Source organism: Poecile atricapillus, chromosome 8 (assembly GCF_030490865.1).
Source record: "Poecile atricapillus isolate bPoeAtr1 chromosome 8, bPoeAtr1.hap1, whole genome shotgun sequence".
NCBI lineage: Eukaryota > Metazoa > Chordata > Aves > Passeriformes > Paridae > Poecile > Poecile atricapillus.
This window is the reverse complement of record NC_081256.1, coordinates 9791983-9918537: the sequence shown is the minus strand read 5'-3', so window position 1 is coordinate 9918537 and position 126555 is coordinate 9791983. Positions and strand designations below refer to the sequence as shown.

At 42.5% G+C, this 126555-nt stretch overlaps 1 protein-coding gene across 4 annotated transcripts; it reads left to right on the top strand.

Moving 5' to 3' along the window:
- The first annotated feature begins 5442 nt into the window (after window positions 1-5442).
- Window positions 5443-81802, top strand: PAX3 (paired box 3). 4 transcript variants are annotated; one of them, XM_058843898.1, is made up of 9 exons: window positions 5443-5636; window positions 6491-6726; window positions 8118-8247; window positions 8913-9047; window positions 56873-57078; window positions 67200-67365; window positions 68438-68652; window positions 79390-79636; window positions 80188-81802. In XM_058843898.1, exons 1-9 carry the CDS (start codon window positions 5552-5554, stop codon window positions 80220-80222), a joined length of 1455 nt encoding a protein of 484 aa, XP_058699881.1. In that variant the 5' UTR covers window positions 5443-5551; the 3' UTR covers window positions 80223-81802. The 4 variants fall into 4 exon arrangements, with proteins under 4 accessions (XP_058699881.1, XP_058699884.1, XP_058699882.1 ...); XM_058843901.1 differs by having other exon boundaries at window positions 8121-8247; window positions 56879-57078; window positions 80188-81731; XM_058843899.1 differs by having other exon boundaries at window positions 8121-8247; window positions 80188-81731.
- The last annotated feature ends 44753 nt before the right edge of the window (window positions 81803-126555 follow it).

Genomic DNA, 126555 nt, shown 5'->3' with positions numbered 1-126555 from the left:
GCAAAACTCGAGAGTGGTCTCGGACTCGGTTCGGGGATCCGAGGTGTTCTGTCCCCTATTCCTGGCCTTCTGCAGAGCCTCCTCCCGTACTGAGCTGCCCCTTCTCCAACAGGCGCACCGTGGCTGTAAATTAATGAAAACGTAACAACTCAAAAAAGGAAAAAAAAAAAAAAAAAAAAAAAGATGGTGCTGAAACGTGCGGACGGGACATAAAAGCGATGGAAAAAGGTTCAAAGCTTTCAGTGATGACTTTTCAACCTTTATTTATGTGCCTATTAATGCAATATCCATCATGGAGATACGCTCTTTATCCTTTCAACTGATATGCTGGGAATCAATTGGATATGCAGATTACATTTCATAAGTTTCCAAATGTTAATCTCCCCGGCCCTTTGCTGGTAATTTCTTTTTTTTTTTTTTTTTTTTGCCAAATAGTATTATGTTTCTGCCACAAAAAAAAATTAAAAATAAAAAAAAAACCCTCAGTAAAAATAATTAATCTTTAGGCTGCTTGTCTCGATTTATTGCTAAGGCTAGGGCCCAGGTGCCAGCCCAGGAGCCGGCCCCTCCTGCCCGCTGCACGCCAGCTCGGCCCTTCCTAGGGCATCGGGCCCCGGTCCGGTTTCTCCGGGGCGGAGAAGTCTGCGGGCTCGGGCTGCCCGCTGTCCCCTCACGCCGTGCTCTGTGGGCCGGGAAAGGTGTCCGAGAGGGTACTTTTCCCTTGTAAGATAAGACTGGTTCTCTCCCAGCCTTACAGCTTGGCGACCGGGCTGATTCCCGCTGATCCCGCGGCCGCGTCCCGCAGCGCTTCCCGGGTGGCTGTCCCGGACCGCGGCTGCGGGGCTCCCTCCTTCCCTCCCTCCTTCCCTCCCTCCATCTCTCCCAGGCCGCGGCTCGACCAGTCATGTCCCCCACACATCTGGGTCCATAAATGGGGAGGGGTGATGGGCGAAAACAGGGCGCGGGGCGGCTTTCCTCGGAGGGAGTTATGGCTGAGCCTGTTTCTGAGAGCCTGGGCTGTTCGGAGCTGCCCGCTGTGGCCAGCGCGGGATGCCACCACCTGCTGCCCCCCCTACCTGTCCCTCTTCTCCGTCCCACCAGCCCCGACACTCCCCATGGCGTCTGCTCTCCAGCAGGGGATTCAATAACTATTCATATTACACCGATGCCAGATTACTTGAACGCTATTGAAATTTCTCTTCTGTGGCATTTTACAGCTCGCCGTGCTACGAGGTCACTCCCGTCCGAACACCGTCGATACCCGCTTTGCCTTAACGCGCCTCTGGTCGTGCAGCGCTCGCATCCCCCCACGCCCTGCTTGCGGTGGGGAAGGAGCCTCCGAACGCGGAGCACACGCTCGGGGCAGGACAGCGGTTCCTGGAAAGCCCCAGCCCGCAAGCCCAGCTCCGCATCCCGCCGGACACACGCTCCTGTGCCCCCAGCCCTCTGTCCTGCCCGGGAGGCCGAGAGCGGGCGGTAGAGGTTCCCCAAACACACACCTCTCGCTCTGTGGGAGAGGGGAAAGAGGGAAACCTGTGTGAAAGGAAAGACATGAGGCAGCGGGTAAAGCTGAACCGGGCAACCCCGAGGGTCTCCTCGGCCCGAGACTCAAAGCCAGAGGTTTCCTTTTGAGGTGTTTATGGCGAGAACACCGTGGAGTACAAAACAGAAGTTACAGGCGTCCGTACTCAATAGTTTATGCCAGTCTTTACTTCGTTCGTTCTTTCTCGTGGTTTTTAGTGTTAGTGTTTTTCGATTTTCTTTCTTTCCTTCTCTCTCCCTTTTTCTCTTTCTCTTCTATTCCCTCCTCTGCTTTCTCTCTGTCTCCTTTCCTTTCCTTTCCTTTCCTTTCCTTTCCTTTCCTTTCCTTTCCTTTCCTTTCCTTTCCTTTCCTTTCCTTTCCTTTCCTTTCCTTTCCTTTCCTTTCCTTTCCTTTCCTTTTCCTTTCCTTTCCTTTCCTTTCCTTTCCTTTCCTTTCCTTTCCTTTCCTTTCCTTTCCTTTCCTTTCCTTTCCTTTCCTTTCCTTTCCTTCCCTTTCCTTCTCCTTTCCTTTCCTTTCCTTTCCTTTCCTTTCCTTCTTTTCTCCTCCAAGCACACATTTCTGAGTATCAAACTGTAATCTCCTCTCCACGTCCCTTGGAAATAGCCGGGGACTTCACTTGGAAACCCATATGAGAAATGAATTTGTGCACGCAAAACCGGAAACAGTATAATTGATTTATTTCTAATAGAGGGGAGACCAACACTGTTTATCGTTCAGAAATGATTGCCTGTGTTCTTAATAGCTCTAATTTTCACTGTCCATTTGATGTGCTGCAGGTTTAATATAGAGCATTTACTAATCCAATTAAAAGTGCACCTGGCCTGGAAGAGCTCTGTAATTAGCAGGAGCGTTTTTAGCTATTTCCACTGGAAAACCGTGAAATCATCTCTGCTGGCCTAAAGGACTGTAATATGGGGGTGGGGGCGAGGAGGGGAGGGAGGAGCGGGGCCAGGCATTCGTGCCTAATCTTTTTGCCTTGAATTTTTCACAGTTCCCGTGCGGGAGGATGAGGCTGTTTCATCGCGGGGCACTCGGTGTCTGGTAGCGCAGGACGGCGAGGGCGAGACTAGGTGGGTTTCACACGGCTTTCCCGGGCCGTCCCCGGGAGCCTGTCCCGGGGAAGCGCCGCTCGCCTTTGGGGCTGCGGGGAGGCGCTGGGGCGGCGGGGGAGCGGAACGGGGAGCTGGAGCTCCGGGAGCCGCCAGCCCCGACGGGGGAAGCGTCCAGGCCCCTGCCCCGGCCCCGACCCTCGGCCGGCAATGATCGCCGGCAGCAGCGGCGGCTCCGGAGCTGCCGAGAAGGTTCGTGGCAGGGCCGGCACGGGCTGGGCCTGCCGGGGCGGCCCCGGGCGCCACACTGGCCCCACGCAAAAACACACGGCATGCACACGAGGGCACACCGTGTTATGGGAGGGGGGAAGGCAGCTGAGAAACACTGCCCAGGTCGGGATGAGGAACTCCGCTCCTCCTCCTCCGCGGGTGAGGGGTCGAGAAAGCCCCAGTTCCCACCCCTCCTCGCGTGGACGATGATTACTGCCCACAGCATCACAGTGGCACCCGTCGCGATGGGTAGGAAGGGTTTCTGCCCCCATGCTCGGGGCCGCAGGGGTAGCGGTGGGGAGTGAGGTGGCCACGGGGATGCTGCTAGCTGTTAGCGCCGGGTGCGCTCGGTGCGGCCCTGCTCCCCGCCGCGGGCTTCCCAGGCCAGAATTAAACCCTAAGAAGTTCCATCTCTTTTTTTTTTTTTTTTTTAAATAACACTTCTACCGACTTCCTCCCTCCAGTAAAAGGCTCGTGGCGAGTGGTTCGGCGTGGTTTGTGGAGCGCCGGCTCGGGCCGCACGGCTGCTGCCGCCCCGGCACGGCCGGACCAGGGGCCCGGGCGCTCCCCGGCTGCCGCAGGCGCTCCACCGCCCGCCTCGGCCCGGCTCTCACGGAACTGGGTTTCCACAGGGCTCGCTAACGGGTATCTCAGAGCACCGACCACCGGGCTGTTTGTAGAACACAAACGCTTTGTGAAATACACGCTGACTTTCACTGAGAGAGAACTTTTCCTGCCAGCCTCTTCCTCGGGGTGCGGGAGCCTCAGTTCTGGGGCAGCAGGCGGTATTTGGGTCTGTTTGAGTGCATTTGAAAGCGAGGGAAACTGCTCGGTTTGGTGGCCGGCTCGTGGGGCTGGAGAGAGAGGGACCAGGGGCCAGAACCACCCCGTTGTGCAGTGGGTGCCGCTTCTTCTGCGGACCCCTCGCCCCCACTGCGGAGCGGAGTCCGACGCAAACTCCGAGTTTCCCCGGGGGCCGCGCCGTGCTGTTGCCGGTCCGCTTATTATTATTATTATTAGGGCTGTGGATTTCTGCCTAAATAACGCGAACCCCCGCCCACCCTGGGGCCGGCCCCGGCCCCGCAACCATCGTCCGGCTCGTAAAGGGAACGCGGACTGGGAGCCCAGAAAACATTTTTGCCCTTCATTTCAAAGGAGGAAACCTGAGCGATTCTCATCCTTTTGATTGATTAAGGTCTTGAATAACTTGAAGCTCGGGAGTGACAGTTCCTGAATAGACGATTGCAAATAAAGAGCCCTGTGGAAAGCCGGGCTGGCACTTCGGAGTGTAAAGAAGGCGAGTTTGCTGGCACTTACCAAGTTATAAATAAAAGGCCGTGCACAATGGTACCTTCTCTAAGGACAGACAGTCTTTACAACACTCCTGGCGTCATATCCTGCTGTGGGCACTCCAGCTCCGAGGCAGACTTTACCTCTTTTATTTTTCCAGCAGTTTAGTTTGAATACTACAATAAATTCCTGGGAACAAACGCTTGTTAGTAAGGCTTTAACACGCACCGCCTCGCACCCATACATATATAAACGCACACGCACACGCGTGAAACGCAGGGACACCCTTGTCCCACAGGTTTTTAAACGCAGACATCCCCACGGAGACCTCACTGGCAGCTCTTGCTTTCAAAACCGTGAGCACCATTTGTTCCAGAGGTGTTTCTTCTGGACGGAGAGATATTTCTGTTCAAAGTAAATAAGTAAAAGGAAAGAATGAAGGAAGGACCATTTTTTCCTTAAAATGAAAAAGATTGTTGCCCCCACCCCTCCGCTGGTGCTCGGAAAGCGGAGCCAAGGGAAAAAAAACTCTTCATGGCAGCCAGGCGGGGGCTGTCCCGCGGAGCCCCGCAGTGACAGGGGAGCCTGAGGGGTGCGATGTCCGGTCGGGTTGGTGCTTCTCTCCCGGGCTGGGGCGGCCGTCGGGGTAGCGAGTGGGTCCCCATCGCCGGCCGCCCTCTGCTCGCGGGGGAAGGGCCCAGCGGGGCTCTGCCCGCGGGGTCAGCGTGGGGCCGTGCCGTGTCCTGCCGGGCCGATCCGCTCGGTGCCGGTCCGGTCCGATCCGCGCGGTGCCGGTCCGGTCCGATCCGCGCGGTGCCGGTCCGGGCCGATCCGCTCGGTGCCGGTCCGAGCCGAGCCGAGCGGTGCCGGTCCGAGCCGTGCGGTGCCGGTCCGAGCCGAGCCGTGCGGTGCCGGTGCCGGTCCGAGCCTCGCCTGGCGGTGCCGGTCCGGCCGCGCCGGCCGGGGCGATGCTCGGGAGCCGCCCGCTCGCCCAATCAGCGGGGGCGGCGCGGCCGGGCCGGACGGCGGTGGCCAATCGCGGCGGTGCCGCCGCCGGGCCGCGCCGGGCACGGAGCCGATAAATGCTCCCGGCCCCGCGGCCGCCGCTCCCCGCCGCACCGGGGACACCGCCGCCGCCCCCCGCCCCGCCGCCCGCCCGCCCTCCCCGCGCCCAGCCGCGCCGCCCGGCGGGGCTCCGGCCCGGCCCCTGCCCTCCCGGTGCGGGGCAGCGCGGGTCACTGACAAAGGGGCAGCGGCGGAGCTGCCTCCTCCCCGCCCCTCGGCGGCATCCCCCACCCCCTCCGGGACCGCTCCTGATTCGGCGGGGCGCGCTGACAGCGCGGGTCTCCCCTAGATCAGCCCTCACCTGGATATAACCCTGCCGGCCGCTGCCGCCGCGATGACAACTCTGGCCGGAGCTGTCCCCAGGATGATGCGCCCCGGGGCCGGGCAGAACTATCCCCGCAGCGGGTTCCCGCTGGAAGGTAAGGCCGCGCCTGTGCCGCTCCCGGTCGGGAAAGGGATAATCATTCCGTGCCGGGACGCCGGAACAAAGCGGCGCCCCCGGCCCGCCAGAACTGGCGCACGGCGGACTCCAGGACAGCCGCCCGGCTCCCCCCTGGGCTGTCACAGCACGGGTTGTCCCAGGACGGGCACGGCTCTGACCACTACAGCCGGCGGCTCCGGCCTCGCACCCTGCGAGCGGCCCGTCCCGGTAGCGGGAGGAACCGACCGGCCCCGGTTCTCTCAGTGCAGCGAAGGGTGGTGATTTGGGGAGCCCAAACTTCGGGGAAAAGTTAGGAAAAAAATTAAACTCGAATAAAAGCAAGGCGAATCGAAAGGAAGTTTGGAGCCGTGGGTCGGCACCGGGCGCTGCCAGCGGCCGTTCCCAATCGCGGCGGTGCGAGGGCCCCGCGGTGCCGGGGACTCCCGGGCCCCGGCCCGAGCGAGGACGGGCGGCTGCGGCCGTGGCTTCCCGGGACAGCCGAGCCGGGGCCGGCCCCCGCGCCGCCGGGGACACTGCGGCCTTCCCACACCGCTTCCCCCTTGTCCGCCGGAGCCAGGCGGGCTCTGAAAGCCGGCTCCGGCTGGGTGCAACAGGTGAAGCCCGTGGCAGCCGCCCTGCCCTGCCCTGCCCTGCCCGCCGGGCCGGCGGCGGGGTCTCCGCGGGAGCTGCGGGCCCTGCGCGATCGGAGGGGCGGGCGGGGGTGAGTTGCCTTATAGAAAAGCAACGACAAAAAACTAGTAACAACAACAACAACAACAAAAAAGACGCAGCAGGATCCGAAGGAGACGTTAACGCCATTTACCCTCCTGCCTCCCTTCCCTCCTTTTCTAGTCTCTACCCCTCTAGGCCAGGGCAGAGTCAATCAGCTCGGAGGAGTGTTTATCAATGGCAGGCCTTTACCCAACCATATCCGGCACAAGATAGTGGAGATGGCCCACCATGGCATAAGGCCCTGTGTCATCTCCCGCCAGCTGCGAGTGTCCCACGGCTGCGTCTCCAAAATTCTCTGCAGGTACCAGGAGACGGGCTCCATCCGGCCGGGGGCCATCGGCGGCAGCAAGCCCAAGGTGAGCCCCTCCCGCCCGCCCGGAACGGGACAAATCCCGGTCGCGGCGGCAGGGATCGAGTTCCGACCGGGACACGGCCCAGGCTGGTCGGCACCAGGGTTTACAGTCGGGACGGCGGCACTCGGGAGGGCCGGGGAGACCTTGCGAGGCCGGGGGTGGGCGCAGACACTTATGGGGCACAGCACCCCGCCGTGTTGCTCTCAATCTTCCCGAGGTTTTAGAAAATACTGTTGTTGGAGTTCTTGCCAATAATATACTTTTAATTAAGAAGACGCAAAAAAAAAAAAAATATAAATAGAAACTCAAACGAAAATAGAGCGAAAAGGCTGCTTTTTTGAACGCTTGGCTTTCCAGAGCCCTGCGTGCCCCACGCTCAATTTTCGCGCAGGAGCGCAGGCGGGGTCAGGGCTGCGGGACGGACCGGGACGCGATCGGTCCAGTGGTAGAGCTGACCCAGCACGGCTGGATCGGGCCCTTCCCGCTTTCGTGTAAAGCGTAGCAAAACGACCTGAATTTCTGTCTCTTTACTGCTCCTTCTCCTTCTCTCTTTACTTTTTCTCTCCGCTCTAGAGCTTGCGTGTATTTTTAGCTACGCCACCGAAAAGTTTGCGCTAACAATAATGGAGACGAAATATTTTCCCAAGATTAGGCTTCTCCCTCTCTAGCTTTTCTTTCCCACTAAAGGGAAGTAAAGGCTTGAGTTTTTATTGGAAGTTGTTGCAAGATCCCCCCCCCCCCCCCGCCCCCCCCGGCTTCTTTGATTCTTCTGAAGTAACAAAGCGATGCCCGAACTTTTCCTTTCTGTGTTAGGAGTAGAGGTAATTTTTTATAAGCGTGCAACTCAAACGTAAGGCTATTGCCGGCCGGGAGATCGTTCTTTTTGTTTGATTTTTAGATTTATTTTAAAATCACGAGGATACCGAAGGAAAATGCCGGTACTCGAACCTCTGCCCGTTTTTATTACGCTGATTTCTGTTCGGAGCTGCAAACTTTGTTCAGCCTAAACTGTACTGACCTGGAGCCTCGTTGCCCGGAGTCCTCCGCTGGTCGCGACTTGGCATTTTCTCGGCCGCACGGCAGCCGGTGCTGCCTGATTCGGGTTTTTCCGTGCCGAGGGCTCTGTCCCACCTTCCCGGTAACCCCGGAGGATTTTCTGGGACGTTTCGTTTAACGCGGAGCGTGCTCGTCTTATGCGGCCCGTTATTACCTTCTGTATCTCCTCTTTACCGTGCCCACATTCGGCTGTTTTATTCGGTGTTTGTAAACGGGGCCGGTGCCGGCTCTCGCAGACGGCGGCGCGGGCGGCTCCGGCAGCCCCGGGGCTGTGGCAGCGGCAGCCCCGGCTCCCCCGGCCCTACAGACTGTGCCCGCTCGCCTTGTCTTTACTGAAGCAGGTGACGACGCCGGATGTTGAGAAGAAAATCGAGGAATACAAGCGGGAAAACGCGGGCATGTTCAGCTGGGAGATCCGGGACAAGCTGCTGAAGGACGGGGTGTGTGACCGCAACTCGGTGCCGTCAGGTACGGAACGGGGGGTTCGGAGGGTCCCGGAGGGTCGGGGGCGGCCCGGAGAGGGCAGCGCGGTACCCGGGCGAGCCCCGTTCCCTCGGGATCAGAGGCCCGGGCCGGGCCGGTGCCCACGGAGCTGCCGGCATTAGCTCGCGGTACCTCTGGCGCGTCCCGGGAGGATTCCTGCTCTCGGAGGGTGTTTTCAATTAAATCGCAACTGCATCCCCCTCTCCTCCTCCTCCCGACGCTTCCCCGCCATCCCCTCCGGGCTGCTGCCGCAGGAGGGCTCGGGGCTTGCCGGAGAGCCGGAGAGCAGGAGAGATGGGGATCAGCTCCCTGTGCCGGCGGGCTGTTTGCGGATGGGGCGGGGGGCACACGGAGCTGGAGCACTATTCGTGAGGTGTCCGAGGGTCTTTATCACCCGCCGTGCGGGCTCGGGGGAAAGAAAGATTCTCGGGCGCCGCTGTGCCCGTGCTGGAGTAAGCTGAGGGACGGTGCCCCGTGAAACCCCCGCGGGGACGGGAACGGGCGGCTGCCTTCCCTAAGTCCCGACCGGCAGCGGCCGGGGGACACAGAGCAGTGGCACTGAGGGGGGACTCGGCTCCCCGGGCCGGCCCCAGAGCCGCGGGGGGCTGCTGGGGACGAGCCGGTCACAGCTCTGCACTCCCCCCCTGAAGTGAGCTCCATCAGCCGCATCCTGCGGAGCAAGTTTGGGAAAGGCGAGGAAGAGGAGGCTGAGCTGGAAAGAAAAGAAGTGGAGGAAGGCGACAAGAAGGCCAAGCACAGCATTGATGGCATCCTCAGCGAACGAGGTAAAATCCTGTTTGTCCCTGCTCTCCCTGCGACGGGCCAGTGCCAGTCCCAGGCCCTGGTGGCTATCACTCCCGTCCCCCGGGGCTTGTCCTGGGGCCAGCCAGCGGGAGGGGCAGGGCAGGGAGTGAGCCCTGACAGCCTGGCTGCCGCATCCCGGGGTATCCCGTTCCCCACCGGAGCGACCCTGGGTGTGCAGGAATGGCGCAGGGGTTGGAACAAAGATGGGAATCACTGCTAGCTTGGCTTTGGATAAGCAGGGAGGGTTGGAGCCACCAGAGAGCCCCTCATCACAGCCGTGCAGGGGTTCCTTTCCCAGGGCAAGCGGGGGAGGCGGCAGCTCCATAAAAGGGGCAGTTGTAGCAAAAGGCTGCGGAGCCTCCAGCCTCTGCAGTCCGAACGGGGCAGGGAGACACACGTTTTGTTTTTTCTGCGCTTAAAACTGCTGGGAAGAGCATGTGTTGGTGTTTGGCCCGGCACTGCGAGGAGGTTGCAACCTGAACAAGGCGGAGGTGAAGGGCTGCAGGGGGGACAGCTGCTGCTCCCGTTGAAGCCATGCCTGGCTCCCGGCTGGGCCAGGGGGCAGGGGCAGGCGAGGGCCCGGCCCGGCCGCCTGTGTGTGGAAGTCGCTGCCCAGCACATGCACAGGCACTGGAGAAGGCGAGACAAAAGTACCAAATGAGCTGGTCAAACATTTGTACAACTTTTCCAGCTTTTACAAAGAAGGCCTTCTATACACAATCTACACTTGGAGATGAACTTGGAAAACAAAGAGGGGGGAGTCCATTGAAACTCACACTTTGGCTTTGCACAGACAAAGCTTCAGCTAGCAGCAGCTTGATGTGAACAAAAGAAGGCAACCTTTTTATAATTCAAGGAGAAAAGAAGAGAAAACAGCCCCACAAAAGGCTGAGAAAAGACATTATGGGCTTGCAATGAGGGATGAATTATTCAATGAGCCCCTAATAGCTGATGCTCCACGCAGTTTTATGGACTCTCCATCTTGGAAAAAAATAGCTGTTTTTAGAGAAAAAATGTTTATAGCATTTATAGGCATCAAGGGATGCCAGTGCCATGCAAGGACAACAAATATCCATTCTTTAACAGCAGGGCATGTCCTTGTTTAGTTGGAACAAACACCTAAACCCTCTTAAAACTTAGTTTTCAACTGTTATTAAAACTTTCAGGGGAGCCTCATATTCTGCATGTTTGTGTTTGCAAGGAGGTGTGTAATACAGACATGCAGAAGATGCTAAAAATATTAGAGATTTTAAGGCCAGAAGGCACAGTTTGATTGCCTGGTCTAGTTGCTCCCATATGATGGATCCAGAGTTTCCTCCAGCATCTCCTTCACCAGAGGATTTTTCCAAGAGGGATGTACATCAAGGGAAAAATAGCTAAATTCAGTGCCCTAGTTGTTAAATAACTAGCTTTGCTGCCTTCTTGAATTTCTTGACAGAGATTAGAAACAGAAGATAGTAAGCCTTGATAATATCACTGCTTTATGGAACAAAGAGTGGTTAATAGAGACAGCAAGAGAAAAAGTATTGTTATCAATATAACCCATCCTTCTGTTTCTCTTTGAAACAGTCTTCCTGTTCTTTGACTATTTTCCCTTTAAAGTGGGGCTTCTGATTTATTATAAACCAGTGTCTGGGTGCATGGCTGCCTTCCACCAGCCCAGAGGAGCCCCAAAACTCTTGCAGGAAAACCCCTGGGGCTGGTGATACCTTGCTGCAAGGGGGCTCACTCGTGCATCCCAGCACAGTTGTATGAGGAGGCTGCGTTCCACCTCCCGACGTACCATACCCTCTCTTTCACTTCCTGTGGATGTGAGTGTCTAACTTTATTTGTTTTGACTTCAATCAGTAGCAATTTTCCCCTTGATTACATGGGGTGGTGTGGTCCTCTCCTGCCCTAGGCATGCAGGTTTTTGCTGCGTGAACGTGACCGGACAGTTCTGTGGAAACGGCAGCTTTGGTAATCCCATCTGCTCTGTGACAGTGGCTGGGAAGGCTTGGCAGTGTGAGGGAGAGTGTGCTCTTCCCCACAGCAACGCCTGCTCCCCCTCCCTGACTAGCAAGCTGTTGCTTAATCTCATTACTGGAGTGGCTGGGATGCTGCAGTGCGAGCGCGCTGCTGCTCCAGGAAACACTCGTTGCCATACTCGTGCCATGCACGGAGTGTGACACCAAAGGGACAGCACACCGGTGGGACCCTTACGAGAAAGGAATAACCATAAAAGAAGCCCACCACTACTTTCTGTATCTGACCAACAAAAAAAAAAGTTCTGCTTCAACTCCCACTGCCAGCCAAGGAGCTTTGATTTCACTCCATCTATAAAAACAATCCCGTTCTGTTACTGAAATAACTGGCAGCGTTCCTAAGGATTTTGATGCCACAGGATCATATTTGCCAGCACCCAGCAGCTTGGCTACAAGGCCTGGTGTGGCAGGGGGTGCCTGCTGGCAGTACATCTCAGATGCCCTTTCTGACCCTGGGCTTGCTTGTGGAATGTCCAAAGGGTGTCCATGCGCCGTGCAGCAAAACCTCGGTGCTAGCTCAGCGCTGAGTGCTCCGTGTTGCAGAGGGGAAAACAGTGCGGGGTTTTGGGCAATGTGAGGAGTTTCTGTAGCTCTGTTCTTGGGGGCTTGAGGTATCCCAGAGCCTGAGTGCCAGGAAAGGCTGTGGGATAGGTCAGAAAGTGACTCCTGAGGTTGATCATGAAGCAAAGTACGGCTCTTCTGCTCGGGAGCACACATTAGTGCTGGACATTTGCTGGCGCTGCCTGAAATCCCCTCCTCGCCATGGGCCTTTGGGTGGCTCAAAGAGTGGCATTTTTTCCAAGGGTGACAGCTGTCATTTTAATGGCAGCTAGTTCAAGATTTAGGGAGTATTTACAGCAGAGTGGGATTAAGAGAGAATGGAAACATGATATTTTTTAAAAAATGTGTGATAGAGACAGTGTATCATTGGGATCTCTCCCACCACATATATGGGTGTAGGTAAACTTTTGTATGCCTGATGTGATTCTGTTTCAGCCTCACTTCTGGACAGTTACACGTGATTCTCACACTGTTTACAGATGCCACATGTGCAGTCCTGTACGTGCTGTATTTCAGTGTTTCTGCCAGAGTCACCCTCAGCCCTGATTCTGGGTATATATTTAAAGAAAACTTGATTGTCAGAGTGCGTATCAGGAGGCTGATAGCTCTATAACAGCACATCTGTATTCTGCATGTGTGATAATTTGTCCTTAAAGGCACGAGCCATAAATAAAGAACACGAGAAAGTTTTGTGCCTTTATGTGGCACATCAGGGCTTATTTTTAGCACAACCACTACAGAAGAGGGAGTTGCTTGTACCTTTGGTGGGAGCTATGCGTGGCATGGTTTGCTGACTAATCTGATAACTCCCCCCTTCATAAAATAGCTGTTGTTTTCTGGCAGGAGCAGCGGCTTTCAGCCTGCACCGATGGGGCAGAGCTGGTCCCGGGGCTGGGGCGGGGGCTGGGGCCGGGACCCCCCGCCCGGCCTCAAAGGGAGCCTCTGTTCCCAGCCAGCGGAATTGGCCCCCGGGCCCTGTCCTGGCGGATCCTCCCCCAGTCATGCGCACCCGTCCAAAAAGAGCCCTACTCATCCCCAGCCTCTACCCTTGGCTGTACTGAGAGCAATTCAGGCTACAGCAGACTAAATTGCCTCCTTTATTTTCTTCTTACTTTCATCTTGGACCAAACCCTTCCCCCTCTCCCTCCCCTTCCTCTTTTCTTTTTTTTTCTGTGTGCCTGAGGCTCACATTAATACAATTTCGGCACCACCCCTATTTTAGTGTGTGTATGTGGGGAGTTTGAAGGGGTAGGAAAAAAAAAGGACCTTAGCACAAAAGCCCTGCTCAGCAGCTCGAAAGTTCAAGCTGCTGCTGCCTCTCTAGCTGTGTGATGCTTTTCCTGTTTGTGAGTTTTGGGAAACATTTTTGCTTTGTACTGTAATGGAATTAGAGGACAGATGCTGACTGTAAATGGGACACGCGACTACCAGCCCCTAGCTTAAATATTTAGATGCAATGTTACAATTACTGACTTGATGCAGGAGGCTTTGAAGTGGTGGCACATGATCTAAAGGGTAGCTCGAGCTAGATGGGCTGGCAGATGTTTAGATTAGGGCTGGTCAGTATCATACAGCCAGCTATTTTTAGATTGCTAAACTAATAAAGACACTTTATTAAGGGAGAAGATTAACATGGAGGCACCAGATATCAGTTTGAGCCATTCATTTCTACAAAGCAGACTATTGGATCAGTGGCTGGAGCATGGGATGGTGCAGATGCTGAGTTAGATTTTTGTTGCAGGAGTTGTCCTGGTTTTGCTCCAGTGTCCTGTCCAAAAGTGCAGCAGTAGGAGGACTTAGGTTCTTTGTGAAATGCTGTTGTGGGCTGAGAAGCACAGTTTGTTTCCCTGCTCAGTGTTCATGGTAAAGATTCGCTTACTGAGATATGATGCCTGTGGCTGCAGGCAGTTATCTCCTTGAGTCTGAAATTTCATGCAGTACTCTATATATTTGGTCACTAGCAGCTCTAAGAAATCAACTCGTGTCATTTGAACAGTGTCATTTCTGAGGCTCTCAGAGCTGACAAGAAAATAGTGCTTAATTAAGACAAACTCCCTAGTGAGTCCAGAATTTGGCTCAAGGGAGAACGTGCCAACTGTATTTTCTGTCTCTCTTTTTCCCCTTCTCTTCCCTCACATCTTAATAATGAGAGTCCAGGCCTGGGTAGAAAAGCCAGGTGTTGCACAAGTACAAATTGGTGCAGGTGATTCCATACAAACTCAGCACAGCTTTTGTTTCTTCTGCCTGACCCATCATCACTGTGGGGCTCTGGGCCAGGCTTCTGCTTCCAAATCATTATTCTGAAATGATGATAATAATAATAACAACAATAATAATAACTGATGACCTCAACAATTAATAATGACCTCACAATCAAGTGAGAGTGTGATGTCCCATCCTGCCGAGCATTTCTGGAAAGGTGCTAAATGTTTGACTTAAGGGTGACTTCAAAGTGGAGTTTGCTCTTCCAGAGCTGGGGCAGCCCATTCCCTCCTGTCCTGAAGTGGAGGATTTTGGGGAGGGTGCTAATTGTCAGACTAACTGCAGGCTAATCGTCTGACAAAAGCACCAGTAATATTTCCAGCTGTGGGAAGAAAGGGTGTTAATCTAGCAACGACTCTCTGAAGTAATATATATACACTTTATATCCATGGCTTGAAATCATGATTTTATTAATGGCTTTGCATGTTTTGCCATCTTAGGGATGCTTTCTTCCACTTAAGAGTCAGTGCCTGTTCAAGCAGAATTGCTGTGGGCATCCTTTCCAGTTTTTCTAATTGCATATATCTAGAACAAAGCTGAATGTTATTTTAGCAAATGTCAGAATTGCCTCACACACAGCAGTCGATTAACTTGAATTTGTACCCAAGTTAGCACCTTATTTGGTTGCTTTGAAAATCTTCATCTATTAATCTTAGAAGGAGTGTCACTCCAGAAAGGCAGAGGCAAGAAACAGTTGTTTGATTTCGGTAGGGCTAGGATTTCCTCTGAGAATGTCATTTATGTATTTGGCTTTCCAGATTCTCCTATGATTGCAGAATCTGTGATGTCAGTAGGAATTTACCATAAGAGACATCAGGCTTTTCTTGGAACCAGCTCTGTAATGTGCTGAGGAGCTGCAGCTCTGGGGGAAATCCTCGGGTTTAGGATGTAAGAGGGGTTTACTCCATCGGGCATCAGACCTGCAGTCCTGCAGATGTGGGCAACACCAGGAGTCCCCCTCAAAGGGCCCATTCATGTGTGGAACGCTGCTCACGTGGGCTGGGGCACGCAGGAATGGGGCCCAAATTTGTTCTATTCTGTTTGTGAAAAGTACCCACTGCACAAGAGTGTGACTTTAATCCCGAGTGAAACTCTGGCAGAACTCTCGCTGAGGGCGAGGATCTTTGTGTCTCAGTTTACACAGAGGCAGCAGTGGAATCAGAAGACAGAGGTTCTAATTAGATAAAAAGCTAATTAGCAATTAATGCTGTAAGTAAAAGCCAATACTGATAAAATTCTTAAAACAAAGAATTTCGCCTGTGTGATTTTGAATGGTGATTCTCTGTTATATCACACGAAGACAACGCTTTAACACTTATTTGGGGAACGTTTAGTTTGGTTTGGGTTTACTTATTGATAAGGGTTGGAACAGGGTTTAGGAGAGGGAAGCCAATAAAGCTGATAGTGATAAATTATCATGAGTCCCCAGAGCTGTGTAATAAAACTGCATTGGGAAATGAAGCAGAACTACAAAGTGCTCTCTGGTTAATTTAAGAAGAAATTGAGTGAAACACAAAGCAATAAATCAGAGCGAGCCAGGCAATGTGAATTTCTCCATGTAAATGTCACTTTAAATCCTATGTAGCAAACATAAATGGCCAGAGAAAGAACAAAATATAGAAATAAAAATGCAGGATACTTCCAAGTGGTCCCTGAACGCTGAGCTCCCTGGCTAATAAAAATGATGTACAGTAATGTAATTCACCACAAGACCTTGTTTAGCCTAGTGTGAGTGCTGCATTTTACTTCACTTGCCCTGGAGTACTCCTGCCCCATGCTGTTAAACTAATTCACTTTAAATCACTCTGCCTAGAAAAAAGTGAAGCTTAATGAAATTAAAACTCACTGAGGACACATTAGAGTTAAAGTGTGTCATGTGCTGAGATTATTTAGTTAGGGGAGTTTGGTGTAATTGTTGACAGGTCGTTCATTCATCCTAGTAAATAAAGATTCACGAACTATTAAGAATGTGCATATATAACTAGTAATTGCTAAAAGGCAATTAAGCAGTCAGTTTAATGTCTTATCTTGCTGGTTGCCCTACAGTTGTTTTACAACTAGGAATTAAAATTTGAAAAGAAAGTTTTCAGTGTTCCTGGCCAAATATTGATTAAGTAGTTGTTTGCTGATGCCATTGTGGCACATAAAAAGGCCAGTGGTTCTGCCCCTTGTTGTTCATCTTCCATTGTTGCTGATTCTTAACCTCGGAGATCAAAGGAGGATCATTTCAGTTTATCTGTCTTGGAAAATCCTTCTTTGCTCCTAAACCCGTATGGATTAATGGCCAAATTGTCTTTAATGAGATGTGAAATTTGAATGGAATCCTTATTTTGCATGGTCTGTTGAATGTATACACTGTATGCGCTTACAGTTTTCCTTTTTGTTTTTTTTTTTTTTTTTTTCTTTAGTGTTACTGGATTTGATTTTGTTTTAATAACTTTATTTTTAGTATACAATGCATTAAAATGTTACTATTTTAGCAGGTAAAATACAATGTATTTAACTGAATTTTACTAAAACTAATATTTTTGCATGTAATCTTTTTGGTGAATGTAGCCTAAAGGGAAAAAAAGTTTTCTTTGTATACCAAATCACATAGGAGATAAATAGTCCAGGACTGCTAATAAAAGAAAAGGAGCTTGAGAAGCCAGCCCATTCTCCAGACTGGGCTCTCAGAATACAGGGGACACAAACAAGCTTGCAACATTTGTTTGGTCATTTTCTTCAGTTTGGACTTTATGGATGTTACTTGCCTCAGCTAGGATAGTTGTGCTGTCCCTTCTCCCAGAAAAAAGGGAGGCTGGATCGACAAGGCTGCGCAGAAAAACAGCCAGAGCCCTTGAGAACAATCAGTTCCTTGTAGCATGGCAGAAAGCTATATTTATTTCAGAGATAGCAAAATGTATCCCACCACATCCTCAGTAGGAGAGGCTGTGCACTCTGGAAGTGCTTTCTTGTCATTATGATACGAGTTTCCATCTGAATTGTGAGGTCTGGGAGTGTTAGATCCAGGTCCCACAGCACCCGCTGGACACAGAAATGTAGCTTAGCTACAAACAGTAGTAAGGAGCCTGATGAAACCAGAAAGCCTCTCCTGATGCTCTACTGATTTTTAGGTGTGTGTGTGGGTCTCCTCTGCTGTTGTGAAAAGCAGCAGAGTAAAGGATAAGACAAAGTCTTTTAATCATAATTTTCTCATTCAATTTCTTAAATACACTCTGCTTCCATTCTCTCTGGTCATCACTGATTAAAATATCAGTCCGTGCATGCTTTGCAAGTACTCAGCTACTTCAGGAGACATTTTGTCCCAGAGTAAGAGCTAACACTCTGAAAGCACTTTAGATACAAATTTCCTCGAAGTGCATGAACTCGACTTTTCTGTTTTCATAGAGAGCTGTGGTGAGTACAGCGATATCCATGCTACCTTTTGATTTTTTTCTAACAAATATTTGCCTGGTTGTGGACTTTCTGCCAAACATTATCAATGTTTACATCATGCACAAGCCATATATGGACCAGTCTTAAGGATTTTTATATTTGGATTTTATATTTTATATGATATGCCTCATATTGGATGTCTGATCTAAAAATGACTATGTAGTCATTTTTTCATCAGATATATTGTCACATAGATCACTGTGGTTTGAATAGTGTGAGGAATAAACTGTCTGTGCCTGACAATTCTGCAAGCAGACAGCTTATTCAGCCCCTGTCAAGTCTTATTCACCTTACTTAAAAGAACAGGACTGTTCATGCCAATATAATCAGAATCTCTTCCACGTACTAGCCCGGAAAAGCAACAGCAGCCACGGCTCTTCTGGTGAAATTACTCTGCACTTTGTTAAAAATGTAACCCATCTACCCCCTGCGAGGCACTAGCACCAGCCATACTCAGTGTAACCAAATTGTACTTAAAATTGCTTTCCACCTCTGTTTTTGACTGTCCCGGGGAGGATGGAGATGAGTACGGACATGCCGTGGAGAGAGCAGGCTAGCAGAGCCTGGCTTCCACAGAAAATCCGTTTTTGCTGAAGATGCTGTGGCAGGACTTCCTTTTCATTTTGACCTCAGGGCTGGCTGTTTGATCTGGTGTGAAGTGCTGAAGGGTCAGGGCTGAGGTGGGGGGATCTGTGCCCCAGTAAATACTCTGACACCTACCCAGCCCCTCCTGTCAGGCTGAGTGGTGAGAAAAAAGCTTGCACAGAATTAGCTGGAAGTCAGGACCAAGCTGGTTTCATGAACAGCAAAATAAGTTCTTTTCATAAGGAAAGTGTTTTAAAAGAAAGAAAGGAAGTGGAAGGTATTCAGCTAAAGAAAATGGGAAGTGGAATACACTGTTTCACAAAGAAATCCTGAAAAGTACACATTTTGGAAAAAAAAATTATATAAAAATCTGGAATTCCATTTACCAAGGGATAAATCAAGAAACCCCACTGCAGATGGTGAACTGATGCTGTTGTGTGAGAGAGCACTGAATTAAATTATCAGTATTTAGATAGAAGAAGAGATACTTCCAAACAACTACTAGCTAAGGAGTGATGGTCTAAGTGATTAGTCAGTGAATCATTATTGTGTGATGTTTTAGATGGAGATCTACAATTTTTTTTCTGTAGAATTTTAACACATGTGGTGCAGAGAAAGGCATCGTGTGTATCTCCCTTGCTGCGTGTGGTGGCTGTTCCCCGTACGCTGTACAGCTTCACTGTGTTCTTTGTCTGTGGAACTGGAAAATAATAGAAGAAAACATTTAGGAATCTATTTAGAAGATTATACAATAGATGTCACAGTTAGGAAAAAGCCCTGTGGGTTCATCTCTGCTTTAGCACAGTTGATTTGACCTGCTCTCTTTTAAATCAACAGGCTCAAGCAAAAATGCTTGAATATTTGGCAGCTACATAGAAAACCACACAAACCCCTGTTGCTTTAGTACCCACAACTTGTTTTCCAACAAATACAGTGTTGTCTTTTGAAAACCCCTTAAAACTAACTGCTTGTCCACCTCTTCTGAACAGCACTGGGAGTGTTGTGAGCTGCATGTTGTGTGTACTGGGGCAGGGACTGAAGCATCCAGAAGCATTGCAGGGTCTCAGGATGCTCACACGTCCTGGTGAAAACGTAAAATGGCTGCATACAGCAGACGAATTTTTAATCTTTTTGTCATTTCCATCTCTATGTTTTAAAAGTTTCTTGAGACCAAATTGTGTTGGCATTCCCATCAGAACAGTCCTGTGCTCTCAGCAGGGCTGTGCAGGTTTCTTAGCATTGAATTTTCACTACATGGAAGTTTAATCATATTCCAGATTTGAGGGAACACCTTCACTTTCTCAGACTTAACAAGACCTTATAGTGCTAAGCATCTATTTTTGCTGGTGAAGAGGAGACTGACACAGCCAGTAAGCGTAGTTAAAATGCTCCAAGCAGAGCAAATTAAAAAAAGCTGCTTTAGAGAATGGCACTTAATTTTTCTAACATATGATTTAGCAAAAAAAGGCAAAGAGCCACCCCCCCCACTCTGCTGTAAGGAGCTCTGTAACCAATCTGCTCCATCAGTCTGGCAGGGTGGGAGGCAGTGCTGCTCACTCCCTCTGGTTTCTGGCTCCTCCCTGGCTGAAGGGTATCAGGAGGAGAGGCACACTCTGTCCCCATATACAACATTCCAGTCCTCAACCTTTGGTCCTAATCAACCCAGCAAATTAAACTTTTGGAAGGACACCACGTAATTTGAATGGTTGTCAAACATTATACTATGATGGGTGTAAAGACAGTTTGTCCCCAGGCTGTAAGAGGTCACTTGGCCAAGAAAGAAATTAAATCAGAATTCAATGTTACTGTGCTTCTCCTGTATTGGCAGTGGAAAAGATGGAATGATGATTGATGGCATAAATATTTCTGTTAATCTGACATCAGAAACAGACTTGTCAGCCTGGGAAGAGTAAATCAGACAGAAATTAAAGGCGAATATTAAAAAAGTCCTGATCATAGCTAGTATCTGAATCCTGGTAATGATAGTTATAAATAGAAAATAAAACACCCTAGAAAAGTGGTATGGGAGGATAAAAAGGTCTTCCAGGTGATCAAAAAGCATAGGAGGGACTCACCTGTTCCTATTCTTGAGTGCTACCATGCAGAAAAGTGACCACTCTGTTAAAGAAATGGGCCACCTGGTGCTGCATGTTTGGCTGCTGGTTGGCTTGTGGAGCCCTGGGTTTCCCAGGATGGCAAAGGGGGAACCCCTTTGGATGCACTTCTGTGATGTTTCCTGGTTTAGCCCTGGGGTTTTTGTGGAGTGCCGTGCCCTTAGGGTGCCTTGGGCCCTTTTTCAGAGCCGGATCTTTGGCTGAAAGACCCATTGTGCCTCTCTGAGTGTGAGCTTGAAGCACTGAGCAGAGCCCTTGCAATTCAGGGCTGGGTGCAGGGCTGGCTCCCAGCCCAGGTGGGAGCTGGGGCTACCCTGTTTCCAACCCAGGAAGCTCCCCACTCTGCCCCTTTCCTTCTGTGAGGCTTGCAAGTGATTTCTTCATATTTATTGTGAGGTTTAAAGCTTCCACAGGACCGTTGTGTTCTCCAGGTGGAGACAGGGGGTCCCAGCTGTGCTTTGTAGGTGGTGCTTTGCACTTGGTGACATTGAGCTGTTGGAGTGGGTGCCTCAGGTCCCTGGGATCTGTGCTGAAGGGCTTTCTCCCAGCCTTGCACTGCTGGGGTTGGTTTGCTGCTGTGGAAAAGGGCATGCCCAGGGCATCTTTCCATAGGCTTTAACTCTCTTCTGGCTGGGCTGTGGTGAGTGTGGTTCTGCATCTTTGAATTGCGCTAAGGGATCTTTTTTGAAACCCCTTTTGAGTAGGAGGGAGTGATCTCAGTGACTAATGTGTTTATAAGTAAGTGATACCTCTATACAAACAAACAAGAAAAAAGTGGTTATGGCAGAATTGGTGCTGGAAGAGTTGGCTTTAGTTTGAAGGGGAACTGGTTAGAGTTGGTACAATTTGCTCTGTTTTTCTTGCAGTGACTTTCTGCATTGCTTGTGCCTGGAGCCAGCTGAGATAGGACTGCTCGCTCTTCCTTCCCAGTCACTGGGCTCTGCTGCTCCTCTGTGGTTAAATTTTCTCCTTGTATCTGTGGTGGTTTTTTCTTTTTGTGGGTTTTTTTTTTTGTGTTTTGGTTTGCTTTTTTTTTTCCCTAAAGAAATGGGACCAATGATATTTTCCTCCCTCAGTGGTATTTCCAAATGTCTGGTGTGCAGGAATCAAAAGTGTTCCATAGGTTCAGCTGTCATCATTCATCTGCTGAAGCTGCAAATCCAGATGGAATGATACTTTAGAATGAATGTTTGTGGCTAGATAGGATTGCAGCCTGTCCTTGGAAGAGTAGTTGGGCTTTCAGCTTTTGGGTTTGCAGAGTTGGGAACACCAGGGGTTGTTTGTAGAGGGGTCAGTGGGTACCCTCTGGTCCAGTGGCCCATGGTATGGACCACTTAACTCACCAGATGCAGCAAGCCCTGGCACAGAGCAGCAGGGGTGTGCTTTGGTGAAGTGATAAAGACTCTGCACCTTTATTTTTGTTAGTTTTATTACTATTTTTTAAAGCTACAGCAGATCAGTAGGTAGTGTGGTCTGGGATTATGTCCATGAACCCAGAGGTGTTACCTCAATTTACACTGAGGCTCTGAGCCACCATGTATTTTCTGGAGTACAGCAGTAATTGATGCATATTTTTTGCTGGTTTTGCTGAGTCTCCCATGAATACCCTGCAATTCTCTCAAATATGTGTTGTGAAAAATCTATTCAATAATACATAAAAATAGTCATTGGTTCTAAGAAAGTATTCAATGCTTGAAATTTATGTGGTTGTGACTGGGTACCCAGGGCTTGCACTGGTTTCTCTTCTACAACTGCTCCTGCATTCACTAAAAATGTGTATTTTCTGGATAACTGTTAAAACGTTTTTTCTTATTTTTAAATGATATTTATTTTTTGCTATTGTACTTATTAAAACAGAAACATGCACTGAGCAGAAAAAGGAGACAAAAATCATGCTTTAAACATTCTTTTTTGTACATTGCCAGTATTTATAGTTTAAAACTGTAGCTTTTCATCCTTATGCAAGAGAATGCATTTCTCAGTGGTGGGATTTTGTTGTTACACAGGCTGACTGGAGATGAACTACTTTGGTTTAATTTTAAACTTTTATTAAATTAAATCTGTAATTTATTTTATATGCGTTCTTCTTGACAAAGAGAAATAATCCAGCAACTTGGACATGAAGTTATGAGCCAAAAAACTGGAGAGCCAGTTGTAATGGATAGACTGGCTTAAACTTGTCAACAGATCTTAAAGAAAGAAAAGTTTCTAGATTTAAAATTGCAGTACAACTTGCAGTAAGGCAAGATTTGATTTCTAGAGCTGTGAAACAAATATCTTTTACTGATTTCTAAAATTTCAAGGAAAATGATATTGTTAAAGTCTATTCCTTGGACAGTAAATTTATGGGTTCGGTTTTGTGTGTTTTTTTCTTTCTTAGCACCACTAATTCCTCTAATTAATAGTGTCAAGCATGTGAGATTGCTCATAAATCTGAAAAAAGGCCTATTGAATTTAATAGCAAGACTTGCATTGTCTTTAATGAAATTTGGTCAGACCCTAAACAGAAAGGGTTTTTTTTCTGTTTCTCTCTTTGTTTTTTCTTTTTTTCCCCCCCTCCTCTCCTTTCCTTGAGGCAGAAAAAGTTTTGAGTTTTTCTGAGGAAACTGAGGAATTCTAGCATTCCTGGGCATGAGAGGAGAATACTGATTAGAATCAGGCAGAGAGCAAGCAGGTGCTGAGCATGTTCATTGCTTAACCCCCTGCCCTGCTCCTGCATCCCTGCCTGACCCGGCGCTCAGACCCTGCAAATAGCAGCAAGTTGCCAGATGTTGGAGATGTTTTCAGTAGGGTGATTATTCACCAGGTCTCGTCTAAAAACCGGGGAGTTCCTACAATGGCTGGATTTCATGTTTAAAGCTGGGCTGGGTAAGCCATTTGGGACAGTGTTGAGGGAAAATACTGTATTTCTCTGGGAAGGAGAGCTGGCTGTTCTGCTGCTCTGTGGTATCTTTTTGCAAAAAGTAATGCAAAAAACTAACAAGCAGAGTAGTTTGCCTGAGGGGGAGAAAGCAATTTTTTTGTTTTTTTAATGAACAGAAAAGAGATTTTATGGGTTAGAAACAGTGCACCCTAAAGAGAGGTGTGTTTAAAAGTTAAGACTCGAAAGCTTTTGTCTGGAGAATAATACGCTTGGAATAAAGAGCGGCACAATGGAAGTCTTTTCTTCCAGTTATGTATGGACGAGCATCAGTCAGCCAAGGAAGAACTTCAAAGGCCAATGTGAAAACTTGCTAGGCTCTTTCTTTCCTGACAGGTTCTTCTTGAGGTAAGATGGGGAGAGCTGTTTGTGCTGGGAACTGGAGCTCGCCTCCTGTAGCAGGGGAGGTAATAAATCATGTGCAAACTGAGGTACCCAGCCTCAGCTATCTCTGTCTCCAGTTGATTTGCCTTTTTGGAAGTTACTAAACCATCCCATTTCATGAGTCTTTTATTGCTTATGCATAAAGAGGTCTTGAATTCCACTTCTGCCTTGCTGGAAAGGCACCGTGCCAGATGGAGGGGGAAGATGACCCATTTCTCTGCCTCCAAAAAATACTCATTATTCATACACTGTAATTTGCCTTAAAGGTGGAAAGCCAGCCCCAGTGTGCTTTAATATAAGTGGTCCAAGGTTATAACTGCTGTGCATTAAAACAGCAACTGAAGCTTCATATCTGCAAGTATGTATGGAGAGTGTCAGGGTTGGTAAAGGAGATGCTTCTCTGATACAGGAAAGAGAAACTCCAAATAGCATCCAGAAAAATCTATTCAACTTGGCCTTATATAAGAATTTCATTTTATGAAATTTAAAATATTTTCTTTTGGTTAGAAATTTATTTATGCTAAATAGTGCAGTTTAGAGTAATTTATCTCATTTTAAAATGGGTTTAAGGAGCAGTGTTAGTGTTACCTGTGAGGCTGTGCTCTGGAGGCACTACTTTAGAGGACTGTGTGTGTCCCAACAGTCTTTGTTAAAGGCAGAGACACAACAGAGAAACCAGAGGATGTCTGATGGAGAAAGCAGCTCTTTTGAGCTCCCAAGAGCACAAAGCAGAGCAGTCTGTACTGCAAGCCCAAACAGGGCTGAAGCTCCTGCTGATGCACATAGGGCTACTCACTTTCTGAGGGGTGGGGTAGGGAAGGGCAAGCCCTTTTTGCAACAAAAGAAACCCTGCAGCATCCTGTCTCTAATACCTGAGAAATGCTTGCACAGGGGAGCAGGTAACCCCTCTGGCAGCCTGTGGCCACGAGCAGTGTGTGAGCATCAGTGAGTGCCACTTGTGCTGCCACAGAGGAAAGCTGCGGGAGCAGAGCGCTGGGGGTCCCTTCCCAGGACATTTGTAGCAGTTTTTCTGAGGTTCAGGGAAGGGCCACGTAGAATGTTCTCAAAGTGTCTGTGGTGCAAGCCTGGATTTGGACTTCATTGCTGCAAAGATGAGGCTATGGGATTTTTGTGTGCATTCTCTGTGTTCCTATCCTGATCATCCAGCTCTGCCAGGCTTAACATTTGAGTCCCTTTCCATGACAGCCCTCATTCATTTAGCTATGCATTCGGCAGGGAAGAAGAACCAGTAATTATGAGCAAGCTGGCAATACTGTGTTCCAGTAACTGTTTCATGGTGTGTTTGAGTTGATGGCTGCAAGAATGGAAAATAAGTCTTTGGGATGATGTGGAAGATCTCTGTTTGCATGCTCTGTCTCTTGGCTCGAGCCTGCTGTACGTGCTCGGGCATCCTTGGCTTCAGTCAGGCTGTTTGAAAGAAATGGGGTTTCTCTGAGGGCTAGGTTCAAAATAAATGATTTGCCCACAGCAGCAGCAGTTGTGATATTTGCTAGGAGTGCATTACATGACTTATCTAGACACAGTCTATGGGCTGCTTTGAAGCCATCAGTGGAAGGTGACAGAAAAGCCAGATTAGTGTTGGCTGGCTTAAATTTTCTGTGTAAGTATTTGCACACATACTGAGGAGAAATTCTTTAAGTGAAAAGAAGTTGGGTTCCTGCTGCATTAATGACTTCAGGTGAGTTCAGCTTCACTGCTGAGAAAATTTCATTTAGCAAAGCAAAGGGGTATTTCACACAATGAGGATGTGCAGTTGTGGAAAATGGTCATTTGAAACAATGGCACTTTGTAATAAATTTCAAATGTGCAATCCTGCAACTGATCATATTTTTTTTTTCTTCTTTTTTTTTTTTTTACTTTTAGCATAACCCATTGCCATCTATCTCCCTGAAAATCAAGTCTATGAACATTCACTTACAATGAATTTTATCTTTCATTTTGAGAAAAGGGCGAAAGAATAAACAGGATTTAGAGCTGGACAATAGACTTGAATTTGGTAGAGTGTTGTCAGCAGGATTTTAGTTTTTCAAAAGTAAGGGAAAGAGGAGCATTTTGGCTTTTTGTTGTGTTGTGGGCTGACAGTCTTAGACCATTTGTGGAAATCAGGTAATAGTCCTTGTTTTGCATCAGCTGTACAGTGCCTAAAACATACTTGGGAAATGAAAGAATTTGGTTCCCACTTTCCTGGAACAATTTTAAACTCTTGCAAATGTGAACGGAACATTTTTGACCATGATAATGTCCCTGTATTCTTATCCTCAAAGTGCTTGCTTTTATAAAATTATAAATGTCCTTTGACTTCCCTGCTGGAAAAGTACTAGACAAATTCAGGGTGTTACTTTTACCCTATTCCTTCTCCAAATTTAAAGCAGTCTCTCTTTGCTAGAGATTGAGGTTGGCAATATTAAGGACCAGTAGAGATTCTTATTTTGCTGCCACTTTTCATCAGATGTTCATCAGTCATGGAGTGCCACAGGCATTTGTAGATTGAGTCTTTACAAGTATCAAAATAGAATGCAAACTTGAAAATCTGTCCGACAAGTTTCTGTTACACAAATGTTCAGGAAATGTTTGGACATTTGTCTGTCTCTGCCCTTGATTGCATGGGGAGGAGAGCTGGCTAAAGAGCTCAGTTCAGTACATGTAGATTCAGCCATTATCTCCTTGTTCCTGTATATTTCTGTAGTTGCTGTGTATCCCTGATCTGAATTTTAGTAAAAGAATATTTTTTAATCTCCCTTTGTTTATTTTGATAGCTTAGAAAGAGTAAACCAACATAATCTGAGATACTGTCTTGGTAACTCTTGTAGAACAAGCAATAATGGATTGAGGAATTACAAATTTATACTTTCAGGTAGATTTTCCAATAAACTGAAACAAACAGGAAATAGTGTTACAGTATAGAATTGTTTTTAGATCAGATCCTGGACCCTACTGGCATCAAATGAGAGTGGTTCCTTTGTTGAAGTTCCTTGATTTCCAGGAGTGCAAGAGAGATCTCAATCTGGCTAACAGATCATTTTGCAGTTTAAATAAATGAGGACTCTTTCCTGAGCAGGGGCATGTAGAATGTACTGCCAGATATTGTTTTATTTTTGTTGTAAGGTCAAGTTATTATTCTAATTTTTCTTTGGGGATAATAGTTGCTCTTTATAAAGAATCTCGTTCTATTTAATAATATAAAACAATTTATTGAATCAACAATACCATATTTTTGGGAAAATTTGAAAGATTTCTGGTCCCTTTTAATACAACTTCTGTAAAAAGGTGGTAAAGCACACTTCAGTGTGATGTATGTCCCTATTGATATCAGCCTCCTGAATGTGTTAAGGAATATTGCAGATTTTGAGGAATGATGCTCAGTCACTTCTGCTTGTTCTATGTGTGTGTCACATTTCACACACATTCTGCAGATACATGGAAACTGTGGAGCTGGAGCAGAGCTAGGTCTGACCAGGCACGTTGTTTGTGCAGCCAGAAGAAATTAATGTACTTGGTACAAATGATGAGTTTGTAACTATTTAAGTAAAGCTGTACCTCTTTTTATTAGTAAAAGAATGCAAATGGAGGATTTTATGCATATTAAGGAACGTTTCTTTTACTGCTCAGAGGGCTTGCTGTCAGCACCCATTAAAGTCTCTAAATTAAAATAAAAATAAAACAAACAAATGGAACAACAAACAACCCCTCCAACCCTTGAATTTCAAACAAAATCAATCCTACAAATATGCTCTGTGTGGTAGATAATTTAGTAAAGTAGGTTTTATCCTCAAGACATTCTTCTGGCACCCCTCCATGAGAACACTGCTAATATCCTTTGAGTTACTTTGTGCTATTGTCTTTCTAAATACTATTTGGAGGTTGTGCTGCTCTGGAGATCTCAGAACTGTTTTTTTTCTGCTGGGAAGATATGAGTCCATTGAACACAAAACTCTGTCAAATCATGACAATTATGGCAATATTTTGTTCTAAAGAAAACAAAAAGAAGAATTCAGGCTACATAAAATCACTCTTTTCAACATCTGGCAGAACTAAATATTTTTGTTTGTTAATTTTAAATTTTTTTTGGTAATTTTTAGATTTTTTGTTCTTAGAAAATGATGATTAAAGACTTGATTATTATTCTGTTTTGAGACAAAATGAATGTATTTAAAAATAATTTTCCTCTGCAGTTTTCTACTGTTGAGACATATTCAGATTTCTCTTAAACAAATACTGAGATACTCAGATTTTCTGGGGAGTGCTTCTCGCTCCGTGAAGCGTCCTTTAGAGGGCTGACTGGGAAGAAATGGCAGAAACAATATTTAGACTTTTCTCTGCCATGCAGCCTGTGCTTTTGGCAGCAGAGGCGGGCGCTGGGATGTGCAGGAGGAGCTGGAGCCGCTGGCAGGGTGAGGTGAGAGCGCTTTGTGAGCCTGGAGCAGCAGCAGAGCCCGCAGGAAGGACCCGGAGCGGGAGCTCTGACTGCCCCAGCCGGGACGGTCCCTCCCAGCAAAATAGAGGCTGTCACAGCAAACAGTAGGAGTACTCATTTGCACCAGAGCAACACATTTTCCCCACCCGAGCACTGTTAGTATTGAGCAAATTTGGTTTGCACTCAGCTTAGAAAGAAGCGATTTACGCAACAATTGTGATTTTTTTTTTCGGTTTGTTTTGCAGAGTTTTATTAATTTAAAATCATAGAAGGTGTTGAGGGAAATAGCAGAGAACTTTGCAGCAAAGCAGAACTGTGCAGTGGTTTGAAATAGAGACATGAATATTAATTCTTTTAAAGCTGCTTGATGTATAAGCTGAGTTTGATTGGGGCTGCTTCTTTCTCTCTCTCCCTTTAGCATTCCTTCATTTTTTCATTCTTTTGTCCACTTGACACACAGCCTCTCTAAAGTGGTTTTGCAGAAACTGTTGGCATGATCCCTGAACAGTTTTTCCACAGAGTAAATTGCTCCCCCAAAGTATAGCCTGACTTTTAATTAAAAGATTTATCTATGCTGTTTCAAACAGATGAAGAAATATCTGTTGGTGTGAAGGTGTGGGTGGAAAGATGGTCTGGTGCTGAAAGTACCGAGCACTTCTGTGGCTTTTGGATGTTTGGGATAAAAAGGTTTGTGGGAAAAGGATGTGGAGTTTTTTTTTTTTTTTTTTTTGCTTTTGGAGGATTTCTGGGGCTGTAAGTTTTCAGTGAGGTTATATTCAGTGCCTTTGAAATTTAAATACAGGTTGAGAAAAGAGTTTTGTTTATTAACTCAAGTTATGGGTGCTGTCAGTCTTCTGCAGGGGGGAAAAAGAAGGAAAGAAAGGTGTAACTTTAAGCACACACTGATTTGTTCTTATTACATAACAAAAGTCTATTTCTTTATCATGTTATCATTCAGTTAATAAAAATTAGCTACAATAACAGCATCAACTTAGAAGCCCCTCAAAGTCCAGGGGATTTTCTTTCACAATGAACATGAATACTGTTCAGAAATACAAACAGTCAAAGGATAACTTTAGGTCTGAAAGAGAAACCTGGCAAGGGTAATTGAATAAGCCTGGATCTCCTGAATATGTCATGGTGAGTGCAGTCAACATGTCATAATTAGGTTTATTGAGGGCCATTCCAACAATCTGCTTCTATTCTTCCTGCCTTATTGTCCACAGCTAGGCAAATAGCCAGGGGACAAAAGGAATCAAGTGCTGACAAAACATGAAAGAGGAAAAAGATTTAGCTGCTTTTATCAAAGAAACTGAGAAGGACTTTGTGTAAATAAAGTAAGTAACTGGCCATCCTGCATTTAGGCAATGCCGTTTTCATTAGAATTAATTCTTGACATATTGGAAGGGTTCCAAGGGAAGGATTTCTACTTCTGACAAGTTTAATTTGTAAATTAAAAACAGTTGGTTAAACATGAGCTGCCATCAACAAAACTTAACTAAAGCCATACATGGTCAAGTCCTAAGCAGGTGAAAAAGAGAATTACTTTGAAAACAAAGTATTCCCCAAAATTATGCAAATTCTTATTACTTCATAACAAATGTTTTCTATTGAGACCTTCAGCAGATAGCTGTCTGGAAATCTTTGGATCTTGTTTATTTTGCTATTTAAATCCTGTTAGCTTGCACAGTACTTGCTGTTTGCTCTTTATGGTGGATAAGAAAAAGTGACCTCAAGGTTTTGGGATCTGCTGGGGTCTAATTATGGAAACAAGAGTAGGGTTTATGTAAAGTGCCTGTGCTGTGGTAGTAAGTGGAGAAGAGCTTTTCAGGTGGGTTTCTCCTGCTTCTCCTTTAGCTCATCAAATGATGGTGATTAAAATGATGGTTTTGTTTGGCGCAGGGACAAATGAAATATTCTCTGGATTCACACATGGTACCTTGATTAGACCATCTCAGCACTGCCATCCTTGTCTGGGAGCTGCTTCTGGAGAATCCTCCTCTTGCTTAGGTCAATGTGAGCTTCTTGCTGCCTTAGTGGGAGTAGGATTGGTCCCTCAGGGCTGAGCACAGGACAGATTATATCAGAACATGTGCTTTGGGGCCATACAAGTGGTCTTTTAAGATTAAAGAATTAACATATGGTCACATTTTCATTCTCTTGTACAGCTTTTAATTTTCCTTAAGAAAATTAGGTTGTGTTGTATGTGTGAAAACTAGACATTCTTGTTCTGTAACTGTCTGAGGTGTCTGTTTTCTGAAAAGTTTGTCAGTGAATATTTCCAGATCAAAAACCTCCAAACCCTTTTGTTAATTTAGTCTTAAGGTTAATCAGATGTAGTATGAAACTTGTAAGGGGAAAAAAAATTAAACACATATAAATCCCTTTCTTCAGAACTTTAGAATGCCTTGAAATTAAATGAGAAGACTGAAATTTATGAAATAAAAATTCAGTACAGAAAACTTCATAAAATGTGTCCAAAACCTTTTGGTGCTTCCTAGGACTCTCTGCAGTTGGAACTAGGAGCTTTGGGAGAGCAGCTGTCCTGCAGAGGAGCTGGAATGCTGAAAGCACAGTTCAGTTTATCTGGGTATTCTCCCATAGACTGGAGTTTTGCTGGAAATTCAAACTTGATTTTGAGTTTATATATTTTCTGAGATTTGATTTGATTTTCATTTTCAGTGATCTTTTAAGATTTTTCTTTCTCTTTCTTAAAACAAACAAACAAACAAAAAAAAAAAAGCCAGACTTGGTTTCATTGCTCTTCTGTCCAGAAACATCCTGGGCTCTTAAAGACAACCAAAAAGTTTTGTTAAAATGTCTGGCAGCAGGTTGGGGTTGGGCAGGAGATGAAGGAGGATGTGCCCATCTGCATCAAGTCCTTCATAAACCCCAGAAATGGTGGCACCCTTTGTAGCAAAGAGCAGATTGTCTGACTTTTGGGACTGTATTTCCACCCACAGGACATAGGTAGTAGGGGAATGCTGTTCTTCAAAGTTTAAGTTGTCTACTTTCAGTCAACTCCCTGAAGATAAGATTAGATGGTGATTATTAAGCTCTAAAATATTTTTGGCTTATTTTTTTCAGTTTTTGTATTTAATTTCTCACCCCCCCCCCTTTTTTTTTTTGTGTTTTTAGTAACAGTAATAAACTCACTGCCAGTATTAAGTTACTTTGTATAGGATTTACTACTGAAATTGAAGATAATAAAAAACTCTGGATAATCAGACTTTCAAGCGTGGTGGTGAAGCTATTTAAATGAAAACCAAAACCAGAAATAATATTAAAAATGACGAAAAGCAGAGAATAGCTGAATCCAGTTATCACAAAACGGTCTTATGGTGTTTGTCACAAAATTTTGAGGAAAATATAGTCCAGGAGCACGCATGCCCCAGGCAGTGCTGGAAGGACAGCTAATTGCAGGGGAGTAGGGCTGGTTGTGTGCCTGCCCCTGTCCAGCGTGAAGTGGTTTGTCTCTATGAATGGCTCTGTTCTGCTTTGTATCAGCAAAGAACTGATGTAATACAAAACACTAAGAAATCCATTTGCTTATGTTTCAAATTTTATGGTGGTTCTTGATAATTCAATAATGATAATGACAGTAATAAATGGTCCCTTTGGTTCACAAAACAGAGCGATTTATCTGTTTTTATGGTAGTGAATATGTAAGATGACTTTGCTAATATTTTTCTGGTTTGGCCAGCATTAGGGTATTCTAGAACCCTTATTATCATAACACTACGTATGTTTTATGTACTGATAGGGGCTGGAGGGACAGATCCATAATAAATTTAATTGGGAAATCCATTTTTTCCCCATTTTAGTGTTTGGGTGGTGGTGGGTTAATGCATAAGTGTAAAGCAATTTACCAAATTTGAAAGATGGAAAGCATCTAAGCTATTTGTTTTGTTTTATTGGGTTGATTCTTAACATGCTCCAAATGGAAAGTTTAGGTATCCTTGTTGGAGACTTGTGCTTTAGTGTTGCATGTGTAATCTATACATTATAGTCAGGAATTATTGTGACGTTGCTGTATTTCTAGACTGTGTATAATGAATAAGAACAGTTTGTATTAAAGAAGATCTCTACAGGCTGCAAACCCTGCTGTACTGCTAGCCAAGGACAGTCTGTGTGTTTGGTGCTTGATTCACCAGTGAAATAATTGTGGTAATTGGTGAGTGAGTAGATTTGATTTATTAGTGTGACCTGATGGTCAGAATGCAGGTCTCAGCTCCTGTAATGACACCATAGTGTCTGTCATGGGTGAGATCCCTCATCCCTGCTGCTGGCGAGGCTGGGGCTGTGCCAGCCCTGGGTTCCCTGCTGTCTGTGTCTGAGCCTCACCTTTGCCTTGTGAAGCAAACACACCCTGGCCTTGTGTGAGGCTGTGGCACGGAGGAGGCTGCTGGGTGTGTGGCTCAGTGCTGGGAGCTGCCTGAGCTGTCCCCCAGCCCTTGGGAGCAGCTTCTCCATCTCCAGCCCCGAGCTCCTGCCATGTGTCAGGCTGCTGCTCAACTGGCTGTCCCCACCATCCCCGCAGCCTTGCTCTGAAGTGCTCTGCATCTGGGAAACATTTCTGTTCTACGAGTGGAGGTGGCATAGAAATGACTATTTCTAAACGTACTGTGACGCAGTTTTACTTCCAGTGCCCTTCCGAGGCTGTGACTTCTACAAGAGGAATTTGAGTGGGGCAGAATGTTTTATGTTGACAGCTGTAATAGTGTAATCTAGCCTAATGTACAGAGCTGCTTGTGAATATATGAAGAAGAGTGAAATTAATAACGTGAAGTATGGAAAATATAGGGAAAATAAGTCAGCTAAAATTTTTTGAAAAACATGTCAGAAAATATAACACTTCTGAAACAGAAGAGCATCAGGTGTTAGAGAAGCACCACAGTGGTGGTGTTTGAGATTAAATGAAATAAATCTCAGAGTTAATCCAGAGTTTTGAGGGTCTTGACTAGTGTTAAAGCAAGATTGCAAACCAGGGTAGCCCAAAAAAACCCCATGCAAATTTCAGTAGTACCGTTAATTTAATGCAGTACAGTTGAGCAGTTTTCTAGCAGGCTGCTCAACATATGGCTTTGTATTCTGAAAAAAACAAACAATTTAACCATGCTGGTGCTGGCAAGTCTCTTCCATCCCTCTTCTGCAGCTGAGACCTTTCCTTCCGCTGCATGGTTTTCATTACTGTGCTGCTTCTCTCCACAAATGCAAGATGCTTTTCCAGAGTTTGCCAGTACTGTGTTTCCAGCTGGATGTTTAAGGTCAAAGTTCTTCACGTTCTGGTGAGTAATAAAGATTCTGATCCAGGATTGGGATGATGAACACTCTTTCTAAGCAAGGCAGGGATAGGGTAGCAGTGGAAGAATAAAAAAAAAAAATAAATCCCAGGAAGTGTTGGTGAGGGAAAGTCTTGTGACAGGTTGCACACAGAATTAGGCTTGAGTAGATGCAATATTAATGAGAAACCCTTTTTGAAGAAGTGGGACTAAAAATGTGGTCTGTGTTTTTCCAGGTTGTTTGTACTCCTACAACCTTCTTAGTTATGGGAGATACCAGCACAATTCCTGGTGTGAATGCACTCATAAGTCACTTTTACACTGTTATGAGTATAGCTAATCCTCTTTCATGCAGGAGTAATTCTTCTGCAAGGAAACAACCTTGTATTTGTTAAGTAAATTATTTCTGTGTAAAGAGAAGTCTGAGTCCATAAATAATAAGTCAAAATTTATAAAGAGGACACCTGGAAACTTCTTGTTTCTGTGTACTTGCATTGTGGCTGTAATTATATTACGTTATATTTTATGTTGAAGCTTCTCATTTCAATTTTATATTCTTGCTATTTTAAAGAGAAAATAGAAAACTTCATAGGCAGAATTAAGAAGTTCAGTAAGTTTTCGTAGTGTAGCTTCATAAGTTTCAAGTAATGAAAACTAGCAAGTCAACGTTGCAAGATCCCAAAGTATTGTAATTTAAAACAAAATATTAGAGGCCTTTAGGCAATTAAGAAAGTTGAGCACCCACACATTTTAACGCAGTATTGAATTCATTAGGAAAATGTAAATCGATAATAACTTACGTAAAGAGTTTTTTATTCCCTAGGCACTAAAATGCAAACTACTGAATGTGCTTTGTCTCAGAAAAAAATAAGCAAAGTTAGCTTGCTGATTCCTTTTCTCAATAACCCTGGAAAGAACCGTATTAAAACTATTTGTTTCTTTCGTCTGAGTAAGGGTGAAAGTTTAAAGCCCAAAGTGTTTTTTGTGGAGGGTAAGGGGAGCAAGCAGTGGCTGAGCTGGACCCCAGCATTTTGCCAAGGGTTAAGGCCTTATGAACACAATGGGATGTTGATGCTTTTTTAACACATTCAACCATATTAGCTTATTTTCTGTCGTGGGGATGTTTGCGTTGTTTTTTTATTTGTTTACTCTTGTTTGTTTGAACTAATCACCACTTAAGTAAAAGCCTCTCTGCCTGCCCTGCCTCCTCTTCACCCAGCATTTAGCCATGGTGACCAGTCAGGCATAAAAACGTGCTTATCTGCAAATGAATGGCAGCTCTTTGCTTCATTAAAGCCTCTTTCTCTTCTGGCACTCGCATTGTGACCCTTTGATATTAATTCAAAGGGCAATTAAAGAATGCGGCCCATCTTTGAAGTAGAGCATTCAGGGCAAGGAATGGGATGAACCTGGGACTCTGATGGACTGTGCACATTCAACAGGCCTTTTCAAGGCAGTTTGAAGTGACTCAAAGAAAATGGGCAGGAGAAGGTCAAAGAGAAAAAAGGGGCTAAAGAAACAGTCTGTATTTGTTCGAAGTATTAGCCAAGCAAACTGCAAATAGCAACAAAATGAAACAGTTAATAGAGCAGCCAGACAGAGGCATGTCAATCACTTAACTTGAACAGCATTGGGCTAACCAAGGCTTCAGTCCACTGTGTTATCTAATTATCTTGGGAAAGCCAGTAGCTGGAAGTAATAGTATTGTATTTCTTTCTGCTTACTGCTCAGAAAAGGTGATAAATACTCACAGCTTCATAATTATTCAACATATATACATAAAGAGTGGTGGGTTGGTGGATTGTAGGCAAGCTGCTAGTAGAAAACCAACAAAAAACCCTTCTCGATTAACCTGAGATGCAGAATGTGAGCATTAGCATGTTTAAAAATCGTGTAAGGCTTTGCTTACGGAGCGAGCTAAGACACGCATGGTTTCCTCTGGAACAAACCTTAAAGACAAACACATTTACAAACCTTGGAGCGTTGTTTTCGATCTTTCCTCCAAATATAGTTTTAAACCACATATAATGTTAAGGGTCAGACTTAAACCACAACAAACAATGAGATTAAGAGCCAAGACTGCAACTCTTCTTACTTAGCATATGCTGTTGTACCTAAGCGATGTAGCACACATGGTACGAGATTCCTGCCTTATTTTGCTCTAACAGGGTAAATTAAGGACAAAGTTTCACATTCGCCTCACAGTTTTTTTGTATTGTTGGTTAAATTATCCCCATGGGGCTTGATTTTCCACTGGCCTGAATTTGCACATGAAAAACAAATACATGATTTTATTTGCCCAAATGGATGTCCCCATAAACAGGAATATTTTAAAGTCCTGGCATAAGGAAAGATTCCTGAACTTATCTTCATAGTTGCAGTAAATTGTCAAATTATTGGAACAAGGAAATAACAATGAATTTGCAATGTGAGAAAAGTGTTCTGGCCTTGATCCAGATGATGCAGAAGATTGTATAATAAGACATGAGCAGAAGTGTGTGGCAAGAACCATCTTGAAATATGTGAAGTTTTGTGACATTACTGAGCTACTTGCATCTTGGAGGTGTTTTTTTGGTCTTGATATTTTTTCTTTTCTTTCCTTTTTCTTTTTGTCTGTTTTTAATGTGAATGAATTTTAATTGGAAAGAGTGGCAGTTGCTTTGTACTGGTTAAATCTGCTGCACAGGTTTGCATCAGTTTGTGGGTGCTGCTGTGACCACCTTTGTGTAAATGTAACTTCAGTGTCCAGCATTTGGTGGGATCCCACTTGTGGTAACAAGCCCTAAGCAGTGTAGCAAGATTGGGTGGCACACTTGGTTTAACATGGTAAAGAATTTGTAGCAAAAATACTCTACACACATGAAATGGACAATATACAATATGACTTAACGCATGTTAAAAAAATACTCCATCAACAGCTGGTAATGGTTTACTGTGGAGGAGAAGGAAGAAATAATTTTTTGTTGCTGTTGTTGAGAAAACAAAAGCATTGGCACAGTTAAAAAAATCACTTTTGTTGAGATCTTGCATGCTAAATTTTAACCAGAGGGACTATTTTTTTTTTCCTGGCTACATTGCACCCTCCTTTGAACTTCAGTCTAACAAATAATCTAAAAGGCTATTCAGTGTGGTTGTGCTTGTGTGAAGGGTTCTGCCATCATACAAGAAGAAATATCATCTTTTCCTTTATAGTGGCCACTGTATTTTCCTTTTTAGAAGCAGAAAAAAGAGGAATTCTTGTATATGTTAGGCATAGCACAGTTTTGAAGTTACGTAGTAATAGAAAAATATGGCACTGTGTGAACACTTCACTGTCTAAGAATTCCAGCTGGAATAACTGTACAGAACCAGTGACCTTTGTTTTGTATGGGTCCCTCCTGATGTCCATACTGTTTTATCTGTAGTCTGTTGGAGTCAAAGCCATAAATTAAATTAGTTTGGTTTTAAAAGGCTCTCCTCTTACAGGAGGGATAAGGCTTTATAAGGATCTCTCTGAATATATCAAGACTGACAAAGTGTCATTTCATCAGCTGAAAACCGAGGGGATTTCCATGAGGAGCATAGAGCCTTCACTGGTGCAAGCTGCCTTGCCTGTATCTCCAGCTGGGCTTGGGCCAGGATCTGTGGCAGTGGCAGCTCTTGGTGTAGTTGGCTAGCTCTGCTGTTTGCATCATCTCCCTCCTTTGATTTTAAGCTGTTTCCAATATTATCTAAACTTCTTTCTCCCACTACAAATGGAGAGTGCACTGATCTCACCCCCTGGGGTAGCTGTATTTGCCTGGAGTGAGGAAGGTCAGCGCATGTCCTAGAGGGTGGTTCCCTCACCTGCTGGATAGCGTAGCAGTTTAATCGGCTCTGCCAAGGTAGAACTGGGAGAGTAGCACTGCAAAAGGGTGCAGTAGTCTTCACGTTATGACCAGAGCAAAAGATGGATGGCTGGATGGAGTCAGCTGAGCTGACAAGAGAAAATCGAAAGCACTGAAGTCCCATGACGTGTGTTATCTATTATCTGAACATACAGCAAACCACTTGGGGTTTGAACACCCTGTTCTGTGGAAACTTGAGTGTTGGGATATCTGCCCAAATCTCATTCACAAGAATTTTGGAGAGCTTTGTTTCCTCCTTAGATTTTGGTTTCAAACCAAGTGAGCCCTGGCTGCAACATGCATTGGTGGGACAATGCTGCAGCCAGGGCCTTGCTTGGAACAGGTTTTCTTTCTTTGTTGCAGTTGTCTCTACTCATGGTTTTGTCTTACAGAAATCTGTCCAATTGCCTTATCCAAGGGAGCCAACAAACCCCAAACCCTTAAAAGACTACTTCAAACCCCACATTGTTTAGGTTATATTCTCTTTTGGAAAGAGGAAAGAACATTTTAGGTCTTCTCAGACATGTATAAAGATTTAATAAAAACCCCAATCCTTGATTATTGCTGCTTGCCTGTAGAGTTTCCTAGATGCTGTGTGTGTGACTGAGTCCTCTCTGTCCACGAGATGAGTGTGTTTTGAGGCTGGACACTGCCCTGGCCCACTCCTGATTGTCAGCCAGGGGACTTGAGATGTGGGGTGGGTGCTTGGGATGCAGCTCTCAGGGGGTAGTGGGATATCTGAAAGAAGAAAATTTCTTGTCTGGCTATTCCCCCACCCAATTAAACTGAAGTCTAGTTTAGCTGTGCAGCAAGAGGTAGAACCTGAGCATCTTTTCCATGAAACTGGCACCTATTTTTCCTTGTTGGTGCAAAGGCCTGATGTGTCCATCATCTTTGATTTCTTCAGTGGGTATTGGTTTGTGCTATGTGGATTTAACTTTATAAATGCAAAACTTAATTTTAAGGTGCTTTTCGCTCAGAGCTTTTGGGAAATATTTTTGCCTAGCAAGAAAGCAGAGCCAGCTTTTAGAATATAACATCATAATTGCTGAGGCTATACTGTATTTTCTGAACAAAAATAAAGGGTAGTTGCTTTGCTTTGCTAAAACCCTTCATTTGCTGAGTCCCAGTGCTTCTCCTTGAGACTGGAGGTCTCTTATTTGTTGGTGTTCCTTCCCAGACGCTGATTGCTGTAGTGCTGTGTGTGCAGTGTACACTCGATACATCATCTAAGCACTGGAAATCGTTCATTCCCTTTGTGCAGTCTCTCAGGCCTGATGTAAAACAGGCAGAAGTGCAGCAATTCCTGCTGTAATGTAACATGATTCCAGGAATTAGAAATGTCCAACATTAGAAATGTACCAGGAAGGGGCAGCACGCCCCGTGCCGGCGGGGATGGGCTGGCGGTGGGCTCCTCACCTTCTCCTTTTAGTGTGTAGTGTGTGTGTATGGCTGCAAGAACCAAGGACACAGAGGGGAGGAATATATATCAATATAAATGTACCTGTTTTTTTTTAACTGTAGACTCTGAAACATCTTCCAAGAACTAAGTCTGAAAACAACAAGTGTTATCTAGAAAGAGGTTGTGAGTGCCTCAGCCAAAAGGCTGGATCCTGCTGACATGGGAATCAGTGGAAGTTTTGCCTTTGGTTTTTATGGCTGTGGGACTGCAGCTGAAAAATGCCATAAAGTAATCTAAAAAGAGTTGTGAAGCTGCAGAAATACACAGACAAATATGAAAAGCACGAAAGGAGGCTTTTTAGAATATATTATCATTCATGGGGAGGTTTTTTGTAATGTCAAAGAGCTTGACTGTTACTGGGAGTTTTACAAAGCTTGGAAACAAAAGACTACACTCTAAAGGAGTATCTTTAGGTTTGTTTTTTTTTTTAAATCTAGAAACCCATTAAATGAAGAAAACACCAATTGTACTCAAATTCAAACAAGAAGTTAAAAAGAGGCGAGAAATGCTTAATAAAACATGTCTAAAATTAATTATTACTAGAAAATAAGTTTTTTCCACTTGCAAACAATTGACAGGGTTTAGGAATCAAGTCTGGGGTCAAAGGGTCTTGATGGCCAAGTCAAAGGGCACCCAGAGATGTATATTAATGCGTGTCAGCTTCTAGATCCTAGAGTCAAGCAGTAGTTCATAAAAGAAACAAGGCATCTTAAGAAGAAGTGTTATTAGCAAACATCAGGTCAAAGTTTATCTTTGGGTCAGTGTGTACAGGAGGGTCATCCATTCATGCTCCTAACACAGGCGTTTTCCTTAAAGCTGCCTTGGCGCAAGGTGCAAAGGGAAAATAGAAAAAATGAAGTTTTAACTGAAAAACTTGGCGATTTATCAGAACGCTTTGCAAGACTAAGACTTAAATTGAACGTCCTTAATGGATCAAAGGAAAACAGAAATTTTATTGCAATTACTCTTGGTAGTGTTTTTTGTTCAATTCCTTTTTAAATCCAAAGATAAAACTTATTTTTGTATGGACATGCAGGATTCTCAGCAATGTCTTTGCACTCTTGCCTGAGTCAGAGTTGATGCTATAGGGGACAGACATGTCTTTCTTTTGAAAGGACCAGTATAGCCAATGTCAAACCCTTTGATGTGGAGGTATTGTAAATCTTTCCATGTGATCCTTCCTGGAAGCCATGGATTTCCTAAGAAGCGCGTTGACCAGTTCATCCCATTTACAACGCTACTTCTGCAGCTCTGCTTTCTCCTCTTCCCACCGCCTTGGGTGTGGGAACCCTGGCGCCCAGGGCAGCCGTGGCCGGGGGCACTCCGCCACTCAGACCTGGAGGAATGCTCCTGCTGTGCCGGAGCACACAAAGGCTGCCTACTTGCTTTGACAAGCCCATGCTGCAGAAAATCCTTGCAATCTTTTGTGCTTCGTGGTGTTGACTTATTTTAGTTCCACGCTAAGATGCTCCCCATTGAAACAAGCCAAAAAAAAAAAAAAAAAAGCAAAAATGGAATACGGTTCTTTTAAAAACTGTTATTCTGATGCCTTTAGGAGGCACTTTGCCTGACTTTCTAAAGAGATGTGTTTGAACGGTGCAACTTTGCTTATGCTTTGGAAGGGAAGAGAAGGGCATAGTTGTAGGAATAATAAATATGACTGTTCACTAAAGCCCATTATGTTTGCATTGAATGGCGATTAAAATATACTGTGCAATGATAACTGAGTATTTCTGGGAACCAGTGTGACAAGAGGTGACAGAAAAGAGATTATCTGCTGGACTTTAACTTGTATAGTGTGAATACTGTAGACCTGAATTGTGCATTTAGGACATACGTTGTGCACTGGGAAGTCCTGAGCTCTAGAGACATTAGCATAATGGAGAGCCTTGGCATGCTCAGGAAAATACTCATGTGTTTGCTGCTCTTCAGTGCAGTTATAACAGAAGACTTCCAGCCTCTTAATGAAGTTTTTCAGTAAATTTTTCTGAATTTTGTGTTGGTAAAATATATGAGGAAAGTCTTAAGAAAAACCCTTGAGCTGTAAGAGTCAAACTTTGATGTTTTCTAGACAAACCACTTTTCCTGTTGGACCCTGTCAGTAGGACAAAACTGACTTTTTTGGGAGCATATCATATTTGCTAGGAGAAGTTTCCTGACTTCAGATAGAATTCCTGGATGGGAGTACAGGAGAAAGTGCCTGTTCTGTCTGCTGCAAGCAGGGCATGTACCTGCATTAGGAAGGGAATGTGTCTCCCTGGCACTGAGGTAAAAGCTGTAACCAGACCTCTCTAGATCTTCTGAGTTCCTCCACTTATCTGTGTAGCTACACTGTATTAGGTATTAGGAGCGTGGGAGAGTCAAACTCAAATGTTTGGGGCTTATTTTGGGGTGTGTGTTGGGTTTTGGTTTGGTGGGTTTTTTGATCTGTCTTTTTTCAAGCTCTCATTGGACCTTCTGAAGAATGGAAATAGAGAAGGAGCTACAGGTCTCATAGACTGTTCTCATAGACCAACTCAGTGGAATCGGTCTCCACTCTAAAGCATCCTGAGTGAGTGCCATGACCACATGCCTTTCCCTCTACAGGACAGATTATTTCTTCTCTCTTTCCATTTTTCACAAAAGACTTTAACTAGATTTTGGGTTTTTTCCACTAGCACAGAATCGGGAAGGCGGGGAGAAAAAAAAAATTGGAAAACTTGGAAGGAGAAATGTGAAATGAAAAGAAGGGCGAATATTCCCTTTCTCACCAAGCTGCAACCATGGTCTGAAAGCATGAAATGGCATCAATTGGAAACATACCCAAACAGCAGAGCAGCCGAACCTTTGCTGCTATAATCTGTCATGGCTCCACCAAAGTTAATTTGAAAGTCTGCCTTTCCTAAATAGGTGCAAAGGCCTTAAAGTGACTTGTGTGTTACCATAGGAAATCGTACTAAAGGGAACGGCATTTTGGGAGTCTGTAAGTCGTCACTTTTAATGGTAGCTGCATTGAGTTTGATATAAGCTCTCAGGAAATTCGTGGGGTTGACTTCAGCTTTGTGAGAATATCTGTATTGCTAAACTGAGAGTTGAAACCTCTGTAAAATACTTCATGCTAGAGCCTGGTCCTGACAGAGTTCTGCTAAAAAATGTGAGCTGCATCATGGGAACAGATTCCCGAAACCATGTTGTACGTGCGGTGCAGAATTCAGAAAGCCAAAAGTTTGTTCAGTGTCTTTGTGAACTCTGAGGCTAAGGAGGACTGTGGGAATCTTGGCTCCCTCAGAGGCTCAGCAGGATCAAATTTGCTTCTAATTTTTTCTCCCTAATTCTGGCTGCAAAAATTAACCAAATAACATGAGTTTATCAGACAAAATTAGGAGTTTATCATGTTCCTAGCGAAGCTTATGACAGCATTAGTTTACTATAAGATGGTGACCACTAAAATAATAAACAATTACTTTAAAAGAGGAAAACAACTGAATGTCAATTAAGACAAGCATCAGAATGACAGTGTTCCATTTTTCCACTGTACAGAGAATGATTTTCATCCAAGGGATTACTTTTGAAATTGTTTTGAATTCTGCCCTTTAATTTATTAAATGAATCCTTCTTAGGAACTTGATTGCTAATTCACTTTAATTTAGAAAAGCCCCACTGTCTTTGGATGTAGGCAGAGCCCTCAGGGGCCTATAAAACTGTCAATACGGCTGTTAATTTGGCTTTTCTTTTTTTCTTATGGCTTAAAGCTTAATTGTGAGAGCTGGGAAGATGCCATGGTTTTGGTTTGCAGGGACTCAGCGTCTTATGGGTTTCAGATCCCATCACAAGTCATAGAACCCTCTGCTTTCTGCTGACATGCCAAGATGGAAAAGCTGCAAAAATGTGGGGAGGACCAGGGGTTTGCTGAAAGTGAGTCCCACCTGGTTTTCATGCTGGAATCAGAGATGGACAAGAACCAAGTCACTCAGCCTAAATGTCCCTCAGCTTTGGGCGGGTCTGGATCCTGATCAGGATCTGAACTTTTTGTGCCTTAGGCTTGTGTCTAATTGAATCCATGCAAAACCAGACATTTCACATGACTTTGATGCAAAACCATAAATAGGCCCATTTTTTATTCAAAACGAAGTCCAGGTTTGCTTAGAAAGATCACAAACCTCCTACTGAACCTTGATGGTCCCAGATTGTAATGAAAATTGAAGACTCCAATGCAATAACATTCCTGGAGGCAAAGGTTCTTGATTTTTGTCTTTCTAGTTAAATGTGTTACTGTTCAAAGTCAGGCAATGATGCCCCACTTGCTGCAAGTTGGACAGAAGAAGGTCTAGACCCTTCCTTACACAGACCCTTCCTGGTTGTAATTAAGTTTCTAGGGTTAGATCCCGATCCAAAAAATCTTAGTGGCACTTCTAGTGGTTTTGTGTCTTATATAGAACAGTACGGGAATAATTCCAAGTGATATGGGATTAAAAATGCATAACAAAGCACGGAAGCTTGGAAGAGATTTTGTTTGGATTGAAACATTTTTTGCAAACTCTTTTCCTCAGCAGTTGGATTGGAAAAAAAAACAACTCTGGATATTTGAATTTTACAAAACAAGTTTCGAGTTGAAGGAGACTTTCAAAAAGTGCAAGGATTTTGGCAATATAAATTCTGGTACCTGAGCAGAGCAGCATAACTGTTATTTAATTTTAATAACAGGTGCAGACTTCTCTTTGAAGATCCCATTTTGAGCATTCACTGTGGAGTTATCCACTGCACATATTGGTTAATCCATTTATATGTGATCATATATGTTAGAATTAAGTGAGTGTTCATTAGAACACAGCCTGGGTCAAAGTTTGTTTGTAAAATATTGTTTGGCAACTGCCCTTAGACTCTGATTTGGAAAGTCTGACTGGAGTGTCTGAATAGGTAATTGTCACTGAAAACATCAGAAATGTTTCCAGGCCATCTGTCACTCAGCCACTTGTTGTTATTTGTATTTGTATGGTAAACAGGAGCCCTGTTCATGGACTGCCACTGTGCTGGGAGCTGTACCAACACAGATCTCGGGATTTCTCTGTGAAAAGGACCTAATGATTTAAGCACATGAAGGTGCACAGACTTGTTTAGACTTTTAAGTAAAGATGGAGGCTATTGAGCTCTGTGATGGGCAGTGGTTTCAGCTCACTGGTTCCCAAACTGCAGCAGATGTTGGCAAGCTGTCACAGTAGCAAAGCCCCTCTAGAATTCCTGTCTCATTTGACATCTATTGAGGCAACAAATGTTCTAGGCTTCTGCTGTGAGCCCAAACATTTATGTGCCACCAGGCACAGAGGAACACTGATTACTTGGCCAACAGTTAGAAGACAAAAGGTCACTACCCTCACAGGGTAGACCTCTTGCCTCTGTTTCTGTGCTTTGTGATCCCCTTGGGCAGGATTAAACCCGGGACCCTGGATCTCCCTGTCCTGCTTGTTGAACAATAAAAAGGAAGCCACTTAGAAAAGCTGCCAAGAGCTGGTTTCTCCGTTGATCTCAGTCTCCCTTTGCAGACACAGGAGGCTGGCTGGCAGCGGGCAGATTTTATTCTTTCCTGTCTCTCTGCTGTTGTGCAGAGTTCACTCTGGTAGGCTCCCCTTGGATGCATCTGGGGCATCTGTCAGGGGCTCTGTCCGGCTGGTTTGCAGGCCAGGTTTTGACTTCCTAATCTGGATTAACCACTTTGATGTGGCTTTCAGCAGGGTTTGACCTAAAGCAGGCAGAGAATCACAACTCGCATTCCATAGAGTATGAATTGAAGAAAAAAATTAGCATTTTAAAAATTTGCTGTCAGATAAAGAAAAGAAAGAGCATGATTTTTGCTGAAGTTCAGTTGGCTTTAAATGCTTGACTTTTCTAAGCTTCCTAGAAAAGCTCAGCAAAATATGTGCTACTTGTTTGCATAGGCAGGGAAGGCAGGCTATGTGTTCTGGAGGAACAGGAAGGTTGCTGTTCTTACAGTATTCATCACAGATGTATTTCTCTTTCAGGCTGGATTTACAAGATCAGATACTCAAGCTTCCATTTTAGGACCTGTTATGTTTTCATATGGTGGCAGGAAAATGCCAAGCACTCTGGAGAGTCTGCTTTTGAGAAGCTCTCTTGGTTTTGAATGTGCCATAATATGATGTGTTCAGGAGAAATTAGAAGCAAGAACTACTTTTATTCCCACCTAAGAATGCTCTCTTGTTGTATATTTTGTGATGGAGCTATTAGGACTCTCACTTGTGATGTTCCTGGGTACTCAGCAGTGCATGTATGAGCCTTTGCAGGCTGTGGTTCTCTTAGTTGAGTACAAGTGGAAGAAAAAAAGAACTCTGAGTGGTGCCAGAGCACTGTAAGGAAAGATGAAGCAGGAGCCAGGATTTTTATAGCTGACATAAAGCTTCTTCCAGATCTCCTGCTTCCTGCTGAAATGTTGAGGACCTCTGGGGAAACAGAGAGAACCTTTAAATAGATGCTATCAATTAACCCTACAGCCTAACAATTTAAGATAGCTGATTTTACTGAGATGAAAGACTGTAGCTAAGAAACTAGGCATTTTAACTTTTCTAGATTCATCTGTTTGCATTTTGGCAATTTCTCTCCCTAATTTTAAACACTGCAAATCTGATTTGGGGCCACTTTTGCTGTTATTTTTGAGAATTTGCCCTATTTCTGGAGGGTAAAACCATCAGTTTTAATGAAACCATTGATTCTCAGTGTGTGGGAGATCAGCTAAAAGTGAGCTTCTCTTTATGGACCAAAAAAAAAAGTCACAGGAACTTTCATTGGGTTCCCCATTTGGGTAAAAGGAACTAAAGTAAAAACCTTGTGTCTTCTGAGTGTGGACATTCCTGATGCCTGAGGGTGGGTGAGGGCTACATCTTAGTCTAGAGGCTGGATCCAGAGACCACTGGCACAATGTGAATTGCATTTAATACTGGGAATGTAGAACTAGAGTCTTCAGAGTCTCTTTCTTTGGGAATTTCAAAGAGCAAATGAGTTGTACCTTATATATCACTTAAATACTCTCTGTTTAGACAATCATGTCACTTTAAGTCATTGAAATTCCGGATGCTTATGTTGTAGGGACACTGTGGGAGGGGAAAAAAAAGGAAAAGAGCAGAAATACATTTTGTAATGTTAGTGTCCAAGCAAAGCCTACAGGACTCATCAAAAAGCATCCTGCCACTTCTGCTCTATGTGTATAGTGAATAGTTAAGAGAAGCCAGTGTGTTTATTGCACTAAATTTGGTGCAGAGTTGCTTTTCAGTTTTTGGGACTGCTAATAATTCAGAGAGACAGTTATAAATTGGTTAATATATGTAGAGGTTTCAAAGCTTGATGATATTAAGTATGTGTATATTTAGTCAAATAATTTTTGACATCTCTACCATTAGGCATTCACCAGCAACCATCGTTCTCGTAAGTTTTCAAGAACATTTATCAGCGTCTGTCAACAAGTAGTAAATGAGAGCAAATGTATGGGAATTGCACATGTCTGTGGTGTAGAGACTGGATCCAGAGTGACTCCCAGCTGGCACATTTTCCATGCTATAAAGGTGCTGCGGGGCTGGCTGCAGCCCAGCACAGCCCATCACTCCCTTTCACTGACAGCTCTGAGGTCAGCTGCTGCGGGGCTTGGTTCTGATTTTTTTTATTGGACTGAAAAATTGTGAGGTTTCTTTGGAAATGAAGCTCCCCCTGTTTCTCTGGAATAGGTAGCAAGCTGTATACCTTGCTAATTAATAGCAAGGTCCATGTCCTCAGAGCACTGTGTGTGCACTTTATTTTCTCATGTTTGTTTGGTGTCTGTATTGTGGCAGTGCTCTGGTCAGGTGACATCTGTGAGCTCCAATAGCTTTTGTGAGGATGGTAGGAGACAACCCCCAGGAAGTGTAATTAAAGGATGATGCCAGGAGCTCATGGGCGTGCAAACCTCACAGAGTGAGGAACAAGGAACATCTGCAGGTGACCAGTTCTTGGATGGACTCAAGGTAATTACTGTAACAGCATCACAGGCGCTGCAATGAATGAAACATCATTGTGTGCTTCAGGGAGTCTTGGGCACAGAGTTCTGCACACCCCCTCCCCCTCATGCTGGCACCTAAGGTAGGGGCTGGAATGAGAAACCCCACAGGAAGTAACACAAAGAGGTACTGAGCACCCTGCTGCTATCCTGTTGTAGGGTCCTTTTATCCCAAACACTGGAACAACCATAAAGGCAGGGGCTGTCTTTGACCAGTGGGACTGGAGGGCTCAATGCCCAGTAGGACCAGGTTTCATGACAGAAGATGATGGATTTTGAGGTCAGCACCCCAATTCTTATGTGCTTGTGATGGAAGTGACCCAGAGTTACTAACAGCTTTGTCTGGAAAAGAAGCAGTTGGCAGGAATAGGTAGTGTCTTCAAAAATCAATCACAGGAAAAATATTTGATGCAACAGATAAGCTATTTTTATTGACTCAAATCTGAAAAGTGGAGGAAAAATGTCAGTACTTTCCATTTTCTTTCACAAAAGTCCTCTGCAAAGTTAAGTGATTTTTAGAGGAATGGAGTTGTATTCAATGACAAAATCCAATATTTTTTTTTAAGGAAAAAAAGGTCTAGAAATATTTTGGCCATTGCAAGTCCTAAAAGTGATAAATAGAGATGGTCATATAAGTCAGTGTACCTCTGCAGTGGGTAAAAGTGGCCTGAAGGGTGGTCTGGCTACAGCTGTGGGTTTAAGAAGAGATGATAAACTTGATTTCCCACTGAGACACTGAAGACTGTAATCATGTCATGGAGATGAAGCTATCTACAACAGCTTGCTCTGCTAGTATTTGTTTGGAATCAAGAATGTTATTAATTTAGGTGATAGAACTGGTTGAGACAAATAGGAAGTTTATTAAAACATTCTAATTTTTTTTTTTTTTTTTTTTTTTTTACTTTAGCCATCTGTACAGTTTCTGTTTTCTTCAAAAATGTTTTAGCAATTCTACAAGTGGAATCAGTAAAGAAATACACATATGTTGCTGAAAAATGGTTGTAAGCCTTTTCCATCTTGGTGTGCCCAGTACTTTGATCAGCTCATATAACTTTAGGAGTTCTGTCAGCATGGTGTTATTGCAAAGGATTGAGGCAAATATAATTTATAGATTATTTTTTTGTTCTGAAAAATCCACATTGCCTTACACAATTGACAGATTGATGACAGCTCAATTATTTGCAGCGTTTTAACTCACTAATACAGTCTCCTTATTTATCCAGAGACTCCTTCATTTGCTTTATTTAATTTCTCAGCTGACAAATTCCATCTCCCAGGATACTCAATGTTTTCAGTCTTAATTGGTTATCAATCAGCTCTTCCATCAGCTGATACCGGCTTGAAGACATGACACCAATCCTTTCTTAATATGATCTGGGATTTCTGCAAGAGAGATCTCACTTTCCTCCTAGGTCTCCCTGTCTTATATTAAAATATCACCTAAAATATCAAATTCCTTAAGTGTCTTGGGAGAAAACCACATTTGGATTTGCGTATTTAGTTTCCTTCCCCTTTTTTATTTTTAAATTTAGGAGACAAAATTTTTTAATCCTCTGCAAGTTTTTCCTTGAAAAGTCCTAGTATTTGAAAGTGAACAGACAAAATGTTGCAATGCTTAAATACAGTACTCGCGCTCTCAGCGTTACCAGGGATGCTCCCTTTGGGAAGGGCTAGAAAAATCCCCAGACGCGGGCACTCGGAGCTCTCGGAGAAAAACAGCGAGCTGTGCTTTTGCCTCGCCTTGCCGCTTTAGCGGAGCTGCTCAGGGTCCGGGCTGTGCTCCTGGGGCCGGGCTGTGCTCCTGGGGCCGGGCTGTGCTCCTGGGGCCGGGCTGTGCTCAGAGGTCCGGGCTGTGCTCCTGGGGCCGGGCTGTGCTCCTGGGGCCGGGCTGTGCTCCTGGGGCCGGGCTGTGCTCCTGGGGCCGGGCTGTGCTCCTGGGGCCGGGCTGTGCTCCTGGGGCCGGGCTGTGCTCCTGGGGCCGGGCTGTGCTCGAGGTCCGGGCTGTGCTCCTGGAGCCGGGCTGTTCTCGGGGGTCCGGGCTGTGCTCCTGGGTCCGGGCTGTGCTCGGGGGTCCGGGCTGTGCTCGGGGGTCCGGGCTGTTCTCGGGGGTCCGGGCTGTGCTCGGGGGTCCGGGCTGTGCTCCTGGGGCCGGGCTGTGCTCCTGGGGCCGGGCTGTGCTCGAGGTCCGGGCTGTGCTCGAGGTCCGGGCTGTGCTCCTGGGGCCGGGCTGTGCTCGGGGGTCCGGGCTGTTCTCGGGGGTCCGGGCTGTGCTCGGGGGTCCGGGCTGTTCTCGGGGGTCCGGGCTGTTCTCGGGGGTCCGGGCTGTGCTCGGGGGTCCGGGCAGTGCTCGGTGTCAGGGCTGTGCTCGGTGCCAGCCCGGTGTGCCTCCCGCGCCGCAGCGCCGGCTCCGCTCGCTCCCGTTTGCTGCGGTAGGAGGGAGACTGAGCAAGGGTCACAGCTTGCCTGGATCCAGCTTTGCCCGTGTAGCAGTAGAATCAGCAGAGCGGCCTTTCGGAGCCAGTGAATGGAAACACGGTCAGCGAGGAAGCCTTGGCTTCGTGCGGTAAACTGTAGCAACTTAAATTTTATTTAGTCATTAAACGTGAGCTAACCCTTATGTGAATACCAACTTCTGAAACCGCAGGGAAACCTCCCACAAGCTACATGGCTTTTACCAGATCACATTATTTGGCTTCATTTTTATTTTTTTTAAACTTTGCTTTTACAACACACACACGTGTGTCTACTCCCTGGAACACAGAATTCAAGTGCTAACTTCAGTTCCTTTATATTTTGTTTTCAATGTAAAATAATAATAACAACTAATAATTATAATTATTATTATTATTAATAATAATGATGACAATAATAGTAATAATAATAGTAATCCCCTAGTGCAAATTTACAGCAGCGAAAGTTGGGATCAGACCCATATGCAAAGCTGTTAAGTACTTGAGCGTTACTTGTATCAACAAAGCAAATCTCTTTTTGGCAAAGGAGGTGGGGGAATAAGAAGAGATTTTTGTAGTTGTATTTGCAGTTTCCTTTTCCCTTCCTTTCACTCTAGAAATTCTTTATCCTTTCATGCACAGCTGAGAATTAGCCATTTATTCTTAGTGCTGGCGATGCAGTCTTTGATATTTAAAATGGAATGTGATGCTCTGTGGTTTTGAATGAAGTACATGCTAGCAGATTAATGGTGCAGAACAGTTAGACACTGAGCATTTTTTTTCCTTTCCATATTATTTCATCATTGCAAAAAAAATTAGATATATTTTTTTAAAAGAAGAGCCTGTGAATTGTCTATTGTTTATGTGGTGAAATTGTTTTCACAGTGTTGTCATTCTCTTCTAAGTTGAAATCATTGAATAGCTATGAGCTGTCACATTTTTTGTCACTTATAACTGCATCAAGCTGTGCTGACAAAATGTCCCTGCATAACTGTTAATATGCATTGTCATTTTAAGCATGAAACAGTTTAGCTAATGATTTATCTCTTATAATGCAGCACTTGGGGCAGCTGTATGATTTGTCTCTTTAGCAAGTCAAGTAATTTCTTTAACAAAATGTTAAGCACAGATGGGCCATAGGCTGTCAGTTAACCATTATTGTGCATGCATCTGCTTGCCTTCAATGCACTGTTTTATGTATTCAGCCACTTACTTAGGCACAGTTCTCTGAAAAGCGGAACCTACTCTGATTGGCAAATAAAATGTTCATTTGTCTCTTCTTCCTATTGTTTTGTTTTGGTAACACATGTCAGCAGCTCAATTACCCAGTTCATTAACAGCTCCCAGTGGACATGATGGCCAACCCATGATAAGGAGGGCGATTGTGGCACATATGGTCAATAATAGCCTGTCTCTTGGTAATTGTAAATAAAAGTCACTGTTGGCCATTTCCTTTTACTGCAGCTACTGTTTTCCTTTTCACTTTGCCGTACAAAGCACATTTCTCTATGTGAATCAGCCCAAACAAAACAAAAATACCATCCATTTCTCTCAAGAAGATCACTTTTATCACTGCTGTGATGATTGCTTCCTTTCTGTGCTGACTTTCCAGCTTAGAGCTCACAGGATATGGGTTTGCTCTTTTCCAATTCCTGCAACGGATTCATTGCTCTTATTAATGAGTTTACTTAAGTAGCAACATATTTTCTCAACATTTCTCTCATTCTCCCACTGCAGACTTTTTTAATGTGCCTGTGGACCTAAAAAAAGTAATTCACAATTTTTTTCTAAGTATGCCCTTTACAAATAGCAGCAGTTTTCAAAGGAGTAATTGAAGTGTGACTTAATCCTTGTTAGATGAACGATATTCCTGTCTAGAACAGAGGCTTTCTTTTTGGTTTAGTTTCTCCTTCTTTGATATATCATAGTCAAAATGCCAGTAGAACTGGTTAAAAGCAGTTCTAATACTTGTGGGTATTTCACATTGTACCAGGTACTCTGCTGCTTTCTAGCAAGGATGAGAATTTCTTTATATATTTGCTGATTCCTAAATTTTCACTTTTAATAGGAAAAAAAGAAGCATATAGAAGCACTAGCATGTTTTATCATAACTCATATGAGAAAACTTTTGTGGCTGCTTGTTTCATTCTTTGTTTCCTGAAATTAGATTTTGCTTTTCCTCTCAAAAAAAAAACCAAAAAAAAAAAACCAAAAAAAAAAACAAAAGAAAAAAAGAAAGAGTCCAGCTGATAACACGTCTTGGGCTGTGACTTAATAGGGTGAAACTTGGGGTGTCCAAATCTCCCTTCTGTCTTCTTAACCTCACAGATGTTGAAGCGCAGAAAATGAATGTTGAATTGGGCAAAATTGCAACTGAGTATCAGTAACCTTGTCCGAAAATGCTTTGGTGGGAGAATCTAAACTTGAGGGGTGCTCTTCTGTTCCTTGCAGCATGCTTTATCTTCGATAAACATGGCATTCAGTTGCAGCGTCTGAAGAGCTCACAGGTGGCTGTGGGGTGACTCGGGACCCCTGAGCCCGTCCCCTGCTGCCTGCCATATTCATAACTAATCTGTAGTCTCCTCCCCGGGCTGCAGGCACTCGGGGAGTTGTTGAGTGTCAGAGTTTATTTGTCCTGGTTTGATTAGCACAGACCTGGCAGGGCGTATTTTCTTTTTAATGGCTCCTCGCTGTGACAGTGAGGTTTTGGGAGGAGGAGGAGGAGGAGGAGAGGGGGGAGCCTGGCGTCATGTTTCCCCAGGCAAACACAGAAAAATGAAGGGCTGATGTGCTGAGAGGGAGAGAGGTGCTCTAGAGTCTTCATTATATTTTGTATGGATACAAGAGCCTGCCCCTAAACAGGACTGCTGAGAGGGAAGGAGAGAGGGGGGCTGTTAGCACGAAATAAGGAAATAACGAAATAAGGATGCCGTTTTAGCTTCCTGTGGACTGTACTTTGAAGAAGAAAAGGATGCTCAGTGCGTTTCTATCTTGTCGACTGTTAAAAAGCCAGCTGCTGAAAGCCTACCCCAACACAAACAAGGACCCAGGCAGGAATGCCCTGCTGGCCACCTACTGCTGCTCCGGGCTGTCACAGGGAGCCAGCACCAGAGGTGTGTTTGGGGACACAGAGGTGTGTCTGGGGACACAGAGGTGTGTTTGGGGACACAGAAGTGTGTTTGCGGACACAGAGGTGTGTTTGGGGACACAGAGGTGTGTTTGGGGAGCGCCTCGGATCCTCTGACACCCTCGGCCAGGGGCACTTCTGCTGCTCTCCGTCCCTTTCCTCCTTCATTCCCCTGCAGAGTGGCGGAGGGCCGCGTTGGAGCCCCTCACCTCTGGTGGGGAGAGGCAGCGTTGGAGGGACACCTCCAGGTGCGGAGGTTTGGGGAGGGGGAGCTGGATTAACCCCTGCTGTGCATCCCCTTCACCCGGCTGCCCTCCCCAGCCCCCCGGCCCGCCGCCCCCGCCTCCACGGCAGCCGCTTTTGTGCCTCCCGCATCCTGCCAGGCAGGTGTCAGAGCCCTGAATGCGGGCAAAGGCCCCGCTGATGGATACCACAGATGGAGCGTGGAAATCGGCCCAATAGGCCTCAGCCACAGGCCATTTCTTAGGACCCAACAAAAGCCTCCAAATAAGTCAACAAAAATCCCAAAGATCACAAAGAGAAAGTGTCATTTGTCATTTGCTGTGGGTTTGTGTGGGGGTGGCGGCCCTGCTGCACTCCCCTTGCCTGCACCCGAGCAAACACGAGGAGGTCACTCCCCTCGCCTCGGCCTGGATGGCTGAGGGGATCAGACGGGAGCCAGCAGCCACTGCTGCCCGGTGAGCGCCAGGGCCGGCAGAATGAACACCCAGAGAGCCCCAGGACAGGCAGAATGAACACCCAGAGAGCCCCAGGGCCAGCAGAATGAACACCCAGAGAGCCCCAGGACAGGCAGAATGAACACCCAGAGAGCCCCAGGACAGGCAGAATGAACACCCAGAGAGCCACAGGGGTGGCAGAATGAACACCCAGAGAGCCCCAGGGCCAGCAGAATTAACACCCAGAGAGTCCCAGGACACGCAGAATGAACACCCAGAGAGCCCCAGGACAGGCAGAATGAACACCCAGAGAGCTCCAGGACAGGCAGAATGAACACCCAGAGAGCCCCAGGACAGGCAGAATGAACACCCAGAGAGCCCCAGGACAGGCAGAATGAACACCCAGGGAGCCCCAGGACAGGCAGAATGAACACCCAGAGAGCCCCAGGACAGGCAGAATGAACACCCAGAGAGCCCCAGGACAGGCAGAATGAACACCCAGAGAGCCCCAGGACAGGCAGAATGAACACCCAGGGAGCCCCAGGACAGGCAGAATGAACACCCAGAGAGCCCCAGGGCCAGCAGAATGAACACCCAGAGATTCCCAGGGCCAGCAGAATGAACACCCAGGGAGCCCCAGGGCTGGCAGAATGAACACCCCAATGAGCCCCAGGGCTGGCAGAATAAACACCCAGAGAACCCCAGGGCTGGTAGAATGAACACTCAGGGAGCTCCAGAGCTGCAGTTGTGCAAGGGGGAGACTCTGTGAAATTAATCTTTCTTAAATAAAGAACTGAGAAGATGGATGTGTGGAGGGTAGCTAGCTAATAAACCACTACCAGAACCCTCCCTTGCTTTTGCTATTTGCAATTTTTTTTCATTTGCCTTATTATAGTGAGATCTATGGCTAGACAGAATTCATTCTGACTGTCACAGTAGGAGGAAGAGGCAGTATAACATGTTATTAAAAATGTTGCGGTGTGTGAAGAGCTGTGAGAGAAGTTCTGCTTTCCTAGGTCACAGATGATAACCTCTCCATGATAACCCCTTCGCCTGCCTCTGTCAGGTGCACTGTGTTGCAGCCCTTATGCATGGGCTTTAATGGTTGTCATGTTATTGTTATTTAATTATTCAAATGAAATGTCTTGCTGAGAGGAAGAACAGCCCATAGAATGACCTCTTGTGTGTCATTTTGTTGTTTGGTTTTTGCCCCAACGTGTCTATTTACAGTGTTTGGAAAAGGGATGGTTGCAGAACTCCAGGTGACTGAATGCCTGTGACATTGGGCACTGGGGTTTTGCATTTGTGGTGATAATCTGCATGCAGCATTTCCTTAGGCCACCACATAGGTCATGAGCAGTCAAGGGACAAATAATTTCTCTTTAATTCTGCAATTTCTTTTTTAATTACTCTTTGTGACTCAGCAACTGGTAGCGCTGTTGGCTGCCTTTCCCATTTTGAGCTGTATAATAAGAGGGTTTCCAGTGATCCCAAGGAAGCCAGTCAGGAAATCTCCCATGACATTGAGTCTCCTTCTATTTATAACTTGAGGGGCTGGAAAATTAGGATCATTAGGAAACATGTAAAGGTTAGTGATATGCATGTTTTGTGTCTGTGGAGGTGATGGATGTAGAAATAACCCAGCTAAAATCTCACCAGTTTTGCCAGTACTGAATAATATTTTTGTGTATCATGGAAGTCAGTAGACATGTTACTGAGATACTTCTTAGAGAGAGGCTAATGCACTGTGACTGTTGAACATATATAAAATATATATTGCTTGTCTAAAGGATGAAGTGTATCCAATTTTTGTGCTTAGCCAGTACTTTGTCTGCCTTCTCACCTATACAAGAATCTAATAATGGTATTTTAATAGGAAATAAATAAGAATAAAACCTTCCTTGATGATAATGATATTTACAAATACTTTGTAAGAAATAAAAACAGTACAGTTTGTAGTATGTAGTTATCCCTTGAGATTACATTTGTCTGACTTTAATATCACAGGGCAAATAAGGCAAAAGAAGCCAATGTTTTCAATAAAGCTGCACAAAGCAGCCAGGGCTGGCAAAAAGTAATGCCAATGAAAGCAGATAGATATGAAAGTCATTTCATGTGATATAAATATTCTCCCTACTTTAATTTTATTATTTTCTCTTTAAATTCTTGCCCTTGATTACACATATTGTTCCAGACACTTAGATACTATAGAGTTTGTTGGTTTTTTTTTTATTGGTTTACCTTTGTGCCTTTCATGTACTGCTTAATGAAATATAAAGTGAAAATGAAATGAAGTCAGGGTTTCAGTTCTACATTCTTTTGCAGAAAGGAATGAGAGCATAGGGAAGCATGTCAAGATTTTGCTATCTTTATAAAACATTTTAAAAGAGATAATGATATTTCTCCTGATACTTCCCACTCAGTTGGTGAGGGAGTTCACTTCAGAAATTTATCAATAAATATCCCCTTTATCCCAGTTTAAGCTGGCTTTTTATAGGCATATACATAGGTGTTTGAAGAAGTTCTACACATGTGGACCCTGAAAGGGAATTGAAAGAGTTCCTGACATCTTGGGGTTTGACTTCCTTTTCTTTTAAACTCATTATACACAATTAAAGGCAGCTTGTGTCAGAGAAGTTGTCTGCAAAAGGGCCATTTCTGAACTGTGTTTCAGACCTCACCACACAGGTAAGGCAGAGTGCAGTGGTAGCCAGTATGACCCAGGCAGTGTGGCTGGTGTGCTGTCCTCCAGCCTACTTGGCCAATAAGAGCTGTTCTGCTTAAGGTGGGTGATTTGTATCCAAGAGTGACATTGGGGAGCTATTTATAAAACATCCTATATTTCTTTTTGCTCTTGAATGACAGCATGGAGCCATCCTGGAGGGTCGTAACTTGGCAGTTGCTGGGGAAGGCAGGTATCACTTGGGATCCTGGATGAGAAGATTTGAGATTTGTCACTAATTCAGACAATGTATTATGTTAATTTTGGGATACTCTAGATTGTTTAATAAGGACTGAACTTGAACTGCTTAGGATAGGATGCTTGTGGTGATTCTCCTTTGTTCTAGAGAACAATATTCTCAAGAATGAGAATGGACTCTTAGTCCAGTCTTACTTGGGACAAACCTTCACTGCAAGTAAGAGACTCTGGGAGCTGATGTTTGTTCAGTATATTGACACTGAGATCCACAGGAGTTTCTCCTTTTGTCTGTGTATGCTGGGTCCAAGATATTGATGCTGTCTGGAAAATGAAGACACCTTTCACAAAAGAGTCACTGGTCTAGCAGTAATTGTTCTTTTTTTTTTTTGTGTGTGTGTGTGCAGAAATTAATAAACTTTTCAGCTGAATTGTCTGAAAAAGCACTTTGTATTTCTCATGCTCTAAGTAAACAGATTCGGTGTATTTATTAGCTGAAACAGCTTGAGTGAAATTGGAAATGTAACATAGCTAGAAATGAACCTGGTGGGGGGTTTTAGCTGGAGCTTGGGAAACTGTTTGCTTCCAAATAAAGTGCATTAAAAGGGTTATATTAAATCAATGTCTATATCAATAATTTCTTTGGCATTGTTGAAGTAGTAGCAGCAATGCTTGTATTTCCATTGAACAAGCAGTTTCAGCATCGCTGGGGAGTGTCTGCCCTCTTTAGGTGGTTTCCCTTGAAGACTCAGGCAAGAAGGAATGCTGGTTGCCTGGACAGCAGCTGATGCAAGTGAAGACTGGCTTTGAAAGTCTATGTTTTTGGTTCATTATGGTTTGCTGGAGAAAGTGAGTCTGGTTGGGTACTGGAAGAGGTTCTGCTGCTTTCACAGTTAGACCCCTTCAGCGGCAGCTGGAGTTCACTTGATGGCCAGGAGAAACAAGCAATGCTGCCAGGACCTGGCTGGCCTTGTCTGTGACCTCACTTATCTCCATGTCTGTGGCATCCAGAAGGAGTTTCCATATTGATTTCTCTATAAACTGCTGATTGTAAGAGTTGGTAGCCCCTTCCTGGGTCATGGTCATGCTGTACGTGGTTTGTTTCTTGCTGATTTTTCTCAAGTTCTGACTCAGGGTTTGTGAGGGGCCTTTGGTCCACGACAGCCTCCATATGAAAGGATGTAATTGATTGATTCAATATTTTGCCATTCTTTCTCCTTAACTAAAGCTAATAGCTAATTTTTGCCTTTTTATTTATTTTTTTTAATCTTTTTTCTTTTTTGAGCATCAGCACCTCAGTCTGATGAAGGCTCTGACATTGATTCTGAACCAGATTTACCTTTAAAAAGAAAGCAGCGTCGCAGCAGGACAACCTTCACAGCAGAACAACTGGAAGAGCTGGAAAGAGCTTTTGAGAGGACACACTACCCTGACATTTACACCAGGGAAGAACTTGCACAAAGAGCCAAACTCACAGAGGCTCGTGTCCAGGTATGTACAGTATAAGCTGCCTAATGAAAGGAGTTTCTTTTTCGGTTAGCATGTGAGTTGTTTTATATTCTTATGTGATCCTGCTCTGGAGTAGAAGTAAAATGTGAAACAACATTGTTTACAGTTGTAGAGTTTTTACATATGTACATGGATGTTGGTTTTACAACTGTTTAAGAGAACTGATTTGAAAAAACTTTTGTGTCTTCCCCATTAATTGTTCCATACCGACCATAAATATAATACAGAATCTTTGAAGAAGAAGAAGGTCTGATATCTCCATTTGTTTTTTTTATGCATTTGACAGCGCTCTGCATGTAATCAGGTCAGCTGTTGGCCCAGTTTATGGTTACTTAACTGATTTCATGTGTTGTTGTCTGGGTCTTCTAGGCATTAAAAATTGAGAGAAAAACATTTTTTTATAGGACAGTGTATCTACAAAGCCATGCAAGTGAGCAAGGTGGCTGGTGCAGTATCTACAGCTCACTTTCAGGTTAGATTTTGAAGTTGACTTGGTATAAACTCTGTAATATCTCTTTTATCCCCACTCTCAGTTTAATTCAAAAGAAAATAAGTGCTCAAATAACTTCTAAGTCTTCACAGCCTCTTGTAGATCTGGGTTGTCTAAAACAAGCTAGTGTACCAGAGCAGTAATTTGGAGTAGATTAAATTTTTTAAAAAAAAAACGTGAACCTGGACTTTTATCTGTCTAAACCCAGGAAAATAGCAGCCAAATTACCCCGGAATAAACTGCACCCCAGAGTTCAAGTTCTGATTAGGACTTATCCTGTTTAATAGCAAAGAAACACATGCTGTGAAAAGTTTAATACTGCAGGCAGAATCTTTAGCTGCTCTTTTTCCACTTGACATCTACGAATTGCTGGGAAAAGTACACCTCATTTAAATCTGTCTGAGTTGCAAGTGTTACTAAGCAAATGTGTGGTTGGGTGACAAGCAAAATGTTGAAGCTTGTGATCTAACAAAGGAAGAGAAATGACTGGTGACTTGTGGTCTGACCAAGGATACAGGTGAATTTGGTTTCTTTGGTGAAACTCTATTATGTTTTTGACCTTTGAAACTCAGCCTGAGGCATTCAGGCTGTGCAAACTGAAATAAGCAATACAAAACCACCGTTCTCTAATGTTTAAGACAATCATGCCTATTGCAACATGGCTGTATTATTGAGCATCTGTCTTTAAAGGCTCAGACATTTTACCTACTAAATGTTTTTGCAGAAGACTTCATGCCACATTTCTTGTAAGTGTTTGTTATGACTGTAGGAGAAAATCAGATGCGTGGATGAATTTGTCTGGAAGGCAAACTCAGCTGTGCATGACTCTTTTCTTAACATGTTTACTAAGTGAAATCCTTGCAAAACAGCTCCATAGATAGATTTGGGCCAGGTAAGACCAAATCAAGCCTCAGGAATCATTTGCACACAAACATAACAGAGATAACTTGCTTCACAAGTGTTGTTAGCAAGATGAACGGGATCTAGGAGATGATGTTTTGGTCTATGTTAGCTTCAGTGGAAAAATACGATAAAATGAAAAAAGACCTTGTTCATGTTTTTCTAAATCAATGACCCACAGCTAGAAGAAAAGCAGAACTCTCATTAACATAACAGCTGTCTTAATGTGGCTTTAACCCTGTGACTTTTTACATTCCTCATGGCTTCCTTGGTTCCCTTGAGACGCATCCTGTCTCACACCACTCGTATGATCTACAGCCTCATGAATTCCCCAGTACCTCTGACATGGATATTTTACCTAACCCAGCATGGAAGAGAGTTCCCAGTCAATCAGTGATTAAAATACCAGAACAAAACCTTTCTGGATTAAAGATGAGCTGGGGTTGAAGTAACCAGCCTGTGGGCAGTTTCCTAGTGCACTCCATCTGTCTGGTACACTTGAAGGCTGGCAGAATGATTTAGCAGTGGATTAAGGGATACAGGATTTGCCTTATCAGCATTCAGCACCTCTCTATAGCCCCTTAAAATAGCCACGTATGATGGGCATGAAATAAAAGATGACCTGTGAAAAGAAAATAACCCTAAGAGACTTGAGGCTGAGAGGGCTGGATAGCCATACTGAAGTAGCATTCAAGCTTTCTTAGTCACACTTCTTTTCTGGTAACATTATGACAGAGATCAGAGATACCAAATTTTATATGGATATATACACAAAGATCTCTTTGACTGCTTCCCAATAAAGCATTATCTAAAAGAGCTGGCTCTTGCAGCCTGAATCCAACTAAGCCCAGAAATTTATTTTTTTCCTTTGGAGCTGTAAGGTCCAATTCTGTACAGTTGTTTTATATTGTCTAGGTAGTTATTTAGTTGATTACAATTGGATCAACCTTGCTATTCTCTCAGTCTCTCTGTGTAGTACTTGCACCTCATGTTTTATTTTTTCTACCCTGCCACCCTTTCCTTCTGTTCCCTGAGACCGTCTATTACTCTCATGAAAGGAAGAGTCTTATGCCACTGAACCATATATTTTTCTCACTTTACCACCGCTGAAGGATAGCCAAATACATGTTCCTAACCTGATTGCTTGGAGGTGGGGAAAAAAACTTGCCTCTGGTCTGGGATCAAGTGTAGAACATGTCAGCCCCTAAGGGGAATATTTTGAGAGCTACAAGCAACTGAAAACAGACTTTACACTGTGAATGTTATTTGTGTACCTAATCATGGGAACAGGAAAGGCTTTTGGGGAAAGAGGTGTTCCAACAAACTCCACATTGTAAGAGTCACAAGATGTGTAACTATAATCATGGCAAATATTTCAACACTGGGTAGAATAAAGAGTAAAAATGCTTCTTGCCATTCCTCCTGCAGCACCTTTCCACTCAAGGACTGTTGAGTCCTTTCCACCAGTGTTTGAACCTAGATGTGATGTGGAGCCAGGACAACATCTTCTGCTGCCTCTTCTAAAGGCACTTGCTCTTGTCTGCATATTAGATGCAGAAGGAAGAGGAGAGTTCTTTGGTCTTGTGAGCTTATCAGAAAAAATTCATATAGATAAGCACAGTTCCGAAAGAGGACCCTTCATTTAAAATAGTAAAAAAAAAAAAGTGATACTCTGGGAATGTGCAGTTAAAGATTTGCATATTTTGAGTAAAAATTGCAACCCTGCAGTACTTTACCTGTCCAGCTTAAAACCTCATTAAAACCATAATTATGTTGCAGTGCAGGCTCTTAAGTTCTGTGGCCTGTTTTTACTGACAGTCGGAAGGCAAGTTTGAAAAATGAATTTATCTCCAGTGTGGATCAAAGACTCTTTCTGAGCTTCAGAGCTGTGGAGTTATGGTTTCTGTAACAAATGGTACATCAGCAATGAAGTGTAGTATCTTTTCTGGCCACCTTTGATTCCTTGTTTTTAGACCTAGATGAACTGGACAAGCTTTGGCAGCAGCTTGGGGCCTGTTGCAGATTGATGGTGGGGAGTGTTTACATCAATCTTTTGGCAAAGGATTTTTAAATAAGGTTCAGGTTTTTCCTGTGGCTGGTCAGGAACCCACCTTGGCCAACTGGAGCTGGCCATGCAGGCAGATTTTTGGGGCTGTGTGTTGATGGCAGACAGCCCAAATTGCCAGAAATGTGGTGTATGAGGCTTGTGTATTGGACCATGTTAAGGAGTGCCCCAGCTGTACGGATCCTTGGGGCAGGAGGCCCTGCTGTGAGAAGCAGCTGGCACATGGCCTCCCTGTTTAATTCCAGAATGCAATGGGAAAAAAATTGTCTGGATTCTTTTTCATCCATGAATAATGGTGAAAAAGAAGGGCAAGTCAGGAAGAATTCTGAGTCATGACTATTTCCCACCCTGAAGAGTTTCTTCTCAGCCAAATCCCAGTTTTAAACTGATTTGCTTGAAGACATAAAAAACCTTCAAACTTGTTTATCAACAGAGCATGTCTGAAAATTTAGGCAGATCTCTCCAGGCTACTAGCATGGAATTGAATGTTCCCATGTCAAACTTGTAATGAGCTTGTAAGCTATTGTAAAAACCTTATTATAACCTCAACAAATAAGTCCCAAGAGCTCAGATGTCTTAAGTAGCTAGAAGAAAAATTATTAAAAAAATATATTTTAAGTGTTGTGCTTGCATATTATTTTCTTTGCTTCACTGTGGTACAGGGAATGAGTTTGGGGAGAAGTGAGGGGAAAGGTGAGCAAAGTTACAACTCCTGAGCTAGTGGTAACGTTTAAAGCCCCTGAAGTCAAATTTCTCAGCTTTAATAGTCTTTTCTCAGTAGAAAACAGTGAAAAGCACTCCCTGAGAAATCACTGGGGAGGGGGAATCTGTGCCAAAAAAAAGTCTCGCTTTTCAGCTCCTCTGAAATGGTTTGAGCATATACACTGAACTGCCCAGTCCTATGGGAAGATGGGGAAAAGGAATGTAGGATGGATTCAAGAACACTCAAGACCTTTCATCAAATCTTTATAGTTATTCCTGATGTGGTTTATGGAGAATTTCTGATGTCTTTTCTTGAGACTGAACTTCTTGCATCATAAAAGGGCTAAAGAAAGAAAATGCTATGTGCATCCTTGCAGTAGATTACCCTGTAATTGCAGGTCCCCCCTCCCCTGTAAAGGGGAAATTCTTATGGGTAAATTAACCAACTGCATTCATATGCAGTGCCAAGAGGACATTTTTAAATATAAAGCAAAAGAGGGATGTGATTTTGATGGTCTCTTTCTGGTCCCTGTTGCCTAAGGGCTCTAATTAGTGTCACATTAACTTATAAATACACAGTTCAATTTGCTTATTACTCAATAATTTTCAGAACTCTTCAGCTGCAGTTTTTTAGAAGTATTTTTGTAGGACCGAGTCAAAGTCTTCTCAAAGAAACCTAAGAGATTGGAGTATGTTGGATCACACTGGGAGGTGGTTGGAAGTTCTTATTCCCTTTGGCACAGTCTAGTGGCTTTTTGGTCTGTGTTGTTTCTTTGTTTTCTTTTGTGTATGGTGTGTTTGGTTTCATTTTGACTTTTTTTTTATTTTTTTTTGTTTGTTTTTTCTGGTTTTGTTTGTTTTGTTGTTTTTTTTTTTTTTGTTGTTTTATTTTGTTTCTTTTTAGGGGGGTGTTGTTTGGTTGGTTTTTCCCTTTTATTCTCACCCCCTCCCTCCCAGTATGTTTTCAAAGAACTCTGGTTTCTAGCACACTGATAATTTGTAGTGTTCTAAACAGCATCACTTCCCATCCCCATAAAGAGCAGGCTTCAGCAGGCAGGGAACTGTCAGCATTGTGACATTCCCACCGCTGCCCATGGCAGGTTGCTCTCAGCAGGCTTAGGCACAGCTTTGGGATGCTGTGAGGGAACATGGTGTGCATCTGTATGTGGTGGACCTTATTCCTATGTGGCTGGGAATGTGCAGATGTCACAGTCAAGCTGATTTTTCAGCTAGTTGTGCTAAAAAGCAATTCTTTTTCTACTCTTTCTTCATCCCATGGCTGCTCCCTAGCAGTGCTCTCCCTGCAGCTCATCGTACTGATACTTTGGTGCGCCAGGATGGCAACTCACCCTACTGCAAAAAAAAAAAGGAAAGATAAAGTTATTTTCTGTGCACATCCTCGAAGGGCTGCTGAAGTTAGCGAGGTCTGGCATCTGTAGGGACTGCAGGAGCAGAGACACTGAGCAGAGACACTGAGGGTGTCTGTAGAGGACACGCTGCCCTGTTTTGCAAAGGTGACAGAACCAGTCTGCCTGGGCTGGTGGAGCTCAGCTTTGTTTGCAGTTTGCTTCTTCAGCCTCCCCTCTTCCCGAGGCACCCCTGCTGCTTCTGGCACAGCCCACATTCTTTCCCTGGTGGAACATCCGCCAAGAACTCCGGCTTCCGGCATGGCCAGACTTTGTTTTGAACATGTGAATTTTGTGGGAAGGGAGAGGTGGGGAATTGCAGGGTGGGGGAGGCAGTTACCATAAAAAATATCATGAGGAAAAACCAAACCAACCCCTCCCTCCCCCTACCTAAAATACATCTAAAATTAGAAGTGCCATTAACAATACATCAGTCTTTTGACTTTTGTGTTTCTGGCACTCGTGCTTGCAATGGTCAGAACTTTGTATAACAAAATATACACTCGTTTTTTGCAACATTCACATCTTGAATGTTTTGCCCTGTTGAATCAGAAATCTTTTTGCCTTAAAAGCACATGGAGCACTCTGTGTTTATGATCAGACTGTCGAAATGTCAAGGCTAATTATACTAGTGTGTTCCCAAGTGAATAAGTGCATATTCTAAAGAATATCCTGTTGAGATCAACAAAATAAGATATTGGCATGATCATTTGCAAACTGCTTTAAGAAAAAATGATAATAAGAGGCAGGATCCAAATATCAGGAAATAAAGATGGAAGAAACCTATTTGTTCACCTTATCCATCTACATTGCTGCAAAATACAGTTTTTATGTTCTGTTGCAGAGTGATTTCTTTTTTGGTCAATCCAGTCCCAAGTGCTTGAAAAACTGGAGCCTCTAGTACTTAAAGTGCTACTTTCCCCCTGTTTTGTTCTATATTTCACCTTCTTCAGTTCTATTTTTAAGATATAAATGCTGGCCAGACATTGGGATTCAAGTTTGTTTCCAAATCATCTGGATCATTTACATTCCATCTTTGAAAGTGACACAGGAACCAAGGAGTCCAAGCCTTACTATGGTGAGGGCAACTTGGCTTCTGTGCAGACATCTTTTTTGAATGCTTGGGTCCCTCAGCCAAGTCATGTTTCCTCTGTCCATGTTTAGATAGTTTAGAGTTTGATTTCTGTTGTGCCTACTGCAGGGTGCTGCTTTCTCACAGGATGACACTTGGGATCTCCTCCAGGGGCTGTTTTGTACTGGAAGCATCCCTGCAGCCAAGTGATGATTGTGCCTCTTGGAAAGAGGTTGTGGGAGAACAGGAGAATCCTGTGGGGATCCGCTAGATTTGAAGAGGCCACTCATAAGATGAGGATTTTTTCATGTTGGTGGAAGTTGAAATCTGTTGCACATAAGGAGACATTATATTTAAATCATATTGGAAATGTACAAACAAAAGAAAATATTTCTCCAGGTGTTTACAATATGTTTCTAAGCAGGCACACTGGCTTGTGGTGACTGGATTTATTTTTAAGTTTTGGCTTGAGATTAGCAAAGTTTTTCAAGATTTCTGTAGTGGTAATAGTGTACATGGATTTTTCATGATACTTGAGGATTTAAGAAATGAAAAAAAATCTGGACTCTTGAAATAGATCAAGGCAACTGACTGTAGTCTAAGGGAAATATTATGATTAAAAACCCAAATAATTTCAGTTAAAATAACAAACTTCTGAATAAAGCTTGGGATTTGACTAATTTTAATAGGCATTACATAAAATGTAAATAAAATACTTAGGTTTGAGTTATTTAGGTTTCAGTTATTTAGTTTTAGTAACTTTTTCTTGATTTAGTGGCTTTTTTACTTTTGTTTTCTTATGTGCCTCTACCATTCTGTAGTGATGAACTTGTGTGGTATTTGTGGCAATAGTCTTCCTGCAGTTTTGAACTTGTTCAAGGGGTTTTGGTGAGATAATTTTGGACTAACTCTGGTGCTAATCAGGTGCCATCTGCCTTCTTGCCACTGGGAAAAGCAAGAGGCCAGTGCCATGTGACATGGGTGCCTGAATAGCACTCATTTAGCCCATCCCAATCACATAGGACCAAGGTGGCAATACACAGCCTTGATTCTGCACAGCCCAGCCAGGTTTCTGCACTCCTGCAGAGTCCCACTTAATGTAATGGGGCTCCAGGTGGCAACAAAGCTCTGTGCAAGGGTGTCCATTGTGTGGCTGCTGCAGGCTTTTTGAGAGCATTGAGTGTGTCCCTTTCAGAGATGTCTAATACGTGGCTGCTGTTGTGGAAAAAATGCAAATCTACAAAATGAGCCAAAAATCTATCTGTCAGTAAAAAATATAAAACTTGGCATTTATGTAAATCACTTACTGCTGAATTAAAGCTTGGGGCCTGACTCATTTTAATAAAGACCTGGAGTTTGAAGGCAAATCTTTATCTGTAGAGAAAACAAAATCTTGTTACCTCACTTTCCTGAATGAAATCTATTCACATAGTGTAGTTCGGTTGGTGTTCCCAAAGCACTTGGAGATCATGAGATAACCCTCTTGACCTGAAGAAGAGAGAGTGTCAAGGAAAAAAGGCGTAGCTAATGACCTGGGTCAGCTAATTACAACAATCGTTTGCTGTTCCCTGATCACTTTCTGACCTCCATTACCCTTCCTAAGTGTTCTTTGGGTCTTTAGCAAGGTCTCTTTCTTGCTCTACAGGCTGAATCTAGACCCGTTCTCAACCACTGCTCATTGCAGGTTTTGCTTCTCCACCCTGTGCCTTGTCCCTGCCAGCTGCTTTCAGAAATGGTTCATGTGGAGACAGAGGAGGGGGTTAGTATGTACAGCAAAACATCAAGAGAGGGATTTGTGACATGGAATAGAGGCTCCACCTATCCCTCTGTCCTAGACCTTAAACTGGAGTGGGAGTGTATAATTGAGGAGTAGATGTTACGGCCAAAGGAGGAGGCAGCTGTGTGAGCTGAGCATCTCATTCTGAAAAGAGGATGAAGTCAGAACAAACTACATGGTGACAGATGGCCTATGTCAGAAACCAGATGGCCCAGCGAGTCCCCCTACTCCTGTCATGAAACAGCAAGCAGAGGAAAAGCCCACAGTGTAGCCCAAAATGTTGTTACCCTCCTGTGTGAGGGCCACTCATGGTTTATAAATGGTGTCACACATAGAATCCCAGTCTGTGATACCTGGTTCATAAGCCAGCAAGGGCTGCTTGCTGGAAGGGTTACAGATCTGAGCCCCATCTTTTACAAATACATCTATATGTGACTCTTCAGCTAACCTGCCTCAGCAGCTCTCAGGCCAGGCTGCCTTACAGGCTGAGCAAATCTACTTTATCAGATGTTAACACTCAGTTGAGTGTGGGGGACAGTGAGCCAGCTAACAATACACTCATCCTTCCTTGGAGGGAAGAGTTGAAGTCTTATCTAATTAATTGTATTTATAGATGAGCACTGCAGCTACTTCAGGATGTAGGATTATGAGCAACTGGCTGCTTGTTTACAAATGTGTGCAGTCTCTGTTACCTTAACCAACCATTCCTTCCCTCAGTGCTCCACCATGGAGCTGAGAGCTGTAATCAGGAGCCTGCTCTGACCCTGCAACAAGGCAATGTGCCTGCACCCTGCTCCAGGCACCCCTGCACTGACTCCTTGCCCTTCCAGTTTGTGATGTGTGCAATCCCTATAATATTAATAAATGTGTGTTGCAACTCCTATTATGTCTGCATTTGTGATATCTTGTGTTTTCCTAACTTGGATGTAGTAAGAAACATCCAAGGCTTGGAAAACTTAAAACATGAACTGAGAATGACGTGAAGAAAAGCAGATTTATAGCTAGAATGTCCCACAAATCCAAACTCCATCTGGTTGGTGTGCTTTCCTGAGAACGGATTTCAAAGTGATTCTGAAATGCTAATCTGGTACTAAAGTTCTGACCTACTGTTGTAAGTTTATTAAGAGATGTTTTGTACATATGTGAACACATGAAAACTTGCTGGGAGGGATTTGTGTATTTTGTCCATGGGGCTTGTATTTTTCTAATTAAAAGCTTGAAGTTCTGTTGGTCATTAGACCAATATAGTATCCCAATATATAAGTATGTGCACTTCTAACAGTGCATTAAGCGATGCCACTAACTTGTCAGCAAGTTAAAGACAGTGCAGTACAGACTAAATAGGTTTGGCTGGCATTTAGATTAAATGAAGAGGTTTCTGCTTTCTCATTAAATCTGGCACAGTAATGATAGTGATTTAAAACACTAAAGCTTGAAAGAGTAGCCAGTTTTTTCTCAGGAGAGGCTGTATTTGAGATGAAACTAAGGATCAGAATTCCTGTGTTGAATCTGCTGGACCATGGAAATGTGTGCCAAGGACACCTTTCTTGTCTAGGAGCACTGAGTTCAGCGTGCATCTTCTGCATCTCTCATCTCAGACACTGAGTGTGTTTGAAGTGCAATGCCATTATTTCTGATACATCTGCATTAAATGTGCAAAAATCAAATGTTCATATTTAAAACATTTGCAGGTCTGGTTTAGTAATCGTCGTGCCAGATGGAGGAAGCAGGCAGGAGCCAACCAACTGATGGCTTTCAACCATCTGATCCCCGGAGGATTCCCACCCAGTGCCATGCCGACTTTGCCGACGTACCAGCTCTCTGAGCCCTCCTACCAACCCACCTCCATACCGCAAGGTACAGTAGCCCACAGGTACTTGGTTAAAACAGTGTTATTGGGAGGCTTTCCTGTGCTCATCCATTGTAGGAATATTTTCTTTATTGGCTAATTTAGGGTCTGACTCAGGGAGGAATCTGCAAGCCTGCTTACTTTAAGGATGTAAGAACTCAGGTGTGTTTTGCTACAGCAAAGGGGTGGTTCCATGTGAAGGCTGCTCTGCAGAGAGATAATCACCTTCTGCCCAGCAGACATGCAGCTTTGGTGAAATGATGGACACTCATCCCTGCCCTGCCACTGCACTAGCCTGCTTTGCTGGAAGTGTCTGGTGTGATGTAGGAGACAGGTGCACTCTGTCCTTGTTGTGGCTATCAGCATTGGAACTTCTGTAAATACTCTGAATATTTATTTGATGGTGAAAAAACCAGTTTGTTTCACATCAGACGGTAGCCAGTCTCAGTAGGGTAAACATTTTCTTAATGTTATCAGAAATTCTGTGAACTTTGGATTTGAGTGGGAGGGAACAGACCCTCAAATCTAGGCTTTGTTAAGTTTTACTATTAGATAAAAACATTATGAGTGAGATTTTATAAAATGTTATGTTATAAAACTTATGTGCTCTTATTGCTTCCTCCTTTGAGATTTGGATCCTATCTCTTAGTGGAGGTTCTAATTGTGGGAATTTTTCAAAGCCCAGGGCTTCTCCCATCCATTGCTTGACTTGATACAAACCATGGTGGGATTTCTGAGCTGTGAGCAAGAGGGGAAAGCTGATCTTACAAGTAAATAAATATTTTCCTTTATTTTTATCTATAGACATATATAAAAAAATATTGCTGACCGTATGTGCTCATTAAAGGTGTCTGAAAGCCACATGTCTGTTGTTATGATATTTGTAGTCTGTTTAAGAATTTTTTGTGTAAGCTCACAGGCCAGGTAAATATCCAGTAATATTATTGATTTACTTTTCTACTTAACCAGTATTTGAATGCAGGTTCTGATGCAGTTCTCTTAAGCTGAGCTTCACATAATGAATTTATTATGCCACAAGTAAAGGAGGAAAACATATCAACATGTTTCTTGTGCTTCCAGCTGTGTCTGATCCAAGCAGTACCGTCCATAGACCTCAGCCTCTCCCTCCAAGCACTGTACACCAAAGCAGCCTCCCTTCGAACCCAGAGAGCAGCTCTGCCTATTGCCTCCCCAGCACCAGGCATGGATTTTCCAGCTATACAGACAGCTTTGTGCCTCCGTCCGGGCCCTCCAATCCCATGAACCCTGCCATTGGCAATGGCCTCTCACCTCAGGTCAGTCCTGTGTTTTCAGACAGAGGATTTGCTGTATACCAGAACCAAAGAGTCTATTCCCTCAGGCCACAGTATAATGAATTGCCAAATTTAAACCATAATGTATTCTTTATATAAGCCACATGATTTCAGTTTGCTAGTTTCCTTTTTTTTTTCTCTTAATTTTTTTTCCTCCTACTGGCTGAATGAAGAGTCATAGCTTATATTTAATTTCAACTGATTTATAATGCAATCATGCAGACTTCGTGTTTGCATTCACTTATCAAACATTTGTAATGTACCACTCTTCTCCTGAAGATCCAAGGCTAGGTACAGAAAATAGATCTTGTATTTTTTTCTGTGAATAAAATATCCCATTAAAATAACCTCATCAAGATTTTACCAAGTGGTCCAGGAAACTTATGAGCAAGTTGTATGAAGAGGGTTCCAAGGACTGAGAAATGTGTATTGAGATGAGCTATAATCGAGTTATAAATACATAAATTAGCAGTATTACTGCTCTTTGGCAATATATAAATGCATGAATACCATAATTGTTTTTCTAATTTGCGTGAGCTCTTTTAAGGAAATCAGGTTAATAAATTGCCTCGATAATTGAGTGTCAAAAGATTGGTTAAATTTTCCTACACATGGCATCTGTCTGAAGCTGACATTATTAGTTAAAACTTGAATAGATGGTAGTTTATTTTATTAACAAGAGCTCTGCCCAGGTGCTTGGAAAGAGATGTCCACTAAATTCTGAGGAGTCACAAAGAGGATGCAATCTATAATTACAATCAGGAATCTCTTCAGGGCTGAAAGTGAGAGTTTTAACAGCTTTATCTGCTTTCTACCCTTTTTTCCTCTCAGTGGTTGGAAAAACAGAGAGAAGCTCAGAATGACACAAATGAAAAGTGAAAAGACAATTATACTCAATTACACACTAATCACTGACTATCACCACTGCCTAAGCAGGGAGAGGGCATTCTAATAGGCAGAAAATGAGATTTTAATGGCACAAAGGGTGGCCAAAATAACGACTCGTATATCTTTGCCTCCTTCGTTTTCTTCAAGTTGTGGTTTGCATCTCGAGAGTGCAGTTCCTGGTTCCTGTGCAACGGTGATAACTCTGTGCAGCTGAAAAGTTCAAAGGCACTGGAGTTGAAAAGAATGAATAACAAAGGCAATGAAATAAACATTTTTGCCCAAAGGCAAAAGTTCATAAACCCTTTTTTGTAACGGTAAATGTAATTAAGATTCACAGATTCCTATAGCATAGAGTGGGGTACAAAACTTTATGGTTTGAAACCCCATGAAAAAAATACCACCAGAAAAACAAATGGATGTACTTCCAACAAGACTTGAATATATTTTGTTTGAAAGAATTCTGATTTCTAAATGGAAACTTCAACAAAATCCATTACATTATATTAGTCGCTTCTTTCTTTTTTTTTTTTTTTTTAATGACTAGTTTCATAGTGTGCAAGGCTTCCATATTTTTGACATCAGTATCTATATGGTTTTTAATGTTAATCCATAAAATGTAGTTGTTAGTGTCCATTTGAATGTGTGTTGGTTCTGGCTGTGGAAAATGTGATCTTTTTTTTTCCACCCTTCACAAAGCTTTTATTGTCTGTGACACAGAAGTGGAGCACAACACTAAAGAAATCTTGTGATGGCTGGGGAAAATGGGACAAAAATGTGAGGCCAGGTCTCCTCCTGCAAAAGTCTTGCTGATTTGAGGTTTGATGTAATCAAAAGGACATTATATGCTTTTTTACACCCAGTACCGTCTTTACACTAGGAGGCTTCTGTTGTTATTTTGTTTGTTTGTTTTCCTTAGACTTCTGAAACCTTTTTCTAATTTAGTGTTTAGCCTTCTGGCTGTGTCCAGCAGCTCTACCAACAGGTTTAGGGGGATGCTGATCCCTCTAAAGCTGATATCATGCTATCGTAGCTCAGTGCATAGAGGAGATTACTTATATCCATTAGATTTGGAACAGCTTCTTGGCAACTGAATGATTACCTTCAACAGATGTTTAAAGTCTTTCCATCAAACAAACAAATGAAAAACCCAGACTTAAATTCATGTGGCATTACCAACAGCTCCTCTATATCAGTTTTGGTGCCTAAACAATGAGTTAGAGACATGTATAAAATGTAGAGAGGTATAAAGTGTCATACTCAGATTTTGTGTTATATGATGCAGTAATACAGCCACAAATGTGTAAATTATGTGCAACAAATTGTGGGAGTGTAGCAAACCAGTGAAACTCTTGATGCCCTAAGGAGCCTCAGCCGCTGGTCACAATGTTGGTGTGTGAAGTGTCCCTGAGCTTTGGGGTGTGCCACTGTGCATCCCCTCTCCATGCTTCCTCAGGGCTCATCCTGAGGTCCTGAAAGAGAGGCTGAGGTGAGGTAAAGTTGAAAGCCAGCTCTGCATTTGAGGTTTCATGGGAAAGGGAAACAGGAGTTTTGCTGCTGAGTGGGCATGTTGCACTGCCCTGCCTGTGTGCATGGAATTTAGATGAGAAAGAAAGAGGGTCTATTTACTAGCCAGTGCATTTTTGACCACAATAAATCTGTGTGTGTGTGCAATTAACATAATGTTTCCACCCATCCATGTGTCTCTTGCAGGCAAGTGCTCCTGACAAACTGAGTCTAAAGCTGAATTTGTGGTGGCTGTAGCAGGGAGGGGGAAGGGGGGCTTTGTCTGAAGCCCAGATAATATTTTGTGATTTAAAAAGAAACACCTTTAGAACACACAGAACAAAATCTAATACTAAGATACACAGGATCATATTCTTAGCAGACTTAAGCATTTCTCCTCTTTGTCGTTGATTTGTTGCAAATGACGGTCTGACACAAAGTTGTCAGGGAACTGTTATTTTCTATGTAGAATGAAACAATTCTAACTTTTTTATTGAAAATGATTGACAAATACGGTGTTTAAGGCAAGCACTGGTGAAGGCAGAGGACAAGCAGAGATACCTAGGGTGATGTAATTTCATTTTTATTGTGTTAGCCTTAAATTTCGGGGTGAGAGGGGACTGTATTTCTTAGTTCTAGGAAACAGAATGCTCCATTACATAACTGTCTTGCAAGTTGGGTGATGAAAAGTTGTTGATCCTATTTAAAAATATAAGGGAATATAAAGAGTTCCACCTTGTTTAATACTTTTTAACATCGAGACAAGATCTGCAGATATCCTTCAGATGACTGATTATTCTCCTTGCTCATCTGGTTTATTTATTACTACCTGGATGTGGTGAGAGAACCTCTGTCTTGCAGGCATGCAACGGGTTGACTTTTGCTGGAAAAAGTCAAGGATTAATGTCTTGGGGAGCTGGCAGCCTGGAGTGTTTGTATTTCATGAAAAAGCAACTCAACTGCAAGCATGCCATCTCAGCCAGGGCTCTTTGAATATAATGTCAGAAAAGAGATTATTAGTGTGTAATATATGTAAATTGCATATTTTTATGTTTTTTATGCCTATTATGCATATTCTTGCCTGCCATGCATACATTTATGGGAATATTGTATTTCCTTTTCAAATTAGGTTTTAGTTGCTTAGTGAATTTTCTTTCAACAAATGTTTTTTAACTCAGAATTATGAGGGGGTAGCATATCTGGACATTAATGTATGTATACAGGACTTAGGCATGCTTTTGGATTGCCATGGCACTTTATGATTAGTGGCCATTGCTGGTTTTTTGCTGTGAAGCAGAACAGTGACTGCAGAAACACTTGTCTCACAACTGCAGGTGTATGGTCTTAGTAAAGGGCAGATTGTTTCAAGGACAGGATATCAGTATTTTGAACTGCTTCATTTAAGATAAGGAAAAAGTCTTTTCCGGTGTACATTGGCATCCCCTGACCTCCTCATGTGCTTTTTATTAATGTCAGAGCAGCAGAGTTTGCCCTACACCAGGTCAGGCAGTTTGCTGGTTTGGAGAATGCTGCTCTGGCTGCTGTGGATTCAGGTGGAGCAGTAATACTCTGCTGCCCATGAGGCCATGTGCTTCCTGTATTTAACCTGTAGGATAATCCAGGCTTAAACAGTACTTCAGTTTTAAGATTTTACTGGGAGTAGAACAAATGTGTGTAACCTGTCTCCTCCTAGGCATAATATTTTTTCCTTCTTGCCCTCTAGAAAACTTCTCAGATCTACTCTTTCCTCTTGCTTGCCTCTCCCCCTCCTCCTTAATTGAATCAAACCTGTAGCTTTAAAGGCTGCAGTATTAAAATGAGAAGTAGATTGAGTATTGAGTGGTCTGTGTAGGAGATCATAACAGTCTTTAACAAAGTTTGCAGTTTCATGCCATTACCTGGAGCTCAGGAATAATCTTGATAAGAAAATCCCAAACTTTTCCATGAACAGTAGTAAAGATGCAAGCTGTTTCAAGGTTTCTTTCTTCTACTGTCAAAACATTTCACTGCCTGACTTTAAGAGTTACCCTGTGACTCCTTTTGGTGAGATAGATCTTAGGCAATGCACTTCTCTTAAGTCTTTGAGAGCACTTGGTTTTCATTAACCTGATGTATGGAACTGATAGCAGCTGTCAAATCAGTTAGATATGTTCATGTTGTCTTGTTAATTCTGTTTTTAAGGGAGACACTGGAACCAGGGCTAAAAACTTTCATTCCCTCATTAAGAGGGACAAGAGAGTGAAGAAAAGCAACTATTAATTCATGATACTTTCCCCTGACCATTCTGTTGGATTACCTTGAACTGGTTGCCTACAGAAACATTTCATTTGGGTTCAAGTCCCACAGCAATGAGAAGCTCATGATCTGAAGATGATGATCACAATGCACTTGGCTTTGAGAGCACTTTGCTTAATGACCCAAGAACATGAGACAGGGCATGGATTTCTTTGTGAGGAAGAAAGTTAAATCACATGATATAATTTTCATGAACACAAGTTTTTGTTCTTCTTTTATTTTTTTAATTTAAAAACAGAAGTTCAGACAATGGGGTTGATTATTTTTTGTTTCTGTGACTAAAATAGATGAGATTCAATAGTTTTGTAATTGTTACTGTGTAAAAATAACAACATGTATTATTTCTTTTGTAAATATACTAATATTTTATATAAAATATTCTCTATTTTATATAAGTATACATTTATAGATAATATAAAAATGTACTAAATACATTAATATAGCAGAAAAAAATAAACAGGTGACTGTAGGGTTTTGAATGTCCACCTTAACTTTTCTCTTTTGGTTTATTTTGCTTTCAGCCATAACAAATCCATACATCCCTGTTGTTGAGGGAAGGTGTGTGAGAGATGAGCTAGTGACAGCTGGGCTGGTGTTCATAGTGGCCAGAATCATTCTTTTGTGTTTGGGGTTTGATAGAAGGTGGGAGGAGGAGAGTTCACAGGCAAAGAGCAACCTAATACCAAATTTAGGCTTGTTATGAATTCTTTTGAGTAATATTGCCATAGCTGAGCATTTAAAGTCATGCAACTCCAGTTTCTGAGGCTTTCTGAAAAGGTTGTGAGATGTTTAATTGTATAGATATGCTTATATATTCATAAATTCTGACTATATGTTTATCTTTGAGCTTTTTTTATTTTACCTTTCAGTCATTTTTGGTTGCTTTTCATACCAGGGGCTCAAAAATTAGCTGATCTTAGAATTATTTTGGTGATGTTACCAAGATCTGGGACTCTGTGATATAGGACTTTAAAAAAGACATGAGTTTTGCGACAGACCGTAATAATGTTTTAAATAATGCTTGGTAATTCTCTGTAAGTAAAAATGTATTTAATGAAATAATTAACTTATCCTCCTAATTACCCTAAATGTGCACCAGTGCACCTTCTGTAATTCCTGTGCAGGTACCAGTGATACCTGGTGGTATGAAATCAGTATGAGGTCTCATTTGGTATGAGTATGCAGAGGGTCAGATCATCAATGTCCAAAGTCAGTACAGTTGCTCTTATTTTCATCAGCCAAGTATGTGGTTGCCAGCTCTTACCATTTGGCAAAAAAATTGCTTTCTGTCGGGTTTCTTGTATTCAATAGAAATATTCATATATATAAAATGAATCAGCAACGTGGTTCTAGGATCCTATAGATATAGATCCATATAGCTAATTAATTAATCCTCTAAAATCTCTCATTATAGTGCATGATAACAATCCTTTTGGTGTTCTTTCTTGTGCAATATTTCGTTTTTTTCAGAGATTTCTCTACAGTGAAGAGAGTTAACAGCAGGTAATGCCATTCATCTCGGAAGGAGTTTGAAATTTTCAGTGTTAGTGATGAATGAGGGTATCTGACCCACATCTGTTTTACATTAGAATGGAACATTGCCCTGACATCGTTAGGAGCATTTGTCAAGATTCCCTGGACAGAGCTTCTGTAAATTACATGCTGCAAATGTGTCAGGGTCAGATAAGAGGATATCATTAACTGCGCTAAAGTTTACTCATGGTTCTGTCAGTTCAACTTAATATGTTAACTGCCAACCATTTTCCTTGAGCTGTTTCATTAAATCTTTCATTCACAGGAGGGGAAAATAGTATCACTGTACCCAAAAAAATACTGCACATGTTCTTTTCCTCATAAATCATATTAATTGCAGGCATGGTCACAAAGCATATTAAACACAGGCATGCGTAAATGAATTAAAACATATGAGAATTTTATTGTGCCTATGGAGGGTCCTACATCCTCGAATACTAACCATGTTAACAGCCAGAATGTTTCATTTCAATAAAATAAACTTTTTTTTTTTTTTTTTTTTTTTTAGTTTAGTGCCCTTTATTTTGGTGATAATAGAAGTATTTTCCAACAGCTGATAATGGACCAGACATTGTGTTCATGCCTTCAAGGCTTTCATCACTCGAGCTCTCTTTCTCGATCATATCCTCCGCTGGTGATTCTGTGCTGACTCCACCAGCAAGGGATTTGTCCTAATGAATATTTTGGATTGCTTCAGATGTGTTCTCTCAGAAAAACTTTTCTGTAGAATTTGGTTGTTGCAGTCTACCGTGTTCTGTTTACTTATTCATAACTTCACCTTTGCTTTCTAATAGAATGATTTTATCTATTATATTGTATTTTATTGTATAAGCACAAAGGCTGTGCATCAACATTCCTATGTGTGTTTTGCAAAAGGTGAGAACAAAATATATGTAGCTAAAAATTTTAAATCTGATTTTTTTCCCCACGTTTATAGGAGTTCTGCTCTAAAATAAATTGAATATTTATTATATCACTTTAATGGGGTGTTAACTCAGCCCTTGGATTCTGGGTCAGTGAGGCTCATAATTACTAATTTACCTTTCCCAAAGTGATTTAGAGGAGAGCAGACATTTTCCAGTAATTTGAATGGTATAGAGATTGAATAAATTTATTTTATACCTTAATTATTATAAAGCAATCATATCTGTTTACTTCCTTAGAACTATACTGCTTCATACCCAACAGAAAATCTGAGCTGCAAAATCCAGATCCTTGTGTGTCTCGAGTGCAGTGATAAACTGAGGGTGCTGAGCATCTTGCAGACTGGCCTGTTAATGGATTTCTAATTGATTAGGTGAAAGTTAGCCATGCCCTTCCTGTAACTCCTTGTATGGGTGAGAAGGTCATGGCACAAACCGCAGCAAAGACTCCTGCCCTGAGGCTACTTCCCTTAGAGCTTTCAAAACTGACATGACCAAAAATCGAATTATTTAGATACTAATCAACTGCAGGATGATTCTGAAGGCCTCTGAGGAAGATATTTCTGGGAAGTTGGTTACTTTTCAGTTTTCTCCAGCTCAGAGACACGTCTCAGTCAGTTCTGCTCCAGAATATTTACTAGGTGCACGTCCACTTAATAAAATGATGCTTAATTATTTTCTAATTTAAAAAAGTTAATCTCACCAAATATTAATTTTAGTTTGTCAAAGAAAAGAAATCTCTATCCAAATAGAGTTGCTACTACTGATGTTTGAGTAGCATTTGTGACTCTGTCTGGACCCAGGTTTCAATTTCAAGACAAATCTCCAATTTTAAAAAAGCTTCCAATCCAAAAGTTTTTGAGCTCACTCTTTTTGCTGGCAAAGTCCAAATAATTTTGTCTCAGGTTTATTCTATTGAAAATGTTAAATTGAAACAAACAAACAAACCTCTAGTTGAAATACACAGTCGATAAAATAGCTATTTACCCAAATTAGCAAATTTGGGTAAAAATTTGTTTTTTAAATTTGTTTAAAAAGAAGTGCTGGCAGGCAGCGAGTGATGGGAGAGCCCTGAGGCAGAGAAGAGCTCCCCTGTGACATGAGCCCAGCCCAGCCCCTTCCCTCTTCTCTTGAACTCGGAACAAAACACGGGGCAGTCCTGTAAATATTGCTGTCACACTGGCCCTGCACGGCAATGGAAAGGCTTGTGCACTTGAGATTTCTGATAAACCCCTGCGCATTTCAAACCGTAGTCAAAACCATGATACTCCTGCCAACATAAACATTTCCCAAAGTAGTAATTTTCAATGTCAATGTTTAAGTTATCCCCTTTCTTTTATCTTTTTTTTTTTTTGGAGTTCTTTCTCTTCTTTTAACTCTATTAGTGTTAATTTCAAAGGACAAGGATTAATATAACCCGAATGAACATAGGTTCTAATACTGTGTGCTGCTGATGCAGTGTCAGTCATTAAGCATGCTACATTTTGGATATCAAATATCAAATTCAAATGTTATAAGAAAAATATTTGGAATTTCTTAAAAGCTTGCTAAAATGATAGAAATTTTAATAGTTTTCAGAATCAATTTTTAGAACAAAAACTTAGGAACACAGTGTTTTCAACTTTTGGGGAGTTTTGACACAAAATGAGGTACAGATAATATGATTTTTCAATCTGTGGTGATTTCAGAGGTTTTTTTTATTATTAACCACAAGTTCTTTTAACAGCATTCAATGTATTTGTTGAATTAAATAGAAAATATCTTACATCCTGAATCCAAATTCATCTTGTTTTTATAAATTAAAAGTTGTAAGATTTCAATATCTGAATGCAGTCTTTGCATATATTTTGCATATTTTGGAATTTCTTTCTGCATGAATGCTTCAGTTTGTGAAACATTCAGCAAATACCACTGGTTAAAGTCATGTTTTTCAGCTTAGAGAATCAGAAGTGAACATTCCAGTGCTATATATAGTAACTGAACTTCTTAGCATTCTTTTTTTTCAGTGAGATATCTTATGTGCATTTGATGCAAACATATTTTGTGTTCTTGATGCAGGGGTCTGGGTTTCTCTTTGTGAATTATTCTGTTTCTGTCTCTCGCTGTTTTCTTAATCAGACATGTAAAAACTGTGTAGGTCTTCTTTCCTACCTAAATCACTATCCCTGGATCTTGTTTCATCTATTTATTAAAAACAAAACCCAAACCAACAAAAAAGCAAACAACTCAGAGCTGGAAACACAAGCTCCCTGCAATAATAATACCTTTTAGTTTGTGATGGAAAATAAGTACAGTTCCAGGAGGAGCATCAGAACTTTAGGAAACAGATATGTTCTAATGAGGTTTAATTAAGTCTTTAAAAAAGAGACTCAAATTTTTAAAAACTCTCTTTAGTTTATGGCAAGAATTGCTGCAAAGCAGTGTGATTATCAAATAGCAAGTCAGATAATTGTAATGGTTTTTTGGAGCAAGAACAGCCTGTAAATGATCACAATATGCAATTTTGGCAGCAGCTGTATGTCACCCGTCTGTTAGAAGCTGCAAATTGTTTGTCAGACTCTAAAGTACAATTTATTTCAGCAAAAGTAAGCAAATCTCAGTCATACAGTTATTTTCAAAGTGTTCTATACTGGTGTGCCAGGAAAGGAAAGGTTCACCAACCTGTAGTGGGGGAGATTTTTGAAAAACAAGAACTTTTCACTGTAGTTTTGTGCTTGAAAACACAGATGCTTTTGAAATTTTTTCTTGCTCTTTACTGGAAATTATGGCCTAGAGGGCTGGGCTTTTATAGGGACAAGCATGTATTTTCCAGTAAACTCTTTTCAGCTACTGATTTCATAACTGTCCCTGTAGAAGCAGCTTAATAAAGGAGTCACAGCTGACTTGAGCTCTGGAGTGCCTGACCCTTTCTGTTGTGTTCTGCAAGTCAGTTTTTGGAATCAATAACTGGTGCTGTGACCAGCATTTTACTCTTGCACATTAATTTCTTTACAGCACACAGGGCATGAAGCAGTGGGGGGATCGCTGCTCTGCCCCTTTCCCAGCACCTAGAACACCAGGATTCAGTGGGGCTCTTTCTGACTTCCATCAGTAGTGCTACTGGGATCTGCTCCACACTGATTTCATTGGAATAGTTGCTGATCTTGGAGAAGAAAACTGTGTGAGCTTTTTCACAGCTTTTTTATGTTTGTAGATCATGCAGGACATCATGGTTACACAGACACTACTTGCTTTTTGTTCTCTTAAAATTTTGTTATAATTTAGCCATCAACGAATAAACATCTGCAGAACTCCCAGCTGGAGTTGGGATCAGGCACTCTAGAACCATAAAAGTTTTAAAAAATATTCTTTATTTGCCCCAGTATCACTTTTTATTGCTTGTTAGCCATCAGATTTTATTTTGGTGGATGATGTAACCAAATTCTACTTCCTCTTGGGATTAGCTACACAAAGCACAATTCAAGTATCAAGTCTACCTGGTTTAGGAAATCAAATTATAGATTTGAGAACTTCTGTGGTTCTGTAAACAATGTAGTTCTTCATATATTTTAACTCTTTCTATTATTCTACCTCTTAGGTAATGGGACTCTTGACTAACCACGGTGGTGTGCCTCACCAGCCCCAAACTGATTATGCCCTGTCCCCTCTAACTGGGGGTCTGGAGCCCACCACCACTGTGTCAGCCAGCTGCAGCCAGAGGTTAGATCACATGAAGGGCTTAGACAGCCTGCCTACATCCCAGTCCTACTGCCCGCCCACCTACAGCACCACGGGATACAGCATGGACCCCGTCACGGGCTACCAGTACGGCCAGTACGGACAAAGTGAGTATGGAACACACACCCTGGGAATGGCACCCAGCTACCAACAGCCTGTGCTCTCCTTCTGTCTGTCTGTCTGTCTGTCTGTCTGTCTGTCTGTCTGTGAGGAAGGGAGTTCTGAGCAGAGATCCTCAGGGCTCGCTGCTGCTTCTCCTCAAAGCCATGCACTGGTGAGATAGCTGATTGTTCGAGCAGGATTTCTGCTGCATAATTATTTTCTTAAGTGATGTCAACAACATCTTGATGTTATTAATTGTTGAGACATGAAACCTGATTGCCATTAGGTAAAACATAAGGGTTGTCCAAAATGAAATAACCGCTGGCATTCCACTATTAGAAACACATGTTCTTAATGAGGTCAGCTCAAGAATCATTACACTATATAATCCCAGATACATAGAGTTTTGTCAAACTTGTCCTAGGAATAAAAATATTAGTCCCTTTCCTTTGATATAGCAGTATTAAATATGACATTGTCAACCTGTAGTTGGCATGGCCCCATGCTGTGAGGTTGTCACAGCATGACTTAAAAAGCTTCTTTTGCTTTTTTGCAGGTGCCTTTCATTATCTGAAGCCAGATATTGCGTAAATGAACTGTCCACTTCAAGTTAAAGCTTGTCTCGTTTTCCGGTCTCACTCCAAGGTTTGGATATGAGGGATCTTCTCAACACAGTGCAGCCTGAACTGGGGCAGTCCCACTGAGAGAAACATGCTTGTTATGTTCTCTCCAGTCATAGCTTTTAGTAGACTTTTGAAGGCTGGACAGAGCTATACAGAAGACAAAGGCCAAAAGCAATAATGAATAAATGTGACATGCTTCATTATGAGAGGGTATACAAAACAGAGCAGTATTTAACATCACAGCCTGGCAAACATTCCATTTTTTTGTTGTTGAAATTAATGTGCATTGATTGGGACAAATGGAACATTTTGAAACTAAAAACTTAGAGCAGTTGAGCTCTGCGTACTCTGACTCATCTGACATCCAGTGCTGACTTTAGTCTAACTTTAAAACAGCTCAGTTTCTGAAACAAGGTTGGGAGAGCCTCTCACTGTGCACACTGGAAATTGTCATCAAGAGGAAACGTCACAGTCCCTAGGAAGCTGGATAAGAGTGAAAGACTTCCTGAGCTACTCATTGGTTACCTTACCATGCTTTTGTAATCACCTTGTCAATAAATGTCACTCACAGGTTTTGCATTACCAAGAGAGGAGATCTTGTGTAACATGAAATCCAGATTTTACCTTTTTGTATGTGTTTTCCCAGTGTGTTTTACCTTTTTAAACAAACATGGGAGACAAAAACCCCACCAACAATGCGACTGATTTTTCATAACTGCCTAGCAATGTGCAATACCGTGTACCTCACACAAACTTTGGGATCATCCAAAGTCATAGATATAGAATCAGAACTATATTTTTGCAGGTACTTTTATTTTTGCAGTGCATAATTCCTGATGATAGAATACAGAAATGTTGCATTCTGCTGGATTACTGAAATCCAGCTTGTTAATCATGATTTAAAAGTCATCTTCAGGAAACAATACGAAGAAATTATTACGTTTACATGTTTTTTAGTGATGTACAGGATAGACAGAGATGGACCTGTATTTGACACACCTGTTTAAATTATACAGTGATATCCAATATAGAAAGTATAATTATAGGAACCAAGGTTTACAAGAAGTTTGCATTGTGACATTTTAGAATGTCAATAAATTTGTGTTTTGTGATGTTGAGAGGAAGAGGATGATGGAAGGTGGGATTATTTATTTCTCTCTATTCTTGGAACAAAGAGGGAGGCAGAACACAAATACATTCCTTTTAGAGTTAAGGACTATGAAGTAGTAAGTTAGACTAGGTTCAGTACAGAGGTTAGTTCACACAATGGTCTTAAGGGTGATGGAAAAATCTTTGTGTTGCAGCCTCTACAACAGAATGTGTTGTAAAAAAAAGAAAAACCCAAACAAAAAAAAAACAACAAAAAAGAAAACAAAAAAACAAATGTCTTTCATGTAAAAAGTTCAGTAAATATTTACTATTTATAATGAATAAACATTATGAAGACTTGCAAAGCACTGATGATTTTGTCCTAAAATGTAGTATTGTGATAAATACATTGATACATTTTAATCTGAATATCATGAAGAAATAAACCATGTTATCTTCGATGCAGACTGTGTTCATTATATGAGTGTATTCTGCACACATCCTGGGCTGTGGGATGCCATGTGGAGCTCTGGGTGTGTCTGGGTGTGTGTGAGACAATGAATTTTGCATTTGCTGTGTGCTGGGGGTACCAGGAGTAAAACTTCCCAAGAAGGGAAAAGCCCTTGCCATGCATTCAAAAGAAAATAACGTAGGTTTAAACCCAGCACAAACAGGGCAACCGGGACGGCTTCAGAAAATGCAGGGACTTTGTAATGGGTGGTATCTGTCCTGAATTATATTTTTTTCCTCAGAAACCTCAAGAATTTTTTAATAGGCCTGCACACAAACTGATTGTAACATGGGGAAGACCCTTCAGAATGGGTGGAGTAAATTTTACTGCCACATCAGCGTGCAAGGGAATTTTGCTTCACCCTATGTTTGGTGAACATTTAATTTCCTCACTGTTTTGTAGGGGATGTAACCACCTTGAATTTCTTTCTGCCTTTTTCCTATGTGCATTTTATTTTTATTTTGTTCTTTTAAGTCTAGCTCTCTTCCATTGGAAAAGGAAGGAATACATTTCTTGAAAAGAGTATATTAAAAATTCTGAAAAATGGGGAAAGGAGATTTTTTTTTTTCCTTTCCAGTTTCTCTGATATGCTTTAATTTCTGAGGCAATTAAAATTTAAAACTCTCTTAAACACTCATTCTCTGCTCTAAACTGCTATTTTTTCTGATTTTTTTTCAATGTTGCTTCTAAGGACTTGGCCCTTGGCAATTGTCTCGTGTCCTGAGCTTGCTGCAAAGGCCATGGAAACTTCTATTTCTCACTTGCAATCCCTTTTCTGTAAACTGCTGGGTAGAATCCTGTTTGCTTACACGATTTGGAACTGGGTGATGGGTGCTCCTTCCCAGGAGGAGTGTACCCTTGTCACAGACTGATTGGAAAATGTCACTTTCCTTTTGTGTTCCAGCAGCTGCAGGGGTGGGAGAGCTGTGTTACTCCCGTCCCCTCAATCCCACTGAGGTGCTTTACTGACCTCACCTTAGGGAATGGGCATTTTGGCTGCTCCATCTTCTTCTCAAGGGTGTCCCAAGCACTTTCTTGTGTGAGAGCCTTGTGCAGAGACAGAGTCTGGAAACAAGACAGATAGAGAAGGCTCTGTCCTGCCTGTGGTGGGGGGTTGGAACTGGATGGTCTCTAAGGTCCCTTCCAACCTCAACCATTTTATGATTCTTTGAAAATCATCCATTCTTCTCACAGTCAAGGCATGCAGTGGAGAACTGGGATGAGCTCTTGCCATGGGAAGGGAGGAGCCTGGGGCAGAGGGACTGAGCAGTATCTGAATTTATCATGTGCTGTAGAAATCTTTGACAGAGCTACAAGGATAAGTTGGGATACTGTTGACCCCTTCTTGTTATCACTGACAAGACTGAAGAGGTTCTTGGGAACCACGTGTTTTTCTGGGATATGAATTCTGAATGCTCAGAAAGTCCAAGAGGAATGAGCGTGCCATGGATATTGCATTTGACAGAAAAGCCATGCAATAGCTGGGAGGAATGTGCTCACAGCAATGGAGTCCAAACCCCACTCACTTATGAGTGCAGAAAGGGCAGGTCTCAGGGTCCCTCCTCTCATTTTCCTTTTTCTGTGTGTGAGTGTGCATGTTTTACAAGATGGAAATAAATCACCAGAGCTGCTTAACCGATTGTCTGTCATCTCATTAGAATTGGGAGATGTTGAGAGACAGGTTTTCATAAAGTTTTTTTTCCTTTGTGTCACAACCATGACTTTTAAATTATTATTAAGTCTTCCTTTATCTAGAAATGACTTCTACTCCCATCACAATATCCAGTATATGCATACTTCATACTGCCATACTGCCAATATATTGCCATACTTCAGTACGTATCACTATTCCTTTATCCAAGCATTAATGAATGAGCTAGGAAAAGAATAATTTTTAATGACAGCTATTATTCTTTTCTCAAGCTATTTCAGTGTTTCACATTTAAATAAAAGCTAGAAATAAACATTTTTCTCCAATCACACGGGATTTTCTACTCAGTATTGCTCAAAAGTCTCTATCCAAATAACAGATGCTGTTGCAGTATATCTTTCTGGGCTATTTTGAAAGGCACAAAATGTCTATCCTAATCTACAAACCTTCAATGAAAATAGCTGATTGTCAAACAGGTTCTGTGTCCTCAGAAATCTGTTTCTGCACCTATGTGCACCTAACCTAGAGTTAGGTTTTTAATCCCTAGGTTAAAGTCTGTGCAAATTAAAACACAAAATGTCTGGTTACAGTTCTGTAACGTGTATCTCCAAATGTAATGAAAAAATACAAAGCTACTTAACATTGCAATTCCAAACCCCACCCCAAATTATCACATGCTACTAATATTTTTTTGGTAGCAAGGATGTCTGCATTTTCTCAGAAGTATGGCAGAGAACAGCATGTAAACTATTTGTTATGTCTGAATTTTGTGATACATTCTTACAGAATATATAAGAAATGCATTGTCTCTGGTTACTGCTGAATAAAGCATACATTTTTTCTGTGTTGGTAACCATGAGTATTCTCAACATTTGCTATCCATAAAGTCTTCTTAAAGTCTTCTTAAAGTCTTCCATAAAGTCTTCTTGCTATCCTTAAAGTCTATAAAGTGGACTACTAGAAGATAGCTTTGGATGAAATAAGAAGAAATTAATTTAAGGCAATATCAATGGAGCCATCAGAAACCTGAAACAGCTTGAATTTATAAACTTCTTTGTATTGTTCACTTCAATCTTCTGCTTAATTGTAAGAAAACCTGAATCCTGATTAGGAGATCCCATTTTTAATTTATTTTCGCTTTTCCACTGACATCTAGATATCCCTAGAGCAACTGGAGAGTCCTAGGGTTATTTAAAGAAACACGTGAGTTGATTTGAATCTGTTCAAGATATTTGTCTATTGCAAAATAATAAAACTTGTAGTCTGCTTCTGTGGTTGTTGCAGGTAAGAGACCATTTGAGCTGTCAGATTTTCACTCCTTATTCTCTCCCAGCACTTCACAGGCTGGGAAATTCTCATCAGCCTCAGGGAGAAAAATGCTACAGCAGGGGGATGTCTGGTTCAAACACTCCAGTTCAGGTTTATCATACAAGCTCAAAATCAGGATGTGTACATAGTTCTGGCACTTGGCTCTGTTTTGCCATCATGGTTCCCACAAGCACCACTTTGCAGCGTTCACACACAGTTTAAATCTTTGTTTAGTGCATTTCCATCGCCTCAGAAGCGGTCACTGATTAAGCCAGGGTGGCTGTGGGCAGCTCGGGCACTGCAGTGTTTTGACATGCACTGTTTATTATTCAGCTACTCAGGCAATGTCATGAAAAATCATAATAAAACTAGGAAGACACATCACATTTGACCTTTGCTGAATAATTTAATAAAGCAAGCTTGATACACAAATGTGAAAAAGCAGTTGCTGGTAGGAGCGGAACTATTGCTTCCTTGTCTGAGAATTGGAAACAGTTCAGAAGCTTTATTAACCATTCGGTGTCTTCATCTTCAGCAAAGTTTGTCCCTTAGGCCATAACCAAATGTTAAACTACTTGTTCCTCCCCACACTCCCCTCCTTTCAGCACTCACACCAGTATCTTTGCTTATGCTGTACACAATTATGGTCTCAGTTCTTCTCATGTCTCTGTACAATTATCCTTTTTCTTTTCTCACAGACTCAGTTTTATTTACACAAACATTTTTCTTCCCATACATATGCATTTATTCATAATGATCTGAAATGTACATACCTCTAAAATGTTAACTTTAAAAGGGTAATTTTTACAGGTACTCTGCATGCTCAAACCATGATACTTTAGAATTCAGGAATTCTGAGATGGAAAAAATGTCTTTGGAGCCACTGTTGTGTGGGTGTCCCCCTGGTCAGTACCAGAATAATTAGCTAAGGGTACAAATCTCCTGAGTTTTTGAAATGCTGTTTTGGCCGCACTAATCCTGGGGAGGGGTCTGTGGGGTCTGGGGCTGGTGTGGCTTGCAGGAACCGTCTGGGTCTGCACTACATGAGCCACAGAGCAGCACTGGGGTCTTGCCAGAGTTTGACTGAACCCCTTTTCCATCGTCCCCATCTGAAGCTCCAGCTGGTGGAAGACACACTTTGCCCTCAATGTCATGGCTTCTCCTCATTGCCTCCCTTTCCCTTGTGGCTCTCCAACAAACCTGAGTCCTGCCACTCTGCAGGTGTCCAACAGCCACACCTTTTATCCCAGTGTCTGTGTCAGCTCAGTAGAATTTCTCCTTCACTTGCTCTTCCCAAAGACTCTGACCGGCAGCACCAGCACCGACTGCAGCACACCCAGGACGTCACATCACTCTTTCACCTGGCACTGAAACCTGAGGGAAATATTTACAGTCAGGGCTGCCTGATTTGAAGAGGGGATAATGAATGTGTGTGAAAAGCTAAGATGGAGTCCAGCTTTTCCCTTAGAGCCCAGAAGGGTTTCTGAGTGCAGTGTGTGAGACCATGCATGGGGTGGGGATGGTGGGGGGCCAGGGGGGCAACTGTGGAGTATGTGAGGAGCAGCCAAAGCGTGGTCCTCACCAGCTGAGAGGACACAGCTGGGGAGAGCACAGAGCCTCTGCCAGCAGCAGCTTCTGACCTGCTGGGTCTGGGGAACATCAAGGGGACAGCACTTGACTGGGAGGTGCCGGTGGAGGGCCGGGCTCGCTGGTGTGTGAGCCATCTGCTGTCTCTGGTGCCAGGATGTCCAGATGCCATGTGCAGCGGAAACAGCACAGCTTTCCCTCCGGGTGGGTGGGGAGACAGCAGGAACCGTGCTGGGAATCCTCTGAGAGACCTGAGGGATTTTTTCTGCTGAGGGTTAGGCTCAAACACAGTTTTCCACATGGTGTTGCTGTTCCAGGGAAGGTGTAGGGTGGGTGGGAGGGGACATGGTGCTGTGGGCCCTCAGTACCCCTAAAAGTGCATTTTTCTCATGTGTGGGGTCAGCAAAGGGTGGCTGAGGGGGGCAGCCAGGGCAGAGGTGTTCCCAGAGGTGCTGCCTTTGGCTGGAGCTCAGTCTATCCTTTGAGAATGGTTGGGAACAGCATGTGCCATTTCTGGAGCTGGCTCCTGGTGCATGGAGCGCTGTGCAAAATTAAATCCCCTCCCTTTCAGGTGTCCCTGGGCCACGGCAGGGCTGTGCCAGTGCTGCAGAGGTCCCAGGTGATCTACGTGTGAGCAGCCATGGGATATGGTGGGGAACAGCATCTCCTGGGGATTTGCTTGGTCACAGCACCTCCCAGGGCAGACAGCTCCTGTGAGCCTTCACCTTAGGCTGGCTTTGGCTTCAGAGCATTTTATCTGACCCACCCATGATCCAGACTGTGCCTGCCAGTGCTGAGGCAGCACAGGAGGCTCTGGTGGGAGGTCTGTGCCCGTCCTGAGAGGATCAGGTGAGGTGTGTGTCCATCCTGGAGGAGGATCAGGTGGGAGGTCTGTGTCCATCCTGAAGGAGGATCAGGTGGGAGGTGTGTGCCCATCCTGAAGGAGGATCAGGTGGGAAGTGTGTGCCCATCCTGGAGGAGGATCAGGTGGGAGGTGTGTGTCCATCCTGAAGGAGGATCAGGTGGGAGGTGTGTGTCCATCCTGGAGGAGGATCAGGTGGGAGGTGTGTGTCCATCCTGAAGGAGGATCAGGTGGGAGGTGTGTGTCCATCCTGGAGGAGGATCAGGTGGGAGGTCTGTGCCCGTCCTGAGAGGATCAGGTGGGAGGTGTGTGTCCATCCTGAAGGAGGATCAGGTGGGAGGTGTGTGTCCATCCTGGAGGAGGATCAGGTGGGAGGTGTGTGTCCATCCTGGAGGAGGATCAGGTGGGAGGTGTCCATCGTGCTGGTGGCCAGGCTGTCCCAGCCAGCTGCTGACCCTGGGGACAGGCACAGGGTGCAGGGCTGGCCTGCCCTGCCTCACTGAGAACCAAAACCTCTGAGTTACTTGGTTTAGCTAAAATAACCCTGTAGATTCTGGTAAATAATTTCTGGGGTTTAGGCATGCATCAATCTTGTGGCATTTTGTAATCCTTATTCATAAAGGGCTAGATAAATGCCAGATATTTAAAGGATCTGGAAGGAAGCATTTTCTCCACCTCCCATCTACAGGAAAATATAATCTCTACTAGTGTGGATAATATCACAAGTGCTCTTGCCAAAGAAGAACTTGGAGCATTTAATTTTTTTTTTACTGTTAAGTATAAAAAATAAAAACTCCTAAAAAGAATATACAAAATAGATAAGCAGCTCAATCTTATGCCCACGTGCACCTATTTTCCTTTGATTTTTAGTGGAAATTTTAGGTGTGTGAGGATCCAGAGATAGCAAAGATGAGTGAACAAGGCAATTTTGATCTGTGAAACTACAGTTCTGTTACTTCTATTCTGATTCTGCTCAAGTTCATCAGGAAAGATTAACTTTGGCAGTTTGTTCAGTGACTAAATCTTGATATTTTTGTGGCTTAATTCATAACATAACTGTAAGCTATTGCCCTGTGTTTATATTTCCCATCCATTTCTCACATTTCCAAAGCATACTGATATGTGATCCTGGCAATTTAGCTACCATAATTGGCATTTTTCTAGGGCCAAAAGGAAACAAATGCCTTATCCTCCATACTTCTTTAATTTCTGAAAAACAACAAGTAACATGGTTAATCCCCTTTTTTGATCTTTTCCCCCCCTTTGAGTTTTTCTTATGGTCTTTTCCTTTTAATCTTTTACTTTCTTTTTAATCTTCACTCATTGTCCCTCTGCATTTGAAGAATTTCATGTACTTACATCTCTAAAAAGAATTGGACCACTTTATGGAAATAGGTCTTTAGGATCTTGTTCAAAGCACCATTATGTACTTTTAACTGTTTGGGGGAGGGTGAAAAAAAGGAGAGAAAAAGTAACTTTAGAAGCAATGTTTGTTTGTGTAACCTAGCAGAACACTGATGTATTCAACACTGTTTCTGGGAACACCCCAAGTTAAAATGAGCCCAGACTATTTTAGATGAGCAGGAGGATGAACAAGCATCTGCCTTTGGTAGGGGCTGGATCACATCCTCTGACTCCTGGTGGAGGTGTGTTTGGGCAAGAGCACTTCAGGAGGAGCCAAGCAGGGCAGCACAGGTGAGCTCTGTGCTTTGCCCGTGAGCACCTCCTCCCAGTCTGGAGGGAATGAGCTGGGCTGTGTGGATGCAAATCCTTTAAACCTTTCCTGCAAGGGCACCATTCCGGCCCCAAGTAAGTCTCCCTTGGTACATCAGCCTCTCTCAGGCAGTGTGGAGACAGCTCTGTGAGCAGCCATGTGGGAGCTGCTGAAATGCAGCATCGGTTTTGCTAAGGATGGAGCGGTCTGGCCTCGAGTGCCTCTCCCCTGGGTGATCTGGGCATGTCACAGTGTGTCTGAAAGGAAATGTGTCACACTGAGTTTGTTGGGCCAGGATTCTGGGTTTGTGAGGTACCTGTGGGATGAAGCTCACACAAACATGGCCCAGTGTTAACACAGTAATTTATCTTCCAAGCTTAGGCTGATGTGGCTCTGACTGAATGCTGGAGAAAGAAAGTTCTTTGTGCCTTTCATTGAGCACTAAAAAACTGCTTAGACATGTGAGGATGCCAGTACACTGCATAGCATAAGATGAGCTAAAACACTTATTTCTAGGAGATAATGAATCTGTATCTCAAGAATCAGGCTGAAGCTACATTTTAATATAGGCAAGGTGAAGCACAGCATTCCTTGTTCATTGCACACCCAAAGCTGCCGCTGTGACTTCACCGCTGTGATTTTTGTCACTCAGTTCTTGACTTGCTTGTGGTGTCCTACTCCTCAAAACCCCCTTTAATTTTTTTTAATTTTTTTTTTATTTTATTTTTCCAGTCTCAGAAGCCCCAGAAACTGGACAACAGACGTCATATGCTTCTCAAGCAGGCAAGAAATTTACATGGATTAGCATGTGTCCAACTTAATTTATGCAGAATTGCAGGCTTCTTTTACTGAGGCAATTTTTTTAAAAATCAAACAAACAAACAATAAGAATTTACAGAGTCCTGGAAAAGTTGCAAAACCTAAATAAAAATCATTTTCCAGTTACATGAATATAAATTTGGCGTAGTTCCCCTGAAGATTTTATGTTAGTTTAATGCATGTATTTTCTTTGTAGTTAGACTGCTGATAAAACTTTTCTTCTGTCTCCTCAAAGCAAGATTAAGTCCCCTGAATCTCTTCTCCTTTACCCAGAAGAATAGGTAAATGGGATCTCTCGTATAACTTGGCCCCAGTCAAGAACAGGATTTGGCATTGTTCTTTATTGGAATTTTAAATCTTTTTTCTTTCTGTTTTTTGTTGGGTTTTTTTAAAGGCTGATTTTAAAACAAATAGTTAAAATGTGGAGCAGAGCATTTCTTCTAGAAGTTGCATATTCTAAATGTACTTATACCGTAGTCTGCTGCTCATATAAAATTACAGACTTCACTTTCATCTTCCTTTTTACAAGAAACCCTTAATGACAAATGCAGGCAGTTTAGTGATACCGATATACTGCAATCTTAGCATGTGAATTAGTCATCATACAATCAGTTCAGGGGGTCAGGCCTAAAGAAACAGTGCAGAGTTGGCAAACTGCTAGTCTGGTGATGTGCTCTCCACTTCAAAGTCATGGTGCTTATTCCCCAGAATTCAGATCACAGAAAGAAACAGCTGGTATTGTCGTTTGTGGCAGTAAGGACTTTTTTTTTTGTAGCAAGATAAGGTTTCACTACTTTGTAAAACAACAATTTACTTTAGAGTGACCCAGCCTGTAAAACACAATAGGAAGCAGGAATCCACGGAGCACTGCTCTGCTATTATTATGCAAGTAGACATGACCTGTGACAAACCACACTGGAGAAGACTTAACCTCCCTGCTCCTTGTCTGAAAATATTCAGTGTAGTCCACTTGTCAGTGGCAGTCAAAGGTTTCATATTCCAGAATGACTTTATAAGCAATTCTTTTCTGTTTGGATATTGTTCTCTTGCATATTTCCAGTGTGGCACATATTTTTGGCAACACACAGCTACAGACCACCAGCCCTAATGCTTAATGCAAACACATTAAAAGTTTCAACTTTATGCTGAAGCTCCAAGGCTGTCAAATTTGAGTTCAAATTTAAGTTTTCATGCTCAACTTGTAGGTAACAGCTGACTGAAACACCATATTTTTTTCCCCTTCCCCCTAACCCCCCATCACATCACACTGGTGCTTTTGAAGTCATTTCACCTAGTAACCTGAGCGGATTTGTTGTCCAAATATTGTGAGGGTAGGGGAATAAAAAATAAAATCACACATTCTAAACTGCCTGGCAGATGTGTGTCTCAGGGATTTGTTATTGTTCTATTATTGTTATTATTCATGGACTTCACAGACAAGGCAGGCTTATCGGCCAAATGCCTCATTATCAAATGACTGAGACCCAATAAGTGCTTAACAGCATTCCTTACCAAAAGAGGAAATGGTTCCAGGCCAGATCCAGCTCTGCCAGAGCTGGTGGACAGAGTCCCACTTCAATGAAGCATCACTTGGGGCCCCTCGATGCTCACTCCCCTCTATTTTCTGACATGCTTTTTAATTCCCCAAAATGAACCAAACAGCTTTAGCTTCTCTCATCTTGCAATGTGTTCTGCAACTTCTGGAAAGGAACCTGGACACAAGGAAAAATGCTACAGAACAAAAAGAGCCACAATACAAACCATATGACAACGCCTATTTCTTCATCCTCTTTGTCATGTTGTTTTACTCTTTCCTGGCATTAACTGTCTTTTTTGGTTATGTACGCTCGAAGAAAGCAGTTTCAAAGCAAGATCCTTACCAGGAGTTCATCGAGGATAGGAATCGAAATAAGAAGTTGAACATGACCCGGCCAGTGGTGGTGAAATTTGACTTTGAAGAAGAAAGTGTTCTTTGAACTCCTTAAACCAAAATACTCTGCAAAATGCACCGGACTGTCTCTGCTGCCAAGATCTCAAGTGAAGATCTACACATTTATCTTGTTCAACCGTTACCCTCACAATAAATCAGAGTATTGCTTAAAATAGGTAAAGAAAAAAGAATTTTCTTTCTTTTGTTTTCTTGTAATCCATTTGTTGCTGGAATATATATTTTCTAAATTTTGGAGAAATCTTATAAACTTTAAAATGAGAGTGAAAAATGAACATTTTTGGCTTTTGCTTCCGATATGGTGCAACAAGAATGGGAATTCATCCTACAAAGAGACCCTGAATTTAAAACAAAGGACTAGTTTGTGTATGCATATACCCACCCTAGTGGAATGCTGTTGCTTCTGAGTCCTTCAGACCTGGGAGCTGGTGTGTAGTATCCCTGGGAAGTGCCTCCTTGGAATAGCAGAATGCATTTTGCCTAGACCAGCAAATACTATTTAACATGTAAATATAAAAAAGCTCCTCTTGCATTCCCTCCCCTCAAAAATTAATTTCATATGCTATGGCAAAAGATTGAAAAAAACATCTGCAAAATGTAATTAAAATGCTTCTAGTGGAAAAACAGGTTGTGTGTTCAGTGAGTTTAGAGTCCTTGCCTTGTCCATGTTTTGTATGTATTTATTCTTCACCAGTTTCTAATTGAAGTGTACGTTTCATTTATAGAGAATGGTAAATACAGCTGATCACAAACCTAACGTGGGAAGGGCTTCTCTATGTCTGCAGTAAATATTTGCTAAAATATTGCACAAGCTTTGCTCAGAGTTGTACTGAACACATTAGTCTACCCTCTGATTTATTAATTTTTCTCCTGCTTAATAAGTATTGAAAAAATAAGTGGTCTGACATAGAACATATTGCTGTGGTTAATATAAAAGAGCAGTGCTGGAGTGCTCAGTGATACTCTGCATGTGCTGTGACACACTGCTCTGGGGTAGCACACGTGTTCATCTTCCCAGCCTTTAACCTGCGGCCCCCTCTGCCAGGGTCTCCCATTAACGCTCCCCGCGTGTATCCTGTGTGTAAGTGCCTGGGTACATTGCACACAGGGCTGCATGACAGAGCCCCTGGCTGCTCACAGGGCTCTCTGAGCACACTAATCATTCTCAGGCTCTGATTTTTCCTTACTGTGCACACAAAGCCAAAGTGGGGCAAATAAATTTCCATATATGCATTAACATTTCCTGCTAGTGGAATCATAAGGTTAAGGATTTGGGTTTTCTGAAGTGTGTAGAGTTCATGTTTATGTATGGACTGTTTTAAGGATGCGTAGATTTTTAATTCTGTCAATATTCAGAGGAAGATTTTGTATCTATTCATTCTGGGATAAAGGATCAGATGTTGTTCCTGTTTCCTGCTGGGATGTGTTCTGGTGTGTGTGCAAGCAGGGAGCTTGATGCTATGCATAACCCCTTCTCATAAAACTAATACTTGCTTCCCTCTTACCAGCATGACTGTGTGTAGAAGGAGGTGTTGGCTCAGCTCAGAGTGCTCTGTCTCTGATAGCTGTGCCAAAGGAAGATAATAGGCATAAGGTGATACTTTCTCAGTTGTACTCGCTCAGCCTTCAGGGATTTGTTGGTCAAACGGGGCCATCTGAGGCAGAGGCCACTCCTGCTGCCTGAATGTGGGGGTGGGATATGTGCAGAGCACTGATGTGGAAGGGATGAGCACAAGCTTTTCAACAGGCCAGAAAATGTTCACAGATGTACTTTTGCTCGATTCATCCAACTCTGATTTAAATGGTTTTGACTATATTGACAGGACCAGAGCTGCAGTTCTTGCACAAATCAATGTTTCGTCTATGTTATGCGTGTCCTGGCTGCTTCATCTACAGAGTTTGGAGTGGAAAAATGAAAGTTCAAGTTATCTGTGTTCACATCATGCTCCTGACTTTGGAGTATGTGAAATTGAAATTGCTCTGAGTTGAGTGGCTTGTTAGGGCTTGGAGCAAATGTGCAGACCGACTCTTTGAAACACAGAATTCTGGCTTCTTTTTGTGCTCTGAATGGCTGTGTAAATGTGCTTTCCTGACAGAAGATCTTTTATTGTTTTTATCTTGCAGTCAGTGATTTTTTATTCTTTGTAGTGTATGCCATATCATCTTAAAAATTAAAGATAATTCTTTGAAACTTCCTTCAGACCCATGTCCTTTATTTCTGTAAGCTGTTTCTGCTTTTGTCTTACCAAGCAATTATCAGATCAGCCTAAATCCCTTAAAAATTCTTCAGCAATGTGCTGCTATTTTCTGGAGTTTAGGCTTTTTGGAAACATTCACAGCTTGCTTAACAACAAGACCCCATGTTCTTCAAACAATTTTTCATCATTCTTGCGTGTGCTTGTGAGAGTGTTTGTGTTTGTGTGTTTGTGTGTGGGTGGGTGGGTGTTTGTGTGTGCCAACAAGATGAGGTTTTTTCCTGTCCTGTCTCTGTGCAGTAGTAAAAATGTCTCTTTGTCAATGTTAGCCACGATGTTTGCCAATGTAAGACACGTTGGTGGCATTGTTGGCCTTTTTCCTTTTGTGTGTCAAAGCCTGCTCATCCCTGCCCAGGTGCTCTTATGAGTAAGAAATGAGGGAGGACAATTCCAGAGGCAGATCCTCAGCCACGACAGTGTTTCTGAATCTCCAATGCAGCCACGTCCCTCTGCCCTCCTGACTATCCAGAACTAGCTGGAGCTGGAGAAGTTTTAGGTTTGGAAGTGTGGCACAAGGCCTGTGTGCAGCCTTGGGAGTTGAATGCCATCTTTGCAGGGCGAGCAAGAGCCCTCTCTGAGCAGTGGTGTGCATGGAGAAGGAGGGATGAAAGGTACATGTCCCTCCCTCAGCAGGAGGAAACATGACAAGGCACTGCAATTTTGGTGCCTCCACAGAATGACGTGTCTGCTGCTGCTCCCGGAACAGAAGGTGGTGAGGGTGGCAAGGGCAGGGATAAACATCACACATACCATGATGTGAATTTCTGAGGAAGTAAACACTCTGCCTTTGAGGTGAGAATTATTCACCCCATTCTGTCCTCTCTATATGAAACCAGTGTGAGTGCAGGCTCCCAGAGCTCCCCCAGAAGCTTCTGATGTGCAACCTTGTCAGTCTCCTTTGCAGCCACCTCTGGTTTTCTGTGTGTGGGGTGTGAAACAGGAATAGGAGAGCCAAAATAACTCCATTCATGGTGAGTCCTGGGCTGTGAAGTATGATTTACACCGCTGAGATAACCAGAATGCCCCAGGCTAAGCACAGGAGAAGGAAGGGGGATGGGGAAAGGAGGGAAATGGAGTTGGAGAGGCTGTTTGTGGCAGCAACTCAGCTCTACATGCTAGCAAGTGCCTTGAACTTTAAAAGATTTAGCATTGCAAGAAGAGAGGGATTCATTAATTGTCTTTGGTTAGTATTTTTTTTCTCTCTGCTTACTGGTGTTCTGAATTAACATCACTCATCTGGTGATCTCACTAAGAACCTTCTTGTTCCTTCTTCCTTGCTAGTAAGAAACATGCTAAAACCAATTAGATCATGGGTCTTGCTTTAGTTCCCCTACTTTTTGCTATTTCTTGTGGCCCTCTGTAACACATTGCAGCTGATGTGTGTGGGCTGCTTTTGGGGAGGCGTCCACTTTGAATTTAGTTTGAGCATTTTGAGATATTCTATGAAAGGCTTCACTGAAAGGCAGGCATGTTGCAGTTTCCACTCAGCCTTTGTGAATTAGTACTGCAGCTCTTTCAGACTGGTTTGCAAGAACGTCTACATCTGACTAAACTCCTGCTGAGAAATATTAGGTTCTTCTCTAATTTTATTTGTCTATGCGTATGTCCATGCAGCACATATGTTTTAGTGTATTAGGGTTTGTCTTCCTCTGAATGCCAAAATTCTGACAAATAAGCAGGATCAGCTAGAATGGCAGATATTTTGTACTGCCCTCATACTGGTGTAAATCTGGAGTAAGTCAATTTGGCTGTGTAAATTCTGGTGTTTGCTGGTATGTGAGTTACATCTAGAATCTTATTGGTATATTTTGGTTACTTACAGCGCTGAACTCCACAAATGAAGCTCTCTGCACCCATGTGGAGCCTAAAATCCATACTGGGTGTCCGAATGTTCCTGCAGCCTGTGGACATTGAGCATTCTTCTGCTGTAGTTACGAATGCATGGAAAACTGCTGCTTCATTCCAGAAAACATTAAATATGCCTGAATTACAGCAAGCCTGGCACTACATGTCTCTGCCTTGTTTAGTTAGCATGGCAGATGCTGCAAATTTTGTCACTTCATCTGTGGCATACCTGTAGGCATAGACAAAGAGAGCCCGATACTTAGTAAAAAAATACTTTTCTCATCACAGGAGCACATAAAATGACTTCATGGAATTGTTCAAGTCCCTCTGGCCTGGATTCAGAGAAGCACACAAGTCTACCCTGAAATCTTCTGTCAGTCATGTGTATGAGTGCAGGGGGACTTGGAGAGCACATGCTTGAAATGAAACACGTGCTGCCATGTTTTCCTGAGCAAGCCTGCTTCCCAAGCTTGGAAACTCAATAAGTGCAGCAATCTGTACTACAAACCTAAGCAGCTGAGATAGGCTGATATTTTTTTCTTTTTTGTGTGGGATGTGTAATAGCAAATCCTTTGCCATGTAAGTAAGCTGAGTAAATTAAAAGAGCTCATACTCCTGGGAAAAAGTAAATTCTGGGGGCTTGTTTTGAATCAAATGAATGTGAGCCCTGCAAAAACTCTTCCTCCATAACAGAATGACACAGTTGGAGACCTTCCAGCTTTTTTGGCTATTCTAAAAGAAAAAATAAAATTGGAACACACAGTAAGTTTTGACTGACAACTTCTTGTATTATAACTGCATACTACCTTCTACTTGTTTTATGAATTCTTAGCAGCAGAGCCTTCTTTTCAGCCTGGGAATGCTATGTGACCTAGCACATGAAACTGCAGTGAATATTGATGGCAGTGCCCCCTCCCTGCCGTATATTTGCTTTCATCCCCCAAGACAAAGGACAAGCAAAGGGGCCATGAAATTAACACATGGATAAAATATTCTGTCAATTGAGGTTACATGGCCGGGTGTCCTTGTGTGTACAAGAAAATGATTGATTCAATAAGTCAAAGGAAAATTTTACTTTCTTCTGGCTCATTTAGAAGCCTGTGGTCAGGCCCAGTATATTTGCTGGGGTAGCTTGTTTTCTGCCCTGGCAAAAACGCTCCTTACCTTGTAGTTGTATGCTGATGACATAATTCCAACCTCTGTGTCTGAAGAGGACTAAACTTGGATGCAGGTTTGTAGGCATAAGTGTCAAAAGCTTACAGTGATCACTTTGTCCTTTGCCTTGAGTCACTGAGGTGTCTCAGAGTGGTAACAGGGTCAAACCTGTGTTGAATTCATGGTGTGGCTCCCTTGGACACTGAGGGCTTTACAGACAGACACAAATCTGTGGTTTGGAAAGGGCATCCCATGAGGGGTAATGTGCTCCTGCAAAAAATGTAAATGCTGTGTGGTCCACAGCAACCTTGATGAACAAATTAGTTCTACAGTAATTTTTTTAGGGGAAGGGGAAAAATAAATTGGTTTGACATAATACCAAGACTCTAGGTATCTTTTCCGACCCTCTAAATAAAATAGCTTAAAGTAAAGCTGTATTAGTTTTATTTACAGCAGAGCATTTTTCCTGAAGGAGTCTTTGAAACTTTTTGATGCACAGGATCATTAGATAATCACATAAATAGCTTGGTCATGCAGTGTCATGTGGTTTTACTTATATACAGAAGTTCTGTCGAAACATTTTCTGTCTCTTCTTTCTTCTCTCTCCGTGGTATTTGCTGATTCATCCAAACTGCTGTGTATTGAGGGAAGGAGTTAATTGCAGTGGAGTGGTTCTGTCAGAGCCTGGCATGGGTCCTCTCATGTTTGCTTATCAGTGCTGATCCTGATGGGCTGGAGGAGAGGGAGTGTAATCCATCCTCAGCACTGAGCCTGCCAGCCTGGCAGGGCTCCTGGCTTCCACAGGAGCTCTCTACAAAATAACACTTCTCATTTTGTGGTCATTGGAAGGAAACTCCCCCGTTGAATGGTGAAGTTTGGTTCCAGTCTTGAAACTGTGAGCAAAATGGGAAGGTTTACCTCTAACAGTTCTCTCAAGTCACTGAAGTATTGATTTTTTTATTTTATTTTATTTTTAGGAAAGGAGGGGAAAAAGAAAAATGTGTTTTTCTAACTTTCAGCTGTATGCCTTGATCCTGTACCCTTCTGTGTGTACATTTGTTTCATTGCTGCAAGATCAGGATGTGGAGGATATTAACAAGCATTTTTCTCCAGCTTGATATTGGTGTCAGCTCAGATGCACAGCTCATCTGAGGAGGGTGAAAATCCTTTAAATTTGGCACAGGGAGGTTACTCATAGTGAGCAACTTTAGGCCTTGAGCAGAGTGGGCTGGTGAGGGGCAAGGCTGCAGTTCTCACCTGCTCTTCTTTCTTGGTGGCCCTATAGGATAAACACATTAAATCCAAATTCACATCTCTAGGAGGGACTTAAATATATCTCTCCTGGTAGATGGGTAGAGCTTTTCTTTCATAAATCTTTATTTATATCAGCATTTTAATAATTATTTGTAATAATGATTAAAAATAAAGAAATAAATAAAATAAAAATAAAATATTAAAGAATATAAATAATATAAATAATAAAACCATATAAATAATATAAATAATAAAATAAATAGAAATATTTTTAATAAACTCCAATGTAATACTTTAAGAGTTATCTGTATCCTGCAAGCTTTTAGTTGCTTTGTTATGCACAGTTACTATACAACTATATAAAAAAATGTAAATCAATGAGTTTAATAAAAAAGGCAAACAAGCAACTCTGCATTAAAAGAATCTCAGGGAATACAAGTTATCCAGCTGTTCATTCTTGAAACTGACTGCAGTCAAAATTAAATGCTCCCCATCTCAGAAGGGCATATTTGAAGCACTGATTGAAGCACTGATGTGTTAATTGGAGTGTGTTTGGTGTTTTAAACTTATCAGCAAAACCCATAGTCAGAATGTTGTGCCAGCTCTGAATTACACCATTGTACCATGCAGAAAACAAATTTCCTTTAGCAGAAGAGAACGAGCTGGATAGGATGAATGGGAGGTATCACCCATGGTTTGTGTCTGACTGCACAGTTGCACTGGAAGAAAGTGTAAACATTCCAACACTTCTAATCATATTTCAGGCACTTTCAAGAGCTGTTTAAACAACAGATTTCTCTTTCAGTTGTGTGTTTATGTCCTGGCACGACTTGTGATTAAAACTTATACACACTGTAAAGAAGAGGTGTTTTGACTGGATGGGACTTTTACCTCTTTGTGTGTGACCATGAGACTTCACAGTTTTGTGCTTCCACAGTTCCACTGGTTAGTCCTCTTTTCTCAGATCTGAGTTGCTTCAGGTCCTTTTCTGGAATGAAGGGATCTTGGGAAACATTGGTTATTTGTGCCAGAGCTGGTTGTGTTGCTCCTTTGGTTTCCCTGTGCATGTTTAAACCCCTGTCCTGCATCCTCCTCATGCACTGAGCAGCTCGTGGGAAACCCCAGTGCAGCACTCTGAGCCCTCACTGCCACCTCTTCACCTGGCCAAGTGTGATGAAGCTTGGACTGCTTATCTTGATTATTCAATTCACTGGATTTGATTATCCTGATTTCTTATTGTCACCTGGTTACTTGCCAGACTTTGCTGCACACAATGCAGCCATGTGAAAATCAAGAGCAAATTGGGCTCATTTAGTTTGCTTTTTTGTCTGATAAAAGATTTTGATTTTTTTTCCCCACTTTCAATTTAAACTTTCAAATTTTCTATTGGAACTGCCAGTGTGGCCTCAGGAGAGGTTATCTCTGTCTCACTCTCTTACGCTGCATTTAGAAGAAATTTGGTCTTTTTTTGGTACATTTTTCTGAAATGCTTGCTACTTTTCAGAGGGACAATGAGCAGGATTATGTGTACCAGACAGCATGAGGATTTCAAATCCAGAACATTTATCATTTCAGTTAATGGAGTGTGACAGAGGGAGGAATTTGATCTGTGAGTTTTAGTTTTGAATCTATCAGTTCTGTTGCTGACCATTAGTTTTGCATCAGCATAGACCAAAAATGCCATCCTTTATAAATACCTACTAGAGGAATAGTAAAAAAAAACTCAGACGTCCACAATGCCCATTATTATTTTAGTTGGGATCTCCCCCTTGCACACACTCACATCTACTGCAAATCAGTCTCCCTTTCCTGAAGGGAAAGGAAAAGACATTGCATCCTCAGTTCACACCAGCTGAGGATGAGTCCAGTGCTGTTTATTTTTGTAGGACATTTCCTTCACTTCCATTGAGTTAACTATTTTGTTAACATAGACGAGTACTCTAAACTGTATGTGGCCCTTGTGGAAGGAGAGAAAAGGCAAACACTGGATATTGTTTTTGTGATTTACTTCTATTTTTCTGTAAATTTCTGCAAAAGCAACTTATTTGCTTATTTACTTCTTTTATTTTATTTTGAGTCTCAACTCTTCCTTCTTTCCTTCATCCCTAATTAATTTTTCAGTCAGAAAATAAGACACCTGTCAACCAACTGTGAGCTGAATTTCTATAATTTACAGAAAGACTGGTCATAAAGTGCTTAAAGCTCTGGGGACTTGGGTACCACCCAGTGCAGAACAGATTAATTTCACGGTGTTTTTCTGCATTTGCACAAATTAAAAATATGAGAATCTGTACTTTGTTTGTTTGAAGTTCTTGAATTAAATTTCTTCAATTCATTTTGAGCTTGGGTTTGGACACTCAACATTTTCAAAAGTCTCCAGATTCCAAGTTCAATGCCAGTTGGATGTGCAGGCCTCCTTCTCTGCCTGTATCCCATTAGTTTCTGATGCAAAAGGATTAATTTCTGTGACTTTTGTTCCTCACCAGTTTTCCCTGCTTGGACATTACCCTTGTTTACATGTTTCAGACCTGGTGTTCCTCTATAACATGTTATTTATTGCTGGATGAAATGCTAATCTCAGGGACTTTAAATTTGTGTTCACTCCTACCTCAAACAGTGCTGCTGCTTCATGTTGGAGTTGGTGTTTGAAGAGACAGAGCTGTGGCTTCAGGGATCTCTCTTGCTTGTTTGGGGGAAACTGTGCTTTGATTAACAATTCCCAGTGATTCAGTGATGAAATATAATTCAACCATGCTTACATTTAGCCAAACCAGTCCAGATCTTTTGGGATTTTTTTTTCTTGATTTTAAATTCTCTTCTCTCCTTCCTTGTAGTGAGAGCGGATAGGAGTGCTGCTCCCCTTGGCCCTTGTAAAATGTTGCCATGAAAACAATACCTTTCAAACCTGCTGAAACATGGAAAACCCACAAGTGGAAAATCTTTGGGCCAGCAGGAATAGCTGTAACAATAGTTTGGTGACTCAGAACTTATTGAATCATGTCTCCCTCTAGGGTTTAGCTGTCCCTGGATGGGGTCAGGCTGCCGATTGATGACTTTGCCTGTGGCAAGTTTTGCCGTTTATAAAATGTCTCCTTGCAGTTCCCATGATGTTTTTACATTCAAGAAACTGTTCTGAGTTAAACCATCTCTTCATTGCTGGCACTGTACAGGAATTAACCTGATCAGTCTTGATGACCTAACTACAGCTTTTGGGTTTTCCATAAAACTTTCCCACTAAGTGTGGTTTTGTTGGTGGTGTTTTGGGGTTTTTTTCTCCCTAATTATTTTTTTTTTTCTACTTTGGTAAATTTAGATGGGTCCTCCACTCTACACTTAGCAGTTCATTTAAAACTGCTCAGGTTAGGCACCCTCTGTGGTTAATGAAGTGAAATAGAGGCCTTCCCGAGTGCATTTATACTCAGTTATATAAAAATTTATTTTAAGATTGTTGTATCAGATTCTGGTGCATCTCTGCCCATCGTCCAGGCAGGCTGACATTTATTTACTTCACTTTATCTACTTGATAGGAAGGAATTTTACATATGAAAGATCAAGCAGTAGTATGTAACACTTAGAAGATCAGATTATTTTTGTCTAAGATTTCTTCATAATCATAATTCTTTATACACTAAACTGAATAGACACAGCAATTACTTGGGGAATTATTCTGCTTTTCTGTTCTGAGATGTGGATCACTGGTTTGTTTTTGAGGGCTGACAATGCATCTTTACTACAGGAGGATAGTTTACTAAATATCTAGTACCTGTTGCCTAGTTTCATGCCTCTTCACCATAATTTGACAAACTGCAGAATATCCTGAGGTGATTACCTGTTTTGTTGAAATAGAACTGAGTCAATGGTGTGATCAAGGCCAGAGCAGGTAACAGTCTGAACCGGCTGTTGCTACCTGCTGGCATAAATCACTCGAATAGATCAGCCCTGTGGTGCCTAGACTAAAGAAAGACAAGTTGGAAATTACCTACATTTCATAAACCTTTCAAAGGCTGGTCTGAAATTGGGAAGTAATTATTTTGTTCTTGCTGCCTGCCCTTTAAAAAATCACTGCAATTACACTTCTCTCCTTGTATTAATAGAGGATGCAAAGGTAAAGGCACAGTAGTACCTGGCTGCATTTTGCAGACTCCAGAAATAGATTATTTGCCTTTCCTGCATTTATTCCATAAAGGAGGGCTAATGTACAACAGTGTTTTTTCCAGAGACCGTGCCTAACTCACATGTACAACTTTTCCATTCTCAAACTAATTAGTTTTGGTTGAGTAACTCATCAACATTAAGTAACAATAAGAATCATATTTCCAGGAACACTTTCCTTGTTACAGAAAATTGGAATCAACTGTGGAAGCGTGGTTACTGAATCTAGTTATTTTTTACAGAGTGTTTTTTTTTTTTTTTTTTAAAGACAGAGCTTCCTCCTGTAATGCAAAGTCTTTCAAATACGCTGATTGGGTGATTAGATTGTAGTTGTAAAATTTTGGACTTCTTTGAAAGTAAAGTATCATTGCTCTCTGATTTTAATAGAAAAATTTTCATGTTCTGAAAGCCTTCCCAATATGAGGGGCAGTTCTGCTAAGAGAAAATTTTAAGAAAACTTTAAGAAAATTCTTCTCTGGAATCTTTCAAGAACAGATTAGATAAGTGTTGACTCTGGGTGGAGCTCTGAAAATCCCTTCAGTTTCACACTTGCTGTGAGCCATGCACTCTGTTTTGTCCATTTGTGTTACACAGGACTGCAGCTGGTTTCAGTTACAAAAGTTTTGTTTACCTTTACTGGGCTTCAATCTTCAATTTAGGGGCAGATTCTGCCACTGAAGAACCAAACACAGCACCCCTCTCCCTGAAAATCAGCCTGGACTTACTTTTTCATCATCTAAGCATCTGGCTACTGTCTACCACCTGCTATTCCTTCTGTACCAGAGAGAAATTTCAGCCCTTCCCCTTTTGTGCCTATTTTCTCTTCACTCTCTGTGCCAGAGGATGCACCTTCTGCTGGTTTTTGCCTACCTGAAGGCTGCTTGCCTCATTCTCCTCCTTTCCACACTTACTGCTGGCCTGTCTCCGAGCAGGATGCAAGGATGTATGTCTTGAGGTCTGAATTTTGGGGTGCTCCAACACTCTTGGGTATATTATTTCTGCATGTTCTCCCTTTTTGGTCTCTCTTGAGAGTCTTCTGCTGCAGTTCTGTTTTGATTTCACACTCTGTCCATTTACAGTCAGGCAAGATTCCAGTAAAATAAATGGATTCCCCTGATGCACTGGGGGACGTTTCTTCTGAATGGTGTCATGTTCTTTGTGACTTGTTTTATCATTACTCAGAAAAGAAGGGAGAAAGGTGGAGACCTTGGGCTTTCACATTTCTCAGTTGTCCCCTTGCTTTTCATTTTAATTTTCACTTCTTGTCTTTCATCATTATACCACCCAAAAGTGCTTAGGTCAAAACTAAATGCTTCACCCTTTCACTGTTTTACATTCAGGCTTTGCTGCAGAATCCACAGTTCAGCACATCAACCTCATGGCAAGGGAAAGCAGGTATTAAGGAACAAAGGATCCTAATCACATTTTTTGGTTGTTTTTTTGGTGTTTTTTTTAATTTTTTCTTTTTTTTTTTTTTTTTTTTTTTTCCCTGCTTTGACTGTCTAATGTTAGTTTACTTAACACTAGAATGTACAAGTGAGAAACTTATTGACCCATTGAGGCCTGCCCTTATTAACCCGGAAAAAATCTAATCAACCAATCCATCACCACTGTGAACTAACAAGTTCAATTGGTGGCTGCAGCTTCTGGTTTCTTCCACAAACATGGATCCAAGTCTCCTTTGAACTGACTATCGTTGTTTACTCTCCTTGCTGAGTGTGTTCATTTGTTGCTCAACTCAGCTGTGTGAGGGGTGGATGAATTTTGTCTGATCCTTGCTACAGCCTCATGTTTAACTTTGTGCTGCCCTTTTCTTGGCACCAACATAATTCAAAGGCCTTAGTGACATCAACTTGTCAACGTCCTTTAAAGCACATGTACCACGTTGTTCACACAGTCAGAGCAGCAGTGTTCATCTCTTGAGCTGACTTTGGTATATGCAGATATAAAACCTCTCTACAGAATGAGGTTGACCACAGTTGTGAATCCACTTTCAGCCTGGCAGCTGGGAGCAGCTACAGAGGTAGGCAGCAGAGGAAAGGAGCACAGTGGCTTTATAGCAGCTCTTGTCTCGGGCTCTCAGTGATAATCCAGTCAAATCAGGCTTGAACATCCACATTTCTGTCTGAGACAGTCACTTGTGTTGTGCTCACAAGCCATAGTTCCAGGGAAACTGAAGTTGAAAAAACCCTGTAATTTTTCCTCCTGGTTTCCTCCTATTCATTCCACAATGCCCAACACCTTCCTTATTTACAGAGCTAAAGAATTGTGTTTACCTTCTTTTGGAGCTTTCCACTGACACAGTAGAGAGCGTTAAATCCAAAGGAATGGCACAGAGAGAAGGGTTGTGTAGCTTTAACTTTTCCAGCTCTGTTTTCATGTGCCAGTTTTTCCAGGAGAACAGCAATGCCACTAGCCTGAAGTCAGGGTTAATGTAATGACAGCAGGTCCTGTTGTTCTGGCTGGCTGTATGGATGCACTGTGGAACTCAGTCTGTGCTTCAGCTGGAGCCAAGGGAATCTTGTTGGGCAGAGAGAAGAAATCATAATTAATGAAAAAAAAAAAAAAGAAACAAGGCAAGAAAGAAACAGCAAATGCAGACCAGCAGTTTTCCTTGGGCACTGTAGGTTTCCAATACTGCCCAAGAACAGTCACACCTTATCTGTTCTCACATCTGGGCCAGACTTTTAGTTCATGTGGAAAGGGTACAGCTGCACCATGCCAAAGCAGCAACTGAGGACCCAACTCCCCAATTTTCCTTTTGCTGGTTACTGTGCATTGCATGTCATGTATTCCAGGCAATGTGTTTCCTATTTGCATAGCTGTTTATATTTTAAACAATCCTATCTCAGTGCAACATTGTGTATTTGCTTTTTAAATATTTGTTTTGATATGTTTCCCAATTTCTGGTCCTGGCACATCAAACTCAATAGAATATGCTCTGGTTTTGGGAAGACAAAATCAGCCAGTGATGTAATCTTTGTAACTGATGTCTCTCTTTGCTTCATGGCTTGACTGAGTTTGCTTTTTTTATTTTATCTCTCATAAATTCAACAACAAAGGACAGACAATAAAAGTTCAATATTTCAGGCACCCCTGGTGTTTTAAATTTGTAAGAAAATTATCTAAGTGACTGAGCTAGGATATAAGTCAATAAGAAGCAGAGATAAGACAACCAACCACTGGACTAAATGCCTGTCAGTCAGTAGAGATGTAAGTATCTTTAATGTGGAAAGGGATTGGTACTTTAAACTCACTGCAAATATTCTCCATGTTAGCAGGAATACCCCTTATCCTGGTGCTGAAAACCATGGCTGGTGTCCAGGATACAGCAAGATGAGGCAGCTGTCCTCACTGTTGAATGACTGGTTTGAATTTGATGTGTCACATGTTACTGTCCAGTGGCAATCAAGTTTTGGTGCTGGCAGATCAAACCCTGGGTGGTTATTTTGTATTGTTGCCACTGACTTTACAGCTGACACTTGCAGACCTGTTGGTGAGCAGAAAAGCTGATGGAATATAGAAGGTCCTGTCCAAAACAAAACCTTCAAGAAACTTGAAAGCTGTACTAAAAGGAATTTTTTTTTTTTTCCTAATTAAAACTTCTGTCAATTTACCTATTTTTGATAATCTGGTTTAGGAAGCTGGTTTAATTTATTTTCAGTCTCCTCCCACTGCTGACATGCTGTAACATAGGGATCTTAGTATCAGCCAGGATCCATACTAAGACAGCAAGATCTTCCCTATTATTGAACTAATTATTTATGCAAGAACCACTCTACTACTGGAGATGTGGATTTAACCTATTTCTGGTTTCAGAAAACAGACCCAGATCAAGAGACTGAAGGCAATAAAACATTTTCCTATTATAAATGTTATTTCTTTTGAAATACCACCTCATTCACTTTAATCATTTGTAATTTTTATGCCTATACACACATGTGAAAAGCAGAACAATCTTTTTTTCCTGCAAGGAGAAAATACCATCTCCTTTAGCAACATACAAATTCTGTGATGCTTTGGGTGGTATTTTGGCCTAGGATTTTATAGGAAATGATGGAAAATAGCTAAAAATATTTAAGGAAAAACAAGAGCAGACAAATAACACTCAACAATACAGCTTTTCTAATTATCTAGAATTCAAAAGAACAGATGTTAAAAAGAATAATTTTTTTCCTTTGTTCTTTCCCTTGTAAAACCCCCAATTTCTAACTCTCTTCAAAAACCTAAATGAAAGAAAATTAGCGCTGAGGCCAGACCAGTTTGTTCAAATGTCCTAAGTTTAGTGGAAATGATGAGACACTGTGCAGGGAAACCTGAGTGGTAAGAGAGCATTTTTAGGGTGGAGGAGCAGTAGGTGGGTGCAGTGGCAGTGCAGGGACTGTTTGGTGGCATCTGAGCACTGTCATTGTCGCACATTCGCGTTTTTGTGCTGCTGGAAGCTCACCTATGGAAAATGCCAGCCCTTTGTGCTGCTTTGAGCCCAGCAATGTAAAGGTAAACACTTTCAAAGCCGTAGGTGAATGGCCACATGTGGCTTCTGTTGACTTAAGTGGAGCCTCTGCATGAGCTTCTGTGTTGGGTGTTTGGTTTGTCGGTGGGAGTGTGGAATCTCGCCTCTTCTGTTTCATCTTGCTCTGGAGACCACAAAAAATAAATTTGTAAAAGTAGTGGCCTAAGAAAAAGCCACAGAAACGTTGTATTACAAAGTTGCAACAATATTCAAGGACAAGTATGAAGATGAAATGACAGATGGAAATGAAAGCAGGAAAAGGAATGTGGTCTGGAGACCAAATATGTTGTATAAATTTAGCCCACAATGGAAATTTTAAGTTCAAGCAATCACACCAATCCCATCATCCTTAAAGCTCGGTTAAAACACTTGATATAATTCCAGTGGTATTTGTATCAAAAGGTTGATTTTAGTCCTAGCAGCATTCTTCCACAATGAAAGAGAAAAAAAAAATAAATATAGAAAATAAAACGAGATTTATAGTTATGTTTGACATTGACAAAAACCCCCAGTGCAGATTTGCTGATCCTTGCCCTGGGAATCCATGGAGCCTGTGAGTTCTTGTTAAATGGGACCCAAAACAGCTCACATTCTCTCCCCTGTACCCCCCCTTTTGTTGTTGCCGGCTTTGAAAACAAATTCCTGAGCTATGTGGCCAAACATTTTTTGAGAAGCCCATATTCTGCAGGTGTAACTCAAGAATGACTTTAGTGTGAATGACTGCCCCTTCTCCATCTGCTCCTGGCACCTGATTTATGACAGCACACAGGTCAAACTTGTCTCTGCTGCTTGGCTGGTCATAAACTCCTTTTTGTCTGAGGAAGAGAGGATAGTATTAGCACTCAATAAATCATAAAATGAAAGAGGAGTAGGAGTAACAATATCACAGATTTTAGTCTGGCTTTGAAACCCCGTGTTAGGCAGGAGAATTACAAGCATTTTGGCCAGAGGAATCTGAGGCCACCTTGGATCCTGAGGCTTCCTGAGCCTTGGTTAACTTCACTGGGATGCAGGATGCACACCCCAGCGGTTCTTGGGCAGACAGAGGCAGGAGTGGGGCACTGGGAAATTGCATCTCCTCTTCCAGCAAGACCAGCTGCTGTTGCAGGGTGTTTAGATAGCGAGGCTGGCCTTTCCACAAATGGCCTTCAAGCTCCCAGTGACCCAAGCTGTCAACACTTCTCTGGGAGTTTAGGGTGGGATTTTCTGAAGAGCCCTGGACAGGCCCAGCTCTGTTCCCCTGAAGATCGGTGGTGACACTTGTGTTTGATTTTTGTGCTGCTTCAGAGGCAGAAAAATCTTAGTGTCTTTGTGGTTTTAGTAGACAAAATAGAGGTGTGAAATGCTGGTGTTTAATCTCACGTTTCCTTTTGCTTTGGTTCTCTGGTGAGCTGTTTGTTTTCAACCTTTTCCTTGCTGGAAGAGTAACTGGGAGTTTTTTATCAAGCTGTCATGACACAAGCTGAATAAATAGAGCTGCAGAGAGCTTTATCCTGTGCCTGTTTTTTCACAGTGCAGAAGAAAACTGCAGACTTAGGATCAGATCCAAAGAAGACGGAAGTCAATGAAAGCATTTTTGTTGTTCTCACTAAAATTTGGATTGGAATGGCTCTCATAAAAAGTGAAAAGCTTCCTGTACAAAAATTCCACCAAAATAATTAGTTTTGCTTAGTATCACACTTTCTTATAGTGTACTAAAATCAGGAAATTATAGTGATTTTTGAATGATGGAAAGGGGTGAAGTCCAGCAATTAATTAATTTTTTACTCCATCTTCATTCCTACTAAAGACTGGAAGAATTGCACTACTGCTCAATGTGAAGTTTGAAGACTGAAGGGTGGGTAACAGGATCAAGATGATGATACTTTCCAGTACTCTGAGATGTGAGTGGATGCTATTGACTCTGCTTGTTGGGCTGGATGGTTACATTGTGGTCAAATAGCTGAACTGAGTGGCTGTGCTCTTAAAAACAGACATAAACAACCCAAACCACAAGTTCTGATATGTGGCTGAGAAAGGACTTGATATATCTGTTTAGTGCTCTTTTCTCTAAAGCTGTTTAGCAGCATTTTTCAGACAGATATTTCATATCATGATGAATTGTAAAGATGGGCAGAATTGCTCTTCAGGGCTGAAAAATGATCGTGCAAATATTATCCTGTGGTTCTGTGTGCACTGAAGCTCTGCCTCGGGAGGCAGGAGAGTGAGTTCTCCTTTTGACATTCTGGTAACCTTAGCACAGCTTGAAAGAGTTTTTTCAAATCCTGCCTGTACTTGTGCACAGATTTTCTTCTTTCAATTTTGATGATAAAACAGGAAGCTGTGAATTTTGCCTCAATGGCTTATAGATGTATTGAATACTAACTGAAAGGGGGGAAAAAAATCACAAACCCCTCTACTGGTAATAGTCAATTCAGAGCTTTCCTGTTTTTAGAGATTAAACCATTTTCCAAACCAGCAGTAGGATTTTAGGTACCTCACTTGTCTGTCAAGAGCTATCAGCAGAGAACTGTTTTCTCTAAATTAACTGTGCTGAATGGTACAACTGTGTCTTCTGAAGAGAGGATCTCAGAGTCAGATCTGCACCAGTGAATCGCAGGGCAGGAGCTACATGAAATAGCCCATGTTTTAACTGATGCCATGAAGTTGTGGTAAAGGCTGTTCTCTTGTAAGCCTGGGTGTGTTACACACAGAACCAAACCTGATATAGTAATAGTCACTAATGAAACACCACCACCACTAAACCCACTCTTGGTCCATTATGTTCCCTGTCCCCTTAAGGTGAAGTAGAACAGGTTCATTTTGCTCCACAACTGGAATTTAAACATTTGCTTCTCTGGCAAGAAAACTTGTGAAGGCACCAGAACTGAGTTGCTTTTAGATCATAGTGTGTGCTCCCATCTAATAGAATTAAGTCTCTTTGAAGCTGCTACAACAGAGCTGCAAGCTTTTGTATAGATTTAAACACAGATGTTATTTAAATCAATATATCAGATCCCACTGGAAATGTGGTTTGGAAATTCTGTTAAAATTGCCAAAAGAAGTGCCCCCATGGTCACTTTGCTACTTGCTGGAAATGATTAGCAGTTACATCTCAAAAAAGTGATGTGGGTACTGCAGGATCCTGTGGAAGGACTGGAAAAATATATGAACCAATCAGGCTTTACAATTGAGATGATGGAAAAGTCTTTCACAGTAAATATCCATTTGGACAGTATGATCTAATTTTTGCCAAACACAGATCTTTGGTGCATTTTTTAAGTGATCAAAAATATGTATCATAAAAAAACCTCAGCCAAACAAATAAAAACCCTAAACCATCCAGAGCACTTTGATTGGTTCACTCTTCTGTTATACATAAAACTTCAGTGTGTACTTCCACGGCTGATGGGGAATTAGCTCCTCTGAGGAGAGAAAAGGAAACTTTCAGAGACATGGAGATGCTGAATGTTTTAAATTTGAGTAGCTCTGTAAAAGGTATGCTAAAGCAACTTTATAAACCATGTGTTCTAGGGGATTGCAACATATCATGAATTTAGATAATCTAGTGTGGCCATGGGTTACAGTGCTAAGTGGCTGGGAAAAGTGGAAAAAAGGCAGCAGGGGAAAAGAAAAAAAAGCTGTGCTCTGACTAATCAGTTCATCAGCCACTGCACTTCCGTGGTGTGCCATACAACCACGCTCTTCCCAGGACAGAGACTCTCACTTGACATGAGATATGCCCAGGGTCATCAATCCTGGCAGTCACGTTAAACACCAAAACAAGAGATAAATGCACGTTGTATTTATCTTGCTGTAGCCTGTCGTTTACAGTGGTTCTGTGTCTTTTACTGCAGAGCTTCTCACTTCAGCCTTTCCCAGCCCCATCATCCCCCAGATGACTGATTGGTACAGATTTAGAGCAGTAATGAATATCCTAGGTAAATGGTGAGATCTAGTCAGGCTGCCAGGGAAATTGTACACATACACCCATGGAATTAATGGGCTGGCATACAGATTCCCTTGGCTTTAAAGAAATATTCAATATCTTTTTGTCCTCTTCCCTGTCATCTCATTTGGACACAAAGGTTCAGCATTTTTTTATTTTTTTCCTCAAGGATAATGGTACTGTGGCTGAGTCAGGCCATGAACAATATGTGTGAAAGCTGAAGCCTTTTACTCACACCAAGGGGAACTTGAAACAAGCCCACAGATACTGTACAACTGTGTAATTGCAGATGTTTCCCTGAAAAACCTTCTGTGCAGCTTCCCACTGAACCCTTGTTGGAGTGACAAGAGCATGAGGTCTCAGTTGTTCTGCTTTTTGGAAGAATGATGAGGTACATTTTTTCTCAGGCTGGGGTACAGCAAGTAAGTTCTCTGTGCTGTGAAGCTGTAACACACGAGGTGCTTTTCTGCAGTAGCTGTGAGCAGTTTCACCAGCTTTTCCAATGGCTGTCCTGACTCCTTGTGGCCACTATAGTGCTTGTCAGGCATAAACTAATTTTTCAGACCACAGATTTTTTCCTACTCTTAATGTTGTATGGGTCAATGCTTGTTGTATTTAATTGAAATATGTCAATGCCTATTCTTCAATTCTGTAGAAATCTCCATCTATCTGACTAGAGGGCTCTGTGAGTTAGGAGGGGACTTGTGGATCTTTATTAATGCTGAACTTTTGCTTGCTGTAAAAGCATTCAGGGCAAGGTAGGAAATGCTGTAAGTGTTCTTTACTGTTAGTCTTGCCTGTCCTGTGTGGTGAGCACACCTCCCACAGCGACAGTGGCAGCAGGTATAAAAGAGTGAAGATGGAGAGAATCAGAGATATTTTTGCCAGGAAAGCTCTATGATACAAAGATGTAGTGAAAACCACACAAGTTTTCCATTCTTGAGTCTTCATTTTGTGTTAGTTTTAATTTGTTGGATTGTTTAGCAGGACTGAAATTTGATAGAAGGGAAATAATCTATCTATGTAATGCTGAGAACAGCTTTCCCTTGCTTTGTGGGATTAGTTTGTAGTGGTAGGTTTGTTTGCTTTTCTTTTGGGTTGCAGCCTGTGTAAGAATAGACAACAAATGTCCTGACTGATGCAGCAACCCAAGCATAGCATCAGTAGCAGGCACTGCCTAACAGCATTGGAAAATTGTTAATGTAGCTACAGAAAGGGAATATCTGAGTACTTCCAACATCTGAAAACTGCCTGTACTTCTTTGGATGTGCTTAAGGCATCTTTTGGGAGGAGCTGGAAGCAAAACAAAACAAAGGAGATCTTGCTCAGGTTCATTAAATTAAATCCTAGATTTAGCAATGTAGGAAGCTCAGCGCAATTTTGTTTCTACAGAAGTGTGGGTGGTTTTTCCCTGCTGTTGACTATTGTAACTAGTTCTAGATAAAATGGAACACTCAAAAGCTGCTGATGGTTGTAAGTGGCTTGTGTAGAGAATTTGCTATTATCTTCACTTCTCGAGGTGCACTTACATAAAATGACAGTCTTTTAATATATATTCACCTGTGACTTCCTCCTCTTTCCTCAGAAGCTGAATATAACAATTCACAGGGTAGCAATATGGAATTTAACTAACATTTGACATTTTTCACTTTTCCTGGCTTTTACATGTGTGATTTGTAAACCAAACAGCAACCTCTGAGTTGTTACTTTTATTCATGCTTTCTGAATGTGACATTTCAATTGCCACAAGTGAATACTTACTAGCCCACTTCTACTGGATTCTGATAATGTCCTTCTTCATAGGTTTAAAAAATATGAACAATTATAATGAACATGGTGCAGTAGAAACTATCCCATTGGCAATTAATGCTCAAAATTCAGCTTATACAAGAACCACATGAATGTCTTGTTCTTCTTACTTTAATTAGACAAAAGAATTGCCGACTGTTACTCCCAAAGCAATTTCTTTTTGTGACAGATCCTCTAAGTTATTGCTGAGAACAGCATAGGTGGGGGATCGGTCATCAATACCTGTATACTTTATGGAAACAAAATTTCTTCCTTTATTGTCATCTCTGTAGTCCTGTGGTGGAGAAAGCTTTGGAAATAAATTGATTACTGACTACAGAGCTCACAGTTAGCCCTGCTGAAGGACTCAGTAAGGAACATGTAGTATAGAATAGCCTAATATCCTCAATATATCTTCGACACTTCAAATGTCTGCCTAGAATCAGATTAAAGTTTTGCTCAATAAGAAGTTTGCCCTTTTCTTTTGCTGGCTGCCATCCTGCCAGCTGCCAGATCCCATCAGCATGTTTTCACTCTGGCATCTCATGTTGCAGGAGTGCCTCATGCAGTCCAAAGTGCTCCATTCCACAGGCACTCCCCAGACCGTGCTGAGCAAAGCCAGGGATGCAGAATTCCCCTTGGGTTCCCCAGCACTACAGCTGGCAGGAGCTTAAGGGACATCCCTGACTGACACTTGGTCTGTTTGAGGGGAACACCTCCAAGTGGTCTGTGCTGCTGTTCCTCAGCGAGACAGAGTACAGGGGGCTGAGGAGAACACAAGGCCTTGATGCCTTAGGATTTAGCTTTTGTATTTTTCAGATCCTGTACTGCTTTAGGGTGAAACTCTAAAGCTCCACAGCCCGTCAGTTGCTGTTCTCCCATTTTATTCAGACAAAACCGTTCCTCTCTAGGCTGGGACTCAAGGACACCTCACTGGCTCAGGCCCCAAAATGTACAAACAAAAGTGAGTTGTGGGGGAGCAAACTGGGGGAACATGACTTCATCACCTGCAGCTGTAACTGGGGGATTAACCCCGATATGTGAATGGACCAAACTTACAGCTGTATGAAAAACTCAAAACCATCATCCATCTTGGGTGTAGGCCCTTGGAGGCTTTGACTGCTCAAGGTGTACCTAGTGAAGGCCTTTAAAAACACCTGCTTTTATTCTTTTAATCTTGTCTAGCCTCTGTTTCAGGTAGCCACTCTATCCACCTTGGTTGTCCTATCTAAGGAAGGGGTGTAATCATCAGAAAATGAATGGTTGGCAGTAATGCAAATTTTACACTGCATCTTCTATTTTCCCTATAAAAATCTAAAGTCATAGCAACTTCCTTCAATGGCTTTTTGGGGAGAACTCAAAGGCACTTAATAAGAATCAGATATACAAGAAGTTACTATTCACTAACTGTGTTAAAAATATTGTGGAGCTTTATTTTGTTTATACTGGCCAGCTTGAACAAGCCAGAAACTACCTTCTTCTATTGGACAGCAAAAATCTGAGGTGGGCAGGAATCATGGACAGGTAGGGGAACACTCAGGAACTGCAGCAGGGCTGGGAAGCAAAAGAAGAATTTTTCTAAGTGGAAGTTTGTAGTATGTGAATGTACCTTTGGGCTGCTTGCGTTTGTCCATTTGGGTTTGGAAGAGTTTGAAGTGAGGAGTTTGAGCCAGCACCAAGAGATGTGGCTGCCAGAGGGACAGAGCTGCTCTTCCCTCCAGCCTGTGCCTCTTGTTGCCACCTCTGCTCTCCCTCCCCTGGCACAGAAAGAGGGAAGGGGGAAGTGATTCTGGTTAGAAACCTGGCAGAATCAGAGTTGCAGGTCCAGCTTCCCAAGCCTGCGTTTCCCAGGAGCTGTGGGAATCGTGTTTGTGCCTGGTGCTGAGTAGGCAGGCTTAGTGTGACACACAAAAAGTGTAGGAAATCTGCCCGCCTCGTTAAAGGGTGTGTGAAGGTGGCAAAGAACAAAGGAAATATGTTAAAGCCTGCTCTGAAGAGTGGGAAGTAGAGTGGCAAATGGGATAAGCAATTGGCAGAGGAGTCAGAAGAAGGGGGTTGAAAAACAAGGAAGTTTGGGAGAAGAAAAAAGGAGTGGCACATACTTAGGGAAGAGGGGATTGTTCTTGCCAGAGCAGGTTTTGATGAAAGGAGGGGAGTCTGGCCAGGTCTGTACAGCCAGAAAGGGAGGTCCTAAGTGCCTGACAGAATTCTAACCAAATCCTAGTAACTTCTCCATGGTGAGAAAGTGTAAATATAGGAATTTATATATATGTTTAGACATAAATTTAGAAAAATCAACCTGTGTGCAGGGGTTGAAATTTTGCAAGGCAGCGGGTAAGTCAGGAATTTGCATGAACAGCCAGGGAAAGTGATTGCAAAACATGAATATGTCCAAAATTATGATGATGAAAATGGGATGTTTCAATTTAAAAAGCAGCCTATGTTTCTTTAGTTGTCCAAAGAGATGTCATCTGCCATTTCATTGGTTGCTGTGGCTGCAAACCATGTAACTATAGAAAAAAATATATATGATTCAGGATACCTGCAGAGCTAAATGTGTTGGGGTGCTGAGGGGAGACTTGAGTGGTCTCAGGCCTTGCTTCATAATTCAGAGTCCTGGCTTAATTTTATATTGGTCTTTCTTGGGTGGAAAAAGCCATTTTTCTAACCTTCTTCACAGCTGCTGCTGAGTTGAAATGTGTGCCCCAGCTCAGAGAGAATATATCCACTCTTATAAATAAGGCATGAAAGCCTTGGGGGTGGAAATGTTGTTTTAAAAAGACTGGGTATATATTAAATGCCTGAGACCACTGTGCATGTGTGGTGTCCTGGCTGATGGTGCAGGAGCAGCTCTCAGTGGCTCTGAGGGGCTTGCAGGGACATGGCTTGGGGGCTGTGCTGTACCTGTGTGGCAGCCACCCCTGCCCATCAGGCAAGTCACCATTGTCCAGTGTTCTGCTATCCCTCCTTTCCTCACACTGCAGCTCCTCCCGCTCCTCTTGCTGTTTATGCAATTACGTCTCTTTTAAGACTGTGCTATAAGAAATTTTCTCTGAAACCAGAGTCTTATGTGAATGCAGGAATTAACATGCCTCGTTTCACATCACAAACTGAGACAAATAAGACAGTCCTTCCCCTTTGCTGGCAGGCCACTGCTCTTCCTTCCTAGAGGAGCTCTGTGTTTTTGCTGAATGCTTCTCCCAGTGCTGAGGCTCTGGCAGGTCCTCTGTGCCCTGGTGGGCTGAGGCTGCCCAGGCTCTGAGGACCCTTCAGGGGATCCCTCCTCAGCTGCAGTGACTGGAACCTGCTTGAGACAGCACTGGAGCTACTGGGAATGTCCCTGATCCCAGCAGCAATGTTGCTCCTATTTTTCCTAGGCTTGGAGGACTTCTGCAAGCCCTGGGAACAGCTTTTGCAAATGTCTCTAAATGCAGCTAGAAGGTGTGTGGGGGGTGTGGGGTGGTCATATTCTCTGAGTGTCTCCTTTCCCTACACCAAAGGAAAGAAATGGGGTTGTATTCCTTGGTCTGACACTAATCTTCCCAATGCCTCCACAGCTGAAAAGCTCTTTGCAGTGACAGAGAGAAGGAAAACACTGCTGGGGAGGATGAAAAACATCCATTTTCTTGGGTAGGAAAATAAAACGTGAAACCTTTGTTTGTGGAAAAACACATATTTTAAAAGAAAAAACTTGCTGTGTTTTGGAACAAGTTGCATGCAAATCTTGTTTTTTGTTTGCTTGTTGCTTTATGCAAGATGGTTGATTTGTTTATTTGACCATACAAACTTTCTATTGGGGATTTTTGTTTTCTGTGCTGACAGGCAAAAATATCTTACATCTAAACCTTCAGCTGCTTTTGATGACTTGAGCTGCTGTGGTGCTTTGGAAAAACAGGTAGCATGCAATATGCAGGAGATGTTCAAACCATGCAGTTGGTCCCAAAGGCTGTTGTGCATGCAAGTGGATGATCCTACAGAAGTGTCAGCCTGTCTTTGTATATAATTGTGCAGTATTTTTGCGTAAATATTCTAGACATACAAATACTCTCAGTTAAAAAAGATGTATTTCAGCTGCACTTTTTTTATTTGTTTGCAAATTCTTATCAGTCAGGGAGGAAAAATTGAAAATGTCTTAGAGACTGGAGTGTTGTAAGCTGCTGGATCCTGCGGACAGCACAGAGCAGAGGGGGTGTAGACAGACATGTCCATTAAGGTGACATAAGTGGTGAATCATTAAGGTCAGGGAATTAGTTATAAATAGAAGTGGCAGCAGAAGGTTATTTCTGTGAAGGACTTCAAAGTGAGGGCAAGAAGTTTGAATATGATGTTGAGCAAGTCAGTCAACACAGAGTGACAGGAATGGAGCGGAGTGTCCTATAGCCAAGAGATTGGAGCTGTATTTTTAACAACAGGAAGAGAAACTGTGGCACTTGATTATAAATTGTTAGCTTGTTGAAAATGACATCATGAAAATCTGCTGAGGTTTGGGGGCTTTGTTTGTTGAACAAGCAATTAATTTCTCAGGTTAACAACTGATTTAATTTTCTCTAGGGCTCATGTAGAGTTCTCCAAACCGATGGAAGTTTAAAAAGTGTTAAAATATTTTTGTTAATTATGTTTGCTGGCCCTTTCTCTGGCTTCTTCCCCACCAATTAATTAGTTTGGGTAGGATTTGTCCCTCTCATGACAAGTTAGGACAGAGTGGTTCTATCATGCACTTGATAATGACCTCCTGACAGGCAAATGGACCACAGTCACTTTCTGAGGGGGTAAGAAATGTTAAGAAATATGCCTTCAAATGAAGTCTGTGAAAGCAATAAAGAAATATCATTACAGAACAAATACTTAATAATTATTAAATGTGGTGATGTGACAGGTCCCTGTATGAAATGTCCCTAACATATATTGTAAAATACATTAAGAATAGTGTGATAATTCCAGCAATAATAAAATGTGAGGGAAGAAGACAACATCGAACAGCACCATCTGCTGTTCCCTCTTGGACTGTGAGGACCGCAGTGAGGTGGGGAATGTTTGTTCCAAAAGGGACATTCTCACAAAGTGGTTTTCCATATGAAAACTTTCTTAGCAGTCCTACTGACTTGTGCAGAAATGTGGGCATGTCACGATTTTGATTTTCATAGTTTTTGATATGTGTCCATAAAGTTTGAAATGTTTTGACTGTATCTGCTTATAGATGACAATCAGAAATTTGGTCACGGGAAGATCAGCATTTCCCTTCAGATAAATATATTTGAGTTAATATAGACTTATAAACATATTTTTAAAATATTTATACCTAAATTAATACTTGCTTTAACCCATAAAACAAAGCATTAACACATACAATAAAATATCTATCAATGCATACAATAATTAATACCTACAATAAAACTTGGTTACAGTCTTCTTGTGGCAGTTTACAGAGCCTGAAACAAATCGTTTACACTGTGGCTAATTGTCCATAATTTGGGTAATATCCAGCATTTTAAACCATTGTAAATACACCCAAGTAAATAGGAAGTGGTTATAAGAGGTCTATGGGAGAAGGGATTCCTTCAGCCCCCAGTGATATCAGCTTGTGCACCCCTAGAGGGAGAATAAATAAAAATGGGATATTAAATGGCACATGAGAGTAGAAAAATTGGCCACATGAGCAGGCAACTAAAAGAAAGAAGTTGCATAAACTCCGTTGTTACTCATGCTAGCAGTGAGCAGAGGATGAAGACATGAACCAATATCAATATAGAAGTCAGGTTCCCGGCACTGGGGGAAGAGGCTCCTGCCTGATCCCTTTGCTGGGATGCCAGCTGCCTTCCCTGGGAGCAGGGAGTGGCACAGAGGCAGGCTCAGGACCCAGCACCCTGCATGGGAGTGCTGCCCTTGGCTGGCTTTAACATGGGAGGCTTTACAAACACAGGGCGTCTGCAGAGGAGAGCTGAGGCAGGGCTGCAGGCAGTGTGGAAACAGCACTTAAAGGGTTCAGCCATGTGTGCACAATTCCTGGAGCAGAAACTGGGCTGCCACGGCTGTTACAGCGCTCCCACTGTGCAGGTGAGAGCTGCTGAAGGGCAAGGTGTTGCCACTGGCACTGTACCCTGCTTGTGCCAAAAGAACAGTGTGGAAGCTGCCTGCAGCAAAGGCAAAGCTTGTTTGTATCTGTCTGGAGAAGACTGTACACATCCCCTCAGTCTGGCTTACTAGAGAGAGAGAGAGGCTTGATGGGAAGTGCAAAACTGGGGCAAAACTCTTCCAGACTGGTTGGATGATGGGGTCTGGTTTTAATTGAGTTCCTATTCAAAAAGCACATTTGCTCCAGATACTTATTTTATGGATGAGATGATAGAGTATCTTGTTTTTGAGGACTGCACAAATGCATTTAATTGCTTTAAGATGTATTCACCATTACGGTGTAGTGATTTTCGGAGCAGACACATAACTTCAGGAAAATCCTCCAGTATAGAATAATACTTTAATGAAACTAGAATGCCTTTAAAGGCCATCCAGCTGTCCAAAGAGCTCTGTTATCATCATCACTGCCTTGTGATGCTCTGTGTTCTCCTATGGCTAAATGATGATGTAACATTATCAGAGGCATTGAACTGACAGAGCAGATGAAGTGGAAATTTGTGCCTTCTCCATCTGCAGCTTGTTGCTGTGGTTATTATCACCTCAATTTGGTTCTAAATAAGCACCTTTGATTAGGGAGACACATTAATTGTGATTGCTGTTACTTGTTTTCAAAACTTCTACAGTGAGATTCAAAACAAAGCTTAAAGGTACAGCTTGGTGGCTTTATCACATTATCTGTAACTGTGATACAGAATTAATACATGATAGTAGTAACAAATGACAACTTTCTGATTTAGAGGTGAGAAAGTACTTAAAAATACATTTTATCCAGAATATATGGAATGGATTAATTTTAGCTATTTTTTTTTAATCAAATATGGGAGAAAACATAAATAATTTAATTAAACTTAATCTGCTATTAATCTAGCTGGATGGCACATGAAGTTTTGATTTTTGTCTGAAATGTAATACTTTTTTTGACCCTCAAAAATATTTTGCTGAGAGTGAGGAATGAGAGGGTTCATTTAAATGTAAAGGTGGAACATTGGCAGCTTAGATTATCTTTTCTTTTACTGAAAATCTAATATTTGCACAGTTCTAATTATGAGCTCAGACATAACACCAGATTCTGTACATGGTTTTTCAAGAGGAATGAGTAGCTTGATTTAAGAGGACTTTGTGAACAATCTGGCCCTGAAACTTGAAGTTCACACATAATTTCCAGTAATGTGCTGCTAGAATAATTATGGAATCTCTTAAGTATGTGCAGCGGGGGGAAGAGCAGTAAACAAGTTCCTAGCATGTACTTTTAAGAGCAGGTGGCTTAATCTTCCCTTAGATAAAGCAATAATTTCAGCATATTCTGGTGATTACAGATAATAGTTATTCAGGTAATATTAGCTTTTTCAGGTGTGGCATCTTGTTCTAGGTGTTGTAACCTGTCGTTTACTCCTTCAGTGTGTTCAAGTTTGCTTAGTAATTGCTTTGCTGAAAAACAGATTATGTATTATTTAGCTGTCAGTTGTGTTGGAACAGTGCCAAATAACTCTTAAACAACCAAATATTAGCCAATAAACATCAGTGAGAACACTCATGCATGAAACAAGGATCCAGCTTATTTTGTTGGATGGTTATTATTGGAGAGAAGTTTGGAATCAGGTCTTTCTGCCTTTGCCTCGCTGTCCAAGTCATCTGAAGGGCTTGAAAATATTTAACTCTGAAACAGCAGACAGGCATACCTAGGCTGTCTGAAAAAGACCCTCAAGCAATTTGACACAAGGGGAAACTCCAAGCAGCCCTCAGATCAGGAGGGTGCTGTTAGATTAAGTGCTCCTGGAGCAGAATTTCTCTGTAAGTTGTTGTACTTTCATAAAACTGGTGGGAAAGAGCTACTGGCCAGTGTTTGAATGTGGGTCAGACCAGAAACCCTGTTCAAGCCTCCCTTAGAGCAAAGCAGAGGAGCTGTCTGACCCCAGCTTAACAAACACCTGCCTTACCTTATATTTTTGCATTAATCCATCAAAGACAAACTCTTCTGGGGATAGGGGCCAAAACCAAGACTGCACATGTGCTCACACTTAGAGAAAAAAGTTCTCAAGCCAAATTTATTATAAGCTACCGAGGTTTAAACTTGGCTTAGCAGAAAATCTGGCATGTTGTGTCAGTGTGTGTCCCTGACTAGCAAATCACCCAGGATTTGGAGTACCTGTGTTATGTATCAGCTCTTTGGGACTGGGAAATTCTATCAATGCTGTGATACAGCTGGGCAACAGAGACAAGACCACAAAGGAAATAAGTGGCAAGGTAAAGACTTGGAGTAGGTGTGCAGTCTTAAAGCCCAATCCTGGCACTTCTGGAAACCTTCAGGGGCTTTGGTTGTTCACTTACATGGACGGCTCTGTTGGAAGGATGAGGCTATTTTGGGTGAAACAACTGAGCACCTGTACTGTCAGGCTGTCTCTTTTCCTGCTCCCCTGGAGTGCTCTCCCCTGGCAGCAGGAGCCCAAGGCAGGAAGGCTGTTTGGTCCTTGCAGCCTCTTGTGAGGTTCACGTTGCAGCAGCTTGAGGTCAGCGAGCTGAAAGCAGGAGTGGAAAGTATTTGAAGAGTGTGCTTCCCACCCTTCCCTCCTTCTCTGCTCTGCCTGGAGCAAGTTGTTTGATTCCATATATATTATTTTCCCTGTTGGAAAATGACTCCCACTCAAAACAGGATTAGGGAGCTTGGCAAAGGGAGGGTGAATTTAATTATAGGACAAACCAACATTCCCTCCCCCAGGAGCCTTGGCTTCAGTTGTCACTTCTGGTGCTTATTCTCTATAAATGGTGTCTCCTTGGCTTGTGTTCCTTTTCATCTGATAAGATGACATCTTTTTTACTCCTGCATTGTTGCCCTGGTGTACAGATTTCAGATACTGATGGATTAACATAGGCTGTCAGCAGAACAGTGACTGATGCTTTTAACTGTACTGAGATGATGGCATTAGGTTGAGTTTCCATCTGAGTTTAGACACTGTGAAGCACTAAAGTATGGGGGAAGTCTCTCCAGGCTCTTCCCATCTGATGAAACAAAACAATATCTCCATTAAGGCATAAGGAGGATTGAATAACTTTCTGCACATAAGCATTTTTTCTGTCTACAAAAAGAACCTACAGGTACAAAAATCTTGAAGACTGCTGAAACAAACCTGAATGCTATACAGAAATACTTAACATTTTGGCCTTGCTCCTTAACATGCCCTTAGCTTTGTGCACAGCAAAGTAAGCAAAGTTTTTGTAACATAATGCATTGTTCTGTGATGATTTTGATAATTTTAATAATGATATAAAGTCATGAAGAAAAAAGCACCACAGGATACAGGGCATGCTTGTAGCTGACAGGGTTCTTCCTTGCCTTCAGATAGCTTGGGTTGAAAGCTGCATTATCAGGGCTTTTTCTGTCTGTAAATAGAATAGATCTGTGGAAAACTTTTAATGCTGTATCTACAAAGAGGTTGTCTTCATTAAACAGACATGGTCTTGCCAGACTGCAGAGCTTGATAGACCTTATCATTATTACCAGCCTTCAGTAAAGCTTTCCTTGATGTGTATCTACCACTGAAAAGTAGTCAAAGTTAACAGATGTCTACCTGTACTACAAAACAACAGCAAATTAGAAAAAAAGGGAACATGGGCAATGAATGACATATAAAGGGATAAAAGAAGGCCAAGAAAAAATCAGATACAGAAAACCAGAAGAGGAATTTAAACATGGCCTGATGGATCTTGAATGGTTTTCCATTTCAGTGTACTGCCAGTGAAAGATCATGATCTTACCCATCATTTGCTATTTGCCCTGTAATATTTTAGGTGCAAACCCCACCTGTTTAAGGAAGATCAGTCCCTGTGCCAACTGCAGAGCTGAACTGGCAGCAGAACTGGAGAAGGGTGACCTGTACCTTACAGTCCTGGTATGAACAGACATCAGAGGGGATTTAGCTCTGGAGAAGAGCTTTATGCCCGAGACAAACCTCAGAGGCTTCTTTTGTGTTTCTTTGGTCTGCTCTAGGGCTGCCTGAGCTAACAAAGGACTCCTCACAAATACAGTAGAATTTACCAAAGTTGTTGCTAACAGCTGACTAGGAAGCAGAATTTCTGTCTACTGGTTTCATCCTGAATGAAAGCAAAAGGAATTTTAACCAAAAGAAGTAACAGACTTTTTTTCATCCTCATCAGAATTTTTGATAACTTTTCTATGGTTATTTCTTCTAACACATATTTTAAAAGTGACATGGTTCAATATTGTAAGTGTGAAAAGACATTTCTTATGGGATATTTTATTTAATCAAATCTGCATTTTTCATTGGAGAAGCTATTGTATATGGTCTTTTTTGATCATTGTAAGCTGAGATATTTCAAAATGTTGTTGTAATTTAAGAAAATAAAACTTTGGATTAGTGGTGTTCTGGTTCAGAGTTTCTGCTATCCAGCACCAAATGTGCTGAGCAGGAAAAGAAATAAAATGACAAAAGTAACTTTGTGGGTTCTTTTGTTTACATTAAAAAACCCAAACCAAACAACTCCACTCTAGAACACTCTAACAACAAGAAATTATTTTTTGCTATCTTCACTTGCCACAAGAGGACTTATAGTCCTTACAGAGTAATTTCCTATCAGCTTTGCTGGGTGCTTTGTGTTTTACAATTGTATAATTAATTTAAAGTTTTTATTTGCATTTGAAACTTGACTAATCTGAGAGTGTTTAACATTCCTGTTTCAATGAATGTGTACTTGAGACAAAACTTACTTTATTAAACCTCATTTTATTTCTTTCTTCCTTGCACCCCATTTTTATCTTCTGTTTCCATATTTCAATCCAAATAGCCACAGTTCTTCATAGTTACACTGTAATAAATGTTTCCTCGTATATAGTAATTACTGTAGAACTAAAATTATGCAAATTAGAAGGAAGGCAGTATCTACTGTTTCTTTGTGCGGTGGAGGATTAAAAATGTGGATGAGTTGAGTTTTGCTATTTTGTTACCAGGCAGGTGTTGGGAACTCTGAATTAAAGAATTATGGGAAATACTTTTAGGTATTTGAGACAAGAGGAGGTTGAAGCTTGTGGAGCAGGCTAATCCAACAATTTATTTCTATCTAATCTATTAATTTGTATGGCAGCTGAAACTGGGGCTCCCCGAGGCTCCTGTGCTGGGCAACATAGATGCACTCAGCAAAAATACACTGCCCTGGACAGAAAATTGCAATTCAGAATAAGGCAAGAAATAGAAGAAACAATGTGATGGGAGGGCAGAGGTCTGAGGAATTACTGTTGCTCTCTAATGCCAAAGAGAGTAATTGCCCTAAGTCCTTATCTGCCAACCCCCTCATTGAACAGAGGCAATAGCCACTTATGGTTTGGTTATTGAAAATATTTGCTTCTGTCTTTGCTGCTGCCTGAATGTAGGCTCTTGTAGGTTATCTCATGGTCATGGTGATGCATTGTGAACCATGATCAGGATTCTAAAGCCAGTAAGTATTGTTATCAACACTGAGACTTTCTTTAAGTGCCAAAGTGTAAAGCCTTGTACAAAGTACAACTTTGAATACATATGTATAGCTGTAGTGTACATTTATACACCTTAGTTCAGTGGGATCTCATATCAGAGATATGATATTATTGTCAGAGACAATATCATTATCTGGGGACCAGGTAATGATACTAGAGACTAGTATCTCTAGATACTCTAGAGACTCTATTGTTTCTGTTACAATAAGTCAGGGATATTTCTCTCTCTCCTGTGCCTTTCAAAGCTTGTCTTGATCTTGAACTGAGTGATATTTACTAAAATTATTCTAAATTCAATGAAGCTGCCAGCAGATTTTTAGCAGCAGGGCTGGTGGTGTTTCACTCTGGTGACTCAGGGCTCTGCAGATGAGCTGAAAGCCACATTGAGCTGCTCAGGGGACAGGTTTGGTGGCACAGACTGCTGTCATGAGCAGCACTAATGGGTGTCCTCTTCTGCCAGCCTTGCAGAAAGCACCACACAACATTTTCCCTCCAGTCCTACAAAAGGCCTTGCCAGAGATGTGCCCAAGCAGAGGCTGTAGAGGAAACCTTGGGGATGTGCCAGTCCTGATGAATAGATAACCTGCAGGTAGGAAAGGAATTTTAGATTCCAGTGCTGCTAGTTCAGGGCAGAGCCAAAGCACTCCAAAGCCCTAAGTTCAGTGGGCTTAATGCAGACAAACTGAGAACAGTTACACTTTGGTCTAATTCCCAGTGTTGCTGTAAATTCATTATATTCTTTAACCCTTTTAAATTGAGGTTGCAGGCTGTAAACAAACATGAACATTTCCTTACCAATTTCAAGTTCCCTTTGGAGCCATGTCTGGCTGTTTTGGATTTTTTTTAGTGCAGCAGTAATACAAATAACCCAGATGAGAAAATAAAGTCTGCAATAAAAACTTGTGACTCTCTGAAGGCTGGGTGCAAACTATCAACAGCTGGTATCCATAAAAAATGCCATCATTATGCTATCTAGAAGATTTATAGTTCTGTCTGGTATGATCAGACATCTGATTTTTTTGATTTTTTTTTTTTTTTTTCCCTGTGGAGGGCACTGAATTCTTAGGATAAGGCTCAATTTTCTTCCAGAAAACAGAGGAAAAAGCACTGTGCCATTCTTAATACGCTGGAGAAAGGCTGCTCTCTAGTGTTCAGTGATGGGGTAACTCGGGGAAATGCTGGAGCCAAGCACATTGCAGCAGGCAGGCAGCGCTCAGGTTTGATTCAGGCTTGTTTGACTTGTAGAGGCAGTAGCAATCTGATGAAGAACATTCAGAGGATATATTTGCTGAGAATCTGAGGCACTTTGCTATTTCTTCTTGATTTTTTTGCCATATACTTGATAGTAATCCACCTCTGAATGATTAGCAAAAGTCAAATCCTCCTGCCAGTCTCAACCGGTTGCTGGAATGTGATGGGTAGGTCTGGGCTGTGCCAAGATTTTATTTTATATTTTAAATAGGAGCAAGCAAAAAGAAAAGCAAAAAATTTCACATCATTCCTGGAAGTGTTGACAGGGATTATAAATTCTGTGGGTGAGCAATTGTTTGCATCAAGGCAGAGAGGCAGAGCTCCAGGGGAATCAGAAGTTAAGCAATTCTAGCAGAAGGAAATCTGTCACATTCAAAGACCTAAATAAATTCTCACTTTCTGCATTGCCCACTGCAGGATGTGATTCTGCTTTGTCCAAGCATTTTACTATTTGCTGCTGTGTTGATGGCTATAAATTGATATGAATAAACAAGTTAAGGGTAAAAATGAGAAATATTTATTAAATAATGGCCTATAACTGGCACACGGGTCTTGGATCACTTTTTCCCTACCCTGCTGTGGGGCCAGGGGCACTCAGAGGCTCAAACAGAAATTGAGATGAGTTTAGTAGAGTGATAAATTGTGCACAAGGGTACATTTGCCTTGTGCTGAATTCCAGTGCATTGATCTGCTTCACCCATGACTTCTCATTACTAATGAATCACCATGCATTAACTAATCTGGTGGTGTTTCATATCATATTCAGTGATGCTCCATAACACCTACTGGATAAACTGAGGTAATTGCTGTGGCTTCTGCATGCAAGTACAGATACACAGAATTTTAGGAAGTGTGATTGGTAGCAGCAGCTCAACCCTGTTCAATGTTGCCTAAGCAGTAATGGAAAGCCTCCAAGGACTGAACCACCACAATCTCCTGTCTCTTGGTGATCTATTAATTATCCCCACCATTGTAAAGCTTTCCCTAATGGCTAACTGAAGTCAGCTTTGATATACGTTAAGTTTACTCCTGCCTACATACATAAAAATGGGTT

Excerpts from the sequence above, each read along its gene's own strand:
- PAX3 (XM_058843898.1), top strand. The coding sequence starts at position 5,552 with ATGACAACTCTGGCCGGAGCTGTCCCCAGGATGATGCGCCCCGGGGCC. Across the intron at positions 9,048-56,872 it reads TGGCATCCTCAGCGAACGAG|CATCAGCACCTCAGTCTGAT; the intron begins GTAAAATCCTGT and ends TTCTTTTTTGAG. Across the intron at positions 57,079-67,199 it reads TCACAGAGGCTCGTGTCCAG|GTCTGGTTTAGTAATCGTCG; the intron begins GTATGTACAGTA and ends AAACATTTGCAG.